The sequence below is a fragment of the Haliotis cracherodii genome, unplaced genomic scaffold (assembly GCF_022045235.1).
Source record: "Haliotis cracherodii isolate W230 unplaced genomic scaffold, xgHalCrac1.p SCAF_8, whole genome shotgun sequence".
Classification (NCBI taxonomy): Eukaryota; Metazoa; Mollusca; class Gastropoda; order Lepetellida; family Haliotidae; genus Haliotis; species Haliotis cracherodii.
Window position 1 is genome coordinate 16981226 of NW_027266341.1, and position 112986 is coordinate 17094211.

General features: G+C 41.3%; 6 protein-coding genes and 1 pseudogene across 7 annotated transcripts; 3 read left to right on the forward strand and 4 right to left on the reverse strand.

The window, feature by feature from the left end:
* Positions 1 to 11987: 11987 nt before the first annotated feature.
* LOC139450828 (involucrin-like) lies at positions 11988 to 15866 on the reverse strand. Its single transcript, XM_071232665.1, has 6 exons — positions 15828 to 15866; positions 14883 to 15272; positions 13863 to 14738; positions 13449 to 13820; positions 12741 to 13028; positions 11988 to 12596 (listed from the first exon to the last, which is right to left on the reverse strand). The coding sequence occupies exons 1-6, from the start codon at positions 15864 to 15866 to the stop codon at positions 11988 to 11990; spliced, it is 2574 nt and encodes an 857-aa protein (XP_071088766.1).
* Positions 15867 to 19789: 3923 nt separating this feature from the next.
* On the reverse strand, positions 19790 to 29297 carry LOC139450129 (DNA-directed RNA polymerases I and III subunit RPAC2-like). Of its 2 annotated transcripts, none has more exons than XM_071231781.1 (5): positions 29209 to 29297; positions 25990 to 26090; positions 23137 to 23213; positions 21369 to 21448; positions 19790 to 19896 (listed from the first exon to the last, which is right to left on the reverse strand). In XM_071231781.1, the coding sequence occupies exons 1-5, from the start codon at positions 29245 to 29247 to the stop codon at positions 19834 to 19836; spliced, it is 360 nt and encodes a 119-aa protein (XP_071087882.1). In that variant the 5' UTR covers positions 29248 to 29297; the 3' UTR covers positions 19790 to 19833. The 2 variants fall into 2 exon arrangements, with proteins under 2 accessions (XP_071087882.1, XP_071087883.1); XM_071231782.1 differs by having other exon boundaries at positions 19799 to 19891.
* Positions 29298 to 31207: 1910 nt separating this feature from the next.
* Positions 31208 to 56032, forward strand: LOC139449843 (vesicle-associated membrane protein 7-like). The gene is made up of 9 exons (XM_071231399.1): positions 31208 to 31284; positions 34659 to 34809; positions 35319 to 35376; positions 36488 to 36537; positions 38382 to 38469; positions 42744 to 42831; positions 43590 to 43657; positions 51169 to 51261; positions 52426 to 56032. The coding sequence occupies exons 2-9, from the start codon at positions 34664 to 34666 to the stop codon at positions 52489 to 52491; spliced, it is 657 nt and encodes a 218-aa protein (XP_071087500.1). The 5' UTR covers positions 31208 to 31284; positions 34659 to 34663; the 3' UTR covers positions 52492 to 56032.
* A 2503-nt stretch (positions 56033 to 58535) lies between these two features.
* Positions 58536 to 61769, forward strand: LOC139450262 (uncharacterized; annotated as a pseudogene).
* A 5073-nt stretch (positions 61770 to 66842) lies between these two features.
* LOC139449741 (uncharacterized) lies at positions 66843 to 70214 on the forward strand. Its single transcript, XM_071231261.1, has one exon. The coding sequence runs from the start codon at positions 67008 to 67010 to the stop codon at positions 68838 to 68840; it is 1833 nt and encodes a 610-aa protein (XP_071087362.1). The 5' UTR covers positions 66843 to 67007; the 3' UTR covers positions 68841 to 70214.
* A 4937-nt stretch (positions 70215 to 75151) lies between these two features.
* LOC139449595 (uncharacterized) lies at positions 75152 to 91837 on the reverse strand. The gene is made up of 2 exons (XM_071231059.1): positions 91737 to 91837; positions 75152 to 79288 (listed from the first exon to the last, which is right to left on the reverse strand). The coding sequence occupies exon 2, from the start codon at positions 79282 to 79284 to the stop codon at positions 77479 to 77481; it is 1806 nt and encodes a 601-aa protein (XP_071087160.1). The 5' UTR covers positions 79285 to 79288; positions 91737 to 91837; the 3' UTR covers positions 75152 to 77478.
* Positions 83891 to 86412, reverse strand: LOC139450685 (uncharacterized). Its single transcript, XM_071232489.1, has 2 exons — positions 86343 to 86412; positions 83891 to 85697 (listed from the first exon to the last, which is right to left on the reverse strand). The coding sequence occupies exon 2, from the start codon at positions 85688 to 85690 to the stop codon at positions 83891 to 83893; it is 1800 nt and encodes a 599-aa protein (XP_071088590.1). The 5' UTR covers positions 85691 to 85697; positions 86343 to 86412.
* Positions 91838 to 112986: the final 21149 nt, after the last annotated feature.

Here is a 112986-nt window from a genome sequence, read left to right on the forward strand (position 1 = left end):
AACGTGAGGATAACGTTTATTACGTTTCATTTTTTGGCTATTATAGATCTACTTTTTCTTAGTTTTTGAACATCAACATGAAGTACAGTAAATGGGTGGTAAAGTGACGTGCTAGTGCTAGGAAGTGGGATATATTGATTTCATATTTACAACAACAAGAATTCCTCCCTGATAAAATACCATACAGACAGGGTTTCTGAATAAAACATTAAGTTATGCTAACGTAAAAACGCCCTACCTAATTATCGGTTCGTTGTCATATGGTTTAATGCTTGCGCAAAATTAAAATGGGCAAAAGACTTCGGCTTCTTCCCGGCTGTCTTACACGGCCCGCTGCGGCTCATCGAGTCGAATTGCTGACCAACGCAACTGTGGGTGACAAGAAACTGGGCTACCGTCTGTAAAGACAGCGGAAATAAACCTTTAAGCAATATCAATAAGCCTCGTGGAACACTGATTGGTTACCCGTCATCTATGAAGCTTCCGATGTTACAAAAGCAGCATATCATTTAATTTCTTCAACCACAACAAACAAACAAAACGTATGCTTTTATTTAATAATATTCTTGATGGTTATAGTTTAATAAAAACAGGGTATCCCAGCAGTGAAGGCTTCTTCCGATTTCGGATTTCATGGATGGTAAAATGACTGAGAATGATTTGGATTCTACTTCTGTGTTTCACGCCTTGAGAGTTAATCATGTCATGTATTAATGTCATGTCAATATACCTATTATATTAACATTGTGTTATCTGAAGATGAGTTATCCCCCGATCCCCATATATTCGAAAAAACAAACCACCTGACTGTTCCATAAAGTCCAACCAGATGAGATAATTGTTATCTAATCTGTCTGTCTGTATACAAGAGTACATGTAGTTTTTGAGCTATCAAAACAAGAAAATGGAACTGGGGTTCGTACGTTTGTATTTCTATGTCAGATGCACACCGATATTAACAGAGTCAAAGTCAAACTTGTTACCATGGAAACGGGAAAATATATTTTCTAAAAATCCCTAAATAGTAAAAGGCATCAGTTAACATCCTGGTCGTTGTGTGTGCACAGTTTCAATAAAGAGTACCTATTAGTTTTAGACATGGAGTCCGGACAAACACTATGAACAGTCAAAGTCAGACCTGTTGCAATGGAAATGGAAAAAATAATAATTCAAACACCCGTAAATAACCACTTGACAACCTGGACTTTGTGTGTGCAAAGTGTCATGAAAGAATACAGATAAGATGTAGAGATATGAACCGGGAAATAGCAACAGGCACCAATTCAGTCCCTGGTAAACGTATCAAGGTTGGATGAAAAATCTTTCACGGTTTTCAAGTTATGCTCCGGCAACAAAATACGGATGGACGGATAGACAGACGGGCGGCCGGTCGGACAAGATAATGACGCCTCAATATTAAAGGTTAGGTAAGGTTTGTTGTTTAACGCCGCACTCAGCAATATTCCAGCTATATGACGGCGGTCTGTAATTAATCGAGTCTGGACCAGACAATCCAGTGATCGATATCATGAGCATCGATCCATGCAATTGGGATCGATGACATGCATCAACCAAGTCAGCGAGTCTGACCACCCGATCCCGTTAGTCGCCTCTTACGACAAGCATAGTCGCCTTTTAAGGCAAGCATGGGTTGCTGAAGATCTATTCTAGTCCGGATCTTCACGGGTCCTCAATAGTAAAACCCACCTGTTCAGCACTTGCCTGATATCAAAATATGAGAAACATTTGATGAGATATGATCTGGAAACGATCCATACCCTCGTATGAAGTCCAACTTTTGGCCATGGAAACGCAATATTCCCGAATAGCACAAGCCACCAGTTCAGTGTATGCCTGATGTGTCTACACAGTTGCATAAGGAAATGGTGAATGGTTTATGAGTTATGCTCCGGAAACGAACGTGACGAACGAATCACATTTCTTCATCCCCTGCCAAACTTCATTTCGTCAAGGCATAATACAAACAAACCATTAAAGTAAATGTGTATGTACAATTATGTACTTTCGTATACAACACATACGTGCACGCATTATGTTTGCAGCAATGACGTTTAGTCCTCATACTCAAAACAGCAACGACCCTTATTTTACAGGAACAGAAGTTGCATATGATACAATTACTACTCCCTTGTTGTCATCCATGTTTAATGCTATACCCCTACACCACTGCAGTTGTCATTCACTTCATGTTCAGTTATTGAATTTAATACCGGTATAATTAGTGGAAGCACCACTGACAAAGGTTCCCATTTAGCATTTTCGTGCCTACACGATTCTATCTAAGATCGGCTTAAATTCCAGGTGTGATGTGGTGATTGTATTACATCATGTAATATGCACATGACAGCGCGGCAGGAAGGAATGGTCAGTCGAGTTACCATAAAACATCGATCAAAGGATCAACCGATAACACGTCAATTGATTAATCACTGTTATCTTGCAAGTGTTTGTATGTTATTGATTACTAAAGCAGACGGAATACACTTCATTCTGGGCTTGAAGTGCCTATGTCAAAACACAACAAGTCATACTTTCTTCAAAGGATTAGACGATAATACTTTGATTGATTGTTCATTGTTATCTAATTCAAAGTGTTTTAAAAGAACGGTGGACATCGCGAACACAGTTGGCGAACACCAACGTGAAACACCTAGAATAAACAATCGACAAAATCATTTCCGTATTCATAAAAAAATCTCTGCCCAAAACAGTCGATAGTACATTTCCGACTATATCATGAGCATCCGGGGTAGAATAGGTCTTAAGCAACCCATGCTTGCCGTTAAAGGCGACTATGCTTGTCGTAAGAGGCGACTAACGGGATAGGGTGGCCAGGCTGGTTTGAATCTGGTTCTTTTTTGAGATTGTAAAACGTCAAGTAAATCCTTTGAGCTTTTGAGAATCGGCATGGTATTAATTGACATGTCTTCAGGTTTAGTGGCAAGTAAAACAAATGAAATTATTAAGGCGTTTTATATATTGCCCAAGTAAAGATTTCAGCCATTTTACACACTGCCTGTAACATATACATAAGATATAATTGGTCATGCCCTGGTGACATAATTACAAGTCGTAATAGTGTAAACGAAAATCGCAGAATAATAAGCTGGTGGCTTATCAAAACTTCGCCATCATTACCGATCCGATCCGCCAAAGGGTTACGTTTCCTTATTATCATTTCCAAGACAAAACTGGTTTTTCGTTCTTGTTGATCAATATGGCCTTCCACTATCAATTAAGGCGACAAATGCGCTTACGGTTGGCTCAGCATAGGTCGCGATCTAGTCGAGAATTATGGCATGTCATCCGGGTATCCACGAGAAAAAAGCAACAACAAATTCAATAGCCCGTCCAGGGGAATTGTCAGAGATCAGTACCCCTTCAAGATACGAGACCCGACTCTCCCTGGAAGGCAGTTGTCAAGGAAGTAGTCGTGCTCTGTGATACACTGGAGTTCAGCTGCGTCACACAAGTGCTCGTTTTGTTTCAGTTCCTGACAGCATTTACGTTCTTAACCTGTAGACATAGGTACACGGACACTACAGTCACAGCTAAAGCAAAACAATATAGCTGGGTGAAGAAAACTTGTCATCGTAACATGATCTTCCATTGGTCATTAGACGGGAAGTGAACGGAATTCAGTATTAATTTTAAAAAAACGCTATGATAAAACATATCGTTATATATTTCTGTGACGAGCTCATTAATGAAAAAATAAACAAGACTGGACTTAATATACATCCCTGGCGTACACTACTAGATGTTAAAAAGCATTGGGTTCTACCAGATTGTATTTTGTTACAAGCCTTTACCGATAAATACATATTTCTTAGAACAAGAAACAATTTCCCATGACATCCATTCGTAAGAAGTAAATATAACATTTTATCTCTATCTACATAATCGAGAGTTTTTTTAAATCTACAAATTCACAATATAAGCTACCTCTAGGTTTACATAAATATTTGGAACATAAATCTTGCAATATAAATAAACTGTCAACCGTGAAATAGTTTGGGCGAAAACAAGCCTGAGATTCAGATAGAAGATTATTCACATCCAAACAAACTCTAAGACGCTTTTCTATATTAAAAGTAAACAGCTTTCCCGTTACATTTAAAACAGAAATACCCCTGTAATTACTGGGCTCAGACCTTGTACCCGATTTGTACAATGGTAATATCATACCAACGTTCCACGACTCCGGAAACACTCCAGTATTCATAATTTTATTAAATAATTATTTTAAATATGGTATACGAATTGTGCCAGATAATCTAAAAAATTCAGATGGTATTCCATCGTCAACGGCAGATTTACCAGCTTTCAGATTTTTTAAAGCCCACTCAATCTCTCTCTGATATTTCACCTGATAAGAGGTCATCTGTAAATGGTAAATCGTCACAATCTTGACATGAATGGGAATTTACAAACTGCGTTACATAACAATCAAAGGGTTTAGATTCCAAGTTATTAAAAAGACGTTAAAAGATGGTACTTGTTGTTAGCCTGTCTGGCGGTCGGCATAAAGGGGCTAAAACAAGGACTGGTCGGCTCAGAGTCAGAATACTGTGTCTGAGTGGGGTATTCATGTTAAACTGCGGCATGGTATCTCAGTGAGCTAGCACTATAAATCGGCATTCGTCCGGACTAGCACAAGCAGCCACACACACACACGTGCATGCACGTCGCTATATAAGTGCAGTAATCTTGGACTCGACGTTAAACCCGATTTCACCTCACCTCACCTCACCTCACCTCACCTATCACCTTTATATTATCACACAGTTTAGCATCGAAAGCATTCTTCTTTTTTACAGCACTTCTTGTACTCTGATTTCGCATTAAGATAAAGGTGTAAATTAACATCACACTTATACTTTCAAAACTTGTAGAGCAATCTATATTTTCTAGATTTTAGTTTACACTCCACATCACTCTATAACAAACCTGGTTGGTTGTTGCGTATTCTGCTCTGTAGCTACAGTAACATATGCTCCTGAAATTTTACCACAGTGACTTAAAATATCACAAAATTTTCCGACAACAATATCAACATTATCTTCTAATAATAGTGCAAAGTCATTTTTTAAACATTTCCTTACTAGCACTGCTGCATAAATAGTTTTTATACGAAGTGACCGTATCTTCAGGGAGTCTGTATCTTACTGTATGATTTATTAACAAATGATAGTTGTGGGCCTCTTATTGGGTTGACAAGCTGAAGGTAATTTGTTCTTCAGAGTACATCGTATTGTCAAATGGTCAGATTCAGTTTGCTGAGCAATCGACATATCTATTATATTTGTACGAATATCAGTAGAAATGATAAAAAAAGCAACAACGCTGCACCTAGAATGTGATACATAAGTCATATTGCCTGTGATGTCTGATCTAAATCTTCCATCAACTATATGCCAAGTATCTTACACATATCTAATAAATTTAAGCCGTAGTTTATGCCTTTATCTGTAGAAGTTATCGGTTTTATAGTCATTGTCACTAGGTAAATAATCAACATCATCATTTAATATACAATCTACCTGATTGCCAGTCCTGGCATTGAAATCTCCACATAATATATATTCACACGAATCGCCATAATCATAATCATCATTACGTTCCCGATCAAGCATGTCAACTCCACTGTCTCTCGCTGTTTGCATATGCTGGTGAACCTTCAGGGTTGATGGAAACAAACACAAGGCAAATATGTAAGGGAGACAACACATTCTTCACCCTGAAAACTAGAGCATTATCGGACTGGCCGTAAAACAATCCCTCAAGAAAGGGAGATATACTGTGTTTAATACATACTGACATTCCTCCTGAACACATTCCATGGGATTTATAACGTTTGGGATTACAACAAAAGATATAATAGTCGTTAAATAGACTTTGCAAAACATCATGCGCATTTATAAACGTTTTCTCTATTAATGTCATAATTTTTACAAAAGGCAGAAAAATTGCTCTCGTCCGCACGAGCCAATCCCTTTCAATGTTCTTAAATAATACAATGTACTACAACAGATAATATTTTATTAATTTGAAGTTTACACGATATACGGCTTTTCCATTGGACGATAGGTCGGTCACATGACCGCGAAATTGACGTTCATAAGTATATGAACGACACAATTTGACGTTCATACGTTTTTCACGAGACCGTGTTCTTGAAATGACGTAAACACTGACGGACTACTTCCACATTCCTGGGGAAACCCCTGGGAATTCCCTAGCACGAAAACATGCATATGCGTTCTTTCTGATCATTTAGAACCTTTATTCTTGGTCTCAGCGTTTCGGTATACATTGAGAAATGTCAGAGAGCGTGACTGCATGATTGTTCACGAATATCCTCGCTACGGCCCATCATAATGAACAAACGAAGAAATGCACATCTAAACTATCGTAGTATCGACTCGACCTGTGCTTAGGCTGACATTGGCCGTCTCCAGCAATCTATGAATTTACATTTGTGTCTGTTTGACGCATCTTTAATCACCTTTCACAAGATCTAAACACAATTTTATTTAGTACGTGTGACTTCATGTTTACACTAACAGCCATACAACAACCAGCTATATTGCGGAATAAAATAGTTCCTCAAAAAGAGAGGTGACATGAGCATATGGATGCATAGCTCTTCAGAAACATCTTACACAACACGTGTTCAGATGATATTACCATTAGATGAGAAAGGTATGTTCAGAACTACCTCAGTAAGTCAGTCACAATGACAGAGCGTCGTAATTGACATCACGACACGATAAACGTGACGGGAGGGGTTTCCGAAGTTGTTAATGAACCTGTGGCGGTAACATGCGTTAGTCATCATTGATCGACTAGCCGATCATTGAAAGGTGATTAAAGATGCGTCAAACAGACACAAAGGTAAATTCGTAGATTCCTGGAGACGGTCACTGTAAGCCTAGACACAGATCGGGTGAGTTTCTTCGTTTGCTCATTAGGATGGAGTTAAAAATTATGTATATATAAAGAAAAGGCCAGTGGTGCCAGTTTGTATGAATACCAGGTTGTTGGAGTACCAAGTTGTTGAAGAACCACGTTGTTGGAGTACCAAGTCGTTGGAGTACCAAGTCGTTGAAGTACCGAGTTGTTGAAGTACCAAGTCGTTGGAGTATCAAGTCGTTGAAGTACCAGGTTGTTGAAGTACCAGGTTGTTGGAGTACCAGGTTGTTGAAGTACCAGGTTGTTGGAGTACCAGGTTGTTGAAATACCAAGTTGTTGGAGTACCAGGTTGTTGGAGTACCAGGCTGTTGAAGTACCAAATTGTTGGAGTAAAAGTTTGTTGAAATACCAGGTTGTTGAAGCACCAATTTGTTGAAGTACCAAATATCTTCGGCAATATCATCATTGTCGCTCTGATCTACAAGAAAAACAAACTGAAATCCACTCCAAGCAAATTGCTTGTAAACCAGGCTGTGGCTGATGGCTCAGTAGGCATTACCAGCACAAGCCTGGTGCTGTATATGGTTTTGTTTCAATCAGATAAATCCACATTTGCAAATTCCATGACATGTTTCCGTGTGATCCTAATAGTTCTGATTAGCGAATCTCTTCAGACTCTAGGCGGGAACGCTATATCTTTGTACGTGGCAATTTGTCATCCAATTAAATTCAGAATCTACAATCAGCAGACTCGGGTACTCGTCTTTATAACAGCAACTTGGGTCATCAACATAGTCGTTGGGGGTCTTTGCTTCGTAGTGGGCGGATCATTCAGTTTTTTTGTTTTCTTTAATTTTCGCAAACCCGAATTTCTGTGGTATGAGGTCATGAAGATGGCTGTCATGTTCACACCAGCTCTTCTGAGTTGTGTTTGCTCATGCCGCGTGTGGATGTACAAGAGGTCCCGTCTCGCAACCAATAATCAACAGAACGAACAAAACTTGATCTCTCAATCTCAAGGACTTCTCGTCATCACCTCCGTCTTCATCATTTCTTGCCTGGCACCCTGTATTGTTGCAAATATAATGCCTGCATCTTATGACAACATAGAAGGTAGTGCATCAGTGATTACATGGTCAATAGTTTACCTATACTTCATCCTTAAGCTGCCGATCTTCCATGTTGTCTTCAAAACTTTCCGCCAGTTGGCCAGGTCCATGTTTACAACAGAACCAGGTCCATCCTGCTACTGCCGGGAGACAAGGATCTGCTGGATCAAGTCGTCGACGGTAAATATTGTTCTTGGTATTTGTGAAGGAAAAACACGTCTGTGGGGTTTTCACCTCACCTGACTAACTAGATAACATAACTGATGTTCCCTGAACACAGATTAAGACAAACCACGAGTTTACATTCTTAGGCATTATTTGAACACATACATATCACGAGTTCTAATATGATTACACAGACATTGCCATTAATACCATATATTTGTGTCTGGCTGATATTTCAAACCTTAAAGCGGTACCAAGGTCTTTGTGATGCCATTAGTCCGTATGAGAGTACCCGCTTCTAACTCCGACCTTTGGCGTGTCGAGCAGATAATCGAGACTGATTATTCTCTGGCGTTGACGTTGTATATTTACTTGAACTGGGTCGATGTTTCTGCTGGTGGACAGAAGACTTCGAGTTTCATCATCAGCAAGGATTAAATTGTGCTGACTCAACTACAGAAGGAATGCTTTGGCCGAAACTTAAAAAAATGCCTTTACTTTTTAAAGTTTTCCAGTTTAAACAGCTTATATGTTCTTCTTCATTGACAGCTTCGACATTGACAGTTTATTTTGAAATGATCTTCTTATATCTATGGGAATATGTTGTGTTGACATATTGTTCAAAACGTAGTTGGTGGTTAAAATTTCAGAAAACACGCTCGGTCTTCTCTCCCATGATTCCCAACTTGTCAGTGACCACTGACGAATGTTATCGGTGTTCTAGCATGCGTTGACGTCGATACCAAAGTCGAACTGTTTCCATGTAGAGTCTCAGTTAGGGGTCTTGCCATCCCTTGTCGACTCGAACAGCTAGGTAACATGTATTTCTTGATACTCCAAGAAAGATACGGCATGCTCTGTTTTGTATTGAATATACCTCTTTATATTTAGATGCACCTTCATGCCTGAACGATATAAAAACACAGGCTGTACAATATTTTCATACAATATGATAAAAACATTTAGATGCATGTCACCATATGAGTAGTACTAATGGTTAAGAAGACCCAGTGCTCGTTATACAGATTTGACCAGTTCCTTGACTGCGTAGCGCATATCACGTGACGCAGGTGAGAGCTTTGTGAGGGTTAATTGGCGGTATCACACAATTAAAGTCAATTGGATGGAAATCCCCTGTTAATAGTGTTAGAGCATTTCTATTCTTTCATAACTGTGTCTGATAACTGTAATGATACAGAAAGTCGTGATACGACAACATCCCAATACTACACCAACTATACTGTGCGATATAATGGCAGGTGGCTCTCTGAAAATCAAAATTGGGTCTTACATTTTCTTTGCTTCGTTTACCTTAAAAATAGAAACTTGAGAGGACAAAATCGAATCGACAAGGTATTGTTAAAGCGCTAACGTTAAAGAGCTAACGTTAAAGACCGCTTTGACAACAACACTGACTATGAAATGCTGCTCTCAGAATTTAGATGAATATTCTTTTTAAGGACCCAAATAAGGCTATCACGGAGCTGTGCTACTGAGACTAGGGTGTTAGTAAAAGTAAATAAACGAATAATAGACAAAGTGGTAAAAATTCACAGTTTTATTATTATCAGCTAATTAAAGGGAGGCAATCTTATGAGTCAAGTCCCCAATTTTCACATACATTAACGAGTATGTCGGATGAACGAAATTAAGTAGTATCAACGTTCGTGATCGAAAATCGGATGTTGGATCCAAGTTTTGGGGTGCCGTTTATCAGAAACGCAAATGCATTTTTGATAATCATGGAGATCATTCAGGACTTTGTACCATGGTCGTTTGTTGAGCGGCGTTTTGGCGACCCATTATATCCATATGTGGCATGTTTTGGTCTTTAACATTAAATTTGGATACAGACTAATGTCAAACACGAGATTACAAAAGTATAGTGATATTTCAATGGGAAATGTCTTGAAGACGGGCACTGAATTTTATAGTATTTTCGAAAAAGTGACGTTTCGTTTCTGTTCAGTATATCATGGAACTTATCTTCGGTTTTTAATGCTATGTACTGTACAAATGGCGAGTCTATAATAAACTATTTTGTATTGTATTTCTTTGTAATGAGACGGCTATCCATCGAGCTGACTTTCATTGTGTGATTACACTAATTAAGAGTCATATTGCTCTCACCTGCGTCTCCCACACAAGCCACTCCCTCCCCACGTGATATTGTTCACAGAAACATGTACTTTATGTGTATATGAAGGAAAGTCCCGTGGTGCCCCTACTCACCCTATAGGGAAAGTTATATAAACCTTTGGTGACCTTGACCACAATTTCAAACAATCTCATGCTTGGTTATTTTTACACGAAAACATGGTATAAGCTCTCACAAACATGTGATACAAGCAGAGTTTAGTTCAGTACCAAATGTCATCCTACTACAGTAGGTGATGGGAACTGGGTACAAAAAGCAAGAGCAAGTGAGTGAGTATTGTTTTACGTCGCTTTTAGCAATATTCCAGCAATAACACGGCGGGGGACACCAGAAATGGGCTTCACACATTGTACCCATGTCGGGAATCGAGCCCGGGTCTTCGGCGTGACGAGCGAATGCTTTAACCACTAGGCTACCCGACCGCCCCTATAAAAGCAAGATTAATGAGTGGAGCATCCCAATCAATCGATCATCAGAATTAATTGGTTAGTGTCATTTAGGTGTTTTTCAGTGTTATGTTCAGAACAACTAGATTACACCTAACATAAGCAAAGCCAAATACTTGTATTCTGTGTAAAAACATATGAGGGGGTCAAACGTTTGTGTTTGATTATGGAAAATTGCGTTTGATTACCAGGTCATTTGGATCTTCCAAATCAATTGTCGTCATTTCATTTACTGTATATCATGAAATTAATGCAAAATACATGAGTGCCCTTTGCTCGCTTTATGAAAGTGGCTATTTTTTATCTGAAAATAGAAAATAATTACTTGCCTGTAAGCATCCCCATTTCAATGTTGACTCAAAATACGGTGAACCTGGCCAAGACGTTTAACATCAGCTTCCGGGTAGAGCGATGATCTGATGATGCTCATTCACGTTGAAATAACCAATTCCCTTCCACTGATTTACCCACCTGAACTAGAAATAAAAGAGACCAGTGAACCAGCCTCATCTGTTTCATATTTAGATCTTAACATAAAATTTCAGAGTGACAAAACCTCGCCACAGTTCCATCCTTTGGTGTCTATATTTCACAACTTTTGAGAGACAACCGTACGACTTTTGTTCAACCGTCGTTTTTTTCAGGATTACAACATTCAAGACCGAAACAAAGCCATCAAACAGTTTTAATGACATAAGGAGGTCATTTCCTAATTTGAAGCATCATTGTCCCATGCAATTCCCATTTTGACTTTTACCTAAGTTGACTTGACATGCCTTTGTATGGGCTTGTGACGGGTGCCCCCGGTGAGACAGGATGGGCACACATTTTCAGATTTAACTAGAATCATCAATATGCAATAGTGATTCATAAACATGCTTTGGATATAGTCGGAATCGTACAATGATTTTCTACCAATGATTGTGTAGATGTTTTGTTTTATATCGTTCAGTGTTTAGATTATCACGACTCCCCATACTGCAAACTTAACCAAAGAAAACGCTAACATTGGAGTCAGATGCCTCTGCACTGCTATCAAGATGTTCTAACGCCTATTTAGTATATGTTTTGGTCTTTGCTTCAGACAAAGGGTCACCATATCACTGGCTGAACAGGTAAACCATGAGAGGCTCCATCCGCGCTGGATACCATCTAGCAGTGAGTCGTGCGGCATCAAGAGTGTCCAAGATAAGCGTGTAGGTGGGCCGGGACTGGTACAGCCTGCTCAATCAAGCCATCCTGCTGCAGTAGATGTGCCGGGACTGGTACAACCTGATAAATCAAGCTATCCTCCTCCTGTAGGTGGGTTGGGACAAGTAGAGCCTGCTCCATCAAGCCATCCTGCTGCTGTAAGTCGGCCGAGACTGGTACAGCCTGCTCAATCAAGCAATCCTGCTGCTGAAGGCGGGCCGAGACTGGAAGAGCCTGCTCATTCAAGCCATCCTGCTGCTGAAGGTGGGTCAGGACAAGTAGAGCCTGCTCAATCAAGCCATCCTCCTGCTGAAGGCGGGCCGAGACTGGTAGAGCCTGCTCAATCAAGCCATCCTGCTGCTGTAGGTTGGTCTGGACAAGTAGAGCCTGCTCCATCAAGCCATCATGCTGCTGTAAGTCGGCCGAGACTGGTAGAGCCTGCTCATTCAAGCCATCTTGCTGCTGTAGGCGGGGCGGGACTATTAGAGCCTGCTCAATCAAGCCATCCTGCTGCTGAAGGTGGGTCGGGACAAGTAGAGCCTGCTCAATCAAGCCATCCTGCTGCTGTAGGCGGGCCGAGACTGTTACAGCCTGCTCAATCAAGCCATACTGCTACTGTAGGTGGGTCAGGACTAGTAGAGCCTGCTCAATCAAGCCATCCTCCTGCTGTAGGTGGGCCAGGACTAGTAGAATCTGCCCAATCAAGCCATCCTGCTGCTGTAGGTGGTCTGATACTGGTACAGCCTGCTCAATCAAGCCATCCTGCTGCTGTAGGTGGGTCGGGACAAGTAGAGCCTGCTCAATCAAGCCATCATGCTGCTGTAAGTCGGCCGAGACTGGTAGAGCCTGCTCATTCAAGCCATCTTGCTGCTGTAGGCGGGGCGGGACTAGTAGAGCCTGCTCAATCAAGCCATCCTGCTGTTGTAGGTGGGCCAGGACTAGTCGAGCCTGCTCAATCAAGCCATCCTGCTGCTGTAGGTGGGTCAGGACTAGTAGAGCCTGCTCAATCAAGCCATCCTGCTGCTGTAGGCGGGCCGAGACTATTACAGCCTGCTCAATCAAGCCATACTGCTACTGTAGGTGGGTCGGGACTAGTCGAGCCTGCTCAATCAAGCCATCCTGCTGCTGTAGGCGGGCCGGGACTAGTCGAGCCTGCTCAATCAAGCCACCCTGCTGCTGTAGGTGGACTGAGACCGGTAGAGCCTGCTCAATCAAGCCACCCTGCTGCTGTAGGTGGACTGAGACTGGTAGAGCCTGCTCAATCAAGCTATCTTGCTGCTGTAGGCGGTTCGGGACTAGTAGAGCCTGCTCAATCAAGCCATCCTGCTGCTGTAGGCGGGCCGAGACTGTTACAGCCTGCTCAATCAAGCCATACTGCTACTGTAGGTGGGCCAGGACTAGTAGAATCTGCCCAATCAAGCCATCCTGCTGCTGTAGGCGGACCGAGACTGGTAGAGACTGCTCAATCAAGCCATACTGCTGCTGTAGGTGGGTCAGGACTAGTAGAGCCTGCTCAATCAAGCCATCTTGCTGCTGTAGGTGGGCCAGGTCTAGTAGTGACTGCTGAATCAATCTATCTTGCTGCTGTAGGTGGGCCGTAACTGGAAAAGCCTGCTCAATCAAGCCATCTTGTTGCTGTAGGCGGGCCTGGACTAGTCGAGCCTGCTCAATCAAGCCATCCTGCTGCTGTAGGTGGGCCAGAACTAGTAGAGCCTGCTCAATCAAGCCATCCTGCTGCTGTAGGTGGGTCGGGACAAGTAGAGCCTGCTCAATCAAGCCATCCTGCTGCTGTAGGCGGGCCGAGACTATTACAGCCTGCTCAATCAAGCCATACTGCTACTGTAGGTGGGTCAGGACTAGTAGAGCCTGCTCAATCAAGCCATCCTCCTGCTGTAGGTGGGCCAGGACTAGTAGAATCTGCCCAATCAATCCATCCTGCTGCTGTAGGCGGGCCGAGACTGGTAGAGACTGCTCAATCAAGCCATACTGCTGCTGTAGGTGGGTCGGGGCTAGTAGAGCCTGCTCAATCAAGCCATCCTGCTGCTGTAGGTGGGCCAGGTCTAGTAGTGACTGCTGAATCAATCTATCTTGCTGCTGTAGGTGGGCCGTAACTGGAAAAGCCTGCTCAATCAAGCCATCTTGTTGCTGTAGGCGGGCCTGGACTAGTCGAGCCTGCTCAATCAAGCCATCCTGCTGCTGTAGGTGGGCCAGAACTAGTAGAGCCTGCTCAATCAAGCCACCCTGCTGCTGTAGGTGGACTGAGACTGGTAGAGCCTGCTCAATCAAGCTATCTTGCTGCTGTAGGCGGGTCGGGACTAGTAGAGCCTGCTCAATCAAGCCATCCTGCTGCTGTAGGTGGGCTGATACTGGTACAGCCTGCTCAATCAAGCCATCCTGCTGCTGTAGGTGGGTCGGGACAAGTAGAGCCTGCTCAATCAAGCCATCATGCTGCTGTAAGTCGGCCGAGACTGGTAGAGCCTGCTCATTCAAGCCATCTTGCTGCTGTAGGCGGGGCAGGACTAGTAGAGCCTGCTCAATCAAGCCATCTTGCTGCTGAAGGTGGGCTGATACTGGTAAAGCCTGCTCAATCAAGCCATCCTGCTGCTGTAGGCGGGCCGGGACTAGTCGAGCCTGCTCAATCAAGCCATCCTGCTGCTGAAGGTGGGCCAGGACTAGTAGAGCCTGCTCAATCAAGCCATCCTGCTGCTGTAGGCGGGCCGAGACTGTTACAGCCTGCTCAATCAAGCCATACTGCTACTGTAGGTGGGTCGGGACTAGTAGAGCCTACTCAATCAAGCCATCTTGCTGCTGTAGGTTGGTCGCGACTAGTAGAGCCTGCTCAATCAAGCCATCCTGCTGCTGTAGGTGGGCTGATACTGGTACAGCCTGCTCAATCAAGCCATCCTGCTGCTCTAGGCGGGCCGAGAATGGTAGAGCCTGCTCAATCAAGCCATACTGCTGCTGCAGGTGGGTCGGGACTAGTAGAGCCTGCTCAATCAAGCCATCTTGTTGCTGTAGGTGGGCCGAGACTGGTAGAGCCTGGTCATTCAAGCCACCCTGCTGCTGTAGGCGGGCCGGGACTAGTCTAGCCTGCTCAATCAAGCCACCCTGCTGCTGTAGGTGGGCCGGGACTAGTAGAGCCTGCTCAATCAAGCCATCCTGCTGCTGTAGGTGGACTGAGACTGGTAGAGCCTGCTCAATCAAGCTATCTTGCTGCTGTAGGTGGGCCAGAACTATTAGAGCCTGCTCAATCAAGCCTTCCTGTTGCTGTAGGCGGGCCCGGTCTGGCAGAGCCTACATAATCAGGCCACCCTGCTGCTGTAGGTGGGCCGGGTCTGGAAGTCGGATGCATCAAGCCACCCTGCTGCTGTAGGTCGGCCGAGACTGAAAGTCTGATGTATCAAGCCATCCTGCTGCTGTAGGCTGACCCGGTCTGGTACAGCCTACTCAATCAAGCCATCCTGCTGCTGTACGTGGGACGGGACTTGAAGTCTATGCATCAAGCCACCCTGCTGCTGTAGGTGGGCCGGAACTGGAAGTCTGATGCATCAAGCCATCCTGCTGCTGTAGGTGGGCCGGGAGTGGAAGTCTATGCATCAAGCCACCCTGCTGCTGTAGGCGGGCCCGGTCTAGTACAGCCTACTCAATCAAGCCACCCTGCTGCTGTACGCGAGCCGGGACTGGTGGAGTCTGATGAATCAAGCCACTCTATGAGCGTTTCATTTAGTTGACCCAATGATGTACGTATACGGTATATACCAGTAACATACGGTAACATACAGTCACATCACATTTTGTGCTCATTTTGGTCTTTGTATGTACCTTCTTCACTGTATGATCAGTCAGTGCATGCCGGGGCATCGGTCTTCTGATTTACCTCATTCACAGCATGCGGGGGTTTCTGTCTACTGATTCAGCTCATTCACAGCATGCCCGGGGCATCCGTCTACCGATTCAGCTCTTTCACAGCATGCGGGGGTTTCCGTCTACTGATTCAGCTCATTCACAGCATGCGGGGGTTTCCGTCTACTGATTCAGCTCATTCACAGCATGCGGGGGTTTCCGTCTACTGATTCAGCTCATTCACAGCATGCCCGGGGCATCCGTCTACTGATTCAGCTCATTCACAGCATGACGGGGCATCCGTCTACTGATTCAGCTCATTCACAGTATGCGGGGATTTCCGTCTATTGATTCAGCTCATTCACAGCATGCCGGGGCATCCGTCAACTGATTCAGCTCATTCCCAGCATGCCATGGCATCCGCCTACTGATTCAGCTTGAAGATTCGGGATAGACTAGATCTTCAGCAATCCGTGCATGCCGTAAAAAGCGACTATGCTTGTCATAAGAGGCGACTGACTGGATCGGGTGGTCAGGCTCGCTGACCTATTGGCTTATGCATGTCATCTATCCCAATTGCGTGGGGCGGTCCTCATGATTTCAATAACTGGATTGTCTGGTCTAAACTCGATCATTTACAGTCGTCGTTTAGCTGGAATATTGCTGAGTTCGACGTTAAACAACTAACATCCATGCACAAGCATCTTTCCTTGGGAACCACAATGTTCAGATGCTCCCGAAAACGACAGCGAACCCGTGAAGCTGTCACTGCAACAAACGCAACAGGCCAAGTAAGCTACCATTCCCAACTTGTAATCTGTACCTTCACTCCTTCCTTGGGCAGGAGCTGCTAAGCCATACTCGAGGCTAATGGTAGCGAGAGGAGATAATAAGTTCTCAAGACACCTGTGTCTTTCTCCTTTATTTGGGACACTTCTGTCCTGTGATCCCTCTTTGAGTGTTTAGATGTGTAGTAAATATGTGTTACTTCCCACGCCAATATCTCGCTATGTTTTTGGAGCATGTTTCTTTCTTTTTTACGATATGCCGAATATTGACCTTGATTTCACCTTCACACTTTCACATCTCCTAAATGCCCCTGGTCGCATTCATGGCTTTGTAAACATCTCGCCTGAAACCGATAATGCTCACGATGACCTCGTAGCTCAAATGAGATGTCCGGTTTGTGTTAAAACAGTTAAGAAATATAACTATTTCGAAAGCTTAAATACCTTATATATACGTAACGTCATCAAAATTAAGAATTAACTTTACTGTTTTTTTTTAAAAATACCTGAAAAGATATATTGACTTAAATGTTAAAACAATTATATTTCAGAAGGCACATGCACATGGATTTTTTTAAATGTGTGGTGTCATATCATATCATGGAAAAGTCAATTGATATTAGAAAAGCGGTTGTATTTCCTCAACGAAAAAGGAAACGTCTTTTTCACCAAACCATTTTTCAAATTACATCCTTTTTGTCATTTTATGAAAATGTGAATTAAAAACATTATCTACCCAGAAAGCACAGAAGGCTCACTGTTCAAAATGTAATTGTTGTATGTTTGTTGCAGTGTGGAATAAACAATGTTATGTGTATAATTAACTTACTTGTGTGATACTGGATTATCGCCTTACTTCAAGTGTACAATGGGTACTCGTCAGGGGTGTATCTTAAGCCCTCAGATCTTCATCATATTTATTAATCTGTTAGTTTCAATGTTGGAGGAAGAAGGTGGTAGAGGTGTGTTTATATCTACTCATATCCCTGATGTATTTGCTCTGTCATTTGCTGATGATGAGTCAACCGTCTCTGATACTGCTTTACAGCTTCAAAAGAAAATAAACACCCTGGAGAAATTCTGTGATGATACTGGCATGAAAGTCAATCTGAATAAGACTAAAATAATAGTATTTCGGAATGGAGGTCCTCTTCGCAGTTTTGAAAAGTGGTTTTTGAATGGTCAACAGATAGAAGCTGTCAACATGTACAGATATTTAGGAATTATTTTCTCACCAAAGTTATCTTGGACCAAAGCCAAAGCATGTCTAGCAGCCCAGGCAAGGAAAGCACTTCTATCAATATATAATTATCAAAAACAATTTGGATACATTAATCACCATGATCTTTTTCATATTTTTTATGCTATGATTTCACCAAACCTATGTTATGGATCAGAGATCTGGGGAACCAGCTACTGTAACATTATTGAGAGTGTCCATAACAGATTCTGCAAATCCTTTTTGAAAGTGAATAAGTTCACCAATAACGACATGGTTCTAGGAGACTGTGGTAGGATCCCCCTACAGTATAAATGTCAAGAGCAGTCAAGTACAGGTGCAGACTAATTCAGATGGAACAACACAGGATACCCATCCCAGCTTATTATATACTAAAATCTCTTGATGATAATGGTAAAATTACATGGGCATCACATATTAGAATGATTTTATTCCAGTTTGGATTTGGTTTTGTTTGGCTAAGCCAAGACATTGGTAATATTCAACATTTCATGACAAATTTTAAACGAAGATTTTACGACTGCCTCACTCAATATTGGCACTTTTCCCTGACATCATCAACGAAATGCAATTACTACTCACAGTTCAAGTCATTACTAAATGTGGAATCATATATTACTAGTGATATGTCTTCGTACCAACATAGACTTATAGCCATGTTCCGGTGTAATAATTTCAGACTTGCTGTTGAATTGGGACGTCACAACAACATCCCATATAATGAATGTGTCTGCACTTTCTGTATTTCAAAGGGACATAACCATGTTAAAGATGAATTCCATGTTCTTATGATTTGTGACCAGTATTCTAGAGCAAGAAGAAACTCTTTTCCCAAGCGTCTCGTTACCCCTCCCTCAATTGAGAATTTTATAAGACTTATGTCAGCTGAAAACAAACAAATTATAAAAAGCTTAGGTAAATTTCTCTTCCAAGTCATGAACACTCGGAACGGAAACACAGTGTTAAATGGTAAATCACTATTAAATCTACTCGGCATGCAAATATATATACAGTATATTTCAATTGTATTATGGGCCGGTGGCCTAAAGTACCGAATAAATTTGTCTGTCTGTCTGTCTGTCTTAATTTACTTGTTTCATATTTATCAACTAGTGTTCAATATTTAAGCAGCATATAACATGTCAAGTGACGTTTCATATTTTTAACTATGACTGCATCTACAGGAAAGCTAAAATGCCCTGTCACTATTTTTCCTTTTGTAGTACTCCAACCAGAACAAATGTACATATTCTGATCCTTCTGAAGATTTCAACCAATGGCAGATTTACCTGCTAGGCACCAGACCTTTAACTACCTGCTGTCCGTCAACTGTGCGGGGAATTTGTCACTAGACGAGGTGGCCATAGATGTATACTAGCCGAAACAAAGAACGATTTAGCAACAGAGCAATATATGGATGTACATGAAACATGATCTCCCCATGTTTGTTTGTTGTTTGACGCCGCACTCAGCAATATTCCAGCTATATGACGGCGGTCTGTAAATGATCGAGTCTGGACCAGACAATTTAGTGATTAAAATCATGAGCATCGATCCACACAATTGGGATTGATGACATGCATCAACCAAGTAAGCGAGCCTCGCAATTGGAATCAATGACATGCATCAACGAAGTCAGCGAGCCTGACCACCTGATCCTGTTAGTCGCCTCTTACGACCATCACAGTTGCCTTTTACGGCGAGCATGGGTTGCAGAAGACCTATCCTACCCCGCATCTTCACAGGTCCATCAAAAAGGTAAATGATCTGCAGGATTATATGGAACACCAATGAATTAAAGTAGTTTGATTACAAACATTTTCTCCACCTTAGAAATACTGACCTGAGCAGTTTAAAAGACAAATATTCAGATAATCACAAAAAGCAAATAGCTTTAAAGTTTGTTTATTTACAAAACATTCATAAAGTATCTACAACTTAGCAGTCCAAGATGAGACTAAGTGTCCTCAACCATCTCAGCATCTTCTGGGTGAGATTCCTTGTATTCCAACATGCTGTGCTGAAGCAACCAATTATTTCATGTCAGGATTTTAAGTAGTTGACACTGAGTTTTGTGAGCAAGGTGGGTTTTAACGCCCCTTTGAACAGTATTCCAGTTATATCATGGCGTGTCAGCTTAATGTGGGAGGAAAGCCCAAAGTGAACTTGGTCTCAGACATTTTCCACTTAACCACCCGAGCTGTTGTATGGTGCTGACAAACCTTGAAACATTATAGGTGGGTACCAGGATTCGAATCTATGATCATAGCTTTCTGGCTTGCCCTAAGGTCGCATCTCTGCACAGTGAATTATGGCACCTTAGGAGACAGAGCCACTGTCCCCACTTTTGTGAAGAAATACAATATTAACATAAAGATTAAAAAATCAGTATTTCACTTGAGTGAGATAACAAATTAGAATATGTTTTTACTTATAAAAACAAATGTATTCCCCTGTCCTTTTTTGATACATTAGTTCATGTTGTTACTATAAATCCAAAAAACAACAGAAAAAAATACAAGTAGATCTACAGATTCTGATAAATGCAATAATGAAGCAGCATCAATGATGCTATGACTAGGATGAGTGAGTGAGTTGGGTTTAAAGCCGCTTTTAACAGTATTCCAGTTATATCAAGGCGTGTCAGCTTAATGTGGGAGGAAGCCCGAAGTGATGCAGGTCTTAGACGTTTACCACTTCGGTGAAACCCACGAGCACGGGTATGGTGCTGACAAACCTAGAAACATAATCGGGGCGAACCGGGATTCGAACCCACAATCATAGGTTTCTGGCGTGCACAAGGGCCATAACTCTGCACAGCGAATCGTGCCGCCTTAGACGACTGGGCCACCCGTGCCCCCATGACTAGGATGAAGACTGTTGAACTTGTAATAGCAGTTTTGATCGTAAACAAATCGTAAACAATACGTAAGAATACGTAAAGTATACGTATCTATTCGTAAAGTACATGTAACTACACATAAAGTGCTCGTAAAAACTCAGAACAATCCATAAAGCCATCGTAACACGACCCAAAGAAAATCGTAAACAACACATAAGCACTCGTAATAATCTATAAATAATCCGTAAAACAAATTGTAAAGTAACAGTAACAAATCGTAAAAATAACTGTTACAAGTCATTTACGGATTCTTGCAAGCAGTTTACGGATGGTGGCGCGTTGTTGCGATTTATTTACGAAAGAATCAATCCGTGGACAATCGTAAGATGATTTTTGACATGTCAAAAAATTTGCCTCTCCTTTCACGGATCCTTAAGAGTGTCTGCAAGTTGTTACGAGTTGTGACAAGTTATTTACGGATACCAGTGAGTTACTTGCGGATGTTTGCGATAAACTACGAGTTTGCGATCTGTAAAGACTCGTAAGAAAAATCTGTGTATGTGAAAGGGACATAAAACACCCAGAAGTGGAAATCTATTCTGATCTAAATGGCGGACAGGGGCTTTTCTAATTTTGTCACAAGGTTTTACCTCAAACGTTTTCTGTACATGTTGACACAACTTCTTCAAATCCTCCAGGCCCTTTTTCAAAACTTCTGTTGCTGGCTTTCCTAAAAACAGAAACCCTTACGAGTCATATCAATTCATACAATTCATATATATCAATGAAATAGACAAATTTGGAAAAACATGAAAACACCAGATGGTAGACAGAGTGAAATTTCATCGTGTACACAAATTACAGCGTATGAAATTGGCACTAGTTCTATAGTCCTTGCCAGACTACCCAATAGTTAAGGGAGCATAAGGACTAGTAGAAATTTACCCTGTTTAAGTGTTTCGCTACAGATTTCATATAGGACTAGTGGACTAAAACTGTTAGTTTCTATTGCTGAAATGACATTCTACGAAGTCACTCTGAATACACACCTATTTAGGAATTCATAACGAATTATGAACCTCTGGGGACGTCATCTCATCTAATCTTTCTATAAAACTTTTAAGTAAGACCTGCTTTGAGGTTTTACTGTTAAAACGACACTAATAACTTTGCTTCTAATGTTGATTTTTGACAAGATTAAAGTCAATATTTATTCACATGAAAATTCAATGACGTGAATTGAACCTGCAACCACTTCTTTCATGTTTAGTATTGTTGGTTACAGCATGCATTGCACACTGGTTGGAGCACATGCAATGCACGCAATAAAAACAGGGGCACAGATATGAAATAAATACAACCTATTTGATAAAATGTATTAAAGCTAAAATGGATAGAATTATCATTAAACTGAGCAGGACATGGTAACTTGATAATGCCCTCATATTGCTTGACGACGGGCCATTATCATGCCCGTTGTTAGGTGACATCATCATGATCATAGGACAGAGATAGGTGACGTAACGTTCAATAGTGACGTCATCTGGTTTGTTCTATGACATTTCCATATTTGTAAAAGTGGGTCAGTGACATTCTTGTTGATTGCAGATAATCTTTCTGAACCGATATCGTTGTTTCTTTTTATTTGATGATAAATAATTCGATCCATTTTAGCTATAATAACAATAATGCTATTTTTCAGGGCATTATCATTTGCAGAAGCCCTCAGACTTTTCAGCTGTCCTCCTTTATCGGGCAGTAAATGGAAGACCTTGGACTTCTGCAAATGATAATGCCCTGAAAAATAGCATTAGCCTTATATCAATTTAAGACCATATCATTGCATAAGTAAGAGAAAACACTTTTTGGTTTTGATTGAAAATTTAACCACTTGGGAACATTTTTCAAAAACATCTTTATCCCCAAAAAGTCTTTTCATTTTCACCATGCTCTTCTCTGAGTGCTACTGTTGAGAGTTGTAAAGAAAAGCTTACGGCAGTCACTTCCCTTCTTTCATTATCTTACTGATGAAACGGCGAGGTTATATTTTTGAAATGGGAAATTTCTTCATTTTTTTCAGAGTGGATGACAACTACTCAAAACAAGTTAACATGGTTAAGGAGCACCCGATTCTTTCATATTACTCTAGCTTCATTTTTTGTCATTCCATGACAGATTTACTATAGTAATATGAAACAATCAGGTGATCCGTAACTTTTTTTAGTAATATATTCAAACAGTGAAACGGTCTGGATAAAAGGAAAGAATATTAATAGAAACATTAGTGGGACCAGTTGGCAATGCTTCAGATGAGCTAAAAAATAATATATCAACAGCCTTACAATATGTAAAAACGAGGCAAGTTTAACTGACACGCACACAAGGCTTACAATCATCATCATGCTACTGAACACTCACCATTAGTCTGGATTCGGAAGTTGATCTTGGTCTCGGATGGATGAGGTATACTGTATCCACAGAACTGTACGTCGGCACTGCGGTACGAGGAACAAACGTACATTTATAACTGTGTAACTAAACAACAGTTGGTATATCAGGCCTCAAAGTTTAAATTTTTACCAAGTAGCCATATGGCTAAAAGTATTTTTTTCCAGGTAGCCAGTGGTCAAATCAAGAAGTCAAGCCAATATTGTAGGTAGCCAAAGGCATTTGAAATTATCTTATATCAAATAACTATTTCATGTACAAGTCATAGCAATAGTCTTGGAATTGTATATTAGTGGAAACTACTTGAATTTTGTTATTTGTGACTCGAAAAACGATGCAATTTATGTTATGATCATATAGTTATACCCTTGCTTATCCAATAAACTATCAACTAAAATAACATGGTAATTACCGTATTTGACATAATAAGCGTCCCGCTCTAATAAGCGCATAAGGGCGATATTTGCTAATATATTGGCTAGTGAACAATCCCAATTAGCACCCCTGCCGATTGATCAATGTACAAAAGACATATTTATTCGCGTATAATACGCACTCGTGTGTTATATGCACCCTTAATTATGGGCAATTAAATTCTGGAAAAATATATCTGTCGTATATAAACATTTCAGGCTGTCAGCAGTAGCCATGAAATTTACCTTCCAACTCTCTTTTTTTCACAAAAATAATATTCTAATAAGCATGATAAAAGCCCCCTATTTCTAATTTTGAGAGTGCCCTGGGCGCTTATTATGTCGAATACGGTACATCAATATTTAAGCATTTCGGTTGATTGTTGACTTTAGGAGGAAATATTTGCGAGTACAATTAGTAACAGACATGTTTATTTTTTTGTTTACATATGTGTAGCAATAGAATTTAGTCGCCACAAGATAATTTAGAATGTAGTCATTTGGCTACCTCTGAATTTTAGACATTAGACAAATTGAAATATAGGTCACATTGGCGACCATTTTAGTCGAAACTTGGAGGCCTGCTGTATACTGCTTTATGCCGGAATCAACACTTTCCAGTTATATGAATGTGGTCTTGACTAGGAAAACCTGTTGTTAATAGCATGAGCAACGATCTACGTCTTCTGGGCTTGATGATACGCTATCAGCATGATAAACCAGGTCACACTTTCTGATCACCTGGGGCGGTTGGGTAGCTAAGTGGTCATAAACTTCACTTGGCTCGTGGAGGCCCTGGTTCCGTTCCTCACTTGGGTACATTGTGTGAAGCCCATTGCTGGTGTCCCCCACTTTGATTTTGCTAAAGTGGCATAAAATCATACTCACTCACTCTAATCACCCGATCCATATGTTGGTAGGCTTAAGCAGCTCTCACACTTTGCTGAGGTGGTTGCCAAACTCTCCCGAGCCTAACTCGGTTAGGATTCGGGAAGAGACTACATATATACGAGTATCATACGAGTGTGCTACATGTCCAATACGAGTCAAATAGGAGTCTATTAAGAGTTGCATATGAGCATAACGATCTCGATACGAGCTGTACAAGTTTGGTACGAGGTGGCTACGAGCTGCTAAATAATTCGGCGGGAATTACACTCGTATAGCTCGTATTAGACTTGGTCAACTTGGCAATAAATTTTGCAGACGATCCTCATACGAGCTCTGTACGGGCACCACAAGGGTACTACGAGTAGGACGAGTGTGTTAGGAGTTTGTTACAAGTTTCTTAGAAGTTGGCTTGCGGCCCAACTGTTTTGAGCATTTCCAAAACTCTGGTAGATCAGTACGAGGTATCCCAAGTTACCCCGAGTTTAGTACTAGTAGTTTAGTTTAGTACCACCTCGCTACAAGCTCCATACGAGTACCCCCGAGTCAGCTTGGGTGCATACTCAGGACGCAACTCGGCAAAGTGTGAGAGCCCCTTTACAACAAGCATCAGGTGCTTGGGACATATTCTGACCACAATCCACAGGCTTGCTGAGACCGCCTCTAGTGGTAGATCGTCCACCCAAGAGCGGAAATGTTTTCGTTATACAAGGTCATCGCCTATGGTAGTCACCATTTTTGTGACGCCAAAACCAGATAAGAACATCGATCTGATTGGATAATGCGTTTTCACTACAAGGGGCACAACTTGTGATCTAGGAGAGGTAGTGCCAGGGTCGAGCTGAGAAAAGTGACCTTGATGTGGCAAGGGTAGAAACTAGGCTTTGGGTGGGTGGGTGGGTGGGTGGGTGGGTGGGTGAGTGAGTGAGTGAGTGAGTGGGTGGGTGGGTGGGTGGGTGGGTGGGTGAGTGAGTGAGGTTTTATACCGCTTTTAGCAATATTCCAGGAGTACCATGGAGAGGGACACCAGAAATGAGCTTCACTCATTATACCCATGTGGGGAATCAAACCTGGGTCTTCTGCATGATGAGTAAATGCTTTACCCACTAAGCTACCCCACTGCCCCTCAATCTTGTGAGCTAATGTGACATTGGGTCAGCATATAAACAGATGCAAATTAGAAACAGCATTTCAAGCAAAGATATGTTTAAATTCAATGGTTAAAAATACAGTAAAGTACAGTTAAAACGAAATTAAAGAGATCACTAATTTTAGTTCGTAATAACCGTGGTTCGTTACAAGCACATATATAGCATATATATACAACAAATGGCCAGGAGTAAATAATAAGTTTGTTATAAACATGTCCATTATAAACGTAGTTTACTGTACCCAAATAGACACTACACAAGGGAGTTAAATTCTATTGAATACCAAAATGCAATTATCAATACCTATGATGCTTCACATGCTGGTTAATATTCAATGTCTCCATGAATCATCTTGAGCCATGCGTACTAACCTTTTCATCAGTACGTATCTCAGGGAGTTTCCCAGGGTGTGGTCCTCATTGTGCATCACAAATGTGCGGCATGTCTCGTCATCTTCCTCCCCTGTCTGGATCTGGAGGTAAAGCTTCTGATGCAGGGATGTGGATGTTAGAGGTGTAACTATACAGCGAGGTCATGAGTTAGTGAGTGAGTGAGTATGGTTTTACGCCGTTTGTAGCAATATTCCAGCAATATCACGGCGGGGGACACCAGAAATGGGCTTCACACATTGTACCCATGTCGGGAATCGAACCTGGGTCTTCGCCGTGACAAGCGAACGCTTTAAACACTTGGCTACCCGACTGCCCCAGCGAGGTCATGATACAATATGTATCTCAATACTATGGTTGCGATACTGTCATACAGTACTTGTACTTATATATTTCAAAAGTTGATATTCCTTCTTCTTGCAAGTTTCTTGAATAGCATAACAGTCCCCTGTGACTATGCTTGTTGTAAGAGGCGACTAATGGGATTTGGTGGTCAGGCTTGCTGACTTGGTTGAAGTACCGTATTCGACGTAATAAGCGCCCCGCTCTAATAACCGCCCACGGCGATATTTGCTAATATATTGGCTAGTGGACAATCCCAATCACCACCCCTTCCGATTGATCAATGTGCACAAGACTTACTTATTCGTGTATAATACGCACTTGTGTGTTATACCACCCTTAATTATGGGCAATTAAATTCTTGAAAGTATATCTGTCGTATATAAACATTTCAGGCCGTTAGCATAAACCACGAAAATTACGATCTTTCAACTCAAAATAATATTCTAATAAGCGCCCCCAATTTCTAATTTTGAGAGCACCCTGGACGCTTATTACGTTGAATATGGTATGTCATCAATCCCAATGCCATGGTTCGCTGCTCAAGATATCAATCACTAGATTTTCCGATCCAGACTCGATTATTTACAGAGCGCCGTCATATAGGGGGATTATTGCTGAGTGTGGTGTCAAACAACAAACCAACCAACCAAACAAACCGTCCAGGATCACCTTTCCAACAGGATTGCCACGCCCCTTTGTTGTCTTACATTATTACATTATTGCTGAGCAACGTTATTTGTGGTTTTAAACTAGTGTTTTCAACATGACTCCTTGTAAATTAACTTTGGTGTATGATACACTTTAAGTTAATGTAACAGCATTCAACAAAATATGATGGCTCGAAAAATCAATAAATTATACTATTTAAGCGATGTCCGGATGCGACCACAATGGTGAACAAAAGTGGTAAAGGGAATACGTTCTTGGACTTTTTTTAAAATAATCAATAAAAGATCTTCTTCACATTTCAAAATATAAGATTATATTTTTATTGTACATATTGATATATAAATTAATATAGCTGAAAGCATGATTTATACAATAAGATGGAAATGACATTTTTATCTGCAAATATATATATCAGAACAAATAATTCTATTTAGAGGTGAGATCATTGAAGATCCAGGGTAGGATAGGCCTTCAGCAACCCATGCTTGCTGTAAAAGGCGACAATGCTTGTTGTAAGAGACGACTAACAGGATCGGATGGACATGGTTAATGAATGTCATGGTTACCCTATTGTGTGGATCCGTGCTCATGATGTCAAACACTGGATTGTCTGGTCCAGACTTGATTAATTTACAGACCGCCATCATACAGCTGGAATACTGTAGAGTGCGGCGTTAAACAACAAACAAACAAACTATTTAGATGTGAAGCGAAATGGGGTTTTAACGTCGAGTTCAAGATTATAGCACTTACATAGAGATGTGCATGCACACGTGTGTGTGTGGCTGCTTGTACTAGTCTGGACTTAATGCTAGTTTTAAAGTGATAGCCCACTGAGATACCTTGCCGCAGTTTAGAAATCGCTCAGATTTATTGTTTACCGAATCTGTTCGATCAATGTACCAGTCTGTGCCAGCTACTTATTACTAAGCCTCAGAAATATATTCAGTCATTTATGATAAGACATGTTAAGGATGAAATGTATATGTCAATGTCTCCATTCCATTCTAACCTGTTTCAATGTATTTTGCACTTTTCAAAAAAAAATGTGTCCAGGTAATACTGAAGTTGTCGTCAAATTAATAGTATCCAGGTCCAGGCTGAACAAGACATTCTTTGCCTGTTGGTCAATTTAGAAACCACCCACAGTTGTCTCCCTTGGTATCAGCGATTTGGATCAATTTTGACATTAAGTTAGTGAATTGTATTGCAATGATTGATATGTGTCCGGGTACTGCCTCCACCGATCTATTGCTTTTAAATTTAAGACATTATTTGTTTTTCACCTTTCCTTGTTTAGGGTAGGCAATATCAATAACGAAGATATTAAAAAAAGCTTTCCCCCAACATAAAATATCAAATAGCATATATTATAAGCTTTAATCATACTCATACAATAGTACTTCAACACTCTCAGACTATTCCATGCTGTTTACTTTTCTGAAAACATAGTAAATCCCTGAGTAAAAATTAGCATGCTTAATCTTCGAAATTGTTTTCTTTGTTTGTTGTTTAAAAGCCACACTCAGCAATGTTCCAGCAAAACGACAGCCCCCTGTGATATTTGATTCTGGACCTGACAGAAATGAATATTGTGAGCAGCCGTCTAAGCCGCTGGGGTATGATGATGCAAACAACAAGGCGATATCTTAGCGCTAAGACAATCATAAGACTATGTTAAAGTATGGGAGTTACGATCATCTTTGGGATGAGATCGCTTTGTGCAAGTGGGCCCAAACATGTCAGGTCACTTATCCATATACTGCAGTTACTTCTTACGACCCGAATATGTTCAACATGAGGGCGTTTTCACTTCAAGTACAACCCAAATGCATAATCCGGGTACGCACGCCAAGGTACTTGACAGCAGAGCCCATAAAAAGTGGACATCAAGAAAGATCGACATATCGCCATTATCGGACACTGTTGGGTCGCGATGTAAACAGTTTGGCAGCACTTTGCAATCACCTGATCATCATTTGCCGGTCCGTACGACAAGCATGATACACGCAATATTAGGATTTCTAATATACACCGAAATTCATGGAATATCAACAGAATCGAGGAGCGACGTGCAGGTCAACAAACTTCTCAACGATTCAAAATGGATCAAACTGATTAAGTCATTGTGGGAACAGTTGTGTTTCTATTCCAATTACTCATTTGCCACACACATAACTGACTTACGACTTCGAGTAATGGTTTCTTTTGGGGCGCTTCTGTCATTTTAGTGGAATGAAAACATGAACACGTGGTTGCATTACTTCCTGTCGTTCTGTTTCCGCATATGCGCAGTTGATAAACATGGATGAGTTTTGGCGCAATTCCTTTTCCTGGCATCATGTTCTCTTCATTATCACGCATTCACATTCCTAACAAGAACATCAAAACATGCGACAAACTTACATTTCTCGGCACTGTTTCACTTTTTTTCACCTCTGGCAGTATTGAGAAATTAAAGAGCTTTATTCTTAACTTTACTGATTCTTTTTTCATGAGCTTAAAAAGAAGGAAAGTATTGGCAGAAATAGTTTTGTATATTTGTGTTGGAATCATCAAAATTTGAGGTGCAGGCTAAAACGGCACCTCAGCAAAACGTCCCCGATTTCTGGGGCGAAAACGGCACCTCTGTTTTTAATAACGATTTATGTTGTAGTATATATGCTATATTTACATGTTTTATTATGTTATGTTGTATAGGATTTATTTAAATTATCTTGTGTTCCAGTTATCGCGCGCCGTTGTCCCAATTAAGTAACTTGGGTAATCGTTTCGGGTGAGTACTGATCGAGAAGGACCCGGGTTACTATGCACAGGACTACCCGGCCCCGTGATTAGTCATGTGATATATTGTTCAATGACAAAAATGGTCTCGAGCTACCGGTATATGGTTACACTACAAGTCACAAATGTTCACAATTCTTTCTGACTATGCACCCATTCCTTCTTGTTTGAATAAAGATAAAACTTCAGTCAACTTCAGTGTATGCATGACCAGATCGTTTTATACGTGTATCTAAATACATTGTGTCCGTCAAAATATTTCAATCGGACATTTTTGTACCTGTCTCTTAAGACCTACAGCGGGTACCCAGGTAGGGTCGGGTAATAGGGGGTGGGTACTCGGGTAGTAAATTTGGACTCGCCCCAGTCCTGGTCCCAATATCAGTGTTTTTGCTAGGATGTGAGCAGGATGTGTCCAGAGTACATGTTCGATGGTAATGTTGAATTGCTATTACCTCTTCCATTGATCTCTGTACTGACCTGTGTACCGATCATTTGTGAAAACACGAATAAACTTTGATCCTAATGAAGAAACCTTTCATTGTTTTTAATGTGACAGTATAATTAGGTTTGTGTACTTTATTCTTGTGTGGCCATTTTTACTTATTGTGGGTGTGTTTGTTTGTTACGGTTTTGTCGTGTGGCCCTTTTTGCCTTTGGGTTGAGGCTGTTTTGACATGTACTAGATGTTAGCCTACTCTCACTATAGCAATCCATTTAGTACTGTCCCACTATATAGGTGTTTGTGGGTGTTGTCTCACCTAAACCCCCTCTCCACGGTAAAAAAAATGGCTGTCTAACAAATGAGAGATAACTTTCCCACTATTTTCTGTAACATTGTGTCATGCTCCCCTAACCCAACCTATACATGTAACATTCTTAAATGACAAGTCCCTAAATTATTATCAAATTAAAATTTCCTCATTCGAAAAAAATAACTGTGCAACACTCGACCCCCCCCCCCAACACACACACACCTCCCCCCACCTCAACCCCCAACCATCTAAGTACGGAATTAATATCAATCGAAACTTATTTATGAAAATGGTTGTACATGATATATATCTTATATATCTTAATATATGTACACTTTACAAGCATTAGCACTCGGGCGGCTATACTCGTTAATTAATCGTCTCGATATTTCGTGATTCTATTTCAGGTATCGAGGAGGAAGTGATTACCTTAAATTTATTCTGATGAAATAATTCTCAGTGAATATATATTTACAACATCGGTAATTGTTTCACGCGAATTAAGTACCACTCAGGTCCATTTTTTAAAAAAAAGAAAGAATTTCATCTAGAGTGAGAAATCACCTAGAGTAGATTTTGTTTTCGGTGGTTGCGGCACAAGAACGTACTTCTTTGAACAGAAACATTCGCGCGAATGCAGTCACTGGTCAGGTGCTTCTGTCGTCACTTCCATGTAAATACAGAGAAGACCGAGACATCGAAGGTGCGCGAAAATACATACAAAGTGAGTTTTGAGGAAGTAACCTTTATCTAGCCTTTCTCATTCGAACGAATAACACAGGCTATCATTTATTTAACTGACATGGCTTTGTAAGAAGAAATGGTAAGTGCTCTCCCTTGTCAGTGATCAACGAAACATATTTTACAAGCCAGACGAACCAACCCACTCACCTGCTCACTGACAGACTGAAACAGCTTGTTTTTGGTTCGAATGAATATTGATAATGATCATTGTGTGATGCCTCCATACTTATGACAGTACAGACAAATTCTCTACTCGTACTTTAATGAGTGTGTTTTTTTAATCAATCTGTGGGACAATGCTGACATCACTTTAATTGCGCTTTATTCGATGTTTATTTGTTTGTTGTTTAACCCTGCACTCAGCAATATTCCAGCTATATGAGGCGATCTGTAAATTATCAAGCCTGGATCAGACAATCCAGTGATTGACAGCATGAGCATTGATCCGCACAACTGGGATACGATGACAAGAATGAACAAGTCAGCGTGCCTGACCACCCGATCACGTTAGTCGCCGTTTACATCAAGCATAGTTGCCATTTACGGCAGGCATGGGTTACTGAAGATCTATTCTACCCTGGATCTTCACAGGTTCTTTATTAGATGTATAACTGACTTTTCGCACATTCATTTAACATAACTTTGGATACAGTAGTGGTAGAAACTAACATTTTTAGCCCACTAGTCCTTATAATGATACCATATAGCAAAACTCTTAAAAAGGGCAAATTTCTTCTAGTCCTTATGATACCTTGACTATTGGACAGTTTGACAAGGACTACGGGACTAGTTCCAATTTCTAACCCTGATTAGAACTCTACATGACATCGACACCTTCAGCGTATAATTGATATGGCTGTAATACTGCTAAATGCTGTGTAAAACAATGGTTACGCACACATTTACTCAAGATTCTTTGAAGTTTGTTTGAGTCTATAGAAGTCTGAACTTGTTACCTGCATCTTTACTTTACATTCTGGCTGTCAATGTACTTACTCCACCTGGCTGAAGGTGCAGACTGTCCTCAGCTGGGCATTTCCTGGTACAGACTGGCATCAAACCCTAGTGGGACCACTTTACTGTATGTTCATATGCAATGACTAAAAGTAAGCAGTCTGAAGCCTGAGCCGTGTTTGATCTATTAAACACAGGAGGGAGGTCGGGTAGCCTAGTGGTTAAAGCGTTCGCTTGTCACGCCAAAGACCCAGGTTCGATTCCTGACATGGGTACAATGTGTGAAGCCCATTTCTGGTGTCCCCCGCCATGATATTGCTGGAATATTGCTAAAAGCTGTGTAAAACCATACTCACTCACTCACTCACTCACTCAAAGGGAAACTCAGGTAATAAGGGTCCATACTGTGACAGTAAACTCTTCTGAAAACAAAAGCAAAATTTGGGCATGTAGACTTACAAGGTTTTGAATGTGAAAGTGTATGAAAAGATATTGTGGTTCCAGTTAACCAACCAACCCTAATTCAGGAGCATCCTAGTTTTATACCTTATTGACAAATTTAGTTAAAGAATCATGTGCCCAGATCATTATTCATGTAATTGTATCCAAAACATCTTTTCTATTCTTTATGACATACATCAGTCCAGACTGGTGAAATATCAACTTTGAACCTGATTCTAGATTTGTCAGCGAGCAGGTTTCACTCATGTTGAAAATGCCTTATCCTGATTCACTTCATCTTGGATTTCCTCCCATATAATTTTGAGAAATTGTGACATAAATGAAATATTAAATTTATCATATTAATAAGCCCCTGCTACAATAAGAGCCCCTCAACCAACTTCTAGACCAATCTGTAAGTAAGTATAAGCACCCCACTCTCAAGACCAATAATGTACACCACCGTCTCTGTTTTCAAGTGTATAATACTTACCGTTTCCTCTTTCAGAAAACAAATGCATTGGAAGGGAATATAATTGACAAATAACTATTATCGAAAACCTCTTGATCTTGAATATAAGTTGAACTTATTTATCATTTTTATACTCGCACTGCTTTGTTACCTTTCTGAGTGCCCATTGCGCTTATTACGGCGAATATGGTACTCTTCAGCATCTTAAAGCATCATCGGAAACTAAGGTTGAAACGATACACCGATATTCTGATGCATTGCGATACTTGACCAACGATACGATACACGTTTGTCTATTTATCGATACGCCACGATATGGAATGCACATCATAGTACAATGTTCTCTCGCTATAGCGCTAACTCTTTTATACAGTGCGGTAACGCATGGCTCCCAAAATCTACTTACATTTTGATAAGCTCAAGTTTCTTCACTAACACGATGTTTTTCCCAATCTCAAAAAAAACATTATCAGAGCGAGCAGGGAACACAGGAAATACCATTCAATAAATACGACTCAAGTACGCAATTCAATCCTATTATTATACTATCTGGTTATAAAAACGTGTCCAATGTATTATATCTGGACTTATGTTTGTAATATATTTTATAAATTTTATTCACTGTGTATATTTGTGGCAACTTGACTATTGTATGTCAACATAACGTTTTCGCAATCGAAATACATGTAGTGCGGGAATACTCTTCAGTGACTGGTCAAATTGTACCATACGTAAAAATATCCTGCAATAGCAATCACCTGTACGAAACTGTTACGCCTATGCTTCTTATGATTTTAAATATATATATAGTTGCATATAAAGTAGTGCAAAGTGTATTGATTATTTTCTGTTTTTTTAACTTTGAAGTTTCATTCTGTTTTGAAATTTGACATGTTTTGACGGAAAGTGAGAGAAAGTTCCATTTTGAAGCTGTTATTGTAAAATAATTTTGACTGTTCCAAAATCATGAAAGGTCTAATCCGGATATGCTTGAAGCCTTGAAATTTAATAAATGCTGGAATATTGGAGTGCTCTTTGTTTAATCGTCGTGTATCGTGACCAGAATATCGAGATACATATCGTATCCTGACCTTTCTGTATTGTTGCAGCCCTATCAGAAACTAACAATTTTAGTCCGCAAGTCCTTATAATGATAACATATAGCAAAACCCTCAGAAAGGGCAAATTTCTACTAAGGAAGAGAATATATGGATGTCAACTTCTTTATTATGAGAGACACGTTTCGGAGTATATGCTTACTCCTTCATTCACCTGATGAAGGAGTAAGCATATACTCTGAAACGTTCTGTTCCACATAATAAAGAAGTTGACATCCATATATTCTCTTCCTTTTGTGTATCACTTCTAAATGCCTTTCAAAGACCAAATAGTCCTTATGATACCTAAACAATTGGACAATATGGCAAGGCTATAGTACTTGTGCCAATTTCTAACATTGCTTAAAGCAATTCACTCTTCTGTTTTAGCAAAGATGCCGTTGCTGTATGCAGTGATAGCGCGCGGCACCACAGTCCTGGCTAAATATGCTAGCTGTGCTGGCAACTTCTCAGAAGTCACAGACCAAATTCTTGCCAAAATAACACCAGAGACCTCCAAGCTCACCTACTCTCATGGAAGGTACTGTTGGCTTCTCACTTTTAGTTTTTATCTAAGAAAACAGTTCATCAGTATGTTCTCAATTTTGAAAGAATATTATAATTGCCAGTTTTTCCACCAAGGGCTATGCTTGTCGTAAGAGGCGACTAACAGGATCGGGTGGTCAGGCTCGCTGACTTGGTTGATGCATGTCATCGATCCCAATTGCCTGGATCGATGCTCATGATGTCGATCACTGGATTGTCTGGTCCAAACTCGATTATTTACAGACCACCGTCATAGAGCTGGAATATTGCTGAGTGCGTCTTAAAACAACAAACAAAAAACATAACGAAAAAAAACACGGGCACTTTGTTTTGAAGCATTGATAAATCCCTATTCGAGCATTCCATTGTATATCAGCATGTATCTGTATATCCTATACAGCAGCTGATGCATAATCCTGCCCATTGCCTTATTCTGACATTAGCATTATCATGAAATGCATGTCACATCTGTAAAGCAATAACATTAGGCGTTGTTTGTTTCAGCTACCTGTTCCACTACGTCATAGATGATAGGCTGGTGTATTTGTGCATCACTGATGATGTGAGTTCCAATCTCTAATAATATTCAGGCCAAACTTATACTTTTTTCATGTTTATGTATATATGCATTAGATACAGCAAAGACAGATGGCTGCCAATAGTAGCATGTTGGTATTCTCTATTGTGTATCACTCCCATGCTGTTTATTCATTAAATGTTAAAATATTAAGTAATTCCTGTATGTCCCTTATGTGAGATGCATGTCAAGTTCATGGCATGCTGATCCGGGTTAGAATAGGTCTTCAGCATCCCATGCTTGTCCTCAGAGGTAACTATGCTTGGTCGTAAGAGGTGACTAACAGGATCGGGTGGTCAGACTCGCTGATTTGGTTGATGCATTTCATCGCATACCCCAGGGGGCATTTCTGGTCAGAACTAGTCCCCAGCAACCTGTTTGCTGATCGTAGGAAGTGAATTGGATCTGATGGTCATGCTCAATAATTTGATTGATGGCAGGGCTCATAAAATCAATCACTGGATTGTCTGGCTTAGAGACCGCCTCTGTGGTCTAGTGGTAGAGTGTCAGCCTGGAGATCGGAAGGTCAGGGTACTATCCCCGGCCGTGTCATACCATAAAAGATGGTGCTGCTTGTTACCCTGCCTGGCACTCGACATTAAGGTGATGAAACAAGGACTGGTTGGCTTGGAGACAGTATACCGTGTCTGAGTGGTGTATTCATGTTAAACTGCGGCATGGCATGAAAGTGGTCTAGAACTATTATATCGGCATTGATCCGGACTAATACTATCTCACACACACACACACACACACACACACACACACACACACACACACACACACACACACACACACACACACACACACACACACACACACACACATAATCTTGGACGTGACCTTAAACATGCATTTCACCTCACCTTTGGTCCAGATTATTTACCGATGCCATCATTTAGCTGTAATATTGCTGAGCTGGCATTAAACAACAAACACACAACATGGGATGGAGGACATTTAAGTATTCAAAGAAACGAAATAGCTGTTGTACTGGTATTTTGTTATTTAAAAAATGAATGTATTCAAGTTGTTGAGGAAGTCATCAACATATTCACAATTTACATAGCATAATTCATTGTTTTCTGGATTTCAGGATTTTGAAAGATCAAGGGCATTTCTGTTTCTTAATGAAATCAAGAAACGGTATGTTTATTAATTTTTTATTAGGTTCCTCTTGAAGTGTCTTCTATTAGGTTTCAATAATATGCTGAAAGATTTTTGTTAATAAGAATTGTATTGCACATTTTGGTGGTTTTGATTTTTGATGCCAAAAAAATGTTAGGGGATTTTCTTATTTGAAGCAAAAGTGTTGAACAGAGAAATCAGACATGTGCAGGAAACTTAATGGCAATATTGGTTAAATGATTCAAACAGACATATTTTTGGGCATCCCATGAGACTATGCAAACTGTTTGCCTCCATTTTCAGCTTTTATGTATATGGGATGCAATATTTTTCTTCCTGTAAAACCTGTTCATGTTTCCTGTTATTGGTCCTGTTACTGATACGTGCCATATGGTTATCATCTCGTGGTATGACTCAGAGGCACCTACACATGTGACAAGTAGTTTTATTGATGGGTAGCAGGTCAATAACTCCTATGTATGCAATGTATCCTAATGTCAGCATGTCCTCGCAGGAGTGATAGGAGAGACTCATCACAAGTAAGCCAGGGCTCCAAGTATTAACTTCTTTTTCATTGGAACCAAATGATTTGTGATTAAAATTAGCTGTTCAAAAGAAGTCATGGACACCCTAATCGTTCATGCTGCTATAGTTGGGGCACAGGTGGGTCAGTCCCTAAGGCGCCGCAATTCGCTGTTCAGAGTTGCGTCCCTAGTCCACACCAGAAACCTGTGAGTGTGGGTTTGAATCCCATTTCACCCCAATGATGTTTCTAGGTTTGTCAGCACCATACCCATGCTTGTGGGTTTCACCAAAGATGTAAATGTCTGAGACCTGGATCACTTCGGGTTTTTCACCCACATCAAGCTGACAGGCTGTGATGTAACTAGAATACTTACACAAGTAACGTTAAACCCAATTAACTCACTCATATTGCTATGGTTAATCTTGATCTGTCAATAAGCATGATAAGAGTACATGTGAGCATGTTCTAGTTCTCCATGCCTTTGAATTATTTCAAATTATCTTCTGAAAGACATTTTAGTATGTTTTCCAGATTATTTATTTCAAGTAACATGATTAGTGTCATTAAACATTCCTAATCGTTTCAAAAATCAAAAACAGCTCCTACTGTATACTACTCAAAATAAGATAAAGAACACCCGCTTCTTTCACATTTCTATAGTTAATCTGTAATATCTTGACATGGAAAGTTTGACCACCTTCCAAATGAAATTTTGGCCAACATTTTTGTAAACCCACTTTTAAAAAAATAAAAGGTCTCAGTTCAAATCTTATATTTTCTTTGTTATATGTTCTAAGATCCTTGGTGTGTTAAAATACTTTTTGGATTGACCTGTTTGGTGTGAAATGTAGTCAGATCATGACAAAGCCCTAAGTCACAGTTAAGATCAGTGAAGATGCTTGACTGGTGCTTGAAGAGCACATTTAGAAATCCTTGATTACTAAGGATGGCACAATACTACTATCTCCCGATATCATATGTATCACGATAATTTGTTTATCATATGATATGTATCGTGATACTTAGTTTGCAGTGATTTGCAGAATTTTGTTTCATAGGGCATAAACTCTGTTGAAAAGGATTGAAAGATACTGAATATCTGGTCTCATACTTGAAAAAAGTATGTCTTATTTTAGTCAATTTATTCAAATATCGGATAAAACTAGAGTGTCAACACAAGTTAGACTTTGACTTTACAGATTCTTTTAATCTGGGGACCCCTAAATCTCGTAACATTTGTCCTTGTTTAAGAAATGTGTCTATTAATCAAACACTCTCTATGAAGTCTTTTAGTAATGAAGCCTGTCTGAAACTTGTATGTTTTGTGTTTCTACAGATTTCATTCTCAGTATGGGGTTCGAGCTCAGACAGCCTTACCTTACGCCATGAACAGCGAGTTTTCCAGAGTCATAGCATCCCAGATGGTGAGACAATATGAATACGTAGAGTTTATTGAGAGTTTCAGTGTTTCAGTGTTGCTGTTTATGCAGTCTTGGGGGGCATCGATGGTCCAGAGGTCGAACGCAATTCGAAGTTTTGTGCCTTATGCCTGCCAAAATCATGGTCACTGGGTATGACCAGTACTTGGTAACCATCCGAAAAAATGAAATCCAAGCAAGAGCCCCGTTCCACAAAGTGATCTTAGTGCTAAAACAGTTGTAACTCCTATACTTGAACATTAAGCAACACCACAGTATTGAATCAGTGATTCAAATTGATTCACTATAAAGTCCTGGGACCTGTTCCTCAAAGCGATCTTAGCGTTTAGGTGATCATAAGTCCCATATTTTAACACAGCCTGGAGCTGTCTCCGTTGTTTCCATATTTGCTAAAAAATGGCTTCAGTCATGTTGCACACTGACATTGATCAAAATAATCATTCACCATTTTGTCCCTGAGATAAACAGAAGTTTTAAGCAAATGTTTAAATATGTTTTATTTTCATCATAACTTGCGCAAAATTGAAAACAATGAAATTGAAAACTTGTTGAACCACTTTATTTTTTCCTGAATAGAGATGGGTGCAGGAGGGTCCATGTTTATGAAAGTCAGTATAGTTGTTGTGTGTTGAGTGTGATTTGCACAGTCTCTCCGGTTTGTTTAGTGCTGATAATCAATTAATAAGATGTTATTTTCTCGTCATGTGTGGTGATCAAAACTCGCATTTGTATATAGCCAAGCCTTTAAGGCTTTTTATTTTTTGGATTGATAGTCAATTTCTTAACGTGGGCCCACTTTTTTTTTTGCCCTAGTAATAGCAACAGGAAGGCCCCACATTTTGTAAATCATTGAGCTTCGTGGTTCCATATTTGTAATTTGTTGCATGGACAAATTAGCAACAAATATAATTCTTGTTTTGCTATATCATATAGTATATGGATGGGAAATGTCTTTGAAAATTAAGTGTGATGTTATCTCCACGACAGGTATAGCTTACACAATGTCCCTGAAATTTTAATAGCGTCACAAGCTGATCACTATTTTTTGAGTTTTGCCAAAATAGTTACAAAGCAAGAAACTAACTTCAATTTAAATTTCAAGTGGCAATAGCACACCTTTTTCTGATATAACATTGATGTGTTATATTGGAAAAAGCTGTTCTATTGTAGTAAAAAAAGTCGTGGGAAATATGAACAGGGAAATAGGTGTAAACTTGAATTGAACACTGACATTAGACAAGCCTATGTCTGATGACCTCAAACGTTTCAGGGAACAATTTTTGAAGTTTACATGCTAATCATCAGAAGGTCAGTTTGTAATACGTTTTTTTCACATTATTTATTTTCAGTTGCACAAATTCTCTACAACAAGTGTGTTTAGTTTAAAAAATGGGCCCATCTCGCACATTCGATTTGGCAAGCAGATCTCACTCCATTCTCGAATCACTGATAATGCAGTTTCACCCACAATAGTCTATTTGTGGGTAATGGATGATTGACTAATGTGGTTTGGGCCTGATTTTGTATCAGGCCATCCTTATGGAAAGACATTAAAGAAAGTTGACATTTGCAAAGTGATGTAAGGGAGACAACTCTGTCTGTTTTGTTTGTTACAAACTATATAAGATCAGTAAGATATGAAACAAAGCCATTTAATATCATAATTCACAAGTTTTCAAGGGTTAATTATCAATTTTTATATGTAATCAGAGGTTAATTTGATGATGTGATCTACATATTTATATCTGTGTTTGTATTGTGTGACTGAGAGCATAGCTCTGTATTGCTGAGAGTGAAGCTCTAAATATTGTTGTGTAATGTGAGACTGAGACTGCAGCTATATATATCTGTTGTGTATTGAGTGACTGAGACTGCAGCTATATATATCTGTTGTGTATTGAGTGACTGAGACTGCAGCTATAGTGAGTGACTCTACGTCTCTGTTGTGTATTGAGTGACTTGAGTGTGTAGCTCTCTATCTGTTGTGTATTGAGTGACTTGAGAGTGTACCTCTTTGTCTCTGTTGTGTATGTGTGGCTGAGTGTGTAGCTCTCCATCTGTTGTGTATTGAGTAAGGGGGGAAACGATACACCAATATTCCAATGCATGGCGATACTTGACACACGATACGATATATGATAAACATGGGCCCATTTATCGATACACCATGATACAGAACGCAAATCTAAAGTACAGCGTTTCCTGGGGTTTATCAAAAGGCACAATAGCGAACTATTGTGCCTTTTAATAAACCGCTAACTTGGTTATAGTGCACAGTAATGCATGGCTCCAAAAAAATGAATTGAAATTTTTAATAAGCTCAGGTTTTACACCGACAGATGTTTTTCCCCATCTCAAAAAACATTATCAGCTGATCACCGCAAGCACATAACACCGAAAATACCAGTCAGCAAATCCGAACTGAAGTACGCAATTCAATACCATTATTATACTATCTTGTTATTGAAACACGTTCATTGTATATCTGGACTTAAGTTTGTAATATATTTTATTAATTTTATTCAAAATTTCATTTAATATTGTTTTCATTAAGTTATGTGAAATCATGTGTGAAGTGATACTGCAACCACAGTCAGATTACCGCTTTTGACGCATTGAAACGAACTTTAGTTGCTAGAGAATGGATACATATATTAAAAATGCCATACTTTGACTCGTTAAAAGTCATATTTGTGGCAATCAAAATACATGTAGCATAGGAAATCTCTAGGGTGACTGGTCAAATTGGTCCATACTTAAAAATATCCTGCAACAGCAATCACCAGTACCAAAATGCTAGACTTGTGGTTCTTATGATTTTAAATATATATAGTAAAAGCTGCAACTAAGGTAACACGATATTGGAATATGTTATTCCTGATAAAACAATCATTTCAGATACAATTTCTTCGACCATTGCATCAAAATTCTTTGAAGTTGTATCACTGGTGGAGTACATTAATTATTTTCTGGTGTTTGAACTTTGAATTGTTTTGAAGGAAAGTTAGAGAAAGTCCCACTTTGAAGTTGAACAACTTCAGTAGTCTTGTTATTATAAAATAATTTTGACTGTTCCAAAATCATGAAAGGTTCAATCTTCACATGCATTAAGTCTTGTTTTTTATCATTGCCTATCGAGATACGTATCATATCGTGACCAGAATATAGGGATGTGTATCGTATCGTGACCTTCCTGTATCATTGCAGCCCTAGTATTGAGTGACTTGAGAGTGTACCTCTATGTCTCTGTTGTGTATGTGTTGCTGAGTGTGTAGCTCTCCATCTGTTGTGTATTGAGTGACTTGAGAGTGTACCTCTATGTGTCTGTTGTGTATGTGTGACTGGGTTCGTAGCTCTCTATCTGTTGTGTATTGAGGGACTTGAGTGTGTAGCTCTCTATCTGTTGTGTATTGAGTGACTTGAGTGTGTAGCTCTCTATCTGTTGTGTATTGAGTGACTTGAGTGTGTAGCTCTCTATCTGTTGTGTATTGAGTGACTTGAGAGTGTACCTCTATGTGGCTGTTGTGTATGTGTGGCTGAGTGTGTAGCTCTCTATCTGTTGTGTATTGAGTGACTTGAGAGTGTACCTCTATGTGGCTGTTGTGTATGAGTGACTTGAGTGTGTAGCTCTCTATCTGTTGTGTATTGAGTGACTTGAGAGTGTACCTCTATGTGTCTGTTGTGTATGTGTGACTGAGTGTGTAGCTCTCCATCTGTTGTGTATTGAGTGACTTGAGAGTGTACCTCTATGTGTCTGTTGTGTATGTGTGACTGGGTTTGTAGCTCTCTATCTGTTGTGTATTGAGTGACTTGAGTGTGTAGCTCTCTATCTGTTGTGTATTGAGGGACTTGAGAGTGTACCTCTATGTGTCTGTTGTGTATGTGTGACTGAGTGTGTAGCTCTCTATCTGTTGTGTATTGAGTGACTTGAGAGTGTACCTCTATGTGTCTGTTGTGTATGTGTGACTGAGTGTGTAGCTCTCCATCTGTTGTGTATTGAGTGACTTGAGAGTGTACCTCTATGTGTCTGTTGTGTATGTGTGACTGGGTTTGTAGCTCTCTATCTGTTGTGTATTGAGTGACTTGAGTGTGTAGCTCTCTATCTGTTGTTTATTGAGTGACTTGAGTGTGTAGCTATCTGTTGTGTATTGAGTGACTTGAGAGAGTACATCAATGTTTCTGTTGTGTATTGTGACCAAGAATTCTGCTCATTATCTCTGTAGTGTATTGTGTGAGTTAGTGTGTATTTTTGTATCCAGCGTTACTTCAGTGAGGACAGACCAGACCATCTCACCAAGGTTCAGGATCAAGTTGACGAGTTGAAAGGAATAATGGTCCGGAATATTGGTAAGAAAGACACTTTTTCGTTATTGTGATTATGCTTCACATGGATGAAATACAATAACATTAATCTCTTTTCTTTTTAAGTTTGATGGACTATTGCTGACTGTGGTGTTATTCAACACTCGTCCACTCACTAATCCTGGATTAGACATGGGAGTTACTGTGCTAGTATGAAACTAGTGAATTATTTTTGGCAGATTTGTATAAATTAGTATTGATTTCAGACTGAATATTGGATAAGTGAAGGGAAATCTGTTTAAAGGGGCGCAACTCTGTGTTCCTTATAGGAAATGGAGATGTGTTGTTGACAAGAATGACTCTAACTTGCACTGTTTAGTCAGCCCAAGGGAAAAACAACCCTTCAAGGATAATCATCTAGCGTCACCATTCGCACACACAAAATTTACGCAAAATATTTTTATCATTAATTTGACATCATTAGTATCATGATTATAAGTAAGCTTTGAACCTTTGAAAAAATAAAAAGTTGAATGAATTATGTCATTAGCTTTCTAATGCATTTATTTTTTGGTCCAAAATACAGTTCTGATTATGATTTTTACATGTGAAATTGCATGACCAAAGAGATTTACATGTTGGATGAGGCCATAAATTTTCTCATTACCAGGGTATATGGTTTTTATAACAATCCAGAAATATCTTCACAATATGATCCCTGTCCACATGAGAACATGTGTTAATTTTGTATCAATTTATTTATTTGAAGCTCACATGAATTTGTATATTCCTGAACCATTCAGATGCAATAGCAGACCGAGGGGAGCGACTGGAGCTGTTGGTGGACAAGACAGACGATCTCAGTACCAATGTAAGACAGCTACTCAACATTTTGATGTGGGGTGGGATTTGTAATAAAAATAACCTGTTCCAAAACATCCTGGGGAAAATCTTTTTTTTCACAGGTTGTACAGAGGAACCGTTCTTATCAGGACCCCAGATATCTGGAAACCTCTCATACCGGAAGATATTTACATGAAATGAAATATGTACTACATAAAATATTTCATTTTTTAACTTATCCTGCATTACTCCGTATTGCATTTACTGCTGTCTTTGACAGAGTGACGAACTGTGTGAGATCCAGCTGCTGAAGAAAGTTGTCCCAACCAGCTCAGGAGGCAGCGCCCTCTCACAGTCGGCACGTGACCCGGAAGTCATGACGTCACACAAAAACACATAACTGCTTTGTCACCTCCACGGACGGACGTACTGTGTATCCCTTGTGGAAATTAAAGCTTATTATTTGTTTTTTTATATTTTGCGTGTTTCTACATTCATTATATGCTGCTACATTGTTACCTGTTATGGGCCGTGACCTTAGGGTCTTCCCATTCGTAAATTGTAACGTTTATCGCTCGTCTGTGGCTCACGTCACAGTAATTTACGGGCGCAATGTTGTTCCCGCCATTTTGTTTTCTTTCCCGCCATTTTGGCCATTCACCACGTGGCCACGTAATGTCGTGTTCTGCGTTTTGAATTCTCTCTTTGGCTTGGGTAATACATTACATTTATGTATGTTGTTTTGGTGTGCTTAAAGCCTTGCCTTTTCGCTACCTCTCAGCGTAATTGTTTCTTCTCATAAACTTCAATATAATACGAAGTTTTTGAGTTACATTATGTCTCCCGTACTCTGTGGTTTTGCCACATGGTTACGTGTTTGCACATGGTTATGTGTTTGCTTAAAGCTATGCTTTTTCGCTACCTTTTAGCGTCATTGTTTGATCTCATAAACTTCATTGAAATACAAAGTTTCTGAATCACATTATGCTTCCCATACTTTGTAATTGGCCACATGGTTATGTGTTTGCTTAAAGCTATGCTTTTTCGCTACCTTTTAGCGTCATTGTTTGATCTCATAAACTTCATTGAAATACAAAGTTTCTGAATCACATTATGCTTCCCGCACTTTGTGGCTTTGCCACATAGTTATGTTTTGCTTAAATTCCAGATTTTCTGCCTCGCTGCACTTGTTGCCGCGGGAACAAATCTGGTCGGGGCCGCCCCTTTCTGCCGTGATTGTACGACGCCCTGTACTTTCACAAGGCAGTGCCGATGTTGCAGTCATTCGTCGCTGTGATCCTTCAGCTCATGCGAGTATCCAGGACACACCTCGCTCAACGTGCTCGTCGACCCCCACCTACGTTGACGGCAGCAGCGCTCAGCGGAGCTTCGCAGTGCTCCCAGCACCAACGGCGGCTCCCAACGTAGAGTCTGCCTCCCATGGCACGACATACGACCGTTCACGGTCTCCTACTCCACCGGCGGCTCCAGCGCTCCCAACGTAGAGTCTGCCTCCCCTGGCACGACATACGACCGTTCACGGTCTCCAACACCACCACATCAACGCTGATGTCTCCGGCGCCCCCGGCGCCTCCGGCGCCTCTGATGTCCCTGCGCTCCCGGCGCTCCCGGCGCTCCCGGCGCTCCCGGCGCCTCCGATGTCTCGGCGCCTTGTGCGCTCCCGGCGCCTCTGATGTCTCGGCGCCTCGTGCGCTCCCGGCGCCTCCGATGTCTCGGCGCCTCGTGCGCTCCCGGCGCCTCCGGCGCCTCTGATGTCTCGGCGCCTCGTGCGCTCCCGGCGCCTCCGGCGCCTCTGATGTCTCGGCGCCTCCGGCGCTCCCGGCGCCTCCGATGTCTCGGCGCCTCGTGCGCTCCCGGCGCCTCCGGCGCCTCTGATGTCTCGGCGCCTCGTGCGCTCCCGGCGCCTCCGGCGCCTCTGATGTCTCGGCGCCTCCGGCGCTCCCGGCGCCTCCGATGTCTCGGCGCCTCGTGCGCTCCCGGCGCCTCCGGCGCCTCTGATGTCTCGGCGCTCCCGGCGCCTCCGATGTCTCGGCGCCTCGTGCGCTCCCGGCGCCTCCGGCGCCTCTGATGTCTCGGCGCCTCGTGCGCTCCCGGCGCCTCCGGCGCCTCTGATGTCTCGGCGCCTCTGATGTCCCGGCGCTCCCGCTCTGGCGCCTCTGGCGCTCCCGGCGCTCCCGGCGCCTCCGGCGCCACTGATGTCTCGGCGCCTCGTGCATTCCCGGCGACTCTGATGTCTCCGCGCTCCGGCGCCTCCGCATCCTCTGATGTCTTCGGCGCTCCCGGCGCCTCTAAGGTCTTTGATCTCATGATCTTCGACGCCTCTAATGTCTCTGGCGCCTCTGACTACTCCGGCGCCTCAAGAGTTACGGAAGAAGCGCCTATGATATATCCGGCGCCTAAGATGACCTCCGGCGCCCAGATCAACAAGCTTTATCAAGCTCAGATCAACGAGCCGACTATCCGATCTTCTACTGCGGCTTAAGGGGCACCATCGGCAATCGCCTCCCCGGCGCCACTGCCCTCTTCTCTTGCTGCCGTCTCATAACTCGTCACACGGAGAAGCATGGTGAAACAACTGTCGCCGCTCCTGTCGCTACTCTCCCGTCGGTCTTCGGGATCGTGACTATCGTTCTACTTCGTTCCTGGGTGGAATCTTTTCAACCAATAGACAGTTGGTCTGATTCAACTTGCCCACTGAGACGTTATCCATAATCCCGTCGTTTAAAGCGCTATGATTCCGGAGAGATGACCTGCGGGTTTCCATCGAATCAGAGCGTCATGTGAACAGCGTCTGTATCAGATTCGACGACGACATCCACTTACAAAGAGTTTACTTCGTCGACATCGCCGACACCAACGCTGTTCTACCCTACCCTAGCGCCAGCGTTCCTGAAAGAGACTCTTCCTCGGCGCTCACCGGGTTTTCCACGACGCCCATGGGGTTCCGTGTTTTATCGCAAAACTCGGGTACACCACTTGATCGTCTCTCACGCAGTTCATTGAGGATTGTCTGTGTGTGGAGTTTGCACCTCAGTTCCGACTCCAAGGCGGTTTTCTCGGCTACTGCGCAGTGTGATTTACATGTCACGTGTCAAGTACACGGACTGTCAACAACTCCGACCGGAATTAGGTCAACTTACCATGGCAAGGGGTGCCATGTATTTCTACAGATTGGTTTCCATGTCTACCTGTACGCTTGGTGCTACCACTCAACCAGGCGCCTGTCGCAGTCCATCCATGCGCGGATGTTGGAAACAATAGACCTCCTCTACCAACACGGCTGTCACGAGGAACCTTGTTTCATCAACCCTTCGCTGTAAGAACGATAGCGCCTATAGGCGTTCAAGGGATGGAAAAGATCGCCTTCCTTCGTCCGGTTTGATCTTTTCGACTACGACACCTTCCTATCTTCCGCCTTGACTACCGGACACAGTGTCGATTTGATACTTAAAGTCCCTCGGCCGTCCCACTGACCCCTGTTGCATACCTGCCTCGTATCGTGTTGTCGTCCTCCATCGTCACCTCGATATAAGAACAGGAGTACTTATACGCCGCTTCAGGGATGAAAACGATCTAATTACTTCGTGCAATGGCCATATTGCCTCGACTTCCTACTACCCGGTTACGTCGATGCCCCGGCGGTCAATTGTGAAGCTGGTTTACTTCGTCTACTTGAGGTTGGCTCGCAGGCGATCACACCTTTTTCCGAATCGTACCGACGGTACGCAATCGCAGACCCCTGTTGCTGACTACCTCCCCTGCCACCTTGTCAGTGGCTAGTGGCCCACACCAGCCCACATTGTGACCACCTGTGATCCAGAGATCAACACCATTGGCACAGCAACAGCCTCGAGATAAAGGCTTATCCAGGACGTCGCTTGCTGACAGTGCTTTCTCGGTCACGCCCTGTTGATCGTGTCCACTGACGACGTCACCGTAGTGTGGTGTTTGCGGACCCAGAGTACTCGCCCCTCTCCCGGCGCTACAAACTCGACCGGCGCCCCCGAGAATCACCATCTTCGGCGTTCCAGGCGCCTCAAGCTCTCCGACGCCTCACGCTCTCCGGCGCCTCGGGCCAGAATATGTCAAACGGTCGACACCCCAACCATAGATCTGTTTGCCTCATATCTGAATGTGGCCAGCTGTCGTCTTCCATTCCACCTGTGCCGGATACGACCGCTGTGGCAGTCGAAGCCTTCCATCGTTCCTGAGAAGGATTACGCGTGTACGCTTTTCCGACTCCGGTTCTCCCTCCCATGGTTCTTCAGAGATCCAGGCCACTCGACCCCTGCCATTGACTTTGGTCTCGCCTTATTGGTCAGCCAGAAGTTGGGTTATCGACCTTCGAAACATACCCAGAGACAACCCCTGGAACTTCCGGTGTGTTCCAACCTTCTGCTCCATCCACACGGTCTGTTGCCACACCCTCATACCCGCATGTTATCGTCTGCACGCCTGACACACCTGCAGAAAGCCAAGGGCTATTCGGCTAGAGCGACCAAGGCTATTGCTTCAGCCCACCGTCCATCTACAGGGGGACTGTATGCTGATAAATGATGCTTGTTCCAGGCATTTTGTTCTGACAAACACCAGGATCCGATGACAGCGTCACCGCAGATCCTGGATCAGTTCCTTCTGTACTTGCGTAGCACCCGTCGGTTGAAGGGCTTACCACCCCCACACACCTGGTCGCCATCTACTCCGTTCTGGCCATCCCGGACGATCGGAGAAAGACGAAAATTCCCGACCTACGGGCCTGGCTGCGCTCGTTCAGTCTTGAAGACCTGAAGGCCAAGTTCGGACCGCCTGCGTTGGATCTGAATGTGGTCTTCAACGCCCTTCGAACCACTCCCCTCGTCTTCCTTCTACGACCTTAAGTAGAAGACGGGTGTTTCTACTGGTTTTGACTACTGCCGCTCGAGTCCATGTACAGCACGCCCTCGACGTCTCCCGTGCCCGGTTCGAATGCGGTACCCAGGGCGCCGTTCATCATGGACCGTACTGGGACGTCAGCGTAAAGACTCAACTCCCAGGACAGCCTGATAGATCATTCCTTGTCCCCTCCCCCCTCGTCCAGTGTGGGTGCCGAGGATGAGGATGAGCGTCATTATGCCCAGTAAGGGCACTGAAGGTTATTCTACGATCTAAAGACTGCCGCAAGTCTAGGAAACACCTTTTTCTGCCGGTCTCCCCTTCGTCGCAGTCGTTGGTCAGCCGGAATACTTTTCCCTGTGGCTCCGGACGGTCATCCTTAAAGCTTATGAGCCGCCGGATTGGACCCTCCCCCCAAAGGCTATCACCTGAAATAAAATGAGATCAGGGCGATCGTATTTACACTGGTTCTTCACGGTATACTGTTCCATCCAGTCGTTCAGGGAAGCCTGTTCGTGGCGATCGGACACCGCCTTCACCAACCACTACTTCCGTGATGTAGCCTTGAAAGTTGTCGCCGGCGTTCACAGTTTTGGTCCCTGGTTGTAGCCCAACAGGTCATCTATCTCCGACGCGACTGATTCTCCGATACCCTGAGCGGGGCCCGTCGACCTCTCTGGTGTTTATCACCCCAGCCGAGACGGATCTCTTGCGTTCCGCATTCGCTCTTAGGTCAGTTTTAGTTTTGGGTTACCCGACTCATTCTATTGCTGTCACCTATCCGGGTTTTACTTTTTGCATCAACTCTCATTTCCTGACGACAGGAATGGTAGTAGATGTGGACACCGGCGCCGACGCCAACGCCGCTGCTTCTCTGATACCTGAGCGGTGCCCGTCGACCTCACCGGTGTTCCTTGCCTCCAGCCTAGAGGGCTATCCTGCGTTTCGCATTCGCTCTTGGGATTGGTCGTAGATTTTGCCGCCGACGCCGCTGATTCTTCGATTCCCCGAGCGGGGCCCGTCGAACTCTCTGGTGTTTATCGCCTCAGATTAGAGGGGATCTACTGCGTTTCGCTTTCGCTCTTCGGTAAGTTATATATTTTGGCAACACGCCTCATTGTATTTCGGTTACCTATTCGGGCGTTTCGTTTTTGCATCGACTCTTGTTTCCTGAAGACAGGAATGGTCGTAGATGTTCCGGTCATCACTTGTATGCGGTGCGGATTCATCGGACCTTGACGAGGGTTTAATATGGTTCACATCTGCAGGTATGCCCACCGGCCATGCCGTCTGATAAAGATGCAATACGGAGTAATGCAGGATAAGTTAAAAAATTTAGTAAAATCTAAATATTTTTTACATTTGTATACTTATCCTGCATTACGAAGTCTAAGTGCCCTCCCTTTCGCTACGCTACCTCCCCACGAAGTTTCAGATGTTATGTTTAAAGCAGTTATGTGTTTTTGTGTGACGTCATGACTTCCGGGTCACGTGCCGACTGTGAGAGGGCGCTGCCTCCTGAGCTGGTTGGGACAACTTTCTTCAGCAGCTGGATCTCACACAGTTCGTCACTCTGTCAAAGACAGCAGTAAATGCAATACGGAGTAATGCAGGATAAGTATACAAATGTAAAAAATATTTAGATTTTACTAAAATTATCCGCTTTCCGGAAATAGCTGCCCCCATATCCTCCTCTGTCTTTCACCACCTCCACCCTACCCCCATCCCCATATCTCACCTGGTTGGTCCCTAAACGTCTGAAGCAATGGTATACTTTCACACAGATGTGTTTTTGGTGCATGAAATTTATAGTTTATACTATAAATTTAGTGAAATTGTTTATTGTATTTTGGGGGTTTATAAACTGTCTACTTTTGATATTTTCCTCAAAGAAAATATTCAGTACTGTAGTCATCCATGGTCATTTAAAAAAACAAATCAGATTTTTGATTAGAATAATTAGGCTGCATGGTTATGATCTGTACACCTACAGGTGCATCTATGTTATGTTGACATTAAATAGTCCAACTGCCTCAAATATGACTCATGAGTCATGGTACGGCATTTGATATGTGTATCCATTCTTTTGCAACTAAAGTTCGTGTGAAGGCGTCAATAGTGGTAATCTGACTGTGGTTGCTGTAAATCACTTCGCATACGATTTCACCGAAATGACTGTAAACATTATTATAATTATTGAATAAAATTTCGATTATGATTAATAAAATAAATTGCAATCATTAGTCCAGATAAACAATGAACAATTTTGTTATTTCCAGATATTATAATAATAGGATTAAATTGCGTACTTCTGTTCGGATTTGTTGACTGGTATTTCCGGTGTTTCGTGATCGCGGTGGTCAGCTGATAATGTTTTCTGAGATTGGAGAAAACATCGTGTCATTGGAAAACTTGAGTTTATTAAAAATGTTAGGAAATTTTGGGAGCCATGCTTTACCGCGCTCTATAACCGAGTTAGAGCTATATAGAGGAGCGCCAAAACGAGGCAACACTACTTCACATGGCTGAAATTTGCTTGTAGTGGGCATCATATATGATAAATGTTGGATTGGTTGTGTGTCTAAAATCAGGTAAAGCTGTTCCTATACATGTTACAGTTAACAGTGAATTGTGTTGGCATTCCAGGCTGTGTCTTTCAAGAAGTCAAGTCGAAACTTGGCCCGATCCCTGTGGTGGAAAAATGTGAAAATAACAGTAATAATAGCTGCTGTTGTGATAGTAAGTGTATTAACAAGTTTTTATTCCACTCATCATGTAATATAGTATGGACAGAATATTACAGACATGTAGATAAGATCCTTAGTCTGTGCCGAAAATGTTTGAGCCTACTTGTCAAAACATGCTGTAATCATCCTTTTGCTGTAGATTTTGATGTTATTGGACTCAAACTAGGTGAGCGTATTTTTTCTTGACTCAGGCAGTGATTTTGATCAGAATTCGGTGCTAATGATATCAACTGGTTGATTATGTTTCATTATACACTTATTTTATGGTTCATGTTATCAACCATTGGCATCATTGGCTGATTTTTTGTGAGAGACCGTCTCCGCTGTATAGTGGAAACAGGGTCTGCCCGGAGAGAGGAAGGTCGTGGGTTTGATCCCTGGCCACGTTATACCAAAAGACCTTAAGAGATGGAACTTGTTGTCACCCTGCCTGTCGCTAGGCATTAAGGGACAAAAACAAGGACTGGTTGGCCCGGAGTCGGCATACTGTGTCTGAGGGTGGGGTATTCATGTTATACTGTGGCATGGTATCTCAGTGAGCTAGCACTATAAAATTGGCATTTGCCCGTAATAGTACACGCAGAGACACACACACCATTGTACACCACTCTTTGCTCATAATATCAATCACTGTATTGTCTGGTCCAGATTTGATTGTTAACAGGGAGCTGGAATATTGCTGAGTGTGGTTTTAAATAACATCAGAACAAAATGATGTGATGATATGAATTGATTGAGAACAACTGGTTATGGAGTGTGTTAAAATCAGCAGTGGGCTAAAAGTTAACTTTTCTTTTCATTTGTCCACCGAAAACATCTGTACTCTGCCTTATGGTGAAAGTGTTTTATCCACAAGGAGTGAGCGAGTATGGATTTACGCCGCTTTTAGCAATATTCCTGCAATATATCGGCGGGGGACACCAGAAATGGGCATCACACATTGTACCCATGTCGGAATTCGAACCTGTGTCTTCGACGTGACGAGCGAACGCTTTAACCAAAAGACTACCCGACCGCCTCTTATCCAATCAACAAGGAAGCATCGCCAGTCCTTGATTATTACTAGCCTCAAACCAGCTGACTTATTATGTTTTGAACCTTGCAGTGGTAACATGTTTGTACTAATGTGCATTATAAGAGAATATTTCATTTTCAGGTGATCATATACTTCATCGTGTCAGCGTCGTGTGGAGGCCTAAGCTGGCCCAACTGCACAAAGTAAAATTCTCACTTGCTTAACAAGGACAGAATTATGTCCCCTCCCTTTCAAGTTCAAGCAGGAGTTTGTATGTTTATTTGCACACTGTGTTTGCAACAAATCTGTACATCTACATGGGATAGAATGAGAACTCCAGCAGTTATCACTGTTAATATGGCCCTCTCTCCAGTGTTATTAACAATGGCTGTTAGTCATGCTGCAGTGTGCTGCTTCTTGATGCATTTCAAAATTATCAAGTTTTAGGTATTATAAGTTTTCTGACATTGTGGGACATAGACTGAGGATAGAATACTTCTTCCACAAAGTGACAAGGATTTGAATTTGGCACTAAGCGTGACAGCTTACACCAGGAAAGATCAACTTTTGATGGAGACAAAACTAACTTTGTATCCACTGATGGTCTACTGTGGGGATCTTGGGCAGAATAGGGCCACAGTACGCCATCCTTGTCATAAGAGCTGCCTTAAATGAGAATCAAGGAGTTACAGTTGACAAATTCTATGTCATCATGCCCAAAGTGAGTGGAAAAGCAAAGGAACTATGTCATAACCCATATGTTATGATTACCTTCACTGGAAATAAAGTAGCATTGCAGGTGTTGTAGGTCAGTGTTGAGGTATATTGTGAGTTACCTCAGGCTTTTCAGTAAAATTCTTTTATCAATACAATCCTGCACACAAAGTGTACCAGACAATCTGTCAGAATGTTAACAGAGAAAACTTTTCAATTTTTCACCCGCGGCAAAATCAACAAATTTATAAGATAGACAGTAGCTATTTTGGTCATTCAAGCTGAACAGAAAAAGTGTTTGTTGAATTGGATCAAGTTAGTTTGTATTTTTCAGTGTAAACTGTGCTATGTTATTAAGTTCCTTTGTTAAATATATAGTGCTTTATATGATGTACATATATTCCATGTTGTTTCATATGTTTCCACTATTGTAAATATTAATATTATACCTGGGTTTCATTTCTCAGAGCAATCTGGAGTCCATGACTATTGACATTCCCATGCTTGAAGACAGACTTCCAATTGTCATAGTGCTAGGATTGCTGTGTGGAATGGCGCCTTAGCTGTAGTTTGTTTACTGTAGACAAATAACACATGCCTATATATTTCTGGCAATTGAGTTCAGATTCAGTAATAAGTTAATGTTTGACCAAGGTGGCGTTTAATTCCACCTTGACCAACCATTTCATATGCTGCGGTGATTTTATTTAAAGACGAAACAAATTTGGTTTCTGCTTTAGAGGAGTAACTGACCATTTTTGTTAAACAACATTTTTTAGGACATCCAGCTTGTCCAGTGAACATTTATTTTTTGGGTGTAAAACATAAGGCAAAAATGTGTTTTCCTGTGTATTCTGGTACAAATACCGAGCCCCAGCCCCAGTGTACCGTAGTCATGGTGAATATTAACAATAATCATCTTGTCAAGATAAGCATTTACAAGAATTCTTACTTGAGCTTAGAAGAAAATCATTGTAATCATTTTGGTGAGGAGGGAAAAATTCAGAGTTGGACTTCAATCAGTCATGCTTGCAACTGGAGTTGTCATATTTGCAACATAGACTGCCATGATTGTGACGTTATAAAAAGATCTGGACTTCTTAGAAAATCTGCTCTGTGCTTAATTGAATACTACTTTTTCATTTTCATTTTCAATAACATGTAAATAAAGTGCATGACTGCCATATTATTTTAAAGAAAATATTTTGATAAGTAGTCCTGCAATGTTTTGATCACAAATGGCCCCTGAAACAATATCAGCAGAAGCTAACTGGCTCACTGGAAGGAGTTAAGATGGAGGCCTGCTATGTACATGTTTGTTCATCTCTCCACATGTGCTTCATGCTTCATGTCCTGTGAGTGGGGCAGCATGTTTTGTGGCTTTTCTATCACATTAAGCTGACAAGGATAAAACTAATGTCATGCTAAGAGCGTTTTTGAACCCATCTTACACACTAACTGGAGTAAGGTTCATCTTTAGTGTTGTTGCCATTCACAATAATTTATTAATGGTCTGATTGTGAAGTGTAATGAGATAAGAACAATTTTACTTCTTTCAAGTTCCTTTTTATATATGAAATGTTGTTAGTGTTGATATGATATGCCAAGGACAAGACTTTTCAAAATCAGCAATCTAAGTTTCATAATTGTTTTCATTCACCTTGTTAAATTTGGTGTAGGTTCATCAATGAAATAATAATGATTGGTCTGGACCCCATTCCACTGAGCAATCATAGTGCAATGACATTCGTGTGTCTATGTTATGGTATAGGAGTTACTATCACCTTAACAATACACTTAGTGTGTGGAACAGAGCCCTGCTCTAAGTATGATATTGGGGCATGGATGGCCCAGTCAACTAAAGCATCGCAATTCGCTATGCAGAGTTGCACCCTTTAGTTATCTCAGATTCCAATGATCATGCGTTTGAGACCAAAATTTTCATGAATTATGATTCTTTTTCTGTCAGTACCATATCTGTGTATGTAGTTCTCACTAAAGTTCCATAATTGGTGTTACTTCCAACATACTGTGGGGCGGTCGGGGAGCCTAGTGGTTAAAGCGTTCGCTCGTCACGCCGAAGACCCGGGTTCGATTCCCGACATGGGTACAATGTGTGAAGCCCATTTCTGGTGTCCCCCGCCGTGATATTGCTGGAATATTGCTAAAAGCGGCGTAAAACCATACTCACTCACTCACTCCAACACACTGTGACAATACAGATTCTTTTTAAAGCAGCTTTATATCCCAACTCAATGAATCATTCACTCTCAAGTTGCAATAGTGAATATTTCATATGTGAATATGGTTAGTTCAGCAGTTTCAGTTATAAACAAGTAATCTAGCCAATGAAATCTGGATCAAGGATAACAACTGGACTTAAATTCAGCTTGTCCACACCTCATGTTGTTCAAATGACTAAAATAACTAAACTTTGGAAGAAAATGGTTTGTTCTCCAAAATTCTCACAAGTCTTCAGAGTAGAGGGTCCTGTGTCTAACTCAGCATTTACATTTACTCAGCATTTTATTTACAAGTAGTTAGGAATTTCATCCCCTTTTTTAATGGATGTTGACAGTTTCCCAATATGTGCAAAAAGTAAGAAATCTTTATTAAGATAAGAGTAAACATCTGTATGTGTTATATTTGTTCTATAAATGGTATCAGATGCAGACACAGAAAACCAAGTGATTACAGGCTCCATAATTGTTAGTACAGTTACGCCCCTTGGCCGCCTCAGAATCTGCTATGTACCAATGTATGCTTGTTATAAGAGTTGACTAAAGGGATCAGTTGGCATCTGGCATTCTAACTAAAAGGGGGTTGTCACCCTCAAATTACTTGTTGATAGCATCAGAACAGATAGGGGAACCCATAAAGATCCAGGTTAAAATAGGTCTTCAGCAACCCATGCTTGCCTTAAAAGGTGACTATGTTTGGCGTAAGTAACAGGATGTGCTCGTCTGGCTCATTGACTTGGTTGATGCATGTCATCGTATCACAATTGCATAGATCGATGCGATCACTGGATTTGTCTGGTTTATTTACAGACTTTTGTCATACAGCTGGAATATTGCTGAGTGTGGCGTTGAAACAACAAGCAAGAAAAAACAAACAGGTTTGGGTAGTTGGTTTGGGTGATTTTGTTGATGCATCTCAATGGCGTAGATCGATGCTCATGATGTTCATCACCGAATTATCTGGTCCAGACTTATTTAGAGACCACCATCATACAGCTGAAATATTGCTGAGTGGGGCATTAAGAAAACAAATACATGTATACAAACATTAAAGTAGCAATAAACCCAAGTTACTAACATTATCAAGTGTATTGTACGGTATCTTGGTCAGTTACATACTTGAAGCATCTTTGTGTGCAGAGGTATTTGTTAAGTGGCAAAACAAAAGGCATTGATTGTATCTATATACTGATGAAGTCAGCCAGACAGTAAGGCTCTGTAACAAGGTTCTGACACCCTGGTTTTGGTATGTCCACGCCAAATTCTACGATTCTGTTTGTAATGTGTAAACTTCACTCCTGTAAATAACAACATTCCTGTATTGCTGCTTGTTAGTGAAAATGTAAATAAATCACCATAATTTATCATCATTATTGTTGTGTTTTGTGTGAAATGTACTGCCACCATCAAAAGGATAAAATACATTGTGCTGTAAATTCATGCACTTACCAAATATTTGTTTTCAAAATATATGAAGATATCAGTGAAATTATTTGTGACTTAATAAAACAAAGTACGATGCAACGTTTCTTTGATACTTAATACATGTTTACTGGTTTTGAAAGGAATAAAAATGTATGTTTGGATTAATGGCATTTAAATGTACAGCTGTTGCATTGATTGTTAATAATACAAATGCCATCTCTGCATGTTGTCCAATTTCCTACCTAATATTGATTGATCCTGTATAATGTTTCATGTTTGTCACATAGTGCACATGTGTCATATTACTGGATACATGTTTGTGTGTTGTTTAAGGCTGCACTCAGCAATATGCTGCTGAGTGTGGCTTTGAAAAAGCAAACAAGACAAAACAAAGGGTGAATATGATTATGTGTAAGGCCCTTATGCAGTTGCTGTAAGAACCAGTAGGTGACAAATAAGTGACAATACCATCCTTAAACATGACACAAATATGTGAAAATGCCATCGTCAACATGACACAAATAAGTGACAAAGCCATCGTCAACAACGTAAAAGAGTGGCAATGCCATCAACATGGCATAAATGAGTGACAATGCCATCGTCGACATGGCATAAATGAGTGACAATGCCATCGTCAACATAACAGAAATAAGTGGCAATGCTATCGTCAACACGACATAAATGAGTCGCAATGCCACACGACATAAATTAGTGACAATACTATCGTCAACATAACATAAATGAGTCACAGTGCCATCGTCAACCCGACATAATGAGTGGCAATACTATCGTCAACATAACAAATGAGTAGCAATGCCATCGTCAACACGCCATAAATGAGTGGCAAAGAAAATAATGTCCTGATTATGATCCTTCAAATGAGACAATGCAATCGTGAACATGACTCAAATGAGTGAAATTGCTACCGTGACTTCTCGTGTGAGTGAGTTATTGTTCATCATTGCTTTGAATAATGTTTAAGTTTGAGGAGTGACAAAAGTCGGAGTCACGTGCGCATAGAAAAGAGATAATATACCCTAGCTATCAGCCTAAGTATTCTGTTCGACACAGATGTTTGGAACCCACAACACATTATGTTTTAGGACCTGTGAAGATCCGGGGTAGAATAGGTCTTCAGCAACCCATGATTGTCGTGAATAGCGATAATGCTTGTCGTAAGAGTCGACTAACGGGATCGGGTGGTCAGGCTCGCTGACTTGGTTGATGCATATCATCGTATCCCAGAGGGTGAATCGATGCACATGATGTCAATCACTCTATTATCTGGTCCAGACTCGATTGTTTACAGACCGCCGTCATATAGCTGGAACATTGCTGAGTGCGGCGTTAAACAACAAATAAAACAATACAAACATTATGTTTCAAAACTTACAAGCAATTCCAGTGAATGTATATCTTTGGGTCCTACCCGACGACAAACTATGGTAAATATCAAAAGGTCCCTACCTCTTTACTGGTGAAAAATGTTATAGCGTGGTAGTGAGTGGGTTACCTGACACCCTGAGCTGCAATTCAAACCATGCTGGTCGCACATCGACGTTTAACACGAGTCACACACCTCAGTTTAACACTTCGTTGAACGCTCACGCAACAGGTTTCATCCTGATTTCAGATAATGAATGTGATAGCGCCGACATGAAAGGCTTATTTCATAAAATACTAAACCTTTCATGCTTGGTAACAATATGTTTCACAAACCTGTAGCTTTACATTTTCGATTAAAATGATATGCTTACATGGATTCCGCAAATAACACACTGCATGTTTGTATTGATTTTTTTTCAAAATAAAACACCATATATAACACTTTACAGACGCTGTCACATCAGCTGATATTGTGTGGATGGTAGGACTACTCATTACAAGGCAAAGCTATGGTGTTCGTAGGACTGTTGTTGTTGCTCCTGCGGTCGTCCTCAGCGACGTTGATTTCGATAGAGGCAGAGACGTCTCGAGGTAAGCACGTCGTGCAAACCAAGGGATGAAGCCTCCAACGGCAAGTCCGTCTTGGTCAAGAAGGGGGATGTCTTGGCGTACAGATTTTGTCTCCTGCAATCCACCCAAGCCGTCTTGAAAGAGATCGTGTTTTCTAATGATGGTGCTCCAGACCATGTCTCGATCATCTTAGACCATGAAATCATCGGTTCCTTCACCTCCGAAGACAAGTCCGGTGGTGGTTCCTTGTGGAACGTCTTCAAAGGTTCTGGAAGAATTGGTGCAAGGCTCTTAGAAGGGGGTATTCACCATCTCAAAATGGTAAGGTCACAGAGGCTGACAAGTACGGCATTGAAATAGACAAGATATTGATTGAAATCGATGACCCTTTGGTGACGTCAAAATCAGCTGTTCTTAACTGTTCCTTGCCTTGTATCAGGGATACCCTGCCCCTCGTGAGCAACGCCGACCAATCTGTGACGGACGGATACATCTTACAGAAGAGCTACCCGACTCTTTGTGCTGAGGAGGACAACGTTGACATTCATCTGTTCCACGACAGCGTCAGCGAATACACCGTCACCGCCCACAAACCACAGTTGCTCACGTTTCAAAACCGGAGACATGAAGATACAAAGAATTGTCCGTTTCTTGAACCAGTTTACTGGAAATTTGATAACGTTATATTGGAAGACCTTCTCGCTTCGCCAAAGGTATCACCCAAAGCCACTCTTGCCACCAACGATGACTCTGCTAACGGCATCCAGACCCCATTCTCTTTTCATGTACTGTTCCGTCTGGCCGGAAGGACCAACGGTCATATTGACTCGGAGATCGGTTCTGTTTTGACTCTGAAACTAGACGGATTAGAGTCTACAGCTGATGTTACAATATTGTACAAAGAAAAGAAATCAGGGCTTCTTTTCAAAGAAACTTCTGTATCATTTTCATCCTCATCCCCATCTCACAAATGGACCATCGACGATTTCACGTGGTTTGAGAAGCAAGAAAATGAAATCGTCCTAAAGATTTTTACAAAACAGACAAGCGGCATCATCATTGATGACTTTCATTTGGAACGGCGTTACATGAGCCCAGATACACAGTTTGACATGTACAAGGATGAAGAGGTGGCCGTTGAGGGTGTTGACATCGATTTTTGGTGGCTAGCGCCCGACTCAATGCAAGTTACCATCTCCACGACTGGTCAAACTTTTGACAATGCCGACTACATGCGTATAGCCCTCCCAGTACCCTGGAACCAGACATGGAGCCAGGTGTTTGTCATGTATCAAGACGGCAATGTTCGCCTCCTTCCTCCAGTGCCCCCAGCGGCAGACTGGATCCCCTTCGGAACGTCCGTCATCGTTGGTCAAACTGTGTCCAGTGACTTCCGGCCCGTGGCTCCCATCGCATCCGTCGTCGTCAACCCTGACACGCTGGTTCTCGACGTGACGTACAGAGATGGCGGACAGGCTACCCTGAAAGTAAGCATTCGTGTCAGTAATGAAAACACTGGCTTCTTCGCTATTACATTGTTCTGAAGAAAGATTCTGCTGTAAGATTCGCATATTCATGGAGTACATAAACATATGTAGTTTCCATCATTTTCGGAAAGGTGAGATTTCAGGAATGAGGGAGTTAGTATATACTTACGTTGTGTGGTTGTTTTGGTTCATCTGTAAACAAGATCCATTAAGATGGATAATGTAGATCCCGTCAAAATAGGCTTATGGTTGTTGTATTTACGTGTAGTCAGATTATAAAGAAATGCATCACCGCTCATTGTAAATATACTGACGCGTCAATAAACAATAATCACACATTAACTCCATGTACGATCTTCCAACCTCTCGTAACCTCAGGCGCGATCGGATGGCCAAGCGGTTAAAGCGTTCGCTCTTCACGCCGAAAGCCCGGGTTTGATTCCCGACATGGGAACAATGTGTGAAGCCCATTTCCGGTGTCCCCCGCCGTGATATTGCTAGAATATTGCTAAAAGCGGCGTAAAACCATACTTACTCACTCTCGTAACCTCACCACCGGAGATGGATAACGAAGATCCTGTTTAAACAGAGCTATCCTTGACCTGCCACCTTTAACCCAATATTAGCAGCCTACGGTATTTATGTCAGGAATGCATCTTTTCTTAGCCAGGCAGCCAAGCTGAATTAACACACTGTGTACTCCGATTAAAAAGACCTATGAGTAATCAGTTGTTTTGTTTATTTTGTTCCCCGAAATTCATTCATTTATACAGTCCTTAATATGAGCCTTCGGTCAAAGTTCAGTTACAATTCAAACGAGATCTTTTCCAGAAATAAGAAAACGTACAACTGTATGGATAACAACTTTTGGTTAATTGCATAAGCGACGTGTCAGCGTACATTCTAACAACATTCTCATGCCGTCCCAGTCGTCAAAAGCCGGGGTGTAGATCGCTGTGCAGAGTTGCGTCCCTTGGGTGCGCCAGAAACATATGATCGAGGGTACTAATACCAGATTCGGTGTAATTATATCTCTAGATTTGTAAGCAACATACCAGTGCTGGTTGATTCACCAAATTGGTAAACGTCTAGGATATGCATCACTTCAGGTTTTCCTCCCACATCAAGCTGACACGCAGTGATAAAACTGAAGGACTCGCCCATTCTTTGTTTGTAGTGACATTCTAAGAAATGCGGCATTATTATTTTCTTGACCTGCTCTTAAGTGGACAATCCTCACCTCTTTGCCCTTCGAAAAAACTCAAGAAGTGTATCTAGACTTGCCCTAAGAAGAGGTACCCGGAATTAGTGATTTCCCAATTTGCTTTTCATTTCTTTCATCTGTATATTTCTCCTGTCCAACACTGGTTCGCTTTTCATTATTTAACAGGTGAACGTTCAAGTGGACCGGACAGAACTTCAGGTCAGCAACCTTCTGTTCAAGCAGAACACGACCGCGACTCCATTCGCTACCTTCCGCTCTATGTACGTGGACGCCGGTAACGACGACTCAGACAGCGTCATGACGGACAAGGAAGGACCACGGCACGTACTAGGGGACTGGGACAGGCTGTCGGGGACGTCGTTCCTAGTCTCCAGACGCTGTGAGTCGAGTCACCTGACTCAGAGTCCAGACATGCGTGTAGACATCAATAAAGTCTAGCCACGATGATCAGTCTGTCCCACCTATCCCGTCTAAGACTTGTTGTTTTATTCAAATTTCAATTTAGCTGAATTATTCCTGAAATTATTCGAAAACGTTTTGCCTCAGGGTTTACACACACACACACACACACACAAACAATTGTTGACTGGGTTGTTTGGCCCATCTTTGTATAGTACGTGTATGTCTTGAAGTAATGATAATTTTCTGTGTCTGAAAACATCCCACTGTCGCCCGAAGAATGGTTTTACTACATACTTCAGTGTGAAAGACTGTGTTTTCTGAAGTTGATAAAGTTATATTTTCATTGCATTGAACATAACCCGTGATATTTCACTGCAGTGAACATAAACATTTTGACGGAACTATTGTCATACAAGAGCTACATCCCCTTAAATTGTCTCCCTTTATCGCAAGTGTCTAGCCCGTACACAAACTGTTGAAGTCCTTTTTATGTTAGTTCCACATTGACAAGGCAAAATAATGACAGATGGTCATTTATGGACTTAATATCACTTCTTGCAGTTTATTGTTCTCTTGAAAATGGTTCGTCATAAACTGTAAAGTTCCCATTGAACTCGTCAATCAAGACTGTTTGCTTGGCAAAAGGACTTTTGTGTTACTTGACCAGCGTGTATTCTTTCGCTTCCAACAGCGGTCTCCTAGTTTTGAAGAATCTTTTTTGTTAAAGTTTATCTTGTATGTAATCATATGTAAATGTATGATAAAGAATTTTTGTAACCCTAAATATTTCTTTTATGCTTTTGTTTATATTGTTTAATATTTTGCAAACGCGAAACTACTTTTAAGTGGTAAACAGAAGGGGTGATGAACCGTCCCTGTGTGTTGTTAGGTAGTATAGGGAGAATCTATGTTTCCAGGTTTTACGTTTTTAATGAAATAACTTAATTTTCCGATAGACACCTAAACAAAAAGTATATAATAAATAGAATATTCCTTATGTATTGTGAAATATCATGTTTCTCTCATCGAGTGACAGGGGGAAGGGAGATATTTTCGCGAGTGGCGAACCCCTCCCTTCAACCCCGTCACTCAATGAGAGAAACATGATATTTCACTCGACGCATGCAATATCCTCTATACTGATTTCGACATTCGTTGGTCTCGAGAATACGGCTAGCACGACGACATACATTCGTTTTCCCGAGGATTTATTATATATTATAGACAATGTGAAAAATGATTCTTTTTGTGTCCTATTGATGATAAACTATTTTTTAGAGCATGAATACGCGACGTATTGACCCCGTTTTGAAAAAAATTTAAATAATATCACGGCCTGTCATCGTCCAAAGTGAAATAACCCGTAGACGTTTAGCCGTTCGATGAAATCCATTAACACGGGAACGTGATGACATATTTGAGATAAAGAGAACAGAGACTTTTAGATTCGAACATACGTCCATTATATCCTGTCACGAATAAGGGACGCAACTCTGCACATCGAGATGCAACGCGTAAGATGATTGGGATACCCGAAGACAAAACAGCTATTCAGGGTGGTTATTGGGCGCTCATTTCAAGCGTTCCTTAATCCTAACACGAAGCAGGCAAGACAGGTTTACCCCATTTTACAAACACCTGGTGTCATCACTGATATTCAGTTATCCATTTATGTAATTTTCACCGCTATTTTGTCTTTTAAGCCAAATGGAATTTATTTCGATAGATAATCGAATCATTCTCAGGCGATGACTTTGAGGTTTTATATATACAACATCGTGCCATTGTGCAGTCGGTGTTATTACACACATAAGTCCTATTTGGTAGTTGTAAGACTGGTGAGGAGTGCATAAACGGAAACTCACTGTATGTAGTCAGATGTGACTTTATAGATTCTTTCCCTGTGTATGGCTCAATGGCTTCCTTCTAGTCATACTGTTATAACGTTACAAAAATGCTAGTTCGTTGGAATATTTTATGTTTTGATGATGTTTTATTTCAAGCTACACGGGTCAGATTTACTGCATATATTTGGCTTACTAACACATGAGCCGATTATAACAGCCGTGGCTTACACGAATATATTATGTTTCTATACCATAACAACACGCAATCTTTCATTAAAGATCAATAGGATAATTTCGTCATAAAGAGAAACAAATTGCTGACCATTTCCTTTGATATTCAGAATAATGGTACCACACTTTGCATTCATAATTCCGTCGATAGTGCAGGCCACATAGTTATTATTATAATGTGTATATACTGACATTACACGCCATCAAAAGACACAATCCAACTGATTGAAAAAATAGACTCTGCAATTGTACTTTGAGAGTGTACTGTTTGCGTTGTACTTTTAGCAGGACCAGACGCCATCCCGACAGGTGGTCAAATACAAGAGCACACATCATCCTTACAGGTGGTCAAATACAACACCACACGCCATCCCAACAGATGATCAAACACAAGACCACACGCCATCCCAACAGGTGGTCAAATACAAGACCACACGCAATCCCAACAGGTGGTCAAATACAAGACCACACGCCATCCTCAAAGGTGGTCAAATACAGGACCACACGCCATCCTCACAGGTAGTCAAATACAAGACAACACACCATCCTCACAGGTGGACAAATACAAGACCACACGCCATCCCAACAGGTAATCAAATACAAGACCACACGCCATCAAAACAGGCGGTCAAACACAAGACCACACGCAATCAAAACAGGCGGTCAAACACAAGACCACACGCCATCCTCACAGGTAGTCAAATACAAGACCACACGCCATCCTCACAGGTGATTAAATACAAGACCACACGCCATCCCAACAGGTAGTCAAATACAAGACCAAACGCCATCCTCACGTGTAGTCAAATACAAGACCACACGCCATCCTCACAGGTGATCAAATACAAGACCACACGCCATCACCACAGGCGGTCAAATACAAGACCACACGCCATTCCAACAGGTAATCAAATACAAGACAACACGCCACCCTCACAGGTGGTCAAACACAAGACCACACGTCATCCCAACAGGTGATCAAACACAAGACCACACGCCATCCAAACAGTTGATCACACACAAAACCACACGTCATCCCAACAGGTGATCAAACACAAGACCACACGTCATCCCAGCAGGTGATCACACACAAGACCACACGTCATCCCAACAGGTGATCAAACACAAGACCACACGCCATCCCAACAGGTGATCAAACACAAGACCACACGTCATCCCAACAGGTGATCAAATACAAGACCACACGCCATCCCAACAGCTAGGTGATCAAATACAAGACCACACGTCATCCCAACACGTGATCAAACACAAGACCACACGTCATCCCAACAGGTGATCAAATACAAGACCACACGCCATCCCAACAGGTAATCAAATACAAGACAACACGCCATCCCAACAGGTGATCAAACACAAGACCACACGTCATCCCAACAGGTTATCAAACACAAAACCACATGTCATCCCAGCAGGTGATCAAATACAAGACCACACGTCATCCCAAAACGTGATCAAACACAAGACCACACGTCATCCCAACAGGTTATCAAATACAAGACCACACGCCATCCCAACAGGTGATCAAACACAAGACCACACGTCATCCCAACAGGTGATCAAATACAAGACCACACGCCATCTCAACAGGTGATCAAACACAAGACTACACGTCATCCCAACAGGCAATCAAACACAAGACCACACGTCATCCCAACAGGTGATCACGCACAAGACCACACGCCATCCCAACAGGTGATCAAACACAAGACCACACGTCATCCCAACAGGTTATCAAACACAAAACCACATGTCATCCCAGCAGGTGATCAAATACAAGACCACACGCCATCTCAACAGGTGATCAAATACAAGACCACACGTCATCCCAACACGTGATCAAACACAAGACCACACGTCATCCCAACAGGTTATCAAATACAAGACCACACGCCATCCCAACAGGTGATCAAACACAAGACCACACGTCATCCCAACAGGTGATCAAATACAAGACCACACGCCATCTCAACAGGTGATCAAACACAAGACTACACGTCATCCCAACAGGCAATCAAACACAAGACCACACGTCATCCCAACAGGTGATCAAATACAAGACCACACACCATCCCAACAGGTGATCAAACCCAAAACCACACATCTGGACAGGAACCTGATGACCGGTCAAGCATCACTGTGACACCCGCTACTACTTAGATATATATGATCTTTAGAAAGATGTTGGATGAGATATTTTTTCGTTAAAAGGGGTTATCTGTTCACTTAAGCTATCAGAAACGTATCGTTTCGTCTTACTTAGACTTAAACGCATTCTTTTAAAATATCCATTACTAAGCATGGTTGAGTCACAATTTACCCTGTAAGAAACTAGATATGTTATCTTTGTGTATAGAGTAAAACACAATATCACACTATAGTTCGTTACATTTGAGTGAGGGGCGGTCGGGTAGCCTAGTGGTTAAAGCGTTCGCTCGTCACGCAGAAGACCCGGGTTCGATTCCCGACATGGGGTACATTGTGTGAAGCCCATTTCTGGTGTCCCCCGCCATGATATTGCTGGAATATTACTAAAAGCGGCGTAAAACCATACTCACTCACTCACTACATTTGAGTGAACAGCTTGCGTGAATGTTGTTGACAGATATCGACGGTCTCTCCACAAGATACATGGAAATGAAAATGTTATCTGTGACTTGATCTTAATAATATAATTGATTTCCACATTTAACGCTCAACGTGCGATGTAAATCTGGCGTACATATGCCGTTCAACTTCGATAACAAACAAAATCTTCATGTCAGTCGCTAGCTGTTTTGAGGCCTCTATTTGCACTTAAGTGTACTACCCTTAGAGATATCTGTTAAATGCAGTGTACTGTGGTTAGCCAACGGAGGCTTTCAAACTGGTAGTTCTAATGCTAATATATATATATATATATATAGATTGAATGTAATATTCATAGTCTAAAGGACATAGCAGCGGGACATCGGCAAATGGGCTCTACCTCGACAGTTCTTATTTTTTCATGGTTACAAATGAATGAGTCGTTGGGTTGGGCTTAAGTACAGACGCTTTTATCTACGATATCAGTGCTAAGAGATGTGTAACTACACCCTACTAACAATGGCTAGGACACGTTTCATCTGGATATAAACGTGGAGAAAATAAGATGTAATATCAACCCTTGTAGTACACCTATGTGAGGGCGCTGCTAATGTCAACGATGTATGCGGCGTTTGTTACATTCTCGTTGCTGTCAGTAACGTCATCGGCGACGATGATGACGATTGAGGCAGAGACGTCACGGGGACATCACCCTACACACCATCGTGATGGAGCTTCGGGCTTGAAAGCTGTATACCTTCGAGAAGGTGACACACTGTCCTTTCCTTTCTGCTTGATGCAGCAAACTTATGTGACGGTAAAGTCAGTGGGTTATTCTAACGATGGTGACCTTGACGACATCAGCATATCTATAGGAAAAGTGTATCTAGGAAAATTCGCGTCTGTCGTGCAGTATGGAGGAGGTGCCTTCTGGAATAATTTCAGACCATCAGGACAAATCGGTGCTCCTGTTCTTCTCAACAGCGGCATGCATAGAATCCGACTGAAGGTGATGCGATCGGATACGTATGGTGTGGAGGTGGATAATGTGTTGGTAGATGTTGAAGATTCGTCAATTACATCTGACTCTCAGACATTTTCCTGTAAACTCCCATGCCAGCAGGAGAGCTACTTATTGAAGAGTCAGATGCTCGAGCAAGTTTCCGACGGATATGTGTTACAACGAAGCTACCCAACCCCCTGCGCCGAAGAGGATAACATAGATATTCCTGTCTTTCACAACACCGTGTCAGCATACACGGTCACAGCAATTTTACCATCATATCATTCCTTTCTGAATTCCAGGACGGAGGATACTTCCAACTGTCCATTCCTTCCACCAAACTACTGGTTGTTCCGAAATGTAGCCTTGGATCAGCTTCTTCATTCGACACGAATTGTGTCCAACGGTGCCACGTTTGGTCTCAACGACAGCGTGTCCGAGGGTATCAGCACACCTTTTCAGCTTGGTGTCGTCTTCAAGCTGAAGGGACGATCTCAAGGATATATTGATTCAGAAATTGGTTCGAGGATTGACCTAAGGCTGAATGGACTGAACAGCCCAGCGGACGTGTCGGTGTTTTACAAAGGAAGAGCCGATACCTTTATTAAAGAACCGATCGTGAAGTTTACTGCAGTGTCTCCTTATCACACGTGGAACATCAAAGACTTTACCTGGACGGAGAGTGGCGACAATGAGGTGATCTTAAAGATCTCCTCTTCTCAAAGTAGTGGCATCGTCGTTGAAGATTTCCAAATGGAGCGACGATACATGGGTCCGGATAAAATATTCAAAATGTTTGAGAACGATGAAATTATTATTGAAGGAATCGATATCGACTTCTGGTGGCGAGCGCCAGAGACTATGAACATCAAGCTGTCAACGACGGGTCAAACGTGGAATAAAGTTGATTATTTCCGGATATCCTACTCTGTGCCCTGGAACAATACGTGGAGCGAAGTGTTCGTGATGTACCAGGATGGGAATGTTCGCCTTCTCCCAATCGTTCCCCCAGCAGTGGACTGGATTCCTTTTGGAAGTTCTGTCATCATTGGTCAAACAAACGCTGAAGATTTCAGACCATCAGCGCCAATAAGGGCCGTTCTGATCAACCCCGAGACCTTGACATTTGACGTGACCTACATGGACGGTGGGAGAGCAACGTTAGAATTATCTTCCCTGGTTGAAAGGACGGAGCTTCACGTGAGTAACGCGCACTATGAGGGCGACACCACCAGTCACCCCTTTGCTACATTCCGCTCCATGCACGTCAGAGACGGCTTCGACGACGCCGACAGCGTCACGACAGACAAGGAGGGACCGAAGCACGTAATGGACGGTTGGAAAACGATGTCAGGGACGTCTTTCCTTCTCCACAGACGGTGTCAGTCGGACCATCTCTCACAAAGCCCTGATATAAGGCTGGACATTAACAGGGCGTGAACTATTCCACTAAGTGTTTAATCAGTGGCAACATGACATTAATGCTAGCCTCAAACCAGCTTTCGCACTCATAATGTTCATTCTTTATTGCAGTGAACATTATTAAAAAAGGCAGGAATGTACGTAACGTTGTTGCGGGCCTGTGTTTACCTTATACGAAAATACAGAGCTGGCTTTCCACATCGCAGCACGCGTGACTCTTGATATTCCCAATATCTTTATTACACATAACATTTGAAACTGTTCGTTCATACTCTTGTAAATTTTGTTACAATTTAGTAAACTCATGCCAATTATTCATGTTGCACTGATTTACACCGATGTTCATAATTATTGTCACCCTGAGATATATGCGTGTTAATATAGAGGTGATATAGAGGTTAATAACTTTGAGCTGGTTGACCACAAAGTCATGTGACTTCTTGTCTAACGAGCAGAGCTTTTTTTCAAAAGTATGAACATTATGTGTTAATAACTGGAAGTTCTGAAATGAAGGTACGTTAACGATTGTTGATTGTCATACATTAATATACAGATACAAATGGCTTTAAGCCATCTGAAATATTTAGGCTTTTATAAACATTAACTTTCCATTCACGTTTTCGACATATACTTTAATTTAAGAAATGACCGTTCATTATGTTGATATTTAGCAGGAAATAGTACACAATTTCATCTTACGTCATGGCAGTACTTCATGTTTATATTTTTTGTCATATAATACCCCTTGGAACTTGGAACTCGTACGATGCTTTGTCAATCGCCCCAATACTGGTACAAGTCTATTCACTGCCTCACTTTGGCATCTCCCCCCACAAGCTGACATGCTGTGATGTATCTGAAATACTGTCCAAAGGGTAACCTCCCAATTGTCAGACAGCCCATTTGTCAGACAGCATATACCAGGGATAAGTCAAGGTTCGTTAGTCAAGCAATAGTTCCCTGTTTACCTTTCATTAAAGCGGAACAGACCGGAAAACACACATTTTGTGGAATTTACAGGATAGGTTTATTATGTACTTTTAATCATCAAATCATAACAGATATCACACTTTATGACGTTTTCATTACATTATTGCAAAAGACAATAACATCTCCAGTGTGTGGTCTGGCCTCTGACATATGTTTTGCTGATGATACTTGTACTTATAAAACACAAGCAATGTAATGTTATGCATATGTACATAATTACTCCCTTTATGTTTCGTTTAAAACGTGTAACGTTCCATGCCCACACTGAATGAGTGAGTGAGTATGGTTTTACTCCGCTTTGAGCAATATTCCAGCAATATCGTCGGCGTGGCGCGCATACTTGGAATACAATACAGGACATGACTAATAGCATGTATATCGATCATGAATAAACGCTACTGAACTGAGTTTGAATATGAGCGAATTCTTTAACCACAAGGCTACCCCACCGCTTCTCTCGTCATAAGTGTACACATTCACAACACAGAGAGAGAGAGAGAGAGAGAGAGAGAGAGAGAGAGAGAGAGAGAGAGAGAGAGAGAGAGAGAGAGAGAGAGAGAGAGAGAGAGAGAGAGAGAGAGAGAGAGAGAGCGTTGCGCCGGGCCGCGTGCGTGGTATACACATAAGAGTTACCTCCCTTATTGGCTGACTGTGGTGCACAGTTTACAGTGACACACAATTGAGTTGAGTCTAACGCAGCTTTAAACAGTTTAAAGTTTATACAGATGTGTGAGGATAGCCCCAATTAAACCTTTACCATTTTGCTGTAACACTTTGGCTTTATGGTGCTGACAAACCAAGTATGCTAATCAGGGCCAATTGGAAATTCAAACACGTGATCTTAGGATTCCGGAAGATTCTGCGGCAGAAAAGGTCTTCAGCAACCCATACTTGCCGTAAAAGGTATTATTGTCGTAAAAGGCGACTAAAGGGATCGGGTGGTCAGACTCGCTGACTTGGTTGATACATGTCATCAATCCCAATTGCGTGGATCGATGCTCTTGATGTCAATCACTGGGTTGTCTGGTCCAGACTCGATTATTTTACAGACCGCCGTCATCTAGCTGGAATACTGCTGAGTGCGTCGATAAACAACAAACAAACAAATCATAGGATTCTTGCATACTAAGGGAGGCAACCTGGCAATGCCCAAATTCACACACATGCGGTCTGTTCATCTTCTTGTTTTCCCTTCATCTTCCTTGGTGTAAATTAATGACAGCAATGAAATACAAACCCTTCATCTGTATCCAGTTTCTTTATTTCAGTTGATGCCAAATAATTTCAGATTAGTTTCATTATTGAAATATATTCAAATGAAATATAAACATGAAATGACATGTAGATATTGAAAGCTAGAGGTGCTGGATGACATAAAAGGAAAGTTGACTGTTGGGAAGTTGAAGTCATCCTTCTTGTCATGCAGTCTTGTGGATAGTTCTAAAGGATATCATGCACGTAATGAGAGATCATTGGGCAAAACTATCACCACCTGTCAATCAAAAACATGAGCGGCCAATCAGGAAGTCGGAATTGATACAGAATCCGCCATTTTGTCCTACAACTTCAAACCTGTCGGACGTTGATCAAAGTGATAAATATTATTCAGGTCAATCTCTAGGACACTCCTTATTTAAATAAGATGTAAGTACAATATATATGTACACTGTAATCCTCCATCACATATAGGTCTAAACATCCATGCTGTTAGAAAACGTAAAAGATGGACGAACAAGAGCCTGAACGTTTGATCAATGAATCTATTCATACACGAAATTAGGACTGATTACCTTTGAACTGGTTTCTCACGGTGTGGAAAATATCAACACCCGCCGAATTGTTACATAACATGTTAATAGAAGTAAACCCATTAAAAAGAACCCGCTGGCGGTCGGGTAGCCTAGTGGTTAAAGCATTAGTTCGTCACGCCGAAGGCCCGGGTTCGATTCTCCACATGGGTACAATGTGTGAAGCCCATTTCTGGTGTCCCCCTGCTGTGATATTGCTGGAATATTGCTGAAAGCGGCGTAAAGCCATACCCACTCACTCAAACCCGCAGATGTGGATGACAGTGTCCTCTCTGATTGTTGCTGTTTTTTTCCTTCACGGAATCGTCACTGCATGATCATGTGTAATTAGTATTAGCATTGATATGTGTTTATCTCTTGTGCTTCCATTAAGATTGTTTTGTTAATGACACTGAATTGTTTCCGTTTCCGGGGTAGAAAAGGTCTTCAGCAACCCATGCTTGTCGTAAAAGGCGACTAACGAGATCGGGTTGTCAGGCTCGCTGACTTGGTTGATGCATGTCATCGATCCCAATTGCGTGGATCGATGCTCATGATGTCAATCACTGGATTGTCTGGTCCAGACTCGGTTATTTACAGACCGCCTTCATATAGCTGGAATACTGCTGAGTGCGGCGTTAAACAACAAACAAACATAGTTTCAGTAACCTCTCGGAGGTATGCATGTAGTATCACTTATACATGTTCATTTTCTTAAATTTGACCAACAACGTATCTATGAACCCTTCACATTTGCGCAACAGATTAACGATTGCGAACATTGTTTCTTGTAAGAATCTTTGCTTTCCAGTACTAATTACTCGTAACATTACCATCGAGATTGAGAACTGTCAACATCCTTCTTACTGAGAACGTGTGATAGGTATTTTCGAGGCGCTTCAACATATCTCACACTGTCAACATACCTTCCTTCCATTGTTCCTTCCTCTACACTGATGCTAATGTACCTGACTTACACTGCCATGTTGCCCTATGGACTGGTCGTCCAAGACTGTCTGGGACACTGGTCCCCCGGTGGGTTGGTCGTCCTAGCCAGTCGGGGAAACTCGTCGACCTGTGGGCTGGTCGTCCGAGACTGTCATGCCTGCTGGTCGCCCTGTGGGCTTGTCGTCCTAGCCAGTCGGGGAAACTCGTCGTCCTGTGGGCTTGTCGTCCTAGACTGTAGGAGACACTGGTCGCCCTGTGGGTTGGTCGTCCTAGCCAGTCGGGGAAACTCGTCGTCCTGTGGGCTTGTCGTCCTAGACTGTAGGAGACACTGGTCGCCCTGTGGGTTGGTCGTCCTAGCCAGTCGGGGAAACTCGTCGTCCTGTGGGCTGGTCGTCCGAGACTGTCATGCCTGCTGGTCGCCCTGTGGGTTGGTCGTCCTAGCCAGTCGGGGAAACTCGTCGTCCTGTGGGCTTGTCGTCCTAGCCAGTCGGGGAAACTCGTCGACCTGTGGGCTGGTCGTCCGAGACTGTCATGCCTGCTGGTCGCCCTGTGGGTTGGTCGTCCTAGCCAGTCGGGGAAACTCGTCGTCCTGTGGGCTTGTCGTCCTAGACTGTAGGAGACACTGGTCGCCCTGTGGGTTGGTCGTCCTGGACTTTCGGGGACACTGGTCGCCCCGTGGGCTTGTCGTTCTAGACCCTAGGGGACACTGGTCGCCCTATGGGCTTGTCGTTCGAGATTGTCGGGGACACTGGTCGCCCTTTGGGCTTGTCGTCCTAGACTGTAAGGGACACTGGTCGCCATGAGGGCTGGTCGTCCTAGCCAGTCGGGGAAACTGGTCGCCCTGTGGGTTGGTCGTCCTGGACTTTCGGGGACACTGGTCGCGATAGGGGCTGGTCGTCCTAGACTGTACGGGACACTGGTCGCCCAGTGGGCTTGTCGTCCGAGACTGTGGGGGACACTGGACGCCCTATGGGCTTGTCGTCCTGGACTTACGGGGACACTGGTCGCCTTGTGGGCTTGTCGTTCTAGACTGTAGACTGTCTACCGGGGATACGGGTGGCGCTACAACTCGCTATTCAGTCACAGCCTCGGTTCGAATCCCAGATTCACATTAATATCCTTGCACATATCATACTTCAATTCAACAGGTAAATGTTGTCAGTTGTCAGTAAACTGGTATGTAAGTTTATTGATCGACTGTTTTCAGGACCAAACCATTTCTGCCTCTTGATGCCCATTTTCACGGAGACAGCCTCCATGGTCTAGTAGATAGAGCGTCTGACCGGAGAGCGTCAAGAGACGGAACAGATGGTATTTGTCTCCTTGCCTGGCATTAAGAATACAAAACAAGAAATGGTCGGCTCTAAGTAATTATACTGTGTCTGAGTTGGGTATCCTTGTTTAACTACGACATGGTATCTCATTAATACGGACAGATACACGCGCGCGCACGCACAGACACACACACACACACACACACACACACACACACACACGCACGCACGCACGCGCGCTCGAACATATGTACGTAAAAGTACAATAATCTTGGACGCAAGGATAAATCCCATTTCACCCCATTCCACCTCTAACTAGGCCAAAGAGATCTCCCAGATTATGTCTGACTTGCCCTGCTTAGCGTTGTCGCCGATCTTGATGCTGTTCAGGGCAACAGATACATATACACCTATATTTCAAAAGATTACACTAGACGTGATAAATGTCACAAGAATGACCTCCAAAATACGTATCAAAGTAATGTTAAACACGCGTCTTTGAAGATACTTCTCTGAGAACGTAACACGTAAATGGACCACGTAGGCGTATACAGCGTGGGTGCGCACATTAAATGTTTTTACGTGCAAACAAACACTTCGGCGTAGAGTGTAAATGACTGGTTAAACTCTCTAAACACATTACATATTTGCAGAGGTTACATCGCATTTGGAGTAATTATTATTCAGCATATGAATGTTGCTGTTCGTGACACTTTGTATTAAAATATGTTAAGATAAGTTATGTTTACTTTTAAAATGTCGTCTTATCTGTCCGTAGGCACGATGCGTTCTCCTTTCATACACTTAAACTTCCATCATAAGGTTATAATATATCAATTATTAGATTTTTTTCATCACCGCCCTACTCACTGTAAAACACCCAGCCTCATATAATTATATCGTCCCCAATAACCTCATACGAACTACATTGCATTGTGTTCCCTTTTGCCCGTAAAGATCCGGGTTAGAATAGGTCTTCAGCAACCCATGTTTGCCGTAAAATGCGACTATGCATGTCGTAAGAGGAGACTAACGGCATCGGGTGGTCAGGCTCGCTAACTTGGTTGATGCATGTCATCGTATCCCAATTGCGTGGATCGATGATCATGATGTCAATCACTGGATTGTCTGGCCCAGACTCCTTTATTTACAGACCGCCGTCACACATAAATTGCTGAGTGCGGCGTTAAACAACAAATAAACAAACAAACAAATCCCACAAAATTCAGCCTTCATGCCATTTACATCCGTTTACAGTTAATGCAAACTCGAATGGAAATCTAATAATACATTTTTGGCCTAAATGAATTATATTTGCACTTATGGCACATTGAAATACCATTTGTGTTTTGCATGCATATTTCACGTAGAGCTATTCTGATCATAGGCTAAACACCATATATACACCAATAAAAAATATTACACTTTCCATTCCGTCAAAGGAATGGGTATCTAAATCAATACAGTTAACATAAGGTGTTTTTATGTCTTCCCATTAGGACATTTGAAGAAAGAAAAAAAGCTATATATTTATGTTTAGACCCCCAAGGTACTAATAAACAAACACATTTCCCACGTCTCAGATCTGTTTAAAGATTTTTTTGAATGCTAAAGATAAACATCATATATAAAATTCTTTTTATTACGTGAAAGCCATAAACAATCCCCTTTTACATAAAAACGCAATAAATACAAAGTAATCACCAAAATCTAACCTTGACGTGACATGAAATTCGAGACTGTAAAAACTTCAATATTCAAATGCACTCCAGAGGCTATGTAACCGAAATGTGGCCAAACGTTGACAAATGTAACTTACCGACTGAACCAGTTGAATAGCTGCACACCCGCTGCCTACTGAACGCGACAAACATTACTGAATCGATTTAAAATTTGAAACAAATTTGTTTCGCCTTGGAGGTTGTGATGGGTAACGGTTCTTGGTCAACTTCCGGGGCAAATTTTATGACGTTGTTGCAAAGGGGTAAATTAAAAAAAAAGAGTGAGTGAGTAGAGTTTTACGCCGCTTTTAACACTACTCCAGCTTTACAATGGCGGGCAAAGAAGTGTAACTCATTGTGCCCATAAGGATGTGAATCTTCAACGTGAAGAGTTAACCACTAGACGATGCAAACGCATGTCACGTACCAAAAACATAAATCATATACTCTCTCTGCAACCTCACCGCAGTCGACGATGAGTACTATACATGCCGTTTTACTATATAAACTCAATTTTTGCTACTTGTCCAAGCAGTAAGTTTCGAGGAGACGGTGGAGTAGCCTACTGGTTCGCTCGTCACGCCAAACACCCGGATTCGATTCATCACATGGGTACAATGTGAGAAGCCCATTTCTGTGAAAATCATACTCACTCACTCTCTTCTTATTAAGTTCTAATACTCCTAAAATGGAGTTTCCTTTAAAATCTATCCTTGTTCATTCATAATGCCGTATCAAAAGAACATGTACCACTGGCGTAAAATACAACATCATAGCATTGCATGAATGACATGTGGTCTATCGGTTTTGAATTAAACTGTTACCCACACTCTTTCAAAAAATGACACACTTGCTTGTTGAAAGTTGAAAGTAATATCAATTAAGAGGTATAAACCATCTGGTGTCCTACGTTTATAGGAGTGGCGAGCACATTCATATGTGTTTTATATGTCCACATTTAAAGTATTTCATATCTGAGGGCTTTTCTTTTGAAAATATTTATTTACTGTAAATGAAAATTATCGAAACTGATATTTTATCATAGACATATAAACCGTGAAAAGAAATTCAATCCAACGTTTTCTGTCTGAGTATAGTTTTGAATTCAAAGAGCTCACAAATTTACGTCTTAAAATAACTATCAATAACATTTATCATAAAGGATTTTTAACACATGTCGAATAGAAGCATAACTTATATGTAGTTCTTTTCCATCGTTTGGGAGCATCTACAAAGATTTAGTTCGAAAATAAAAATAAAAATAAACCAGGATGTGATATTATACAAAGTTACAACGCGATGACATAAATACATATAATAATCCATGTCAAAGTTGAAATATTTCGAGTTATGCAAGGTTCGACACATCCGATAATGATTACTAAAGAAAGAATAATCAGGGCTTTTATTCAAGACAACCGTACGCTCGACATATCAAAGTTCGACACAACGGTGTTTGACTGTACTAAAATAACGATTGTTTTATACAACACTACGTAATCAGCATGTACCGGAAACGAAATAATGACATAACTGTTTACGTAATGAGAGCATATCCACACAATCATTAATTCAAAAGCATCGGAATATTACAAAATTACACCTGATAAACATTACGAGTATACACATGTCGAATAGAAGCATAAACATTACGATTAAACTATTTCTACAAATTGGTGGAAAATGGTTGGAAAACTCATTCCTTACGGGTACAGTATCTATGCTGGGTAAAACTAGTTAATGTCCGATTCTGAATGTTTTTTTCCGCATTTCCTTTTTGCACTTTCAAATGAAATTTCTCTTAATATTTGATGGGTCGGGAAATACAGAAAAGACCATTGAACATAGCCATATAAATCTTTTAAACAAGTTCAAGATTGATAGGTATAGTCTCTAACATTTAACATTTAGTTGCAACCGATGACTTAAAACCATTTCAGGTTTTAACGATCCTCAGATTCAAATCTGGACTCTGAGTAAGATGAGTGGACTGACACCGACGAAATATTCCGAACACCGTTCCCGTGATATTTCCCCAGTTGTCCATTACGTGTACAGCGCTCTGGGTGTCCGAGGCTACGCTGTCAGAGTCGGCGTTGCCACCTTCAACGTACATCGATCGGAACGTTGCAAAGGGGTTGGTCGTCGTGTCCCTGGCCATGTTGATGTTGGTGACACGTAGTTCTGTCCTCTCAACAAGAGGGAGGAGGGTCAAACTCGCCGTGCCACCGTCGGCATACACCACGTCAAGGGTGAGATATCTAGGGTTAATTGTTACTTTGGAAATTGGAGCACTTGGCCTCATTGTTTTGTCCGTTTGACCAATAAGCACTGAAGATCCGAAAGGTATCCATGAAGCTCCTGGTGGTGTCATTGGAAGTAAACGAACATTTCCATCTTGATAGAGAACCATTATCTGGCACCAGCCATTATTTGACCATGGGACCGGGACATAGAATCGTATATAATGGGCAGTCCATGACTGAGAAGTCGTTGACAAAGTCACCTCCATCGTTGTATTTTGCTGCCACCAGAAATCCACATGCAGACCTTCGATAATAATGTCTTCTTTATAGATTTCAAACATTCTATCGCCTTCAAAGGCCCGTCTTTGGATGTAAAAATGGTTTATAGTAATAGTTTCTGGGTGGCTTGTTACGATTACCAAGATGACGTGATTTGCATTTGCACCCAAGATATAATCAGGAACTTGCCATTCAAAGGTATGAGATGCGTTTGTAAACTGGTACGTTTGTAAAGTTGTGTATCTGTTAAACTTTCCCCGGCAGAGAACTGTGACCGTAGCAACATCCATGATGCCACTTAAAGACAAGGAGATAACTCCACCCATCTCAGAATTAAACACTCCCTCTTTTGGTGTGTTAAGATAGAATAAAAGACCAAGATGAATTGTTGCAATACCGTGGCTGTTAACTTGTGAGCCCAACACACTAAGAGTGTTCGGGTCAGTGAGGTTGAGAATGGACTTGAGGTTCACATTGGTATAGTTCCAGAACACTGCTTCAGCAAAGGAGCAATTTTCAAAATCTTGATAAATTTCATTTCTGAAGGAATGGTACATTGGTAAGGTTGCACTGATGGTGTATTCACTGACAGATTCATGAAACACGGGGATATGAACGTTATCCTCCTCAGCGCATGCTGTTGGATAACTTTTCTGAGTGATATAACCTTCTGATACTGACTCTCGCTGAGGGTTTTTAAGCACAGGAGTATCCTGAGAACATGGCAGTCTACAATGCAGAATGTCCGTATTGAGATGATCATCCGCTATTTCTATCACAATTTTATCAATTTCGAGGCCCCAACGATCAGTTTCATTGGCATATATGCTCAATCGATGCATCCCACCTGTAACTATCGTACTTCCGAGTTCACCAGAATGATAAAATATGTTCCAGGATTGGCCGCCAGTGTCATGTCTTCGTGTCCGGAAAGAGCCAATGGCCAAGTTGTCCATGCCGACACTGACGTTGTCAGAGTGACCATCGTTGGAAAAGACAACATCTTTGACAGTTAGGTTTGTCGTCTGTATGAAACAGATCGAGAATATGATAGAGCTCCCCTGGTAGAGGAGGACAGACTGATACCCAGATGCTTTTGATCTGTAGTTTCTGATATGTTGACCTTTCGAGTCCTCGGCCTCTAGCGTCCAAAGCGCCGCTGACGTGAACTCCGTCCACACCATCAAAATTAAAACGACGACCTGACTACAGTTCATCTTTCTGAAAAATAAAAGTCATTCATCATTCACTTAACAAAACACTTTTATTCATAGTTGAGCTATAATGAAATACTCACGCCAGAGGCTGATGGAAGCAGTTTTGATTTCATCATACTGGGTATCTTAGTGTGTGATCTTTATTGCAGCCAGTCGGCGTTCAAGTTTAGAAACAGACTCGACATATTCCTCTCAGCTTATCTCTCCACTCTGCTCCAGCTTCATAATCCACCAAAAACTCTTCGATCAACACCTGCTATCTGTTCCTCAGTATAGACTTTCCAGCTATGAACTAAAGATTTTCACTGTGGCTGCCCCAAAGTTATGGAATGATCTTCCACTTGAGATTAGACTTTCCTCAACATTTCAGACATTGAAAGCAAACCTAAAGACACATTTGTTCAAAAAAGCTTTCCAGAGTGACATTTGAATGTAGCTCTTTGAGCAATCTTTCTACATGGAGGCTAGCGCATTATAAGTGCACATTATTATGAGGCTCATCATCAGCTCAGGGCCCCTGCCCCCTCTAAACACAGCCCAGGCAGCGAATGGGACTTTTCCCAGGAAGTGCTGCCTAGTCAAATCCACCCAGAACTTTTCGGAGAATGTGCAGACTCCCCAATACTGCAGCCTTCTGCATTACCCAGATTGTCAGAAGGCTGTATTCCTGGTAGCAAACCCGGGTACTCTCCCGATGTCAGCCAACAGATTGGGAGGTACCAAACCTAAGGCAGCGAGAACACTTGGGAGTCGGACAACCTGGTACTTTGGTTGCAAGCGTGACATTTCGAAAGTGAGGCCTGGATTTTTGTCATGTTTTCCCTCAATCTTGTCAATCACATTTGTGTCAAAGGGGACAGAAAATTCAATGATATAAATGATTTCATTGGATTTATCAAAAAGGACAAGATCAGGTTTGTTGGCCTGGATATCATTTTCAATGATGCCATCTACATATTCAGGGTCGTACCATGGGTGGGCCGCTGTGTCTAAACTACAAGCATGACGAAGTAGGTAATAAAACGATCGAGCTACACCATCATGTCGTTTAAGATACTTATTTTGTGCCAAAGCTGGGTATCCACTGACAATGTGTTGGACAGTCTCATTAAATTCATTACATAATCTACATTTCATATTTACATTTTGATGCCAAATCACACATTGACGGTTTCGAGTGGGAAGTGACTGGTCCTGGGCAGCAAACAGAAAACCTTCTGTTTCACTTTTCAGGCCAGACGACTTCATCCAAGTGAAGGACTCTGCAGGATTGCTGATCTTCTCAACACACTGCAGATAAAGTCGAAACAGTGGTCGATCAGATAGCCTGTCCTTTAAAACGTGAGTCTGGGCCGACTTGATATGGCACTTCGCTTGGTTGCTACTCATTTCTGTACCGTCCAGCAGTACAGAACCATCAACAAAATCAACACCGACATTGAGATTATGTCCCACATCCTTGGCTCGTTTTAGAAAACTGTGGAATTATTGTTATTATTTTATTATTATTATTATTATAATTATTATTATTTTTATTCCTCCTTCCTTAAGTCCTCACTAGTGCTCGCTACTCAAACATTCAGCATAGTGGTCAACCATTATATATTTCGTGGAATGTGGATTTTGTTTTTAAAATTATATTATTATCTCCTGAAAGATATTGAAAAATTACTTGTTAGTCTTGTCCGAACATTGATTAATTTTTAATTGAATCTAACGAACCGAATATTCCTATTGTTGGGTTTTAGTGCGCCTCCCGCAATACACAGTACAAAGTATATCCATTCTAGAGAATAGAAGAGCAGGTTACAACCAAATGTATTTTTATGCAATTAGCGAATTAAAGCTTTGAAATGTTGTGGCGAAGCTTAGAGTAGGACTATTACAATTAGGAAAATTAATAATGAAGGTAGGTTGCAAAAAATCATCGAAATATGCATGAGAGGGTATAGCGGATGAATATACAGTGACAGTGTTTCAGATTATATGTACACGGCGCCTGTTAAGATCAGTCATATACAACTCTATACAATTCTATTATTCTTTGAAACTTTGTTTACAAATACGTAAAAACATATGTTTGTAGTTTGGGTTATTGGTATAGAAATTAGGAATATGTTTCTTTCTTTCTTCCGTATAGAAAATACATTCAAATAAGATATTTAATTGATCTCTCTGCAAGTTCAAACAATACTGGCACGTCGCTATACTAATATCATTAACTTTTAATCTTCCACACAGTTGAATATTTAAAATTTTAATTAAAGATACCACATCTGAACATTATTAAGGATCTCCGTAGTTGCGGAAATGATAGAGCTTGTAGGCAGATCCCGGGATTAATGTTTAAATGTAAAGTATGTGTGTGTGCTATTAGGATTAAATACTTACCAAACACATGTATCACTAATGTAAATATGCATATATTTAAAAGATACATTGCCACAAACTATACAGAACGAATGTAATCACAATGCCTGTTTTATCATACGAATGAAAGAAGAAAGTATTTGTTAAACAATGTTTAAAATTATGTATGTTACCACTACCATACATGTAAATTGTTATTATATATGGGCCTATGACTTTCATACTGAAAAGATATAGATTGATAATGCGCGGTATATTCACAATATAGAGCAGTTTCTGGCATTGGCCTGTGACGATTATGTTTAAACTCATTGCCTTATCTTAGTTCAAGGCGCACAGCAAAAACTCATTTCATTCAATAAATGTAGGCAGAACCCTTCATATGTTCTCTTGAGATTTAACGATAGTACAGGTAACGTTTTCTTGTGAAAAAAGAAATGCCTACAGTGAAGTTTGAAACCTTAAAAAATGAAAATATCATGACAAGATTATTATACCAACTAATGTCTTAGTGGTCATGTCATGCTAATTGTCTCGGGCGTCACAGTGCTCTTCATAACTAGAATGCCATGTTCGGGTAGTTATAAGTTTCAACGCCCACACATTTCAGCGAAACCGACTTCGTCAAAGATCATCTGTACGTTCCAACAGCTCTCAAGTAACTAACAACTGCCCCACAGCAGCAATAACAGCATGTGCTGTCGTTAATTACCAGACCTGCAACAACTTCCTTTTGATAACACTGTAACGTCCTGATGAGTCACGGTCTAGTCATCTACCTGTCATGTGACGAGAAATGGTCTAAACAAAATGGAAATAAAAGCTGTAGGTTCACCGAACACCGCAGTAAGTGCTGGTGACGTACCCGTCTCAGTGGTTAGATTTAAGGCATGTGGGTTGGGGTTACGTGTGTACTGTTAGTCCTCACTCAGATCCAACAACGACACGTAAACTTCTTCCAGGTAGCATGTGAGTGAATGGTTAAATGGTTAAACACCGCTTTTCAGTTATATCGTGGCATGTTACCCCAATGTAGAGGAACGCCCAAGGTTATGCAGGTCTTAGACATACATGGGTACTGGCAAATGTAGAAACACAATCAGGGCGAACCTGGGATTCAAACCCATGGTCATAGGTGTCTGGCTACCCTAAGAGTGCAACTCTGCACAGCAAATTGCGGCTCTTTAGATGAATGTCCAACCCGTGCCCCATTTGGAAACCCAACAGTTACTCAGTCAGCTGGTTTAACGCCATGTTGAGCATACAAAATCTAGCACATCACGAGAGAAATATCCAAAGAGATGCAAGAAAGAAGTTTCCCACCTTGGTGAAAACCATTGGAAGAAGTTTCTGTGGTGCTGCAGCAAATGCTGACTATATTTACTTGTATGTTTGTTGTTTAACCCGCAGTCGACAATATTCCAGCCATATCACCCAGAATAGATAGCAGGAGGTCTTGCATTACGTTGTACAGGGTTTCTACTTTGACGTCATAGTTTCATAAGGCCATGATTCATAAACACATGCTCATGATGTAGTCGGAATCGTACAATCTACTCTGCTTTATGTGGCAATTTCTATTGGATGTGGAAAGGGTTTTGTCGCTTTATTTATTTGGAAGCTTGTCTTCAGTTGAACATTTTCTACTCCCATCTATATTGTATTGCGACGGCAGAGCTATTTGGTAATTTCAGCTCCAATAGACATTTTCCCAACATTTCGTTACTATGATAGATACCCAGGAACACAACCAACGTCATTTGGGCACAAATAATGGGCTTCGCACATCGTAACAGTTTGAGGATTCGGACCCTGATCCTCAGCGTAACGAGCCAACCATTAAGTTATACCTTCGTCCATTCGAGTGGTAAAAAATAATATCTACAAAACCCAACACAATACCTATATTTACTTTAACCTCTACTGTCAGTTTTCAAAACATGTACAAATATGTAATTCTTCCAGCTGCGTATAATTGTGCTGCTCCCAAAAACGATTTGATATTGACGTGCGGCTACAAAGAGTGTTTTCCTAATAGAATACCCACATCAACAACAGGGAACAATAGGGCCACATGACTTTTATTATGAAAAATATTTGAAAAAAGATACACAGAGGACAGGTAGAATGTTTTGTTCTTTAAAGTCAGGGTAACATCCAGAGTTGAATGTGTGTATATTTCCCTGAAAAAGGATTCAAATCACATATGCAGTAGCAAATTCCATGAAATTGGAACTTATCCCTGCATGATACCCAAGTAAAGATCGGGGCTTTGTGTAAGATGTCGGGAGTGACAGCGACGCAGGAAGCCGAACAACGATCCGCTGATGGTGCCCCATCTGTCCATGATGTGTTCAGGACTCTGTGTGTTGGAGGCTACGGTGTCACAGTCGGCGTTGGCGCCTTCTATATACATCGACCGGAATGTGGCAAAGGGGTAGGCTGTTGTATTCCGAGTCATGTTGATGTTGGAGAGACGTAGTTCTGTCCTTTCGACGAGGGGGAGGAGGGTCATGGTTGCCGTTCCGCCGTCAGCGTACACCACGTCAAAGGTCAACGCTGCCGGGTCAATCTTCAGCTTGGTGATTGGTGCACTTGGACGAGCCTCTATATTACTTTGTCCAACAACGATAGAGGAACCAAATGGGATCCAATCGGTGCCATCAGGAGTGGTAGGAAGGAGTCTTACATTCCCATCTTCGTACAGAACCATTACTTGGCACCAGCCACCGGACCATGGGATTGGGACATATACCTGGATATAGTGTGTTGTCCAAGTGGTCGTAGACGTGGTCAGTGACACATCCATTGTCTCGTTCGTCCTCCACCAAAGGTCTTTCGTTACTCCATTAACCACGACATCCCCCTTGTAAATGGTGAAAAATGTGTCTCCCTTCGTTTCCCGTGTCTGCAGATAGAACTCGTCGATGTTCACGACATCACTCTGGTTTGATACTAAAAACAGGAGAAGATCGTTAGAGGTTTGTGTCCAAGTGAAATCAGGAATGGGCCAGACATATGACGGATTGTTGGTTGAAAATCTGAACGTATTCAATTGAGTGTACCCAGTGGCGCTTCCCCCTTTATACAGAAGGGTGACACTTGCGGCACCGCCTATTCCACTTAGAGTTAGGTGGATGTTACCTCCGATCTGAGGGTCTGCCAGATTGACGACTGAAAATGCTGTTCCAATCTGGAGTGTCTTTGTCCCGTCGGGGTTGACAGATTTAGCTTTCAGGTCTAGAGTAGCCTGGACTGATTGCTGTGCGGTTCTTGACAGAGACGCTACGTCAATGTTGGTGAAGTTCCAGTAGACGTCACTTGCAAAACTGCAATTGTCAAAATTGGGGGCTCTTTCATTTTTGAATGAGTGGTATGCGGGAAGTTTGGCTGTGACTACATACTCGCTGACTGAATTATGGAACACAGGGATAACGACATTGTCTTCTTCGGCACAGGCGGTCGGGTAGCTTTGCTGTGAGATGTAGCCCTCAGGGACAGAACCCGCCGGAGGACCTGTTAGAGGCGACACGTCCTGGGAACAGGGATATTTGCAGAGATAGATATCAGAGTTGAGATGCTCGTCGTCGATCTCCATAACAACCCTGTCTATTTCCACTCCCCAGAAGTCAGCCGTCTCGGCCCGCAGCACCAGTCTGTGAATCCCGCTGCCTGCCATGATGCTACCTAGAGTACCCGTGTAACGGAACACATTCCACAGACGACCAAAGTCTGTTCCTGAAGCCGTGTTGAACTCGCCAATGACTATATTGTCAAACGTGACGACGACTCGGTCAGGTCCCCCGTCATTGGAGAACACGATATCTCGGAAGGTAACATTCGTCTCTTTCATCAGGCAGATTTGGAAGATGAGACTTTCTCCCTGACTAATATGCGCCACTTCTTGTTGAGAGGCAGCCAATCGTCGGTTGACCTGGTGACTACCCCGGGTGAGTTCCCCCTCAAAGGTCCACTGTAGAGCTGATGCCTTGCTCAGCACCAACACCATTGTAACCAGAACCACCACTGCTTTCATCGTGTCCCTAAAATAAAACAGTTGATTCTGTTTATTTTTTTGAAACGAATTGATACGCGTTTATGTTTGACAAACCGATCAGAAATTACATTTTTAAATGAACATCATTCAACAAGTCGCAAAACATCAAACTTTAATGCATTATGCAAACCAAGGCAGTGTCTATGTGGTTCAAAAACATTTCGAAAAATACACAATATATACCCAAGGCCACTGGGTAAGCAGATATCGGAAACCTAACATGCGAGATAAACATGTATTATGAACATATCGTATCGTATGAAAGACATCTTCAGAGTTTTAGTAACGACTGACATAACGACATGATTTGTATTCATTGGGAAGATTGAATAATGTCCTGATCAAAAGAAATCTTATTATTAGTACTGCACTTCTTCTATGATGTTTCCTGTATCTTTTTGAATTCTTATTAAATAAAAATATAAATAAATATACATAATTAAAATTATAATTGCACCGCATTGTTCAACATGTGTGATCAAAGTAGATCATGTATGATCAAAGTAGGACATGTATGATCAAAGTAGAATACATTATATCTTATTATGGACACTATGCGATTATTCAAGTTTTAAGGTTCGCATTAATTAAATGAAAACATATTTTAAAAAAGAAATTATAATATACATACCTTTTCCTGATCTGTTCTTGTCTTTCACTATCAGCACAAGCGATAGAGCAAAGCGTCGACAAAAAGCCGTACCACCACCACGGCTGATAGACATAAAGAATGGGTACGAAGACACTCCCCTTATATAACAGTTGAAATCCAAATAGGGCACACAAGACTTAATGTGAAACATTAACCTTGTCACATATGCAAATACAGCTCGTTTATTCTTTATAGTAGAATAAACACGCGTAAATAGTTGAAAGGAGAGGCCTATACAGAAAAAGCAATTTGTACTGGGTTTGACTATTTGGAAGCACCGTGGCAACACCCAATACCTTGGACGGGTGCATCTCAGTGTTGCGATCATTATCGCCTGTAGTTACATGCATTTCAGTCTCGTGTAACGTGTTTGGGATGATCAACATACAGATCTGTACTATGGTTACTCTTACGTATTACAGTTACTCTGCAGATGAATGATGTGCAAATATTTAATATAATCAAGGCTTTCAGGTTCACACGCCGTCTAAAAATATCACCTATATAATCATAGACTGAGTTCGATGTCAGTTTAAAACCGGGTATCTTATATCTCCCCTTACTTTAAACCATGGGAGTTTAAGTATTTGAATCTATAGCTTAATATTCAATGTAAAAAATCGCTCATATTTCTCAGCTTTTATGGGATCGGGATTTTATTGCTGTGTCCGTGTAGGTTGCCATTAATATGAAGCAGGGGGCACGGGTGGCCCAGTCGTCTAAGGCGCCGCGATTCGCCGTGCAGAGTTGCGTCCCTTGGGCACGCCAGAAACCTATGGTTGTGGGTTCGAATCCCTGTTCGCCCCGATTATGTTTCTAGGTTTGTCAGCACCATACCCGTACTCGTAGGTTTCACCGAAGTGGTAAACGTCTTCGGGCTTTACCCCAACATTAAGCTGACACGCCGCGATATAACTGTAATACTGTTAAAAGCGGCATGAAACCAGACTCACTCACTCACTCACTCATATGAAGCAGCATATACAAATACCAACAATGTGTTTTGGTGTTTTTGGTTTACAAATGTAGGTTGGTATTTTCGAAACAACCGACACACACACACAAAATCATTTCCCTTAGCTTATTCAAGTTTCAAAAGACATATAGCATCGTAGAAAGTATTTCCGTAAAATGTATGGGAATTAGGTAGCCTAGATACCGCACGGTCGTCGTGAGAACCGACTATAAAGTGGATCATGTGAATCACGTGTGACCCATTGTGTGTACTATGACTGTGTGGGTGTCTCAGCTGCAATTGTACCCTTGTGTATGTATTGTACCTTGGTGTTCGTATCACGATGTGTATTGTATTCTTGTGTATGTATTATGATACATATTGTATCCTTGTTTGTGTATACCCTGTAGTAAACAATGTGTTTAGGTCCTAAACATAAAGCAAAACACGTCCCTTGTCTATGGGTCCATGTGTCTAAATGTGAAACCCGTATACCAACTTTGAAATTGATTGTAAGTAATTAAAAAAAATAATTTTTTAGTGTTTAATGGGGATGTGTGTGTGTGTGTGTGTGTGTGTGTGTGTGTGTGTGTGTGTGTGTGTGTGTGTGTGTGTGTGTGTGTGTGTGTGTGTGTGTGGAAATGTTAAGGGCCTACTGTAGCAATCCGCTATACTGTCATTGTTAGCTTCCCTTGCCTGTATGAGAGAAATACTATCGTACAGCAACAAAACATGTATGAACACAACACGTAATAAACCACGGCGGGATAACAACCTGCAAACTTGCACGTTGTAGGCCTTCACTCTTCCTCCTGTGCCGCGGAGACACAGATGTCAGTTGTCATGGTCACCATTCACTAAGCGTGGTATAGTTGTACAATCTGTTGTTACTGTTGTATCAGGTTTGTTGTAAGTCCTGCGGATATATATATGCTATGCAAGTTTGTGTAAATTCTAAACATGCTTAAACTCTTAACATGTTACTAGGTTGTGTTGAGGAGGAATTTAGGCTGGCAGACGATAGCTCATTCATATGTTTAGACCAACATGTGTTTAGATATTAAACATCAAATGTGTACTATTCAGTTTAGGATTAAAACACATTCCTAATCATGGTTAGATCTAAACATGTCTTGTATGTGTTTACATTATAAACACATTTTCATCAGTGGTAACCAATTTTATTCTGATGTATGTATTGTATTCTTTTTTGCCCCGATGACATGTGTAATAATGCCATAAGATCCGTAGGTTAGTACCATGATACTTACCCTTATCTGACGTAAGTACCATGACAGGTATCGAATCCAGGGGTGTGTATCATCATACGTATCGTATCCTGGCTGGGATATTTTGTTCTATGTCCTAGTGTAGACGCCTGTACAATGATGCGTATTGTGTCCTGGTGTACACGCCTGTATAATGATGCGTATTGTGTCCTGGTGTACACGCCTGTATAATGATGCGTGTTGTACCCTGGTGTAATCGCCTGTACAATGATGCGTATTGTGTCCTGGTGTAAACGTCTGTACAATGATGCGTATTGTGTCCTGGCCTACACGCCTGTATAATGATGCGTATTGTGTCCTGGCCTACACGCCTGTACAATGATGCGTATTGTGTCCTGGTGTACATGCCTGTATAATGATGCGTATTGTGTCCTGGTGTACACGCCTGTACAATGATGCGTATTGTGTCCTGGTGTACACGCCTGTATAATGATGCGTATTGTGTCCTGGCCTACACGCCTGTACAATGATGCGTATTGTGTCCTGGTGTACACGCCTGTATAATGATGCGTATTGTGTCCTGGTGTACACGCCTGTATAATGATGCGTGTTGTACCCTGGTGTAATCGCCTGTACAATGATGCGTATTGTGTCCTGGTGTAAACGTCTGTACAATGATGCGTATTGTGTCCTGGCCTACACGTCTGTATAATGATGCGTATTGTGTCCTGGCCTACACGTCTGTACAATGATGCGTATTGTGTCCTGGTGTACATGCCTGTATAATGATGTGTATTGTGTCCTGGCCTACACGCCTGTCCAATGATGCGTATTGTGTCCTGGTGTACACGCCTGTATGATGATGCGTATTGTGTCCTGGCGTACACGCCTGTTTAATGATGCGTATTGTGTCCTGGTGTACACGCCTGTATAATGATGCGTATTGTGTCCTGGCGTACTCGCTTGTATAATGATGCGTATTGTATGCTGTGGTTTACAGGCACCCATCATAGACAGGAATATTGCAAGCAAATACACAATCCCGCACGCACGCACGCACGCACGCACGCACGCACGCACACACACACACAAACTAAAGAGAGGTTAGCCAGTCTTCTAATGAATTGTAGGCTATCGAATATCACCACTGATTAGATCAGTTGATGTTCTATTTTATGACACGTGGACATGGATAATTGTGATCACATATGATTAACAGATACAAGAACAGTTTCCATAAATATAAGTAATCTCAATTGTGAGTCCATTGTACGTTTCCGACAATATCGGAAGCACGTGTTAATGAATCACTATCAATTGGTGATGATGCCAGGTGCATGTATGCACGTGTGTGATCTGATCTGATCACAAAGACGGTAATCCTTTTATTAAATCTAAATAATAACAGTTGACATTAATCTCCTTAAACAAACAAGTTATTTTGCCTTTAAAATATACATTTATCAGAGCTGTCATATAATATAGTGTAAAGTTTCAATATATAAGTGTCAAGTATATATAAATATAAGAAGGATATATGTTTGTATAAGTAGTCACAGGTCCACATTCATAAATACAAACGCCATTTTGTATTAGTTGGTTTGCGGATTTCGAATTATTACAAGTTTAGATTTAGGTGTTTTTAATGTATATACCGTTCAGATGAGAACAAAGTCACACCTAATCACACATAATCCTGCACCATGACTGTGGAATCAGCATCAGATAGAACAACATAGAGGAGATAAATGAACTGTGGAATAAAAGATTATAATAGACTATGTTAGTCGAAGCTACTCACTGCTTGGGAAACTGGTGACGATATAAATAAAATTCATCGTCGCAGTGTCTCGTGTCCTGGAGCACTGGGTCAGACCGGGAAATAAGTTTTCATTTTGTTCGTAGGTGAGATTATCAGAAGCAGACAAAAGAAGCGTGTGGGGCAGGATACGACCATCTTTTCACGAACACCTGGTACCATGGTTATTTGATAGTGATTCATAAACTCCTCTACCTGATATGGTCAGAATCGCACAATGGATTTTTAGAGATTTCTTATAAATATGGAAAGGTTGTTTTTGCTTTTATTTACACAATATTCCTGATTCCCTATGGGTGGACGGGCATGTGAATCCAGTAATTAAACATAATAGGCCTAACTAAGACTGCAGAGTACGATAACCATCACTGACAGTCAGACATATAAGCTGAACAACATCCATGTCAGGCCAAGGTGCATACGAAAATGGATTATTTCCCAAAAGTAATAGGAAACTAAATCACAAACAAACTAGAAACACTAAGTTAGTGAGTGAGTGAGTATGGTTTTACGCCGCTTTGTAGCAATATTCCAGCAATATCGGGACACCGGAAAAATTGGCTTCACACATTGTACCCATGTGGGGAATCTAACCCGTGTCATCGGCGTGACGAGCCAACGCTTTAACCACTAGGCTACCCAACTGCCCCCACAGTGTTGGTAACAATGAATGATACATTGATTGATTCACCCTGAAAGAAGAACGTGTTATGTTATTTTTGCTCAATTCGAACGCCGTGTAGCTTTGAGGAGTGGGTCCATTAGGGCATTGCTGCTTATAACCTGTTGTTACTTCGGAGACGGATTTTCACGAATTCATAACTTTGTCACCGGATACCTTCCCAGCAATCCACTCCCCCCCCCCCCCCCCCCCCTTCCTCCAGCTTATACTTTGGTTAACTGTTGTTTAACGCCGCAGTCAACAACATAAATTCGTGCTATATCACGCTGCCATGAACCAGTCATTGAAAGCACGAACACTCGAGGACGTATACAATCAGCCGTTACAGAGCCTGACCACAAGATATGCAATCCCTTCAAACGACAAGCAAATGATACCAAACACCGATTCGTCCCCGGTTTTCCAATTGAGGTGTATTCAATTATCAAGAGGATATAAAATTCATTCCCTCTTTATTTGCCGAGGTGACCGAATATAACATCGCGAGAGCCCCGGGTCTCTCGTTTGGTGGAACTCTGGAACTCTGGATCTCTGGAACTCTGGAACTGTTGATCATATGCCAGAATGTAGAAACCGAACGATGTCTTGTCGTGACATCATGTTCCACAGAATATTACTGTATGCATTTCGGAATAGTCCCATTTGCAACGATAGTTATATCAAGCACTAAAAACACAAGGCTACATACCTCCTACGGGACACTTTCTGACTGATACGACCCGGTGCGTTTCTAGAGATCCCAGGCCTTTGACTGCAACGGTCTGTCACCTTTCACTCCTCTCTAAGTTTCATCCGTGTTATTATATATATGATAGACAATGGAGTGGGGTGTTGTATCCCTGACTGCAACCGGATATTATCTCACCCCGACAGCTAAATTGATCACTTAAAATTCCACAACAACACTGCGCGAAAAGCCAGATTGTATACCTTCAGAATATAGGCGAACTTGACGGATAATGTATGCCGAATAGAATCTGCGTGAAGTAAGTTACATTAAGTATGTAAAAGACATTTCGTCCATTGTGTTATTGCTACCATAATGTACATATATTTAAAACAATTACAATTCTACAATCACTTTGAATATTTTGTTATATTCGGCTTTCGCGTAAAAATATTCACAATGAATTGTCTAACACTTGAGTCCAATGACAACAATAGTCAAAGTCAAGTCAATGTCAAAGATGTTTATTGTGCAAAAGGCCACCGGCCCATATACAAGAAAGAGTTACGCATGTAGATACAATCATATATGTTACACATTGGGATATACATGTTGTTTGATTAATTCATTTCTTTTGGCTAATTCATGCTTAATATAAAGAGAAAGATTTAATATATTTGATTCGTTCTTTGAAACGAATAACATCACGCAATTAACACAATACGTCGCCTTCAGCATAGTTCCATTGAGAGGCGACACTGAATACATTTGTAAGCATTATATATCTCCAAAGGACAACGAGTAATGCGTACTGTAACCTACCTTGAATTTGAGGGTCCTCTCTCGCATATATTGCAGGGACAGTGCTTAATAGGGTTACCATTTGCGCAAAGAATCAATTTGGTCTATGATTCACTAATTCCTTTTTGTGATCATATTGATTCATCGATAACTGAAAATTCTTTAAAAATGTTATTTCCGTATGCCCGTACAGACTGACAACTCTTCCAGAGACACCTAGGTAGACGAGGACCAATTAGAATTTAATTCAAAATTACAGTGAAGTTCTGGGGTACATCCCCAAAAGAGAACTTTAAATAACAAGATATTTCACCATAGCTTATGTAGGGGACGCAAACACTGCTTAGTATAATGGATATGAAATTATGAATTTGTTGATAGTTTTATTTTAAAAAAGGTTAAATCTGTACAAACCTAAGGAGACCATCATCTTCTCAAGTAAACACGACTACTCTTTTAATCTTCAAAGATAAAGAGAGGGGTTTTATTTAGTAATGTGCTTCTGAAAAATCACAAAATTAGTAATGAAGTTTAGTTTCCTGAGTGTTAAAAATGTTGCCGCGAGAATACGTCGGAAGACGATGATACAAGCGGTCCTGATTTTAAAATATATATATTATTTATAGTATAGATCTATTTTAAATATTATATTATTCACCTGATGAGGGGTCAAGAGGTGACACTGAAACGTCATGGTAACATTTTAAAGAGTTTTATCTACAACGCATCATGTCTTCATGGTCAGACGAGTTCCAAATGCGAATCAATGACCAAGTATTATTTAATATGAATGTTAGTGGAAATGATGATTGTTTTATTATATTGCCTAAAAATATTAAAGTTGATGAACATTTGCAAGATGCTACGAAGATCTGTAAACATGAGGAGATCTTTAAACATGTACTTTGTAGGTTTTTTTCAATATTCCCCTAACATGTACATTTAAAACCATGATACATGTATACAAACAGAAAAATCTACAAATTCAGGTCGGTTCTGGAGATATCGAACATTGCGAAATGTCTGAATAAGATGGCGGACGCTACAGGCCATACACAAACAGGCCCGTACAAAGCAGAGATATCACAAATATATCCCTATGATTGATCAAAACCGGATAGGGTCGGTGAGGTAGCCTAGTGGTTAAAGCGTGGTTAAAACACGGGTTCGATTCCCCACATAGGTGAAGCCCATTTCCGGTGCCCCCGCCGTGATATTGCTGGATATTTGCAAAGAGCGGCGTAAACCAATACTCCCTGACTCAAAATCGGATATCCTAAAAAAAATAATGCAACAAGCAAACCCGACACTAACGAGCCAACTCATCAACGGCACTTTTCACATTGGTGGCCTGGCCAACCTTTAAATTAACTTAAAAAAAAGTAAATGTAACTAAAAATCATGTAAATGTAACTAAAAACCATGTAAATGTAACTAATGTAAATGTAACTATAAATCATGTAAATGTAACTATAAATCATGTAAATGTACCTAAAAAACCTGTAAATGTAACTAATGTAAATGTAACTAAAAATCATGTAAATGTAACTAAAAATCATGTCAATGTAACTAAAAATCATGTAAATGTAACTTAAAACCATGTAAATGTAACTAATGTAAATATAACTATAAATCATGTAAATGTAACTATAAATCATGTAAATGTAACTAATGTAAATGTAACTAAAAATCATGTAAATGTAACAAACGGCTGAACAAAGTACACACCTTATTACATTTGGAAAAAAAATGTAAAAATTTGCAACGATTTCAAAGTGTAAGCACTTGTTTTTGCTTCGTAGAAGCTGCACCTCTCACTGCTGGACATATTTCTTACAACTGTCACAACAACCGCCGAGGAAGATGAGGCGCACACGGCGTTGCCCTGAGAGAGGGTGGGGATCATGGCATGATTTATTGCATGCTTTACACTTGAGAGCGGACTGCACTGATATGCCACTACGTACAACCAGGTGCAGTATGTTCATGTGTTGATCACACCAGTGTATCCGTCAACTGTTCTAGGATTTCCTTTTGTTCAAGTGCGCGTCCCATCATCCCCGTTTTGGTATCGTAAATATTTCTGTCGTGAACCCTCGTCTGTTTACTTGTGTAAGCAGGATAGACATGGGATGCGGATATAATTGTATATGGAGATATAGCCACGAGGTCGACGAATAGTATCCATGCGTGGTTTTATTCATGACATTAAAACCTTATTTTTATACGAACCTATATGTGTCCAAATAATTACAAAAACTATATTTTGTATGTTTATTGCAATCACATCACATTGGTAAAGAAATTCCTACACCAACTAATACGAAAAGCTACAAGCACTATTTTAGCTCTTATCATGGCAGTCTTACGTAATCGAGTTCAAACTAGATAAACCGGTGGTTGATAATATGAGCATTGTCTCACTCCGCCGTGATCTGTAGGGCACGCAGTCAACGAAGGCACCGAGCCTGACTGCCCCATCCATCACTCCAAACACATCCTCCCCCTCGTATCCCCATGGGCTTGCATACCAAACTTAAACTTTCTAACACGGAACTCTATCCGGGTTGTCGTTAGTGAGTTAGCCAAGTCGTTATCAGTATACACCGTTTGATCCATTGTACCAGCTTCCGTACATCGTGATGGGCGGCATGTGTTGGTAAGTCTAAAATCTCGCTCAGCGGCCTGTAAATAATCGAATCTGGACCGGACATTTTATTATTATGAGCAGCGCTTCACGCTGTCGGGGTACGTTTACATGTTATCAACCAAGTCATCGAACCTGACATCGATCCATTAAGTCACCTCTTACGAGTGAGTGAGTGCTTGTGTATGGTTTTACGCCGCTTTTAGCAATATTCCAGCAATATCACGGCGGGTGACCCCATAAATCGGCTTCACACATTGTACTCATGTCGGGAATCAAACCCGGGTCTTCGGCGTGACGAGCGACCGCTTTAACCACTATGCCACCCGACCGCTCCCGCCTCTTACGATCAGCCTGGGGACCAATCTAACCCCGTAAATACACTGCTTCCCAATGTAATCGCCCCTAATCACAAATAATGGCGTGCTGGGGATACTTTCTACCCTTGGCCCCAACGGGCAAACAAGCGTATGGTGTGTAATGGGGCATCACTCCGAGCATGCATGTTAAACATTTTCCCTTTGAAATAGCTTCCAGCACATGGCTGTATGATGATAGATTGGACCAGTTGCATAAATGTCAAGCACCATTAACCTTCATGTACTGTAGAAAGTAAAGTGCCGTGCAAAAGAAAGTATACACTTGAAACTGGATTTGATAAAAACTCGTTATCAAAACGGTACTAGGTCACCGAAACACTGCACACTTGTGATCCAAAACAAAACTATCATATACATCCCCGTCAAATTACCATTTCTAGTTTGTTTCATTTTTAGCCACCGTCAAACATAGTTGTATACTTTCTTTTGTCCGGCTGTATATCTTATTTAAGTGAACAACGTGCGTTTCATACAAAACATAAAGTTGCGTGTACATTATCGGGGCATTCAAACAAAGACCCACGCATACCTAATAACACTGCGTCATTTATATTTCTACATGAGATTATGCATACGTGTAGTGCAATTTACGCTCTAGGTGGACAGTGCTTTATTATGCCAACGATGTGGGAAATGTGACGTCAGATGCAAAAGGCGTTAACAACAACGAGCCCAAAGTACAACCATCCCTGCTCTGCTATGCTATCAACGACCAATGTTGTAGTGATGTGCACCTTCCTTGAATGTTTTTTTCTTAATTTCAGGTCAAATGAAGACACTTGCAATACACGTAATTCCCGCCTTTCCCATTCTGGATTGTGTGATGTCTGACGTGTCACAACAAGGACAAACACGTCGTCTCGGACACATACAAACATAACATCATATCCTGTTGACGCAGACAAGACTCTAGCGCAATACTGCTGTTACCTGCAATAGTACAGCCAACTTGATTATTTGACAATGTGCTGCGTATTATATAGGCTGTGATTATTTTAGTGCTTGTCCGAGATCGCAAAGTTATTGGGAATGGTTCCGAATTATATACGAACGGAAGAAAGTATGTGTTCTCCAAATGAGGTTCCATAGGAATACATTTATTCTGAATTAGATAATGCATCTTTTAATACATATTCATGAAGACATTTCACAATTCTCACGTGCATGTTCATGCAAGGCGCACAATTTGGATGTTTGCTTGTTCGAAGGGAGCATGATTCTCGCACACGTGTCTTTTTGTGAATATTTAGCTATCAGGTGATCATAACAACACATTTGTTTGATCGTAATAACGCTTACACAATGTCACGGCTTGCTGAAATCAGCGTCTACGCTCCGTGGGTATGCTGTTAACAGGAATGACGCAAAAGGAAGTTGTCAGCAATTTTAATGTTCACCGAAACACAATATCATCTCTTTGGTGGCGTTATCTACAGCAGTACGATACTTATGACCTTCCAAGGGCCGCTTTTCCACGTGTGACGTCACGTCAACAAGGTTACCATATTTGGTTGATGCATTTACGAGCTTACTATCCCGAGTGGAACACTGTTAACGTGTAGTGAGCTTAATATCCCGAGTGGAACACTGTTAACGTGTCATGAACTTAATATCCCGAGTGGAACACTGTTAACGTGTCATGAGCTTTAATACCCTAAGTGGAACACTGTTAACGCGTCATGAGCTTGAATACAGTTAGTGGAACACTGTTAAAGAGTCATGAGCTTTATATCCCGAGTGGGTGCGGCGTTATACAACAAATAAACAGAATCATTGCTAGGTTTATTTCTACAGCGTACGTTACTACCATGACGTCAAACCATTCATTGTGACGCTAAACAATACGAGGACATAGTTGAATATGGAAAAGCTCAACATTGCAAGATCTCTGTATATACTCACTCATTCTATTTCTGTCGCGTTTTCTACCCATAATGTACCCACTTGGAATATAACCGCTAATCTTCATTTTGTATCCTATTATTGTACATACGGTAAACTACGGTTATAACTTCATGCAGTGATTTGAGGAGATGAATACTGTCCGATTTTATCTTCAGCATTATTGATGTGATGCATTTTCATACTGTTCAAATGCACAAGAACATAAACGTCATTTTCTTCAATAAAAATAAAAATTAGCAGTATGTATTTTCTTACCTTTTTATCACGTACACTCCAGATTAAATGAAATGAGTTTCATCGTTTGTTCTGCACATTAAAGTTTTAAACCTTGAAGCCACATATCATATCAACGTATTATTGCTGTAACTTAAGCTTTAAAATATGCGCTTTGAATATTCAATGAGTTTTGTAACCTGAGGCAAATACCCCTACTCACAGCTCCAACAGCTTTTATTTGGTGTTTGTTTTAACTTTAAACATGACACGAGGACGTCAGCTATGTTATGCGTTGCGAGTTAAGACGGGCGTGGTAGGTAAGTAGGTGGTGTCTTGTTCATTTCAATGTACGTCGTTGACAGATACCTCGTATTTCTTTGATTTATTCATTAATATTTATCATAATTGAAAAACAAAGAATAAATCACTTGCATAGTTTTGTGTCGTTCCGTCACGATGTATCAGGTGACGAGAACAAGAAGGTTACTGACGTGCATGAAGTCTGTCTCTGAGTAGCTCCCGGGCACTATGTTAACAAGGGAGGAAACGCTTGTGTCAGGAAACAGACGCAGCTGGGAATTCATACCGATGATCTATGCATAGTCGCATTTCCTTGAATACGGATTAGACCAAGAAAGAGGGGGATAAAAGAAATTGTATGTCTTATTTACAGTTAAACTCAAAATATTTTGTGACATAAAAATACCAAAAGGAATCGGTCAATAATAGTAACTGGGTTGTATCACAATGGGAGAACAATATCTGATAACGGGAAACAGTCCATATGAAGAGAGCTCTTGACACATATACAACTGAGTCGAATTACACAAGGGGGTCAGAGACAAGTTGACATAATCATGAGCGAGTCGACCTTGTGCATTGATGCAAGCCTGTCGCATTCGCCTCTTTCAGGCCACAGAGACCGCCTCCGTGGTCTAGTGGTAGAGCGTCCGCCCGGAGAGCGGAAGGTCCGGGGTACGATCCCCGACCGCGTCATACCAAAAGACGTTAAACGATGGTACTTGTTGTTACCCTGTCTGGCGCTCGACATTAGGGGCTCAAACAAGGACTGGTCAGCTCGGAGTCAGTATACTGTGTCTGAGTGGGGTATTCATGTTAAACTGCGGCATGGTATCTCAGTGAGCTAGCACTATAAATCGGCATCAGTCCGGACTAGTACAAGCAGCCACAAACACACACATACGTACATGCACGTCGCTATATAAGTGCAATAATTTTGGACGCGACGTTAAACCCCACCTCACCTCACCTCACCTCACCTCACCTCACCTCACCTCAGGCCACAGACGTAGGACAAAGCCCTGGGGCCTGACATTCCATATCACTTTTGCCTTTGTCTACGAAGCCGTTCACAACAATGTAGGGCTGGTACGGGTAACTCGGTGAGGTGTGTACTGAGCGGACCCGGGTACCCACAAGACTACCCTGACCCGTGGTTATCACGTGATATATTGTTTAATGACCAAATTTATCTAAAACTCTATGGTTACAAAATAAGTCAATAATGTTCCCATTTAGTTCTTACTTTGCACCCATTCCTTCTGACTTGCATATTTTTGAATAAAGACAAAACTTCATGCAGTAAACTTCAGTGTATGCATGACCAGATCGTTTTATACGTGTATCTAAATATATTTTGCGAGGGCAAACTTTTCCCAATCGGACAGTTTGTACCTATATCTTGAGACCTACAGCGGGTACCCAGGTGGGGCCGGGTAATAGGGGAGTGGGTACCCGGGTAGTAAATTTGGACTCGTCCGAACCCTACTTCAGTGCAATAGTTCCACTGCAACAGTTTCATAACTTTGTTTCCGAATGTCAATGCACTGAGGCATTCTCTTTTGATTCTAAAATATCAATGACACAGATTCAATTTCCATAATTGCCTTGTTACCATCACGGAAACGCTTATAACATTACAGTTGACATTATTGTCACATTTATCAACATTTGACTTTACTGTGATACCTAAACACCATCATTAAAGTCGACATTGTTGAAACGTAGTTTACATTGTTTGTTATTTACCAGTGCTGCGACTGAGACTAATACCGTCATTATTGTGACTATTGTTCTGCAATTGTTAAAAGAATCGTGACTGTCATCATTGCCGACACATATGTCAATAATGACGGAGTGAGAATGGTTTTACGCCGCTTTGAGCAATAGTCCAGTAATATCACGGCGGGGGACACCAGAAATGGGCTTTACACATTGTACCCATGTCGGGAATCGAACCCGTGCTTTCAGCGTGACAAGCGAACGCTTTAACCACTAGACTACCCCATCCTCCCTGTCAATAATCATGATAAAGATGAACATTTATTATAATAGCAATAAAATAGAAACAATGATGATGAGGATGTTGAATAATGATAACAACAACAACAACAACAATAATAATAATGATAATATTAAATGCATCATTCTTCATCTGAAACGTGGCAGGGGAGAAGAGGAAGGATCGGTCGGTTTACTTTGGGGAGGATTTTGTTGATGGTTCTGTACTGCTGTCAACCAAGCGAAGTGCCACATCAAATCGGCCCAGACTCAATACTAGTATTGCAAGGAGAGGTTATCTGAACGAACACTGCATCGAGTTTATGTGCTCTGTGTTGAGGAGATCAGCAAGATCAGAAGAGTCCTTCGCTTAGATGACATCGGCTGATCTGAAAAGGTAAACAGATGTCTTTCTCTTTCTGCCCAGGACCAGTCACTTCCAACTCGAAACCGTCAATGTGTGATTTTGCATCAAAATGTAAATATGAAATGCAGATTATGCAATGAATTTAATGAGACTATCCAACACATTGTCAGTGGATGCCCAGCTTTGGCACAAACAGTATCTTAAGCGACATAATGGAGTGGCTCAATCCTATTCTTTACGTCTTCGTGATGCTTGTGATTTCGACACAGAGGTCCATCCATTGTACGACCAAGAATATGTAGAGGGCGTCATGGAAAATGATAAATACAAAATTCTTTGGAAAAGGCCCGTATATAGCCTCAGACCTATCCATGCTAGCAAACCTGATCTTGTCCTATTGAATATATCCAATGAAATCATTTACATTATTGTAATGTCCGTCCCTTTTGACACTAATGTGATTGACACGATTCAGACAGCACATGGCAAATGTGCAGACCTTGCGTTCTAAATGTCACGCTTGCATCCCAAGTACCAAGTTGTCCGACTCCCCATCGTTCTCGGTGTCTTAGGTTTGGTGACTGCTGACTGACATTGGGAGAGTACCCGAGTTTCCTACCAGGAATACAGCCCTTCTGTCTATCCAAGTAATGCAGAAGGATGCGGTGTTGGGGAGTCTTCACATTATCCGAAAAGTTCTGGGTGGGTGTGACTAGGCAGCGCTTCCCGGGAGAAGTCCCATTCGCTGTCTGGGCTGCGTGTCGAGGGGCAAGGGACCTGAGCTGATGATGAGCCTAACCAGACTTTGCCAGGATCACCCAAACCCTCTTTGCTGCATTTTTTAAAATTTTTAATCTGTACATAATTATAATAAGCATCATACTCTATAATTCTGTTCCAAATTTCTGAAACAAATTATAACAAATTACAGCTAGAATACTTTGTCCTCCCGTCATAAAGAAAGCTGTTGCCGTTATCCAGCTGAAATATAGCAGTTTCGACCAATAGCCTCATATAAATCACCAACACAATGTCATTTTACAACAAAAGAGCTATGCACATACTATGTAGAAGCGGACATAAAATACGTGTTGCTGCAAGGAATGACTACGACGTCATGCCAGGAACAATTCCAACACCTAAAATTTCTCAGAAGCTTGTTTAATCATTAATTATGATATTCACGGAAAAAGGAAGCTATGTTAATGTCAGCGGGATTCGATTTGAACAATATGTATTGTAGGTGGATGTTTTGTAAATTACAGAGCTGTGTTAGTTTGGATAAATGCCTCATACGAGAAACATCATGGCTTCTTTATGGCTACAACATGCATATACATCATGATGAATTTAAAACACGGTATACGGGACTTGCAAGGTGGCCCGTGTCTCTTCAGCATTCAATATATTGATCTGAATCACCTTGAACACCTGTCGCAGCATCTGCTCTATAATGATTCCATAATGTTGTCTCTATATACCAGTTTTCAGCTCAATGTGATGCCTCTGTCAACAGATTGTCTTTTTTTGGAATGTCTATATATTTTCTTGACACAAAATGCCTTTCATCAAAGTGCGTATCTCGACAAAGTCTGAAAGTTGCATTCGACCATATAATTTGTTCCATACCTTTGAAATTTCTGAGGATTTATACATGCCCAACATAATCAAGTTCTCGTCGCCCCCATATCATGGCAGATTAGTAATTGGAAAGACTTAGGTTGGCCTTAACTTCTTTTAGGTAGTATATATCGCTTCATTTATGGCCATCAATGTCATATTTGCTATTTGTCACTGAATTTCTCTCAAATGGCGATTTTTAATCCTACAACACCGCGCAAGTGCACACCGCGACCGATTTACACGTGCTGCTAAATTTGAATTTGAGAAAAAGAAGTTCTAGTAAACATGGCGGACAGGTTTCCAGTTTGATGAAAATGAACCGATTGGAGGATTTATCGAATTCTTGTTTGCTCTTGTTTGTTTTGTAAGACGTCGAGAGCTGAATGTTTTTGTTTTTTTAACCTTTCATTCCCTTTCACCGAACACTGATTTCCAATGAGTCATTCCTATAATGTCCACCACCACTTTGCCTTGTGCGTTTAAAGGGCATCTATTTCGGCAGATAACCGAGATTATTGTCTAGCGTCGACGCTTATATACATTTCATTATATTACAAGGGTGGCCTTGTGCGGCCCAACATCTCCCTAATTCATTTCTTCTTCTGATTTTGTTTGTGTTGTTATCGCCGCACTGTAATATTCCACCTGTAAATAATCAGGTCCAGGCAATCCAGGTATTATATATGAGCAACGGTAGACACCGTTGTGGTACGATGACGCACGATCAACCAAGCCACTCAGCCTGACCTCTCGATCCATTAGGTCGTCTCGTATGGCTAACATACGTTGCTGGGTAATAATATTCCAACCCGGATCCCCACTGTCCCCCGAACTCATGCAATTACATCACTGTTAAAGTCTGATAAATGGTAATGATAGGACATATGAGTGAGTGAGTGATTTCAGGTAACTTTCAACAATACCCCAACTATATTAACTTGGGGAACACCGGATTGCCTTTCATACATTGTGGAATGGAACACTGGCGTTCGGCGTAACCAAACGGAATGCATGGAGTGGATACGCACTACGATCGAATGTTGTTGTTTTTTGCGTTGCGCTATGTGTTGCGTCAAGAACAACAGCGTCATATTGTGTAAGCCCCACTCATCCCAATTCCAGCAATGTCAAAGGACAGACGCCAAGCAAGGGCTCCACACGTAGTACCCATGATTTGAATCGAACTCGAGTCTTCGGCGCGACGAGTGAACACTTTAACCACTCGGCTTCCACACCGCCAATCGAGTAAGTGAACGTGAAGAGAACGATGGTTTTGATGAGTTAAACAGTGAACACTTTAACCACTCGGCTTCCACACCGCCAATCGAGTAAGTGAGCGTGAAGAGAACGATGGTTTTGATGAGTTAAACAGGGAACACTTTAACCACTCGGCAACCACACCGCCAATCGAGCAAGAGAGCGTGAAGAGAACGATGTTTTTGGTGAGTTAAACAGTGAACACTTTAAGCACCTGGCTACCACACCGCCAACCGAGAAAGTTGGCGTGAAGAAAACGGTGTTTTTGATGAGTAAAACAGTGAACACTTTAACCACTCGGCCAACACACCGCCAATCGGGAAGGTGAGCGTGAAGAGAACGATGTTTTTGGTGAGTTAAACGGTGAACACTTTAACCACCAGGCTACCACACCGCCAATCGAGTAAGTGAACGTGAAGAGATCGATGTTTTTGATGAGTAAAACAGTGAATACTTTAACAACTAGGCTATCACACCGCCAATCGAGAAAGTGAGCGTGAAATGAACACTAACCAAATATAAGCTACAAAATCCTTTCCATAATCATAAGAATTCAAAGACTACCCACATATCCAATATCAGCTAATATATGACATACCAGTAATGAATATTCTGATCTGATCTTTCACCATTAACCTTAAGTCACGTTTACTGAGTGTGAGAGAGTGAAGCGATGTTACCAACCTCTGAAATCAACCTGACATGCATGTACTTTAAGGCGATGTACAGCACGCAAGAAGACAGACATTGGTCAACTACACATGCAGACAGTCTCTCTGGACAAATTGTCAATATCGGTGGCTTAATGTATAGGAGTTGACCGAATCCTGCGAAAACGTTGCATATCTCCATTCACTCACATCACTTGTATGAAGGGTAGGCACGGATGATCCAGTAGTCTGGGCTGGTTTACATCCCTTAGCCTTGCCAGGATCAGCTGATGATTAGTTGCCATCCCAGTTTAAGATTCCAGATCTGTCACCACTATTCATGTTGATTTTTGTTTGTTTGTTTGTTTAACGCCACACTCAGCCTCATTTCAGCTATATGGGGAGTCATACGATCACATGCATCAACCAAGTCAGCGATCCTGACCTCTCGCTCCCGTTAGTCGCCTCTTACGACAAGCATAGTCACCTTTCACGGCAAGCATGGGTTGCGGATGACCTGTTCTACCCCGAATTTTCACGGGTTGTATTATGTAGTCTACCTGTGTTGTAAAAACACATAGAACTAAAACTATGCATAGGTAACTTTAATCGGCTTTTGTTTGTGAGGCAGTCGTTGTAAACTTGTTTAACTATATCGAAGATGAAAACATTTTTCTTTTACAATGTCCATTTTATGATGATATCCGTTCAGCTCAATTATCAATTATATTTAGTAATCGAGCATTTATTAATAACACCCAAGATGTTCATACATATTTTTGGAAAATTCGGTAAAATGTGTTTTAAATTGTTTTCTCGTCGTAATTGTCTTAAAGATGTTTTTGAAAAGTTCATGACATAATACTTTAAATGTACATAAAAATATTTAAATACCACATGTATAGTTAATCGACATATACACATTTAGGTGTCACGTCGGCCTAATAAAATGTACAACATTGATTTACTATGCATCTGTATATGTAATTTAATGCGCGACACATTATAAACAAATCATTCATTCGATATTGCTGAGTCCTGACTATATCCTTACCCTGTCTGGCCCTCGGCATTAAGGGGCTAAAACAAGAACTGGTCGGCTCGGAGTCAGTATACTGTGTCTGAGTGGGGTATTCATGTTAAACTGCGGCATGGTATCTCAGTGAGCTAGAACTATAAATCGGCATCAGTCCGGACTTGTACAAGCAGCCACACAAAAACACACACGTACATGCACGTCGCTATATAAGTGCAATAATCTTGGACGCGACGTTAAACCCCATTTCACCTCACCTCACCTGACTATAATCTAAAACTTTTGATTCTCTGATGAAAGTCATAAGAGCAAATAAGACAATTTTCCTTCCCTGGTTTCGAATACCGTCATAGACATATAGGCGGACTATCATTCCTCACGCTCAATAAGTGAAATAGATTGGAATCAGGGACTTGCCCATATCCCCCGACTAACGCTGTCATTTACCATGTCACTAAATGGAAACTCGAAAATATAGTGAACTGCCCTGAAAGACGTCTGTACCGGAAGCTTTATACAAACAAAGGCCTTACAAATCGTATAAAATTCCATCAACATGTAAAAGTTTTCTATGAAACGTCAAATCAATAAGTTCTTAGAACATGATAAAGAAACATAAACACCCAAAGCTTCTTGTCAAGAGATCTCAGCCCATCATAGGAAGCAGCCTTAACGACCAAAGTACTTACAGAAGTGATTGATTAAGCTCGCCAATCAATTAAGTGAAATAACGATGTTGTCTCTGTCTAGCTTCAGATGACAATGAAGACTACCTACCTCATCATGTCCCAATGGGCTCCGTCTTGTGCAGACTAGTCGCCTTTGAGGGAAATTACTTATAAAATCGTTATTTGAACCTCTCTGGGATCACCTTGCTCATCAATTGCAGGCAGCAGCGTTATTCCGGCCATCATCTTGTGCATTACCGTTTTCCTTTGTCAATAGCCGCTGCCCCATGTTACAGGACACGACGGAAATGTTGTTAATTTCAGTTATGTTATATTCAATCGTTGTGGTGATTGTAACCCATCAATTTCATTGTGCGTGCATAAAAGATCAAATTGAAATCAACATTGTATGTAATAAACCTCAACACTATATGACTATTTCTACCCATGAATTTCTATCTCGGTACACTCTCAGTGTAGACATGAACATTTCTCGATAGAAGAGCATCTCAGCATAATTGAATTTCCTTCTTGTGCAAACATACACCATCCGTACCCCTGTGTGAACCATCCATGCCCACGAGAGACTTATGAGCGTCATAGAATTCTTCCTCAGACGCTGTTTGATCACGGTTACACCATTCAAGGCCTCAGTATAGCTTTCAAAAAGTTTTATTGAACACATGTTGAGGATACTTCCAAATTTAACGCATCAGTGATTAAAAGGATGTCCGATGTCATTCCCTATTTTGACTTGTATCATATGTTCCGTGTTTCTTCAGGTGAACAATTAACTTGCCTTTGCATGTGTTTGTGACGGGTGCCGGCGGTGTGGAGGCATGCTCATGACGTTGTCGGAATTGTACAACCGACTCTGCTTTGGGCAGATATTTCTAATGAATATGAAAAGTGTTTTGTCGCTTTTTACAAATATGCATCTGTGCACCCTGTAGTGAATGCTAGCGCCTCACGGTACAGTTAAGTACTCCCAAGGGCGCTGAGAAAGAAAATCGTGTGATCCATTGACCGGAGTAATAATGGTATTAGCACTTTGAGCATGTTTCAACGGATTGACAGTGGCTCATAACAAATATCCATTTATTTTCATTAAAAAAAAAAGGAAACACCATCCGTTGATCAGTAGAAATTGTGTGATGTAAAAATCACTGTGTATCATTATTAATAGGTTGATATCGTACTTTAAGTAATCAACTCCTGTGATCAATTTGTATCCAGAAACTCAAAAACATCATTTTGAAAGTGAATCGTTATCCATCCATCATTGAGGGCACACACGCAACTTCATTATCCCCAGAGCGTCGTTCAATGCGCTCTACAGTTACATACGTAAGCGTGCTATAACACTGAAAGAGTTTCTGCTAATGACTGCCATGCCAGATAAGCTATGTAACACTTGCCTGACATGTCAATTAACTCTGAGACTAATTAATCATTGGCTAGGAATATCTTCATATTATATTATGTATCGTCATTACAAGCTAGTCTGGACAAGGTATTTCATAGGGCACCGCAGAAGTCATTCCCATAAAACAATTACGACGGACGCATTACTGGATGAAAGCCAGCATTATACTGCTATTTGGATGTCACAGAGGATATAAATATGACCTGAAGTTCAGAAATAGGTGCAGTGGAACTTCCTGGTCCGTGATACAAGAAAACTGTGACTCTTTAGTTGCTTTGTTTCACTCTTTTCTAAGAGGGACTTTTGCATAGGATTAATTCGTCTACGGTGGTACACCTAAACCCTTTATAAAAGGAAAGTTTTAGGCACTATTCGTAAGCTTTTAAGAGCCACGTTTACATTAAATGGCGTCTTTGTATATTTTTCAATCGATGTTATGACGAAGAAACACTATTCTCTTCCATTCTTATCCGTCCAATATGTTTTGATTGACGTAAAGTTGGCCAAGTCGTGCACATTAATGTTCAACAATTACGTATTAGGTTTGTTTGTTTGTTTGTTCGTTGTTTAACGCCGCACTCAGCAATATTCCAGCTATATGACGACGGTCTGTAAATAATCGAGTCTGGACCAGACAATCCAGTGATTGATATCATGAGCATCGATCCACGCAATTGGGATTGATGACATGCATCAACCAAGTCAGCGAGCTTTTACCATCCGATCCCGTTAGTCGCCTTTTACGACAAGCATAGTCGTTTTTTAGAGCAAGCATGGGTTGCTGAAGACCTATTCTACCCCGGAATCCTCACGTATTAGGGGCCAACCGGACAGCTGCACTTAACTAAGTATCCCACAGATCTGTTCTTAAAGTAAGGCCACGCTTTTAATCACTTGGTTATCGAATTTGGTCGAAATACATATGCATGTATGTTTTTGGAAAGGTTGTTTGTTTGTTGTTTAACGCCGCACTAAGTAAAAGTCCACCTATATTATGGCTGACTGTAAATGACCGAGTCTGGACCAGACAATCCAGTGACCATTGACGGTGTGTGAAAGGATCATATCACATCCTTCCCACATGACAAGGAGAGTGAAGTTCTACGTTTTTCTTCACTGAAATTATTAGTTCCTATAATCGATGAAAATATTTTGTAGAGCATAAGAAATAAGCTACACAGAATAATGCATTTTCTGTCCTTTCTGAATGGATGGTTTAACCCTAAGGCCAACATGTAAGGTTTCGAATAGATTATGCGATGTATTACTGGCATCATATGAAAGAACATGAAGAAAAACGTTTGTTACGATGAACGTATGTTGTCAGTGACATTATGAACAAGGGTTGGTAGGTTTGTTGTTTTACGCCGCACTCAGCAATATTCCAGCTATATGACGGCGGTCTGTAAATAATCGAGTCTGGATGACGTCTTATCGTATTCCCATCAATGAAATAATGTGACGTTATATAGTTTAAAGTGACACATTAGCCCAAATGATGTCTAATTTGTTTATGTGCATATATCGGAAAATTTTGACTGTCTTTATTATCTTTTCCCCCTCTGGTCATGTTGAAAGACTAACTGACCCGTTACGAGGAATTACCGATATATGTCCCTAGTGAATGAACGATGCAAGCCACGGTCCTCTGGGGAACCTTTGTATATGATATAGGTTTCTCAGCATCATGTCCGTGTTTGTGAGTTTCACCAAAGTGGTAAGCGTCCGAGACCTTCTGTCTTTTCCTTCATAAAGCTGGCATGTGACATATCTGAAATATTGTTCAGACTCACTCACTCACTCACTCACTCACTCACTCACTCACTCACGCACTCACTCACTCACTCACTTACGCACTCACTCACTCAATTCTCTCTGAAATACTCACTCAAACACTTAAATTGTCACTAAATCGCTAACTCACCCACCTACGGAAACCCATATCTACGTATATTGACTGACATGGTTATCAGGTAAAACTTGTTTTTGTCTCGTGATATGAGGACAGTGGTTGGATTACATCCCGTTACTCCGAACACAATCTCCCCGGAAAGCCCGTGTCTGGGGAATTATTGTTAGACACATCTGTATATATTTAAACGACACTCTGCTGATAGTGTATCCGGGTGATTTCACGAGGAAACCTAAACATCCCAGAATAACAGGATTTAACTCAGTTGTCGAATTTGTTAGAACAACTGGGGCAATTACTACCACACATAGGCTGTCGTAAATGTTGAGTGAGTTGGGTTTAACGCCGCTTTTAACAGAATTCAATTTTATCGCGGCGTGTCAGCTTAATGTGGGAGGAAAGCCCGAAGTGATGCAGGTTTCAGACGTTTACCAGTTCGGGGAAACCTACGATCACGGGTATGGTGCTGACAAACCTAGAAACATAATCGGGGCGAACCGGGATTCGAACCCACAATCATAAGTTTCTGGCGTGCTCAAGGGACGCAACTCTGCACAGCGAATCGCGGCGCCTTAGACGACCGGGCCACCCGTGCCCCCTTGTAAATGTTGGTAACTGTCAGTAAACTAACATATGAGTGAATGAGTTTTGATGCCACTTTGAGTAATACTCCAGTTAAACTGCCCGGTAAAGGAGAGCATTCACCAATGTTTTATGGTGAATACATGTGTAACAAACAAATCCAATTGTATACTTTCTTTTGCCCGGCAGTGTATATTAAATTGGGGAACACAAAAGGGTGCAATCTCATAAAAATCAGATCTTAGGTCTGAAATTATTAGTTCCCGTAATCGATGGAAGGAATTTTGTGGAGAATAACCAATAAACTACAAAGAATTACGCATTTTCTGTCCTTCCTGAATGGATGGTGTAAGCCTAAGGCCTACATGTAAGGTCTTACGACAAGCATAGTCGCATTTTACCGCAAGCATGGGTTGCTGAAGCCCTATTCTAATCCGCATCTTCAGGGGTTCCCCAAATAAGTATGATTCTTAACATCTCTTTTCAGCATATGAATTGTTAATTATTCTACAGGGTACGTTGGATATCTTTTTTTTATGAATTGTTAATTTTTCGCAGGTTTGTTGGATGTCTTTTCTTCATGTTTTTATTTGTTTGTCTGTTTTTACGTGACTTCATGATATTATTTCTTTATTTTCTTTATTCTGTATTTTTTATGTAGATCAAAATGACAAAATTGTTTCTTCGCGTATGTCTCGCTTGAGACTTCGTATATAAAATGAACAATAAGTCGTGTATCATTATGATTATTGTTTTGCGTCTGTGATGTCATGATGAATTCGATTGTCTCTTGAATCAAGCGAATCAATCATTGCCAGAACGTCATTAAACCTTTATCTCTAAAGCATTTCTGTGTACTTCTGTCTGGCGAGGACCGCGGACGAAATATCCTTGTGTAGCAGTCGATCAATACTACAGTGCTTTGTGCAGATTTCCTCGACTTTCGATTAGGTTAAGTAGTGTGTAGTAATATGTTTTTTAAGCAAAATAAGCTTGATGTAGCAATGATAATCCGTTGGCAATACAACAGGTGAAACTAAATGACATTGGGTAATTATTATTATTATTATTATTATCATTTTATTTTTTTTAACTTAATTTCTTGGGTAATTATGCTGTCCGGTTTTATTACTGGAATATAAACACCATTGCTTTGTCCATGGGAAGCGAGACTAAACACAATATCACTGTAGGCTGACCGATGTCTGGACAGTGCATAAGCACCAGAGATTAATGTCTTTAGTTTTCAATGAAGTGCTAAAGCAGCCTTAAAGGTTATTACGAAAGCTCCAATCACATGCAGACTTTTACTCATGTGCGTATTCATGAGTATCAAGTGACTAGTTTTGTGCATCATATGCAAATAAAAGCGATAAAATCTAGTCCTCAGCAATAAGAAGTCGATGCTTAAAGCAGAGTCAATTGTACGATTCCAGCAATATGATAATTATGTATTTATACATTACTACCAAAATTAGTAGTGGGGGGCCCGTCACGGTTGGCCCAGTCGTCTAAAGCGCCGCAATTCACTGTGCAGAGTTGCGTCCCTTAGGCACGCCAGAAACCTATGATTGTAGGTTCGAATCCCGGTTCGCCCCGATTATGTTTCTAGGTTTGTCATGACCATACCCGTGCTCGTAGGTTTCACCGAAGACCTGCATCACTTCGGGCTTTCCTCCCACATTAAGCTGACATGCCGTGATATAATGGAATACTGTTAAAAGCGGCGTTAAATCCAACTCACTCACTCACTCTGGCGGGAGCGGGAGCGACCATGTTGTTGAAAGCCGTAAACTGATCGTAACCATCGAGAGTGACCCTAAATGTACACAATACCATAGCAATGAGGGCGCTACACTGCAAAAAAATAAACACAAAAGAGATGTTTTATGTATATGTTATATATCATATAAATAATCAACAGATGGTAATCGATTGTTCAAACTTTGTACCCATCATTCACATTGACCCAGGTTACATATGGCACACTCTGAACAGTAGATGCTCAAGGTGAAGGTAATCTATTCTCAATATCTTGTATGGCCACCATTTGAGTCCAAAACTGACTGGCATCGTCGTCCAATAAAAGCAATCAGATCCCGAATTGTGGCCTGGGGAACGTTCTCCCACTCAGCCTGCAGTGCTTGTGCCAACTGTCGGAGATTCTGTGGTTGTTGCTGAGGTGCTCGCAGTCGTTGATCCAGTGCATCCCATAAATGTTACGTTGGGTTTAAATCTGGAGACGTGGCAGGACCTGGATGTTGTGATTCCCGGACAGGCTGCTGTCAGTCTTGCCGTGTGAGGTCGGGCGTTGTCTTGGTGGATATTTGACGTTCGCTTGTTGCATAATGAGAAGGACGTGTGGCCGAAGAATATCCACCGTGTAACATTGTGCCGTTGAATTCCCTTGAAGTTGCACCAAGTCTGTTCTACCAGTGTGGGATATGGCTGGCCACTTCATCACGCTACCACCGCCAAATCTGTCCACTTCCTGTATCCAGTTTCCCGCGACGCCTGTAAACACTTCGTCTACCATCTACAGCGAAGCCTAAACGATGACTCTCACTAAACCAAACTTGTCTCCATTGTCTCCATTGTGGACATACTCTGTGGTGTGACCTTGATACTCTATGACCTTGACACCACTGTCGTCTCCGCCGACGATGCAGGTCCGTCAAAATGACACCTCGAACTGGTCGTCTAGCGCGAATACCTTCAGCACGTAAACGGTTCCTCGCTGTCGGGACTGATATCCTACGCACTGCTGGTATTAATTGCCGTAGTTGTAGAGGAGGCCGCGGTGGTTCTTTCACCAAAACGATTTAGCCGCGTGAATTTGCTATGTACTCAAGTTGTGATACGTGGTCGACCGGATCTGGAGAGGTCACGTGTTGTCTCGTGTGTCTGATAACGGTTCCACAGTCTTGTAATGGTGCTTGGTGCTACGTCGAAGAACCTAAGATTGTGACGGCGTGCAAATGAAAACCTAACGTTTGTATAGCCCAACACCTGATGTTGCACGTGCATGGTGTGTCGATGTGTTTCGGCGCCAGGATGTCACGTATTTGTGTTTTTGCGATTTTTCCATCTTTTCACTAAATGTCTGCAGTACTTCATTATTTCAACACAAATCAATTCCGGATCCAATCCATGCAGAAATTACGAATTCATTTTTAATATTTATTTTGTATGGATGTCGACAATACTCTGTCAGATATTTACGATTTAACTGCTTTTGCTTTTCTTTGTTTTTCAGAGTAAATGACATTAGTTATAATGAAAATGGTTTTGTCAAACTGTCGTGTTTCTTCAATGTCGTCCATATCCTTTGATTAACTAATGTTACCAGGAATTAGCTGCCATACAGATTTACGTTGAGCCCGATTCTCGAATAGCAAGACGCAACTAGCTGTCCAATCACACGACTCTAGGAGCGAGACAAAGTTTGTGAAAAGTTAAGAGATTCCATTGAGGTGGTGACGTCACTTTCGAAACAACGC

What these genes read in the sequence shown, in the direction of transcription:
- LOC139450828 (XM_071232665.1), bottom strand. Translation starts at nt 15,866, where the DNA reads ATGCCCCGGCATGCACTGACTGATCATACAGTGAAGAAG. An exon ending in TGATTGAGCAGGCTGTACCA is followed by an intron (nt 14,739 to 14,882) that starts GTATCAGCCCAC and finishes TTGATTGAGCAG; the next exon opens with GCTGTAACAGTCTCGGCCCG. An exon ending in AGCAGTCTCTACCAGTCTCG is followed by an intron (nt 13,029 to 13,448) that starts GTCCGCCTACAG and finishes GCCCGCCTACAG; the next exon opens with CAGCAGGATGGCTTGATTGA.
- LOC139449595 (XM_071231059.1), bottom strand. Translation starts at nt 79,284, where the DNA reads ATGAACTGTAGTCAGGTCGTCGTTTTAATTTTGATGGTGTGGACGGAG.
- LOC139450129 (XM_071231781.1), bottom strand. Translation starts at nt 29,247, where the DNA reads ATGACAGAAGCGCCCCAAAAGAAACCATTACTCGAAGTC. An exon ending in AGAAACCATTACTCGAAGTC is followed by an intron (nt 26,091 to 29,208) that starts GTAAGTCAGTTA and finishes CTTTACCTCCAG; the next exon opens with ATCCAGACAGGGGAGGAAGA. An exon ending in AGATACGTACTGATGAAAAG is followed by an intron (nt 23,214 to 25,989) that starts GTTAGTACGCAT and finishes CTCGTACCGCAG; the next exon opens with TGCCGACGTACAGTTCTGTG.
- LOC139449843 (XM_071231399.1), top strand. Translation starts at nt 34,664, where the DNA reads ATGCCGTTGCTGTATGCAGTGATAGCGCGCGGCACCACAGTCCTGGCT. An exon ending in ATTTGTGCATCACTGATGAT is followed by an intron (nt 35,377 to 36,487) that starts GTGAGTTCCAAT and finishes TCTGGATTTCAG; the next exon opens with GATTTTGAAAGATCAAGGGC. An exon ending in TAATAGCTGCTGTTGTGATA is followed by an intron (nt 51,262 to 52,425) that starts GTAAGTGTATTA and finishes TTTCATTTTCAG; the next exon opens with GTGATCATATACTTCATCGT.
- LOC139450685 (XM_071232489.1), bottom strand. Translation starts at nt 85,690, where the DNA reads ATGAAAGCAGTGGTGGTTCTGGTTACAATGGTGTTGGTGCTGAGCAAG.
- LOC139449741 (XM_071231261.1), top strand. Translation starts at nt 67,008, where the DNA reads ATGTCAACGATGTATGCGGCGTTTGTTACATTCTCGTTGCTGTCAGTA.